At 39.8% G+C, this 116,490-nt stretch overlaps 9 protein-coding genes and 1 long non-coding RNA gene across 34 annotated transcripts in view; 6 read left to right on the top strand and 4 right to left on the bottom strand.

Moving 5' to 3' along the window:
• The window catches only part of LOC111243695 (uncharacterized), a 21,305-nt gene extending 3,066 nt beyond the window's left edge, over positions 1-18,239 (top strand). Inside the window, exons 4-10 of the mRNA XM_022789640.2 lie at positions 8,116-8,275; positions 9,898-10,031; positions 13,806-13,949; positions 14,610-14,840; positions 15,305-15,558; positions 16,026-16,225; positions 16,669-18,239. Of these exons, the coding sequence (XP_022645375.1) occupies positions 8,116-8,275; positions 9,898-10,031; positions 13,806-13,949; positions 14,610-14,840; positions 15,305-15,558; positions 16,026-16,225; positions 16,669-16,875 (1,330 nt within the window). The 3' untranslated portion in view covers positions 16,876-18,239. The remainder of the gene's footprint in view (positions 1-8,115; positions 8,276-9,897; positions 10,032-13,805; positions 13,950-14,609; positions 14,841-15,304; positions 15,559-16,025; positions 16,226-16,668) is intronic.
• Positions 18,240-27,267: 9,028 nt separating this feature from the next.
• Positions 27,268-37,762, bottom strand: LOC111244536 (glycogen [starch] synthase, muscle-like). 2 transcript variants are annotated; one of them, XM_022791759.2, is made up of 9 exons: positions 34,832-37,762; positions 34,269-34,376; positions 33,743-33,877; positions 32,610-32,825; positions 31,974-32,056; positions 30,429-30,553; positions 29,344-29,524; positions 28,560-28,779; positions 27,268-28,161 (listed from the first exon to the last, which is right to left on the bottom strand). In XM_022791759.2, the coding sequence occupies exons 1-9, from the start codon at positions 35,704-35,706 to the stop codon at positions 27,984-27,986; spliced, it is 2,121 nt and encodes a 706-aa protein (XP_022647494.1). In that variant the 5' UTR covers positions 35,707-37,762; the 3' UTR covers positions 27,268-27,983. The 2 variants fall into 2 exon arrangements, with proteins under 2 accessions (XP_022647494.1, XP_022647496.1); XM_022791761.2 differs by lacking the exon at positions 34,269-34,376 and having other exon boundaries at positions 34,832-37,758.
• Positions 37,763-40,844: 3,082 nt separating this feature from the next.
• LOC111244446 (uncharacterized) lies at positions 40,845-61,051 on the bottom strand. Of its 16 annotated transcripts, none has more exons than XR_015322465.1 (7): positions 59,914-60,121; positions 48,634-48,711; positions 47,541-47,629; positions 46,846-47,180; positions 46,262-46,421; positions 42,762-44,371; positions 40,845-42,581 (listed from the first exon to the last, which is right to left on the bottom strand). XR_015322465.1 is itself a non-coding variant. In XM_086981901.1 (6 exons), the coding sequence occupies exons 2-6, from the start codon at positions 48,635-48,637 to the stop codon at positions 43,853-43,855; spliced, it is 1,107 nt and encodes a 368-aa protein (XP_086838027.1). In that variant the 5' UTR covers positions 48,638-48,711; positions 60,162-61,051; the 3' UTR covers positions 40,845-43,852. The 16 variants fall into 16 exon arrangements, 14 of the variants coding, with proteins under 14 accessions (XP_086838027.1, XP_086838023.1, XP_086838028.1 ...); XR_015322466.1 differs by having other exon boundaries at positions 40,845-41,876; XM_086981901.1 differs by lacking the exon at positions 59,914-60,121 and adding an exon at positions 60,162-61,051 and having other exon boundaries at positions 40,845-44,371.
• Positions 52,058-58,893, top strand: LOC147757808 (uncharacterized). The gene is made up of 3 exons (XR_015322467.1): positions 52,058-52,665; positions 54,267-54,363; positions 58,757-58,893. It is a non-coding gene; the product is annotated as an uncharacterized LOC147757808 (long non-coding RNA).
• A 1,668-nt stretch (positions 61,052-62,719) lies between the features above and the next one.
• On the top strand, positions 62,720-64,696 carry Ufm1 (Ubiquitin-fold modifier 1). The gene is made up of 2 exons (XM_022790063.2): positions 62,720-63,030; positions 64,474-64,696. Exons 1-2 carry the CDS (start codon positions 62,908-62,910, stop codon positions 64,621-64,623), a joined length of 273 nt encoding a protein of 90 aa, XP_022645798.1. The 5' UTR covers positions 62,720-62,907; the 3' UTR covers positions 64,624-64,696.
• A 440-nt stretch (positions 64,697-65,136) lies between these two features.
• pea (ATP-dependent RNA helicase pea) lies at positions 65,137-75,281 on the bottom strand. The gene is made up of 17 exons (XM_022790058.2): positions 74,785-75,281; positions 73,894-74,044; positions 73,495-73,652; positions 72,807-73,329; positions 71,786-72,006; positions 71,230-71,515; positions 70,878-71,001; positions 70,415-70,594; positions 69,992-70,089; positions 69,345-69,579; positions 68,970-69,109; positions 68,434-68,607; positions 67,597-68,123; positions 67,100-67,372; positions 66,522-66,705; positions 66,171-66,269; positions 65,137-65,895 (listed from the first exon to the last, which is right to left on the bottom strand). The coding sequence occupies exons 1-17, from the start codon at positions 74,913-74,915 to the stop codon at positions 65,722-65,724; spliced, it is 3,678 nt and encodes a 1,225-aa protein (XP_022645793.1). The 5' UTR covers positions 74,916-75,281; the 3' UTR covers positions 65,137-65,721.
• Positions 75,282-75,402: 121 nt separating this feature from the next.
• LOC111243852 (uncharacterized) lies at positions 75,403-78,898 on the top strand. 3 transcript variants are annotated; one of them, XM_086981910.1, is made up of 3 exons: positions 75,403-75,775; positions 75,989-76,128; positions 76,461-78,898. In XM_086981910.1, exons 1-3 carry the CDS (start codon positions 75,580-75,582, stop codon positions 77,238-77,240), a joined length of 1,116 nt encoding a protein of 371 aa, XP_086838036.1. In that variant the 5' UTR covers positions 75,403-75,579; the 3' UTR covers positions 77,241-78,898. The 3 variants fall into 3 exon arrangements, with proteins under 3 accessions (XP_086838036.1, XP_022645796.1, XP_022645797.1); XM_022790061.2 differs by having other exon boundaries at positions 75,405-75,739; XM_022790062.2 differs by having other exon boundaries at positions 75,408-75,703.
• Rpn7 (regulatory particle non-ATPase 7) lies at positions 78,716-82,721 on the bottom strand. Its single transcript, XM_022790060.2, has 6 exons — positions 82,305-82,721; positions 81,343-81,540; positions 80,825-81,024; positions 80,224-80,506; positions 79,791-79,959; positions 78,716-79,272 (listed from the first exon to the last, which is right to left on the bottom strand). Exons 1-6 carry the CDS (start codon positions 82,444-82,446, stop codon positions 79,098-79,100), a joined length of 1,167 nt encoding a protein of 388 aa, XP_022645795.1. The 5' UTR covers positions 82,447-82,721; the 3' UTR covers positions 78,716-79,097.
• Positions 82,722-82,862: 141 nt separating this feature from the next.
• Positions 82,863-91,874, top strand: Ada2a (Transcriptional adapter 2A). 3 transcript variants are annotated; one of them, XR_002671361.2, is made up of 3 exons: positions 82,863-83,099; positions 90,239-90,520; positions 91,269-91,874. XR_002671361.2 is itself a non-coding variant. In XM_022793910.2 (3 exons), exon 3 carries the CDS (start codon positions 85,550-85,552, stop codon positions 86,984-86,986), a length of 1,437 nt encoding a protein of 478 aa, XP_022649645.1. In that variant the 5' UTR covers positions 82,902-83,099; positions 83,941-84,229; positions 85,545-85,549; the 3' UTR covers positions 86,987-87,663. The 3 variants fall into 3 exon arrangements, 2 of the variants coding, with proteins under 2 accessions (XP_022649645.1, XP_022649646.1); XM_022793910.2 differs by lacking the exons at positions 90,239-90,520; positions 91,269-91,874 and adding exons at positions 83,941-84,229; positions 85,545-87,663 and having other exon boundaries at positions 82,902-83,099; XM_022793911.2 differs by lacking the exons at positions 90,239-90,520; positions 91,269-91,874 and adding an exon at positions 85,545-87,663 and having other exon boundaries at positions 82,902-83,099.
• A 1,588-nt stretch (positions 91,875-93,462) lies between these two features.
• LOC111244750 (uncharacterized) lies at positions 93,463-110,402 on the top strand. Of its 5 annotated transcripts, XR_002671051.2 has the most exons (6): positions 93,463-93,880; positions 94,491-94,699; positions 96,284-100,723; positions 101,071-101,504; positions 101,912-101,957; positions 102,960-103,235. XR_002671051.2 is itself a non-coding variant. In XM_086979709.1 (5 exons), exons 1-2 carry the CDS (start codon positions 93,492-93,494, stop codon positions 94,545-94,547), a joined length of 264 nt encoding a protein of 87 aa, XP_086835835.1. In that variant the 5' UTR covers positions 93,473-93,491; the 3' UTR covers positions 94,548-94,699; positions 96,284-101,504; positions 101,912-101,957; positions 102,960-103,235. The 5 variants fall into 5 exon arrangements, 4 of the variants coding, with proteins under 4 accessions (XP_086835835.1, XP_086835834.1, XP_086835833.1 ...); XM_086979709.1 differs by having other exon boundaries at positions 93,473-93,698; positions 96,284-101,504; XM_086979708.1 differs by having other exon boundaries at positions 93,480-93,880; positions 96,284-101,504; positions 102,963-103,235.
• Positions 110,403-116,490: the final 6,088 nt, after the last annotated feature.

Raw genomic sequence — 116,490 nt, 5'->3', positions numbered from 1 at the left:
AAGCAATTTTCAAACTGGTAAGTCTATCTTGACTTACACGAACTGCCTCTGTATTCACACAAGGGTGTTTCCTCTAGTAACCGATGAACACGTATAGTCAACGTATCCCGTCCATGATACCAATTGCCTGTTGTCATACTGCTAACAGATTAAAACAGAAGGCGAATTTCATCTTAGCTGGGGTGTTCCCCAACCGTTCTGCTGTCTTGCTTCCATTATTACTCAATAGTCACTGAACAGAAGCGCTAGTAACGTGATAAATTGATGGACCCTATGCCTGTGTCGCTTTTGCACTATACGTGTCACCAACACCAACTGGCCGTTCGCCGAAATCATGAATTCATCAACTTTGTCATGAGATCTTCATCGTGTCTGGCTAGACCCGTCTGACTCCAGTCAAAAACGATCATGTACTTTCTTAATATCAATCGTGAACCGTCCTGTACTGGCAGGTCAGCGTTAATCCGGGCCGGCTTTCGGCCCTAACTAGTTACTGCAGGATGCGCAACAAGGGAAGGACGCGCGAACGACCCTGTCGAATGTCGCCAATCTGATTTCATTGCCGCCATATCGCTTCCGTACACGTCAGCTGCAGAGTTGGCTTCCTTGAAGTTCTGCCATGGTTGCTGTTCATGCCAATGAAGTTAGCAAGCCCCTGGTGTCGTGTAGTTGTCGTGTTTTCCAGCTATGTCCGCACTTTGGCAATCGTATGGTTGCTAGCTGACGACGCTAAACGTACGCTACCGCGAATTCTGTCGGGACAATAGTCGATGTCAACGAGCTGAGAAGATGTACACTTTAGAAAGTTTGTAAATTTGCCTGTTGTATGGATTGACTTCCAGCACATATCTATCTCAGCTTCTCCAGATCGGACACTCTTCCTTTTTAAGATATTATTGGGTTATCCGTCACGAACAAGCATATTCATTTCGGGCGGACGTTTCCCTTATATCTCAGTCGTACCTCATTCCACCGCAGCCAGCGGACATGAGACGCACCACTGCGGTGCTCCACAGCGTTTTTTTTCAAAAAGAGATCTCGACAAATGTTCCATATATGGAACACCGTGCGAGAAAATTACTTTTTTCTAAAGACCATATGGTGTATTTTATGGCTAGGTGTTGCTTTGAACTCTGCGACTTGCCCTAGCACTGACCATCCGCTACCCGTCAAGGGATTAGCGTATTGCAAAAATATTCAAAATTCTGGACAATTCACTTGCTTTGCCAAAATAATAAGGACAGTGCTAGGCTGAGATGCTGTTAATTGGACTGCAGTTATTTCGTCAAGGTTCTTTGAACGGCATTGATCCGGCCACCCAACGGCCGGCCAATGGCAAACGTCTCGAACACATATAAATTGTATAAATAGCGAACGTCTACTCGGACTACGCGTTGTATCGGTTATCGATTACCTGACCCTACTATGAAACTATAATGGAATTTTTACTATCAATTGGTATTTGTGTTTAGCAGTTTTACCCATTATTATTAGATCTCTATTGACAGTGGTGCTTTGACACTGGTAAAAGCACTAATGCTGTTTTTTGATTTAGCCAGTGAATGCGTCATATTTCCCAGTAACGAGAAGTTTCTGTTTCTCTGATCATTTTCTACTGGCTACCAATGTTGTTCCGTAATCACCTATCTTGCAAGATTATTGATAATCTTTTGCCGACCATATACACGCGACGTAAGCCGCTAGTATGAGAAGCTATCGTCGATCGACCAACAAACGTTTATGTGAAAACCATCTGAAAACCGCCACTGCCATTCGCCGGCACAGTCATGATATATTTACAACGTTAGTGTCTCTTCCTTTATGGTAAGTAGCTGGGGCCGTTCCAGCGGACCAATCCAGGCTCCCTGTTTGAGGCAAAACGTGTTTTTGGCTACGAGTCATCTGTCGTGGTCATCACCAGAGAAGTTTCGTTTGAAAAAAGGATGGTGGAACGGTGCTGGCTTTTCTTTCCGTTAGATACCCTTGGTTTGTTAGCGCTTCGGTGGGCGTTCAGCACGCCGTTTTCGCTATAGATATATCTACGTGCGTAATTTCTGAAACCGGAAGTACCGGTGGCGCGCCACGTGTGCAACTACGACGCTGCTGATGACTTTGAAGATCACAGCCTGTGCTCGGTGAAAACGAAAATAGAAGACGCGATTACCAAATTGCTGGGGCATACACATGGATAATTTTCACATGAGCACGTCCCGGGATCTCAGTACCAGATACCGACTCCATCCTCAGCATCCTAATGGGCTATACAAAAGTAGGTGACGGGACGCTGCTGTATTAACTGGTTTAAGTTAAGAATGGCCGCCATTACTTTCCAATAGCAAAGTCTGCATCTGAACCAACTGCCCACTTCCATGGGATAATATAGTAATGTTTACTACAGATAATAGCGAACGACTCTCAGTTCTGCCGTCGACGGGAAAATCAAAAGTCTGTCTGGCTGTTGTGAGCAGACAGCCGGCGCAAGACAGGCAATGAAAAAATAGTGGGCGGCCAAAAAAAAAAGACGAAGCAATCGAGCAGACAATTTCTTCAAGTTCCTTTGAAGTCGGAAACTTGAACTGGTTTTCCCCTCCGTTTTACGTATTAACAGCGACAATATGTTAAATATGTAGTGGTAGATGGCACTTCCAACGAAACCGAATGCGAATTGAGGTATTTATGGCGCAAACGAAAAAGCGTAGACAAGATTTAGGATAGCTGGAGAACGAAGGAGATTCTAACGATATTCTTAACGAAGATAAACAAAGCAATGAAAAAACATCCGGATACAAAAATAAATGATGATAATGATAGCTACCCATGGTTGTCTTATATGGTCCAGATGAGCGATTGACAGCTATATAAAGGGGTTCGCCGCGAAGAAACATTTTGCGCCAAATTGGGATCGTCGTTCGTTAGCCTGCAGAAGACGTGTTTGTATGTGTGTTATGAAGATTATTTGTTTCTCTCTAAGCGGCTTTGGGCAGTAGCTGCGTTCATGGTTCACGGATTCCTCAGCCAGAGCATTACCTTTTAACCGTCGAGGAAAAAATTGAATTTTTAAGAAGTTTTGTTACCACTTTTGTCAGCGAATCTCTCAGCTGCCGACGAATGCAGAGCTTTCACTTGTTTGAAAGCTCGAACTACAGTGAAGCGCAGCTACTACGCCATTGAACATGGCTGGGTTTGACTACATGATTCATCGTCGAAAGGAAAAACGACGGGGACTGCCCTACGGTATGTAAATTTCGTAATACGGGGCGTGAACTAACAATAGCAAACTTTCCTCAGTTTTTAAAACCTTTGGGATGGCTAGAGTTTTTTTTATGACCATCTAACTTCCTTGCAGACAGTGTCCAATAGCTTTGTTCCAAAAGAACGATCGGACAATATCGATATGTAACAATGCGGCTTTCCTAGCTCCCTTTTCTACCTCATGAAGCACATAGGCGCATTGTGCAAAATATTGAAAGTAAACGTGAAAGTTCGGCAACAAACAAAAAAAATGTTTCCTGAAAAAAATTCTAAGTTCTCAAATGTATATCGAGAGCCAACCGCGTGTTCCGACCACAAAGGCTGACTAGACAAAACCAATGAACACGTAACGTTGCCGAGTAGTTAAGGATAAACGTGGATGTGGCATGATATTATGACAGAATAAACGAATCAGCAACATTTACAGTATTATCAAGTTGAACCTTTGGATTGCTTTTACAGACAAACCGAGCGTCCAGATAATGTTTAGTTCTTAAGGAAGGGATGCAGAAGCCTGTTGGACTACATTGAAGTTTCACTCTTACTGTGTTCGCTCTAGCCGCTGATGTTGGCTAATAAAGTTCATTATGATCTAATTAGTATGGAAAAGTCAGGGCGTGCATTTCACAGACAAACAGGTATATGTGTACAATATATGTGGCAAAGGGTCGTCTCAGGAGTGTCCGATTCGATCATGGATGCTCCAAGGCATTGCTTGACCATAACGCATACGGATGTCATACAGTTGTCACAGTAGCTTTTTGGGTTGATATCAATATATTTTTTTTTATAAATGCGAGAGATACAGAATAGGGATTATCAGCGGCTCCTAGACCAGATATGTCAGACATTCGTTAGAGTTATCCATAGTTATGGCATTTTTAACCTACACAGGTTTCAAATTTGACTACGGTATTGTAAAGCAAGACAATCCAGACCTTCCTGCCACATGAAAAATTAATAGATCCCTGGACATGGAAGTTGAGAAGAAACCCGGACTGATAATTGACGTAGTTTGTAAATATTCATTAACAGCGATCCGGGTTGACGCGGGTAAAACAACTAATTAAGAAAATGACCATTCTATAGATGTGGATGCGCTTGTAAAAGGCCGCTGCATGACATTTTCTTTGAGGGAACTTCTCTAACGGACTGCTATAATTACTAGCATAACTGTGTTATAATATCGTCATCGATTCAATGCATCTGTCTGAGGCAATGTTCATACGCCTCTAGAAAAAAATACGTCCCTTTTGCAAATAGAAAAACAAGTGACAGATCACAAACAAATTATATTTCGTTATTTCAACTGTTTCGGCAGCTTACGTTCCCTGGGCGTTTTGACAAAGCCCATTAACGGTGGCGTTGAGCATCCGGTGGATGTTCTCCCGCGACAAAGTCGATCTGAGATCGGGACTCAGACTGCTTTTTGATGCCATATCGATGTGATCTGTAGCCTGTCAAACATCAACGACGAAATATTAAAACACAAAAAAACATCTTACACAAAATGTAATCGTACCAATCGTGTAATATATGTTATGGTCATGCCCTATCTCGCACGATGCCGCCGATAATTAAACTTCATAAAACTAAATATTAAGAATCAATTTGATCCACGTTATCATCTCGATGGCAGCACGTATTCAATTAAGTTTAGTAAGTTAAATTGGCAGACTGTCCTTAAGTGCATATACTAACATTGTTCGGTGTAGACGTAACAGTAGACCAAGTTGAAACTAGAACGTATTTTTGCAGTAAACGCCTACGTAATAATAACGTGCGCAGGCTGTTCACGTATTATCCCGAGCCTGATCATTAATACGAGATCTACCATAGCTATCTGCGTTAATTACAAGCTTCATTTAAGCGTCTGTATTGGCACCGATTTGTGATAGCTCACTTCGTGATTGTTGATGTGAACCGTTGACGACGAATTAAACGCGTTCGGAAGCGACCTCTTGAAGCGATATCCCGGACCTGTAGCCGAACTGCTGCGTATCACAGGCATGAGCCCTAAAACAGTTGCGTGACCTCCGAAGCGTGCAACTTTCGGGAGATTGTTCTGCTGCTTCAGGAACGGCAAAGACCGGGACAGAAATTCGAGGGTTTTGTTTTTGATCAGCTCACTGAAAGGCATGTAAAAATACTTTTTTGTTTAGTTAGTTGTTAAGTTTTGTTTAGTTACAAAACTGTGACCGATCTATCAGATAGTGTTTGCTTTGTACAGAACGTTGTCGATTAGTCCTATCAGTGGTTAGTAGGATCAGTGTGGAAGAATTTGCCAGGGGAATTATTCCAGCTTTTGATAGTAGACAACAAAACGCTTTCTTCTTGAATGTCTTCATTTGTAATTCGTTCAATCGTATCGATAACGTCCGAATGTCTAGGACGTGATAATAATTTCTGCTAATTGTGTATTCTAATCAGACTATACTTTTAGAAACGTTTCGCACTGTATAGGATTTAAAAAACGCATACTGGGCCGAACGTAAGCTCCATGGGAACATTGTGATGCATAGTTGTTGATTGGAGTTCGTCACCCTTTTCGACGCAGGCGATGCCCAACATATTTCGAGGGTAACGATCGTCTACTCGATCTTCTTTTCAGCTATCACAGCCAGATGATCATGGTAGCGGAGCAGAATTTTATCTTTACGGAGTACAATTTCGATCCGGCACCGTTTGCTAAAAGAAACGCTGTTTTTTTTTTATGGTAAGTCTAGACTCGAATGATTCAACAGTTAAAGTCTAAAAGACGAAGGAAACTGCATTGCGGTTGAGTGCACGTTTGGAGTGCATTGCGTCCTTAATAAAGGGCTACGGAAAAGATGCGTTTAGACTCGACGATCTCGGTTTGTTTCGTTTTTCTAATTCACTCGTAACATACTGTCGATGCCAGCTGCGCTACGTAGAATCACACGAACGACTTCAAGATTTGCCCTTGACGGTAAGCACCCTCTTTGAACGGACGGCGCAAAAAACCTCAATTCTAGCAGAGGTTTTTCGAAATTAAGCAGCATTGTACACCGTGTGTCGAAACTAAGGGTAACTGTCAACCTGAGACGGAACAGCTCGAGGAGCTCGTAGAAGAAGGTTAAACCTGACTCCTTTCTACGAGCTGCTCTTTACTCGGAAATACTGATATATAGTATACCGCTACACGACTATGTTAAAGTGACCTACTTGGCAAGATTCTACATTGGGTCGTCTGCTGTCGAATCAACTACTCCAATAAGTGCTCGGAAAATCCTGCCCTATATTAGAGAACGCGCTCGCTGGGGCGTTTAGCCGTCCAACAGGTGTTTGAAGGTCAGCCTGTTTGACACTTTGCCACATGTGGGTAACTGCCGTCATACAGGGTAAAACGAACCTATTCTCCCATTGGCTTCCAGATTATGCGGTTACTGCTTCAAATGTAGACGTTTTTTTTTCACAACTATAAATTGAGTATTTAATTGTATGCTTGAGTTTTCTCTATTGTAAACCTGGCTTTTCTTTATCCTGCATAAAATGCCGGAACAATTGCCAATATATAGGCTATGAAAAATTATGTGGGCTATATGTTAGTCGATTTTGTGTCTCCTCGCAACCGCACTCGTGAATATCTATTATGGGTTGGAAAACTTATAGTTTATCTATAGTAAAAACATAATTTGACAGGGTCAAGGATTTGTTATCTCTGCTTCTTTACTAGATATGGAAATGATTAGATCCACGGTCCAGATTTAATTTTTAGCTACCATGTACCCCTGGGTTGGTTTCAAAATCTAATAATAGGAAATTTTCATTAAATATATGTTCCTCGACGTATGTTCTATAGCAGCTATTTTTGAACATAAATCTATTTCAGGCTTCATTATCTCGGAGCATCTGTCGACACGTGTATAATGTTTGTGAATTGTAAACATAAACATCAATCAATCACCATGTTCCATTTCTGCTCTATAGACAGCTCTGGTGTTTTTCGCAGCTACCAGCCTCGAAGATCTATCTTCGTCTTTTCTTTTCATTATTAAACTGCAAAATGAGAAGGAGAACATGTCGAAGATGCCTGATTGAACTTACGTATATAATTGTCTAAAATGCAGATAGAGAAACGTCACTAACGCCCCCTCTCGCAAATTTTTAGCTAGGTAAGCTCATTTAGCTCGTTAACAATTAGTCCAGCTCATGCTCTACTCCATATTTAATTGTCATTTGACGTTTGAATACTTGATTGAGCGTCCAAAGTTAACTGTGATTCGTCTGCGTCAGTGAGATTTGCGTTGATCTAATGGAAGACAACTGTAAATATGCACGTCAGCGCAAGCACAGAGTCCGTAGTCCTGCGGATACCTTCTGTTAGGGACCCTTCATAATACCTGTTCAAGGATTTTAACAGGAGGTGCTTAGCGTGGGCAAACTTCGACACGACCCAGCTAAACAGATTTTGTGTGTCCTCGTGAGATGGCGTATCGGTAAGGCGTTTGCCTGTTAAACATAGAAACAGGTAAGGTTGTCTTGGTTCGAGACAGGCACGGGGCCCGTTCCGCGCTACTGAAAGAGGCCTTTGGCAGTGAGAAGCGGCAACACAGAAAAAACTCACTTGTGGGATCGGACCTACAATTCGAAACATGTAGTTAGGTAGATTTCGTCTAGATATTGCATCGCTGAAGAGAAGAGCTCAGACATAACCTAATGCTCTTTAGTTCTTTAATATGATATGGGCAAAATCTAATTTAGTTTTAATCCTCAACAAATGGCGAGCGTTTCACTCAATTTGGACACTTACAGGGCATTCTGGTGTTCAACACGTTGGAGCCTGGCTACAACACTTCTGCCACAGGCAACCCAATGCTTTTCATCAAAATGACAGATCTGATTCATCTCTAGTAACTCGCAAACGTTCGTTCTTTCATTTTGCAGCCTGTGTTCCGTGATGAGTCAACTACAGCGACAGCGATCTGGGTCTTCCGCGGCGATGCTGAACGCCCTGTCGGGCTTGCTTAATCTTGCGGCAACGCCACAAATCTCCAATAAGGTTATTGTAGCAGCTTGCTCTGCGGCGACAGCTGTCTTAAGGGATACTTTTTTCTAGTGTAGTTGGCGATCGGATTTTTTTAAGAAGGTTGTCTTTTTCGAAAAAGGGCAAAATGATACAAAATGAAAATGAACGACAATTCGTGGAGCCCGCTGCTCGGCCGTAAGCTGATAACTTTGGTGTGGCAGAATTGTACTTGACTTGCGTGATACCCGATGTTACCCGAATAAAACTGGAAAACACCCTAACGGGATACATACATTTTTTGAATAACGTAAAACGAATTTCACGAAGCTAATATTAACAATGATGTTTGTTAGATGACGCTATATGTTGATTTTATATTTATATCTATATACAGACCATATCAGTGAGAACCTTTTAGTGAAACTCAGGAACTTAGCACACCATAAAGGGATTCAGAAACTGAGTTATTATTATTAAGAAACCTGTCGTCTATCAACCTGCGAAGCATTCGAAGGTTCGAGGATAAAAGTAACCGGATGGTTGCTTTTATCATCGAAGATCCGCGCGTATCAACTTCGTTGTTTATTTAAAAGACAATACCTACACCGAACATATACACTGGATGCAAAGTCACACAATCCTGATACCCGCTGCAAATTCAACCTAAAGTAAGCTTAAACTTTTTTCGTCCTAAGACAAGTTATCCTATCGCATGAGCTCCTCCTCTCTATGAATAATTTTCTATTCATACTTCGTATCAGTAAGGTCACTAGGTTACGGGATCCTATTAAGTAGTTTAATCGGACTGCTTCACTACCTTGCTCCTTTTTTTCAGTTAGCAGAACTCAGATATACCCCTTTAGCAATCTAGACATCTTCTAATCTTGTAACGGAGGTCAGATTGTCACACGGTAATTATTCCATGCTCCATTGCTATAACAAAACTCTAACTACTTGTGCCGTCGTTCTCTCCCTCTATCTTAAACTCAAGTTTCAAGTGAAGTTGAGGGCGGTTAGGATAGGAAAACTCGGCATTCACTTCAAACTTAACTTACATTCCTGGTATTTCACCTCGCTAAAACCTATTGTACGATCTACTTCGTCTATGCAGTAATGGGATAAAAACGTACTTCCCAGGGAGAGTTTTAAATGGTTTTTCAGTGAACTTCTGTAAATGTTTATTATACCTTCATTCAGTGCATAATGCGCTTTTGATTAATAAACCCGAGTCAATATATTACACGTAAAATTCATGAAGATGTAAATTCAGGCTACAATAAATAAGTGCAGGGCTTTCAGGAGCAGAATCAGTATTCCTATAATAAGTAAATTATTACTTAGTATTCCAATAGCAAGTAAATTTAATCAATATTTTTTATATATATATATATATATTAGCAATTTTTTTAGATAAAAAATCTAAAAGCCCTGTTGATATTTTTATCATCAAATCAATCGAAAAATATCAAATCGTCATAAAATGTTTTTGTTTAGCATTTAATAACGACATTATTAATGTTAATAATAAAGCTTTGCCAAATGTCTAATGGAGCTATTGAGTCTAACACAGTGACCCATATTCTGTAAAGCTTAATGTTCCTTTATATTCTTGTGGGTCTCTCTCTGTGTGTTGTGTATTCCACGCCCCCGCCCAGCAGGTACAAAATCCGGAACCATCAAGCGGCAGTCCATCGACAACTACCAACCTTCTAAATGTACTAAGTTATGCGGGCGACATTTTGAACGCAGTCAACCATGATTCAACAACGGCCGCGCCTGTCGTCACAAGGTGCGTGTTTGCCACTGCTCTCCTGCTTCCTATTTACCCATTAATCAGATCTGTCATGCCGATTGTCCGCGGTCTTTCTACATAACACTTTCCCATTCCAGATACACAGAGCGGAACAACGTATACTGCATTCCTACATATATATATATATGCATTCAATTGATTGGACATAGGTTATCGGATAAAATGGGTCGTGACAGAGTACTGTTGTAAAATTTTAAAATACAAGCGTTCTGTCAAAGAAAACGCTAACAGACCAATCTGGTTTATCATGAAACGGAATAGGAAGAAGGACAAACACCCAAGAGCAAACTGATCTATTCAAAACGATAGGTAATTGTATAAGGCCTATTCCGTCTTCGCGGTTCGAAACTACAATCAAAAATTAAGCATGTCTCTCTGAACAAAACAACTAGTTTTCCTGAGCACAACAATTACTATGTCACTAAAAAAAAAGATCATCTTTATACGAAGCAACGACCAAACCAACTTAGACATGTAAGTTCTTTAGGAAAAGCCACTATTACTCTGCCCTAATCTCTATTTGTGCATGCTTCATAGTTATGCGTAATTATTATCACGTAAGGCCAGGTCTCAGTTTAAGACCGCATCAGTTACGTTGCTAAACGTGTGTTTTAAAATGTTTCTAGCAGGTAATATCGTCTGCGGAAATAAAAACTGCTAGACTCAACACGGGTGTTGTAATAATAATAAACGAGGGTGTTACCGTCCAGTTCAGTATTTCAGTATTCAGAACCCCGGGAGGGGCTATATGGCGGGGATAAAAGGCTGACAAAAGGAGCTGTTTTCATGTTTCTCCCGTTGACTCTATCTTTTGGGGAGAACGCCACGCTAACTGATTCACAATTTAAAATTCAAGTGCGAATATTACGACTGTCCTTAGTCTGACGACTTTTCAGGAAGATATGTGTATTTTGCAACTTATTACTAAGCTATGTTTCCTATTATGGCCGTGTCTAATTGTAGATCATAGACGATGTGCTAGGCCCTACAAGGAATATCGTAATTAATTCAACTGTTACATTCGGCCTTTAACAGTAACTACGCCTTACGCTTTCTTTCACGTCTCCCTTTGCCTACAGTGACAGCAGCCTGAAAGGGCATTCGTTAGCGCTTTTGCTCTGCCTTGTATTGTGATGAGAACAATGATGAAATTATAAATGGAAATTTGCGCTCTTTTAATGAAAAACGAAAACATTCGAATCATTCGTTAATGCAGGAGGTCTTATATGTTCGTTCGATTCTGTGACGATTGTACAGGGTAACCAAATTGTTTGCGGAACCACAGCCGCGCTGCTTCGGCCTATTTCAGTCCTTTTCCTGAGGTTGTATAGGACGGCGCAGCAGGCATCTTACATGCAGACGATCGATACATTCAAGTGCATTTCTTTTATTCTCTGTACGTGTAGATATGTTTGTGGTTTCATATCCTCCTGCTAAGCGCTATTATCCATAAATAATGTTACGGCATGGTATTTATATGGGAAACGAATGGATTCTTAGACCGTTCTTTCTCTTCTCCCTAAATATGTCGACGCGTGCCACCGCGTCTGATACCCTCAGCTACGCCAAAGTTTTCGCTCAGCCAGGCGTCTATAGTGTTACTTTCCAGCACCGCATGCTTTGTCATTATGGTTTTGTAGTAAGAAAGTGTTTACCTACTAAGGTTAAGAATAATTAGAACTGAAAGGCGAGGGTCTAGGTTTGAGGCTCACAGGGTTTATTTAGTGCCTGAAAGAGGCCAGCTGCCTGAATCAATAATACTTAAGTAATATCCGACGGAGAACCATTTCAATACAATGTGCTCTATTGTCTTCGGCTATATTCCGTGCATAACGCAGCATACTTGTGTGCCTGTTTCTAAATGTGGACGAGATTTTTGTGAGGTATCCGCGCACGTACCATTGCTACAGTTGAGCTTACTCTGCTATTGCAGTGCACGTAAGCCTTGCGCGCTGTCGTCATCGTGCTATTGGCCTGTCTTGCTAGGCGTGTTTTATCCATCATCTTATTTTAATGGTAGCGTTTTGTCTTTTTGTATAGCCGCCGTCCAATAAACATGAAGAACTTTGGACCTGGCTTCCGGTCCCCGGTAGCAGAACCCGTGTTCATTTACATATTTTTCTGTAGGCTCTGTGATTTTCTAGTTTTTTTTTGCGCCACTTCGACTTGCTGCCAGCGATTTCTACCGGCGTCAATGTGGTCCTGGGCCGTCCTTCTTGTCACATCATATTTGTCTTGCCAAGAAATCCAATTATAACTTCTGTACATGTTAAGAAGGACGCACCTAACGGACGCTTTCGTGCTTTACTGCCATTCATTTTGATCGGTACCTTGAGTTGACGTTTAAAGCGTTTCAAAATTGGTAGTGGAACATCTCTAAGTATAATTTTAAACGTCTTCTTAATAGGGATAAAAATCTTAGTATATTTGGTGTCTATGGACAATCTTGTATCCTGGCCCAGCACTAACTGTAGGCTTACCTAAAGATGCTATTTTATCGCTTTTACACGTTTTATGTGCATCATTTACCGAATAGACCGTTACAATGAAAGTTAGAATTAAAAGCGATAGGGAGCGAGTTGACATTACGGCACTGAACTTTGTTATCCTTTTGCCTGATCACGCTTTATACGTAATAACCCAAGCCTGGGCTGTCAGATGACAGCGGGCTTTTGTGCCAGATAGTGCTCACATACTCAGCCAGTTAGACAGTCCTGCACTAACTAGTCTTAAACACACAAAGGCTATTTGATAAAGTAACGGTAGACGATACCGCCATCTTCTTTGGATAGTCTAAATAAGCGAGTTTTTCTTAGAAGCCTCTGATCCTTGGTGGATTGAAGCTGCTTGTGAATTCTGAAGATTATTTAAGATTCTTGGTTTACGAATACACCCTTCTGAAAAAAGCTTGGTTATATAGTGTATTCTTCATTGGACACGACGTTCAGAACGCGGAAGTTAGCTAGAAATTCTCGCGAGACCGCAAGAAAATCCGCGATTGTTCCTGCAATTGATCTTTGCATCGGCGGCGAGCATTTTTTGTATCGGTGGAAAATCGTAGACAGTTCATTGCCATGCTTTGAAGGGACTTTAGGTCCAATAGCGACTCCTAGCTTCGTTGTTTCTAAAAAGCTTTTACCTCACTGCGATGATATACATTTCGTGCGTGCACCGTTCGTGAATAATTTCGATCTAGAAGCCGTAGATTAAACTGTTGAAGTGCTCACCGAGAAACTAGATTTGTCAGAAAATCCTTTTTGCGCTTTTTCAGTCAGCTGTGGAGTCCATTCGGTAGTTATCCAGTCGTGTTCTTTGTCGTCAGAAGTACATATATCTATTGCTGTTGCCCTTCGTGCTATTGGTAACGCGGGAAACACTCAATTTTGGCCAATGAAGCAGGTTAAAGGACTCAAGAAAGTTCATCATTTTGCCTGTGAAGAGTACATCCGATGCAAAGATAATGAATGGCAGCTGACTTTCGCTCATATTGTAAAAAAGGACACCCAATATCGACCATGTTGGTTTCGTCATTTTGTTATAGAAAGAAGAAAATTTCTTCCATATGAACGCATCCCGACTAGATAACGAACGTAGCGCAAAAGTTAGTCCTGATATATATATATATATATATATAACTCGTACCATGTAAACCTAATGACGATAATAGTAGTAGTAATCTAGCAAACACGTGCATTCTCTGCAATGATGAAACTTATCTTGACTCGGGCTATTCGTGTGTGTAACTGATAGGTCTCCGTTGAGCCAAGTGCTCTCAGCGCTCACAGGTGCGAGCGGAGCGAGCTCGGCAAACCCCTCACCAATTGTTCAGGTCCTCGATTTCATGACATCCGAATCTTCACCAGTAAAACTTCTTGCCAATATGTATACCAACAGGTAGGCAATCTCAATCCGGCTAACACTTGTTTAAGTAGACGGCTACTTACAACAACTATAGATCTCTATCTAATAATCATCCGATACGAAACACGTAGTAGTTTAAGCAAGTCCCTAACACTCTACCAAAGAGGTGATTCTGAGAATTCCTTCACACAATAAACACAGCCGAATGTGTCGCGTAAAAATAAAATATCTTTAAAAAAAGGAACACAAAAAAGCACTTGTAAGTTACACAAGGAAATACTTGAAAAATATTTTTTTAAGTGATTGCTAAAAATGATAAAACAAAACGTTTTTGTTTTTAAGAGCAACATTGCCTTATTCCATAGACATGAACACAGATTAATTCCAAGAACTTCCCAGATAGATTAAGTAGTTTTTAGATGCTCATATTTTTAAAGATAAGCGAGCAGTAGAAAAGGTACGATTAACAATCTGCGCTTCGTGTAACGCCATAGAGCCTCCGCTGTAGCCTGGATGGCTAAAGTTTAGGTTGAAAGACGCAGTGTCGGTGGTCACGGTTCGAAACCCAACATCAACACGTAACACACAACATGTATGGTTAAGTAAATTATGTGTGCTTAGATAGAGAATAACGCTTCTATTCCAAATCGATATTTTTCTGTGATTTCAATTCGATTTACCCGCAATTAACAGTAACCGCTATAAAAAGCAATCCGATGAGTCTATTGAGAAGGTGTACGTTAAGGGTGACAAGCCTGAGCAGGCTTCTCGTAGCGGAAGTTCTCTGCCACCGACGCCCTGTCCGTCGATGGAGGAATACGTTACCCCAGTATACGCCCGAAACTATCAGGGCGTATGGAAATACGTGGTCCAAATTCCGCAAGAAGGATACCTAACACAAACTATCCAGCAAACAACCTGCATGTGAGTGATGGAAATGTTCAGTGTCTTTTAAGTAAAAAATGTTTTTGAATAAACTAAAAAAGTCTATGTTAATTTTAATTTTTGAAACAAGGCAAATGATTTATCCGTCATTTGAAATAATTGATAGCTAGTGCTCGGTATGTAGCTGATAGTTCTATTTTAATGGGGAAGCAATTTATTGTACAGCTAGAATAAAAAAACGTATTGAAAAGAAAAAATATAGCATGCGTTTTAGTTACATCTACACGTTACTTTTGACTGTTTCAATAACCATTATAACTATATAAAGTAACAACTGTACGCTATATTTTTACTGCGTAAACTCTTTCATTATATATTTTATTGAATGGCCTTGGTAAAATTATAACGCGTACCTTGCCCACCCACCTGCTGTCAGTAAAACCGCTTGAAATGTGAACTAACATCAGTGATTTAAGCGAATCTATCTGCGATTTACTATGCAGGTCCCAGACATGTGATTTTGTTGAGAACGGCTTATGTCATGAAAGCCCACGTTGGGTTTCACTTCTCGTAGCTGAAATTTTCTACCCTGACGCTGTAGTACCGCCTGCGCCCTCCGGCGGTGGACAGGGCCTTCCACCTTACAGCAGTCTGAAAACTGGGCCTCCTAGGCCACCACCTCACCTGCCCCCTCACCATCCTTCATTCGCACAATCGTTCAATCAACTTTCACGAGTTCCTACACTATTTGAGAAATGTGAGCATGAAAAACTTCCGTAATACCCAATAATATTATCGTAGTATTCAGGTATGATGCATAATTTCTCTGAGGGTGTTGGATCAGAAATTACCGCTTAGAGAGTGCTCCATTGATTAGTCATAATTTACCATAAGTGCCACGACCTATCATAATTCCATTTTCCCCCAATTCTTTGAGCGCATTTTGAATGTTATTCAACATTTTTAATGTAACCTTTCGCGTATGAATCTTACGCGCTAACCCCTAGCTAGGCCGGACTATTCAACCCGCCGTGTCCTGAAATTATCCACCACGAGTACTTGAGGCGGTTAGGCGTTTCGGAATCCTTTATATGTCCTGTTCTATACTGGACTCTCCTGGTTTTTAACAAAGCCAAGCCGGTCGTTTATGTCCTACAGATGAACCAACATAAATAGAATAATCAAAGCGACAACTTCATAATAAAGCTATTATATTGTCCACAGCCATTCCAGGCCCGCAACCAGCGCCTAGCAGATTATACCCTGTGTACCAGAAGCCGGTATCAGCTGCCGATTGGTTTCAAAGGCCACCGCCTGTTGAGGACTTTCATAACTTCCAGCAGTATCTACAAAGGAGAGTAACCCACAGCCACGGTTTCCGCCTCCGAAAAAGCAAGCGCGACGTACATGACGCCGATGATGAGGTATGTTAACTCGCCGTGGCTACATGCGTTGTAGCTTAGATTCAAATTTGGACGTAAATACACTTCGTTTTCGCTGGGAGCCAGCCGTCTGGAGCAATGTTTAACGGCTTAAGAACACGAAAAATCTTTTGGGCATACTCGTTAACGGGGAACAAGTAACTGTCAGCGTAGCTAATTGTCATACAAGTGCGGGTTTAGTATATTCAGGAAACGTTAGGGCGTATGCTTACGGACCGGTGCATACAATTGGATCACATCATAGAGCGTTTCCTCTTTGCGCGCGAACGTTACGGATAGTGATTGCAAAAATGTTACGCAGCGTCTTGCCTTCGTAACAAAGTATTCGTTATATGTCTATTTCACCTTGAAACCTCAGTTTTTTTTCTTAGGTCACGCTGCGTACTTAGGTGAGCACTAAGCGCTGTGTTTACTTTGTATTTTAGGAATCTGTTCAAAGGAAGAGTTTTTCTCAGCCGCCCACGCCTAAATCGAAACTGTCGAAGAAGGCCTTAAAATGTGACGGATACGATAATGTCGGTTGCTTTATAGTGAGAATGTATTATGACTGGTTTCTTGTTAACGGATCCTGTAAGTGCTGGAAGCCCAACGGGAAAACACAGGTTAAACATCTATTTGGAGGCAAAAGATGAGCCAACGGTCAACGCCTACGAACTTCACGATAAACCCCACGCTGTTCGGTCTATTTCATTTAAATTCGCAGCCTGAAGACAGAGCTTATGATATGAACGACACTTTTCAAAGATTCGTGGGCCGCATGGAAAAATGCATGCACCGATGTCTATGAACAAATAATTGCCGTATCGTGGCCGTTTTCCTGCCAGGACATACGGATACGAAGGAAACGCCAACGTCAACATCGGCGCATAGCATTGAATGCGTCGGTCACCATAATTGACTTCTCGTCGATTTTATAATTGCTCTCAATCAGCGAAAATATAGACGAACCTGACTGGCTTGAACGATAGCACAGCGGATCGTCGGCATAACCACGAAATCCTTATATCCGCGGCATGTTGATAACGTGTCTATAAGAAATTTCAGTACAACTTAGTGCTTAGCTAATAAGTTCATTCCAGCAATTCCATACTTACTTAGTAAGCGCAGTATTTAATCGATAAATGCGTTAAATCGTAGTAGACTGTTCCTCCTCGTTAAGCCACCCTTCCGAACAAATATTAGAACCGGGAGATAGAATTTCGAACACAATATCATAATGTTAGATAGGTGAATCAATCATTTCTATACGTAATACTGCTGGACCGGTTGCGCCAGCGGTCGCAGGACTGATCGAAGATTGAAGTCGAACTTGAGTTCAACGTGATACTAACGGTGGAATTGTATCTAACGCATTGTTGTAATTTCTATTATATCGCAAACGTTATGTCACGAATATTTTGTAACGGCGAAAGTAATTTCATAATTATTTGTACAAACATATGCGTGAACGCGCCAAACATGACTGTGAGACGATAGCGATAATTCTATATTTTGTAGACACCATTATAATTTGACTCTAGGCCAAGAGGCCGTTTGTACATAGATCATTCAGACGAGATAGATTACAGTGGACTAGCTAGGTATCTACGTATAACTGCTGCTATTCGTTTCAACTTACGCGATATGGAACCTCAAAGAATACTAACGTGCTTTCGAAATGAATAACCTCTGAAAGGTAGGCATAACTTCCCAGCAGTTTCTCAACCTCATGGAACTCGAATTGAAGTAAAAATAGTAGCTCGCAAGTTAACATACACATAACGTCGAAGGATCAATTTAGCCCGCTTTATATACCCATTTTTTGAAGCAGTTACCGTGCAGTGTTTTTATGAGGAGTTTTTTTTATTTAAAAAAAAAAAAAAAAGTAATTTATTTCATCTAATAGATAGAACACCCATTATGATATGAAATGTTGACAGTTCAGAAAGCGAGTGGTTTTTGTATGAGTGTTATCTGACATAAAGTAATAAGAGCGATGTTATTGATTTGATGTCTATGAATATTTGTTTTTACTCTTTTGTCTTTCATTTTTACTATTATGAAACACCGCTGCGCTGAAACCCACAGTACAAATGAATTCAGACAACTAAGTTTTCCTTTCAACTCAAGCTTTCTTGTTATTATATGTATTATTAGACACGTTAAGGTCAAAGGGAAATACCAAAAAATGTAGTTTTTTTTTTTTATCCACTCAGTTTTAAGCTATTTCACTTCAAGCGAGTGGTAATAACTTCTCCAAATTTTTTTAATTTTTGGCCGTTGTAGAAGCTGATCAATCAGAATGACACCCCTCGAACCAAGTAAAGCGTCACGAGGAGTAGTTTCAGCGTTTCGGTGGCACTTTAAACACATTGAGTATTAAGGCGTTCGAAGGGTTTTAGCTGGGAGCCTGCCGATGAAAAAGTTGTCCGTAAGACTAACGCTAGTGACTTGAGGAATAGGGCAAATAAAAGATAGTAAATGATATAATACGCTGAGCGGCACCTTTGTACCTATCTGATAATTAATACCAACAAATTAGCTTTTTCAAGCTAATAAATATTTACTGGAAAATGTTGAACGGCAGTAGTGCGCGTTAAGGCTAAAAACATTTAGTCCGATAAATGGGCCTAGCCCCTGGTACTAAGTGTTCCGCCTTCAGAGTTAGAGCACAGGTAAGGTAACCACTGCTCTAATTCAAGAGGCTTGTTCAGGAGTGGTAAGTTGTTATGAGCTCGATATTTGTTTTGTTCTACTGTAGAACTTAAATTGAGCAAGTTGTCTAATTCTGACTCCTGAATTTGCAACAGGAACAGGGCAGTCCTTTTTTCAATAATAGCCCATATTTCAGTGCTCGCCATATATAATATGACACTCCTCATAACCTTGCTTCGTCAATCGTCCTACATTTTGTCTCTGTGCGACACCTAATATAAAAACGTGTTTATAATGGGTTACTCAATCCATCGCAGCCCTCTGCTTTTACCAAAGTAGACTTACATATAGTTTTTGTAGAGGGAAACTATTTAAGTTCTTAGGCTAATACTAAGTGCCGCAAACTTTCTGATGCTGCGCAGGTGCCATCGACTACTACCTGGCAAGTAGTAGTCAATTTACATAGGATTTCAATATACAAGATAATACAAATACCTTCATTTTTTCATTCACACAGCTTGTGTAGTTCCTGCATGCCTTCTGCGGACCCTGAACTAACGATTTTTGGAAGTAAATCAAACCCGTAAATTCCGGGTTAGGAGGTTAAGGTACATGGATGATTGTGTTAATTTAGTATCGTATCGTAAGCCGATTCTTAATAAAGAATGCATAGATAAACTGAACGCTTGGTCTTGCTTCTTTTTGTAAGGACACTAAAGTTACGTCAAGTTCCGTCGGTACAATTTATGCGGTACGACTTTGTCGTTTTCGGGCCACCAATAACTGATTCTGATTCTGAGCTGCCCAGTCACTTTCAGTCCTGTTGAAGAAGTTACTTGTTCGTCCTGTGCTGTATTCTTTGTGCACGCAATACGAATCACTCTCCAGCAATTAAAAATATTCCATAAACGCGTAGAGAAGCCAGCTAGTATGAAGTTTCTCATCACAGAAAGAAAAGTCGTGAAGCCGGTTCGCGACAGACGCTATTGCTTACAGGATTTCGCAATAGCCATAACCCGGATTGATATATTCAGCATAAATTGGCAGCGAAAACGACATTAGTATAGCAGACCCAGCAGGTCTTGAGTGACGAAGCAACGACAGCAGGCGTCACTGCTTGATGAATATTCGAGCTATGCTAACAGATCACGGAACGTAGAGAGTATTTAGTGGTAAAAATAATCCTAATATAATAATTAATAATACTATTATAATAAATGTCAAGAAAAAATAATTCAAATAAAAAATTATAGGTACAGGTGAAGTAATAATAATTTCAATATGAACAAAAAAGATTTTTAAACTTTAAAACATGTAAACCTACATTCATGGGTGGGTTTTTGGCGACGACTTACGGTCCAACTACGAGTTTTCGACGACTCAAACACAATGACAGTTCCCTACAAAGAAGTGAGAAGGAAGCTTGAATCATCATGAACAAGGGCTCGCGGCATTCAACAATAGGACGAGGTGCCCTTCTTTTAGGAAACAGCAAATCTGTTTGTCGAGATCATCTTTACCTTCACTGTATTGAGTCAACTCGAAGTACGGAGAACAACATGATAGGACATAATGTAAGCATACGTCAAGGAGGATAATAATCGTAAGTAATAATGGCTAAGTAAAATAATGCACGGATTCTAGCAATTACATTGTTATGTCAGCTCATTTTACATCGTAAGTTTACAATGATAACAGATGATCATGACACACAAATTGAATCTGTAAACAAATGCCGGTCCGATCGAAATCTCTCGGTTTGTCTGCTATATTCCGCTTGCCTGCGGCATCGACAACTTCAACTGCAGTTTAAAGTATACATTGTAAAATAGACGCTGCAAGAACCAGTACTTAGCTAAAAATAAGCTAGGTTCATCAGAAAAATCAAGCCGCCGTTAACAAAGAACTCGGTCCGGTTTGTAGCTACTGAATCGGGATGGTCTGTGCTATAGATCTGTTAACATCGAGCGAAGTACTTACGCTTGTCGGAGTGAAGTACAACTGGAATTAACATCGTCCGGTTGAATCGCTCTCAAGGCCGCCATTAAGGTACGTTCGATCTATAGCAAACCTCTTCACTGAAATACTGCCCCAGACCTACGTGAGGGTCGCGACGGTTCTGGACCAAAAGAACTAGAAATCAGAATAGAGCTGTTCTTGGAAGAGGCGGCTGGCGAAAAGGAACTAAAAAAAACTTAAGATTAGAATGCGGGTGAGAAGCTGACTATTGCTTGCACCGAAAAGAAACTACATGTGAACTATGAGGGCATCATGAAGATGGTGCTTCTTGGTTAGAGAATCTTCATTGAGGATGGATTAGTCCCGTTAGGTATCAGGCGCAGCTTGCGAAACGATTTTTTTTGCACTTAAAATGCTACTCGTGCCGAAACTGACGTAGACAACTAGATAGGTCTGTGTGAAAGTACATAGCTATCGTATCGAATCAGTCAAAGCCGTATTGCCTGTTAACTCTGGCGAAGATCTATATTTCTTTAGGAACGAGTTTTGCCATCAGTTCGATCTCAGGAAGCAATTCCAAAGATTCTAGCCATCGTAACTATGCAGCACGAGTACGTACGGCAGAATTATACAACGGATGAGTCCGTATAGACTACGCTGCCCAATCATCATTGTGACGTGTTCGAATCAAGTTACTTCTTTATAGAACCGTCTTGCCGTTTGTCCACAAAGCAGAACATCTTGCTGATACATTGCAGGATGTGATAGCGGCCATTATGTGCCATGATAGCTGACTAAATACTTCATAGTTGCTTGTGGATGAAGACTGCGGACAATTTCGAAGTATTCTTCGACCTCCTGCCATAGCTAACCTAATAAGTGATCCCCGCGGAATTTCATAGACGTGGTGCCTTACTTTGCATGTAAGTAAAGAACGTTGTTATTTTTAGCAAAAACAATATTTAATTCTTGAGTAGTTTCCGAGATAAAAGCACCGGTGATTGGTTTTACAAGTGGTAATAAAAACTGGTATTTGTTGGCCACAGGAAGAGACTTTCGAAACATTTTTGTGCTCCATTGAAAAAAAGAATTAGTCTAATGATTATGTGTCCCCATGATAATGCTATGGTTTATTTAGTAAAGAGGTCTGGATTCAAGATCTGGGTTGAAGTACGTTTCCTTTGCGATGGGTGGTTTCAGCCATTTTGAAGCTACGCGACATCATAAGTGGCTACATATAATTGAGATATATATGTATTCGGATGACTGTCCTTCAAGAAATAGCCTGGACGTCGCCAGCTACTTCAGACTGTGACGTCTGACGCCATTGTCAGAAAAACTGTTCATATTTAGATGTGTGAAGGTGCCCAAGCTGTACCCTACGATTGACCGTCAGCGTTGAGCGTTTTCAGCTGATAGGTGTGGTGAAACGATCCTTAATAGGATTTAGCTGGTGCATTTAAAATGTAGCATTTCTTACCTAGTCAATAGAAAACTCCCACACATAACACCGGTGCTAGCCTTTTCCTAATTTTTTTAAATTTTTATAACCCTAAATTTATTACTAGAACGATTCAAACTGCCAAAGAAAAGGAATGTCTTCTGCAAAGAAACCTTAATAATATGACCTAAGTCTCAATGTCGTAGAACGGATACATCAATCTATATAGTATAGGACAGCAACTATATAGTGCGATTCAGGGCACCACTGCTTACGTAGGACGGCAACGTGCTAAACACAGTTTTCATCTTTGGTAGGCTGCACTGGCGATAATTGACGGCTCGAAATAGCCTGGAACGGCCGTACATGAATTTTTTAGAAGTATGGATACAGGCATAGGATATATAAATTATCGGACGAAACATAACATAAGCGTATCACATTTGGCTCACGCCAAACTGTCTGGGGGGCGCTTATTGCATTATAGTTATCAACCGGCATTGCCTCAATGGCTACATACGGAACAATAGCGGGGCACGCGAAACTGACCGTTCATTGGAGGAACGCTTAATAGTCCTCGTTGCGCCAAGCCAATTGGACAAAAACGTTGATACGTTTACTCTCGGTAAACATTAGATCCTTGATTCCGGAGTACATTGATGGTCGACTTGACACTTCCTAGGGGCTGTACTGACCACCTGGTATGATCTACACAGTAATACACAACGCGGTTCCAAGAGAGCATGGATCTATGGACTGTGTCGGCAATAAATAAACATAGTAATAACATTTACGCCGTATAAGGGTCGATATGTACATATACATGAAATGGCGCCTTATATATACACGAAACGATTATGTTTCATTCGACGCACTCGAGTAGAGAACTATGTGTACAATGAATAGTGCCTCAAAAAAGATTCGTCTGAGCTCTTGAACATTTAGCCAACGACAGGCCTAAAGCTGAAAAGGGCCATTTCAATAATAGCCCTTTTCAGCTTCCTGACAACTTCCACTCGCCGGCTATGCATGGTTCATAAATAGATGCACTGAAGTGAAATTCATATATGAACCTCGAAGCGCACATGACGACTTCACGGTCTTTCTTCAACAGCAGAAATACTTCATCAATACGGTTTATTTCGAACATTTAGCCGTTGTCGACCTTGTTTATTGATGCTGATCAAGCCGCTTCAAAGTTTCGATATGCTAGGGCTTTTAACAACCATGATCCTCGCTGTCGCAGTAGTCACCAGCTCAAGCTCGGCAAGAACGACCGGATTTGTCATGTAGTATCAGACAGTAACTGGCGTATTCACTCCAAACGCTGTCGAAATTTTCTACTTGGACAGACCCTTATCGACTCCTGCTACTCGGTATACTCGCTCCATTGCTTCCTGTACGTTACTATCGCCACATTGGAAAGGGCGTTGCTACATGAGGGTACAGATGCAAAAGCGGAGCTCAAAAAATTCATATCCATTATGTCAATTTGAAACCTATTTTTCAACTTTTGTTTTTTTGTGAAGTGCGTAAATGGTCAGCTGTGCTTGTTATTGCTTCAGTCGTGATCGCCTTAGGGAAACCCTATCATGTACACTTTAATGTAGTTCTAGAACGTATAGTTCTTGCCTGTATGTAGGCTTGTGCGCGTTATGAAGTTACATGCAAAACGGAGGACTTCAATGTATACAGCCAGTTAAACAGATGAAGTAGATAGGTTAACGACTATAACGGTTCGGCATATTGGACTTCGTTTCGGATAAATAGATGCTTAATTGATTCGATTAATTTGCCTATTGCTACACCTTTGCTTCTAAGTTTTACGAATGTAGGACACATTACCTTTGCTACGTGTCGCTCTAAATAATAAAACTTCCTTTCTGTCCTCCAGTTCAAACTGACCTGTTCCTATTAACCATTTTATTTATTTGAAATTGCAAAAATGCCTTAGACAGTTGACCTGTCTCAACGAACAAAATAAAAATTACCCTATTTTCGTTTTGCAGAAACGATAAAGCCTTTTTAAGGAAAATAGCATCTTTAGGCTTCCTTTACTTGTGGTCGTTCAATTTTCAAGGAAGAAAAACATCAAAACTCAGCTTTAGTAAATATGCAATTGGCAAATCAATGGATATTAGTGGCAAGGGACGAGTGGAAGCTGAGCCGCGCCCCGGCACAGGTCATAAAGTGGACCTATGGCTTTCGGTGTGGGAAGCAGTTTTCCCAAGCAAGACTCTTTGAATTTCGTGCAAAGTCTCTTCAATGCCAACAAAATTTCTCTTTGTGGTCACAATTTGTTGTTTGTTTCCCTACAACCTCGTGGCATGCAGCTGTTGAAATCTTCACTGTGTAAATGTGTCATCTATTACGGGCCTTCATAAACAATCGGATGTAATAAATTCTCCTGCTTTGGTAACCCGGTTTCTATACTTTCAATGTTTTACGCAATCTGAAAATAGAACCCTTATTTCTCAGCAACAGGTTACGAACCCTACTTTGCACTGATGTTCGACTTTGGCATGTAAAGAGACATGGTGGCATCATTTCATACAGGTCAAGTAAGGACGAAGTTCAATTGAGTTTTAGTTTGGACGCCGCGGTAACAACGAGTGCCAACAACTCGTGCGTAATAACTTGCCGACAAAATCAGAGATCTTATACTTCATTACCGATACCGTCCTGCCCTCTCAGCCTAGTCAGTTAAAAGAATATCTGTGGACCTTTCAAACTATTAGGGAAAAGGTCAATGATATTGAACGCCGACCTTGTTATATCTCTCACTTTGACAAAGACTACTTGAAAACACTATTGATTAAACCGCCTAATATCTATTTATTTTTTTTCTATTCGATCAAATCTTAGCTACTGGCACAGCTTAACCCATAGATTTATGCATTTTTTAGTTAGAAATCGCACGGTCTAGGCCACCGCAACGACGCGGCTAATATATAGGTAATATTAACGATCAAGTGACCCAGAATTCCATATTAAAACGTCACGTCTGCTAAATACGTGCTTCGATGACCACCCGTAAGAGGTTCCCCTTGACATCCCCCGGATTCGTTCACATATAATGTGGTAATTAGCTAAGACTGAGCATTCTGTTTCAAAGGGAGACCAAATATCATTTCCTTTCATATCATTTGAAGTCCATCTCACCAAAACGCTAGACGTCAATGTCGTCTTTGCACTATTTCCGGGGACAGGATGTACGGACTTTGTTGTTTGTGTGAAACCACTGATGGAAAAGGAAACTCTAATTTTAAGATACGCGATGACCATTTCAGGACATTTGACGGAAGACTGACAATCGTCCACATTGTGTCAAACATCAAATGCTACATTTACATAAACCGCGTAGACTCCTAAATAGATGAATTAATTCTACATGCATTATGTTATAAACTTGCTTGTTATAAACATTATGTTATAAAATTTTGCAATGACTAGCCTATTAATAAGATATCGGGTCTTTGGTCAAAAAAGAAGATCCGGTCTTTTTGTACAAATACAAAAAAATAATTATTTTAAGCGCCAGTGTTTGTAAACACACAATAAGAACATTTATATAATGTCTTGGTCGCTGCCTCGATAAAAACTAACAGGAACTAAATATAGTCCTAAAGAGAGAGACCTTGTCTGATTTGCCACCTATAATTTACCGATACTTTTATACGGTGGAAAATTTCATTGGATTGGCACGGGAGAGATGTAGCGACAATAAAACCACTGTATAGGCTGCTACTGGTGCTTCTAGTGCATGAGTTTAGTAACTACTTGAAATGCCCAAGTATTCTTGCCGTAGTTAAAGCATAGATCTTGGCTTAAGGAAGCTAACAGTAACTGCATGTTCGACGTAAAAGTCCTATCTGTGGAAATGTAGTTTCGTAACACAGCCAGCTTGTAGATTTCAATATCGCTTTCAAAGCTGACCTACCTGATAAAGCTACTAGAGAGAAGACTGAACTAAATGTTACAAATTGCTTCGTTTTACAAGATGAAGATGTGGAAGATCCTTAATTTAATCAAACATAGCATTATTAATAGGTCCCCAGCATTTGCTCATAGAGAGTTCAGGGGGGGGGGGGGAGAGGAATAGCACACAGTAGGTGACTTCATTATAGCTAGACAATATTTAGAATGCAGATTCCACCCAATAAGGAAAAATCTGTTATTGTATAATCTAAGGCTGTGAATAACTGTGTATATTGCAGGCTTGGTTGTTTATACTGCTTATGTACAACACCTGAAATTTCATCTCCTCAGTATGCTACGCTATGGTAAGAATCTAGATGTGCGGGTTAATTTTATTATTCGTTTTTTTTTATAAACATCTTTTTGCATACTTTTTATAAAACTGTAAAAAAGACATTGTTAGAATGGGTTTAAATGCTATTATTATAAGTATTTTCTCAGTATTCTCAATGTTTATCAATACTCTGTCTATCAATACAATGTTAGGTAGACTTGATGCTGGAGATTTTTCTAGCTGCTTGTCGATGATAAGATGAAATGCTCTAATGAGATCGTAAGGCTAACCTGATAAATTACCCGTGTGTACGCATATATAAGACCGCTGTATATGGAGATGTCAGTTGGTCACTCGGTCGTTTTACGCCTCTGCAGAGCAGTCAACATTGGGATAAATGCGTGGTGGGGAAAATGCCATTGCCAAAGGGCTGGCTAAACCCTCATTTTAAAATGAAGATTTAACCAACCCCAAAGCTAGCAGCCCCTTTCAGCTTGGAACACCTTCGGGGCGTGTTTTCAAAACGACGGTGCCAAAGCCCTGGGGCTGCTGTACACAGCCGACATCTTATTTTTACTTAATGGCTTAACAGTCATTCTTCTGGATCGGTTCTGCTAAAATTTGGGTTACTTGTACGCAGCTTCATTGCATGGAACGTACACAAACAATATCTCGTACCCGGGCGTTCCATACAAATATACCTACTAGTTTTGCAGGTAAGGTAAAGATGAGCCATACTAACGATACAGTAAGTTGTCCACATGTTTTATTATCACTATTAAGATTGACTTAAATTAACAGAACGTACATGTAATAAATACAATTAACAGAAATAGAATTGTATTTAATTCTTGGCCAGATGTGGTCAAGTCATCGTTTATATGAGGGCTTACACCTAAACATTTTCTTTCCATAGTGCCTTGACATAATCTCGAAAAGAAGTATTGCGATTTGAATTTAGAGTCATGTTGTTTCTTAAACGAGTCATGTTCAAGAGACGACTATACTGCATCTATCGATTCGGCTGTGCTTTTCGAGCCGAAAGACAGAGTAAAAATACTGTTAAAAACCTACGCTCTATATGAGCTGAATAACTTTACTATGTAAAACGTGTTCAATTGCTGAATTCGAATAATAGTCGAACCAATTTGAACTAGATTGGTTTTTGGGGTCAGTGTAAATGGTGTTTTACCTCCCGAGCGACTACTTCAAATCCTCAACACCTCACCAATCTCTTCACCTTTAACAACTGCCTGTAGCGTTAGGAGTTTTCAGACTTTGGTTTTGTTAATCTTCTATATTCACTAGACCGGCTCATTAGTTCAACTTCATCAAGTCATCAGAGCGTCGCGAGATTTCGCCAGCATTCGCAATGTTCTCTAAAGTTACAGGGACTGTTTAGCCGAAGTTCGTACTTCCTTTTTGCGATCGAACGCCACCAGTCATTCGCTTGTTTATTTGCCATTGAAGAGGCTGTCCTCATCATCACTAGTGTGAGGACTGCCTAGTCGAGAGTGAGCGGGCGATGGTGGCTCCGAAAAAGGGCGTGGATAACGAATTTGCAGTCGCTGTAGCTCGGCGATTGCTTGAAGTTCGGGGTGGACCTTTAGAAGTGCTTCGCGTCTGGCAAACCTGTTAAACAGAGAGTAAATTATTTCTAAACCGGGAGGATTTGAATTAGTTTAGTTGTCTAGCTGGCCAAGGCATCGCTCCAAAGAACCAGTTAGAAACCAGACCCGTTATCGTACAGCGTCGCTTGCTGGTCGACGTGATTGATGGTTACAACTTCCATCATGAAAAACGTTTTACCAATAGACTCTGTGTATGTGTGTGTGTGTTCAATAATAGACCTATCTAATAATATAGATAATTCAATAATAGAAGACATGCAATTTCGACAATTTTACGAATAACCCGTTTATACTCCAATTGTACAGTCACTTGAGAGTGCTGCATAATAATAAATCGACTGGACGACATTATCTTTACCTTAACAAACGGATAATATCAGCTCGAAGCAAGACACTCACGAATAATACTGTGCCAGGTTCTTCCAATCAAGTAACTCTGACAGGCGTTCAGTACGGTTCCTTTGGATGATCCTCTGGCGTCTGGTCAGATTGCAGAAGTCCAAAAGGAACTGCGCAAGTTGCTCGACGCTTTCGTCAACGCCTTTAAATTTACGCTCAACAATATAAATCCCATACGACATGGGATCATCGACATGTTCGTTGATGAAACACCCAAAACCTGCGGGAAAAAGGCAGATACGGTACGCATTACGTTGGCACTGTGCACGCAATCCAGGTGCCACGGAACGATCGAACTACTAACAAGTGAAGGTCGTGAAGGTCGTAGAAATCAGAAACGATGGCTCAAATACTATGAGAATTAGGAAATGAAAGGCTTCTTCTTTGTAATTTTCCGCCGAATTCTTAACAAAGTATCTATTTCCCGAAAGAAAATCTCATAGGATAATAGCAGAAGTAACCACTAAACTAACGTAACTATCAAGTAATTATTAACCACTCAAAGCAGTAAGGCGTAACCACGACGTATTATAGATCGACACACACATGCCGTACGTGCACGCGCCCAGGCGAACTCGAACCAACGACGACCCATGCTTAGCATCCAGATATCGTTTCTTGAAGATCCGGAAAAAGCACGAGTAGAATAAAAAACAAAAAATATGTGCAATAATAAAATTTAATAGCGCTATAAAAACAAAACCTAGTGGGTATGCGCTGATGGTCTAATAACCCAGACCCATTTAGACATCCGAATTACCTGCGAGGCACGCAGAATTCTCACCTGACAAGTTTGTGGTCACCGATGGAATTCCCATCAGGGTGCATTCGGCAGGTGTGTAACCCCAAGGTTCGTAATACGACGGAAACACGCCCAGGTGGCACCCACGGACGAACTCCTCATAATCCATGGGTAGCAGGGGTGATGTCAAGGAGAGGAATTCCGGATGGAATATCACTTTTACCTGAAATCGAAACGTCGTACATGACCATTATGATCAGTTTAGTATACGCTAGTGACAATACAACGAAGAAATCGGTAGTACCGAACAGAAAACGATTGTTTTCTGTTCATTTGCGATAAATGAATAAAATTAATTTGTTTATCAATAGGCTAGCTAACAAATATTCCGACAAGCGTTCATGCCAATCGGAACAGTAGTACCTAGATAAACGTATCGAGCTTTACATTCAGTACGACGATTAGGATCGCTTCAAACGTTTCTACCTAACCATTGCAGGGAAATCATTGTCGGTCAAAGCACATATACGACGCCTTGCACTCGGAAGAGCTTACATTAACCGGCATTGACTGAGAAGCTAACTAATAATGCGTATTTGAAAAGAATCTGGCCCAACAAGATATTATTGTTATTATATTATATTAAAGATAATAATGTTGATAAATTTGTCAACAGCTTCGTTATTCGAAAACATTGGATAACGTACACAAGCGCATACAGGAGCGTCGTTTTACGTGCAGTTTTTATGACTCACATTAGTGCATAGAACAAATAGTTAACGCTTCCATGATCGCATTGAGGCTGATATGTAAAAGATTGAAAGATGAAGACACAACATAGTTCTGTTCTTGATCTACCCCTTATGGTTTTGTTTTGATCCCTCGCAGCTTCCAAGTGGGTTTGCGACCAAGTCCCTTCGCCGACCACTTTAGAAATCACGAGGTCAATTCGCGGAGGTTCGAAGCAACATTAACCCTAAAAGATGTCTATCTTCGACACTATTGTCACACACGTTATAAGTCTTCACCGTGGAGACATCTTCTGTGTCAAACTAAAAACTGAAGAAGAGCACCGGACAACCTTCAATATGTCACTTTTCTGCCCGTTGGATGAAATGAAGCCTAACCTTATCATGTCGATTGTTAAACAGTTGGCAACGTCGAAACGAAGACAGTACAGGGTCCATGCCATCATCGATCATATTATGGGTACAGATTGGGGGAAGTGACGATTTTTGAGTTGAGTAGATTCCTGTAACAGGAGAAAAACGATAGTGATCACTTCAATTAGACGCTCTAATCTATCTGCTTATTATGGTGCTGTATTATATATATATATATATGTAGGTAAATTGTGGCGCAGACTTCATTAGTACTAATTCTATATGTAACAAACTGCTCGCCGAAATTGATCGATCGATGGAAAAAGGTTGTCTCAACCACTAGGTTTCAGCTCCCTATTATTAATTTCAGTCAGAATCTACGTCAGCCTAGCGCACATTGACGATTGTGTAAAAAAATATTATCGATTGTTGATTTATTCCAAAATAAACCTGTTGCTAATCATCTAACGATCCCTTTTATTCGGTGAGCGTTGCGCGATTGTTTCGCATACAAGTTACATCCGCATAAAGATGGAGTTGAGTGCGTGGCCAGTCTTATTGTCGTAAGCCCAGCTAGCTAGCTAGCTAGCTAGCTGGCCAGCCAGCCAGCCAGCCAGCCAGCTGAGAACTGGTCTAGTGATGAAAAAAAGCCCCTCATACTATAATCTACGATCGGTCAAACAGCTGATATCTGTTAGGCGCCAACAGGGAGCATGGATATTTTCGAAACCTACTCAGGTCCCCAGCCTCTTGTTTTGTTCAGTTGTTCCCATCTATTCCCTTGTCATATTTCAATTGGTGTTCGAAAGGCGCTTCCAAGATTGCAATAGATAGCAGTCCTAACTTTAAGATGGCAGCTCTCAACTCGATTTAGAGTGCTTCCGGGCACAATATCCCGTAAAGTGTGGAAGCGGTCGTCAGCTGTTATTTTCATTAAATACGTGGGCGTATCTGCGATGTAAAGTATTTCACGTCTATAATGCGAAGTCGTTTATTACTGTAACCCTTTTGGAAACATTTAAAATTCAATTATCGTGACTACATACACCGTGTGAACGAAAAAACAATATCCAAAGGCTATATCGATACATATAAGGTGCTTGAGTTAACATTAAGCCGACGTAAGAAGCTTGTTACATCGCTTAGCGAAAGCACAAGCTATCGCGATGGTAATTTACGAAAGGGTCCAAATGTCTTTCGTAACCTAGTTGGCTTTCATTGCACTATAGGACCCAACACGTGGTCTTTCCTCGCTGGCTGTAGGCAGACTGAGGGGAAAAGGTTAGGCAAGGAGAACTAAGGAATAGACAAACCGAGCAGGCTATAACAGTACTGCTCGCTTTACACTGACACAACCGAAGCATCCAAACGCTGAAAGTAGATTACTTTCTTCCTATAGGACAATAGTCCAATGCAGAACGATCCTCCAACTAGGACCTTGTAGCAAAAGCTTCTAACGAAATTTCAAAAAAAAATTGAGCATTGTACAAACCGGACTTCACACAAACAAAAAGATTCCCTATATCGTTGAGTAACAGATCTAAGCATGCATCTAATTATGAATCTTACCCCGTTTAAGCATCACTAGATCCTGTGGGGTAAACAGTTCCTTAGTGTCAGGAATACGGCCGCTTAATGCTGTCTCGTATAATCTGAAGGCGCAATACATAGACAAGCGAGTTAGTCCTGTTACCATATTTATGTTGGCCATGACCAGAAGCTCTTTTTTAGCCATGAAAATCATTTTCTTCTGCAGCTATAGCTCTTGCATTCGAAGGACAACAATAACAGTTTGAAGGCGTCGATAGAATTGTCCGTTTCAAAGGTTTTGTTTTTAACAATGAAATAACTTGCAAACAATCGTATCTACCAAGACGCATGGCTAATGACTAAAAATGGCAACGGAATTCGATTAGGTAGTTGGCTTTGTAAATTTTCACAATCAGTCTAACTACTATAGTTAAAAGTCACAGGAGAAAACAACAAAAAAGCCTCATGGGGCAAAGGGCTATATTTTTGTGAGTTATTCGAAGATCTAATCGATGAAGATTCGAGCTTGTACGGGTGACAATAGAAAAGTCTTCCAATTCTCATTGGGACCCAGCAGAACAGCACCTACAATAACAGCAGTACTCATACCTAAGGTTTTCCATAAGGTTGTAGCAATTAAAAGAAGCTTCTGAAAAATTGAAAAACTTCACTGACCGATCTCCTATTCGCCGCTGTATTTGATCGCAGGTCTCCTTCAGCTGTTTAGCAACGGCTTGTCCCCTGAGCGATTCTACGTTAAAGTTGTGAGTTTTTGCCGGGAAGATAAAAAACACCACAACCGTGTGTTCACAGTTCGTAGCTTTCATTCGATGATTTAGCCGGGCCAACGATTCAATAAACAAATCCGCCCCTTTATTGCTGAACTCATACCTTTACGATATTTTTCCGATAGTGTCACGTCATGAAAGAACCACATGAGATTAGTGAAAAATAATTTTCTATTGTTATTTTTTTTTCTTCGACACTCTGAATCACAGTGTCGTCATCGTCGTCCGCACTTCATGCGTATCAGAATAACAGTGCGTAAGTAGTTCGGTCACTGAATTCGGGAGGCACTGTCAGTAAACAACGCCTAGCGATATGGTGCACAGGTAAAATAAAATTAATTTGTTATTAACTCAATGCAATTTAGCAATATAGATTGCTAGATTTTGTTATTTCAGCTGTAGGAGAGCCTAGTTGTTTGCTGGTAAACTGTCTCTTATCTATTTCGTATCTATCTCGTCGCAGTCATTTATTTTAATTCGATCCATGCCCTTACGACTCACGTGAAAACAGTCGAGTGTATTGAGCGCCATCACTTACGTAAGCAACGACAAGGTAGAGTGTCTCGAGTAGAGACTGTGGAGTATTCAATTTAATGCCACTAGATAGGTCACGGTCACAGCTACGACCATGTATCACCTAGAGAACTATGGGCCAACTCGTTTGTATAACGTGGCGAAAGGTTTCGTTTAAACAGCGGGCTATGTCGTACAATGCCGTTTCTACAGGGGGGCTCGTGGCACGGGCAACGATCTGTAAGGTTCACTTACGAATTGGTCTAGATGTGTCTCAGTGCAGCTCGTGCAACACGCATTCTACCTAGCTGCATAACACTTTCTCTTAAGGGTTTCATTGTGAAGAAACAAGCCGTCTGCTCGTTGCGTGAGGCTCAACTGAAGACTCATTCCAAAGCTTGTTAATTCCATTTGGGCGATGTTCGCGACATCATCTAAAACAAGTTACCCATAGGAATATAGTAGTGACTTTACTAGCGTACTACTTTTGTCAACATAACAGCTTACCTGCCAGCAATGAAGAAGTACAGCGTTTTATCGAGATCAAAATCATAATGTCCGTGAAAATGGCCTCGCACAAAGTTGTGTATCTTTTCTTTTGCCATGGCGTGTTTGTTCTGGAAATCGTGATGCGCCTCGTATCTGTAAGAGAATATGCACTCTGTTGTAGGTATTTATAAAAACAGAATTATCATTTCAGCGACAAACATCAAGAAGGATTTCTTCCCATTCCTTCACCTTTACGAACGAACAATAAGGATTCGTAGAATATCATAAAATATTCGCTAGCGTTGGTATATTTAAGCCCTAATATAGTTAACGCTATTGCTGGCCATAAATCTGTTCAGAACAGTGACCTTATGGAAGCTAAAGCATTTGCGTCTCCTGTATGCATGACAGCGCGTATCGTGGAACCTGGGCACAGAGACACTGACTCTAAAATCCTTATAACTAAATAACTGTGAAACAGATTCGCGTCTGCTATAATCGAGAATTACTATATCTATTAACCTGATTTATAAACTATTCTGACCTGAGCCGTAAGTAGCCTAGATTGCAAGGTTGACTAGAGTAGCCCGATGATTTCTTTAGCGTCGCTTGGTCAACATCTAGCCACATAAGCCGCTTTTTAACCCCCCACCTTGAAAGATCGCCGGAGATATCTTCAGTCAATTATTTTATTGATAAATATGATCGCTGTGGTCGACAGCAGTCGTTCATTATCAACGAGATTTGGCTTCTGCCGTCATTTTACCTCGTAAATCAATAACGTAGCGTTTCCTATAGCATTATTGCCTAGCGCCTAGATTAAGCGTCAACAACGACAACAAGTCAAACAACAACAAGACTCACGGAAATGACTTTCGCAGCATTTCGGTACGAGAATTATTATAGAATAGCATTTTGGGCATTATTACTTGTTTGGTCGTGATTCTCCGTTTGTTTAGATAGATTGTGTGGAAGTGGACACGGAGAAAGATAAGAAATCAAAACAAAATCTGGCAAAATAACCACTTTGCCAATTTGAGGCAGCGATAGAATTATAATGATTCTGTCCTTACGCCTTATTTTCTGGTTGACCCTCGGGTTACTCACCTTTTTACGTTGAGCCCATTCGGCGTAATTACTTCGGCCTTTCGACGTAACAGGAACTGCGCCTCAAGGGCGGTGATTTCGGAAACAGTCGTGAAGATGTGCGCGGTATGGGTGGCGGCTCGTTCTATGCAATAACGGTGGTAAATACCACGATCGCCTGCTTCACGGTCCAAATCAAAATCGGCGAGGTGATTATAAAAGTCCACATTACCGGCGCATAGATAACGGCCCAATAGTGTGGCGTGCGTCGTGAACACGGTGGCGACATCGAGGTGCTTTATGCGACACTGCTGAAGGCCAATTCCGGTCATCCACTCGTGGAAATGTGCTGTGATGTAAGGGGTACCTTCGGAACGAGCTGCGTTCACGAACTCCTCGAGGAACCATGCCGTAAGGTAGCCAAACAAAACAGCATCGTTTGATTCGATATCTTCATAAGGTATTCCGATGCCAGACTTCTCGTACACGTCTTGTCGCCAGGCAGTAAGACGATCAGAGACTGATCCAACGTCAACAAGTAAAATCTGGGGATAACCGTCTATGAGCCACCGGCCATACACAAAATTGACTTTTTGGTCGTGGAACGATGTCAGTGCCCTTTCAAACAACTTTGGTGGTTCTGTAATTTCGACCTCCGTCTTAACGGCGTTCTGCTTCAGTGGACCGATAAGGCAGTATTGGTCGCCCAACTCCATGGTCGATGCTTCGGCTTTTGTCTTAATTACGGTGTAGATTCCACCCACTTTGTTGGCCGCTTCCCAAGATACCTCAAAAACCCAAGCATTTTGCCGTGCAGCCTCAGCACCCCGGTCATAGTAAGGCGGCATTTGATTGACCCCACCTTCGGCGTACAAACGCTTGGAAACACGGGACATGGTTCCTATTCCAAACCGGAGCTTGTGAGGAATATTATTAACTTCACGTTTCAAGTACGTGCGCGGTAATTTAGACAGGTTCGACAAAATACGTAGACTGTCCACTCCGAAGACACGCAAACACTCCTCTTTAGTGGTACTTCATACACGCTTTGAATATGACAACTATATACACGTCCCAGTTACGAACTGGCGCTTATTGAAGGAGTACCGTAATTTAGTGTTGGCTCGGACACTGACTAGAAAAGCAATGAATGCGCCAGAACCGATTGCTCTGAAAACGTGATTCCTAGAGCGCAAGATGCCACCTCAGTATGTCGCGACTTGTCTGTACTTCTTGCTTTGCGCCACCGGAAGTTTGCCCACGTACAGCCACAGGGAAGGCAGGGTGAAATTAATGCCGGCGGAGATTACATTGGCAGAGTCACACCAAGACAGCTAACGATGAGAAAATCACGAGTGAAAAAAAACGATGGGTGAGGGTCATACAAGCCGTGAGGGGGCCTCGAGAGATGATGCCGCAACCGGCGTCACTGCTACTGATACCACTAGGGCATGGCTCAACGAGATCGCCACTTTCATTTATTCACAGCACGACCGCCAGAAAACAACACTGTTTGCTGCTATTGAGGCTACGACAGCGACACTGCCTTATTACCAGTTAGTCAAGCAGCTCCACAATGTCGACCCTTCTCTCCACCAGAAACGCGATGTTCCCGTACGATGTCGTTCCCGGACAGCCCCTGGCGTGGCCAAATAACAGGATTCGATTCGACACCGGCGGAATCAATGACAGTCACCAGCAGTCGCCTATAGCCACGCAACAGTAACAGCCATACAAGGAACGCGGACAGCGACGCTGGTAGACCGTTGCCGGAGTTGTAGGCCGAGAAAAGTGAAGACGAAAACGAGAGCTTTGCAAAGCGGCAAACAATTGCTCGGTCCAGCAAGCTCGCCTGAAAGAGTGAGAACTGCTAAGAAACGCCAGGTATCACACAACCAAGACGCCATGTGCGCGATGTGGTGACACGGTTCTATCTTTTGCTTTGTTTTCTATGTTCCGTCCGACCCCCCTCGACGAACTCGTAGCGACTAAGCATGCGCCGACGGCGCTCGCACCTGCGAACAACAACATAGCACATGCGACTACCTCCTCGGAGAGCGGGTCGTAAGTAATGTTGAAAGAACCATTTGCGTTCAAGGTAGTACGATACCGACGGTCAACAGCGCTGCGACAGGTGAACGTGTTTCTAGAGGTCAAAAAAAAACGTGTTCTTTGTGCCACGATTGATTTTTCAAGTTCATCTTGATGACGTCTACGAATAGTATTAGAAAAGCGGCTGGCCCCAGGGAATACTCGGTGCAATATCCAAGGTCATTCGTTGTTGGATAAGTATATCGGAGGGCCGAAAAAAAGACGAACCCTCGTTTAACCTCACGTCCTATCCTATCCCTATACGGTTTGAAAATATGAGTAAGTCACCTTGTTTCAAACAGTCACTTACATAGGGCATACGTAACAAAAGGTATCTGATTTTTGCCTCGCATCCGACATACGGCCTTTGCCCGTTTGCAAATCCGCATTCATTATACATACTGCTATTTCAAGAGGAAACATTCTAGAAAACAATCGTCGGTCTGTGCTACGATAAGAAGACGAACTCTGAACGACTGGCTAAATTTGTTTCTATTTCAAGAACTGCTCCAGCAAAGCGTATTTACATGCTACTGATAGTGGAATATGAAAATAAATCAAGTTTTTTGTGGGGTACACATCGACTTGAATAGGTGCCAGCTGCAACCGATACTCACGTGGCTCCGTTTGGAAACTCAAAACATTAACTGATATCGGACGCCTTCGCGTAGTCAGATAGTAGAGACAACCACAAAAGACTCGGGTAGACCTAACGGTGAACATAAAAATTGTATTTTTTTTTTTTCCGTAAATGTTAAATACTGAACTGTTGTCAACATTCAAGGGATCAACCACTGCCAGTTTTTCATAAGACATTTGCCATCTGCCGAATAAATTAATATCTCACAGATTTTATAATGCTGAATTGTCCGCTAGTCTTTTTTTTGTTAAAATTGTTGCGGCTATTTTGGAAAAACGATGTATTATGTTATGTTGTCTACAACCCCCTAAGACCAGTAAGTTCTATTGCAAGTTTTATTCAAGAATTGATATTTCCAAATTTCCAAATTTATAAGCACAGTAGTTTCCTCAGTCCTCTCCGGTAGGGATATGTTATACATCGCTGTGCTTGTAATGAGATAATAGGAAAAATTTAGGACGGAGTTGCTACTCGGAAACTAATGTTCCCGAAAAGGGTTGAACTGAATTTAGTTTGGTCGAAAGAGTGCCTTCGACAGGGCCTCTGGCGGATAGGCCGGTAAGTCGCATATTGAAGTGATTACTTAACTAACCGGGGGCTTCAGGTTAGATCAAAAAGGGGCTTCAAAAGATGAGAATATTGCAAGGTTGTCAACAGCCGAGTGTTTAACTGTGAAGGGTGAAGCTCTGACGTACACTGAGGACAGGAGGCACACACGTCTTGATAGAGCGAGATTTTTATATAAAAAAGACATGTAATAAAGGACGAGCATTTCTTTTATTAACAGGACCGAAGACTTTTTTTTGTTCCAACCCCACGATGCTATCGTCTAGTCTATTTCTCAGTGAATATATATATGCTTCTTGCTAGACCCTGTATACTAGCTATCAAATCCACGACTTTATTTATCGACGCCATGTTTGTATTCTGTCGTCAAAGGAGCTCTTTCCTACGTAGGAGCCTTATTTCGAAATCCGAAAAAGAATATTGTCGGAAGTGTACAGGTAAATACCTGCAAAAGTCCCGATAGCGATGTTCGTTAAATACTGATATTATGTAGTTGTCTTCCTTACTTTACTGTGGAAAGAGATCAGGTGCTCGAGCTTTGTACCAAAAACAAACCTAACTATGTAATAGTGTCCTGAGTTCAGACCAGACAATACGATGCTCTACAATAGTCACTGCAAGAACTGCTCACGTTAACATGGGAAGTGAAAAGGTGCACCTATAAGCATGGTCACCTCCGAACATACATATAATTATGTTCTCATATCATAAACAATTTCAACTCTGATGTATATGCGGCATTTGTGTAAATATAGGCGCTTCTTAATTTAGGTAATACGGTCGTTTCACCTATAGAATATATATGGTCCTAGCCTATAAGTGTATTCGACTTAATGAGCATGTTTCCATGCTCATTAAGTCGAACTACTGCATCATTATAAAAGTGTGCATTGCAAAGGCGACATTATAGCGAAACAATCTGTAACTTATAGTGGAAGACCAATTTTAGAAAGGACACGTCTTGTCTGAACTAATTCTTCTGAAATAATAATACTATTAATAAGAACATTACTTTATATGTTTTTATTAATAGTATTAGTAATAGACACTTAATATACTCGAGTTATTATATGTTATCACAATGAGCTAATTTAATGTAAGAAAATAGTTTTCTTCCTGCTTTGTTACTTACTGGCCATGCCATTACCATTCTAAGTCCGACTATCAATAGGAGGTCAAACGATGCTCTAAGATCTTAACAAATTCACTGATGAAATAAAAACACGTGATGTTTTTTTTTAAATAAGTTACATAGTTTAATGAGTAGAACATTATAGTAATACTCTACACGATTAAACACTTTTCCTTTTCATCCTGTTAATGTCTTTGCCGTTCTTTCGTTTCTCATTTTATCTTGAATGTCCTTTCTTGGCGGTGGCATGCCTCTTTCCTTTTCTTTTTTTGTTTCCCTTAGCTTTGACCACTTCAATTTGAAGTGACTAACGGCGAGTTTCGTATAATTTTTCTTTTCGATATAATTTTTCCTTCCTCGGTCAACATAATAACAATTAATAGTACATCAATCCCATTACGGCAAGCAACTCTCGACATCTGTTGACAACATCCTGCTTGACTTTCGATACAATCAAAGGAGTGTTTTCCTGCGCCTGCAGATTGAATAAACCCAATGGCAGCATATTTCCACTGGTCCAACTTTATTCTACTATAATAATTAGACCTTCTTTCTTAACATATGCTTTAGCATTTTACATCTACCAGAGAGTTCAGGTTTTATGATGAGCAGTACCAAGTTTTTCTAAAACTATTTCACCCCTCAAACGTAATGCTGAATGACACTCGGATAGTCGTTCCCGGGTATTCTGGTATTCATCCGTTTAAATCACACTGTTACGTCAGTGGTACAATTTCCCATTCAGTATTTCACTACGTCTGCTTGCTTACTGGTCCTACGATTAAAACCCACATCATACGAAGTGTGCCCATTATAAAGGAGCTTCTTTATGACTTTGCCCAGTATTGTAATTCAGCAGGTAACTACACACCTACAAACATCACACATAAACACGCACACGAAGCCATTCACGCAGTCACCAAGCTGAAAATACCATCAGCATATATATATATGTGTGTGTGTGTGTGTGTGTGTATGTAGGAGCTGTTTGCAATAATTCAGTCTTTGCATGTTCTTATTTTACTAGAGACACCTAAACGGCTTGTAGAGCGTTGTCATAGACGATAGTAGAAATATTCGATTAGGAGGGGTATCAATGTGTACAAAGTTTGTAACAAAAATAATCATGCCTCAAAACCCAATCCTCAATCCAAACGATCGACTAAAGTAAAAGCAGGTCATAGTAACATATCTCACGTTACGTACAGATCAAAACTTCAATAATAGTCCTATTACAAACCTGTCTTGAAATCTGTGATTATTATCGTAAACCTATTCTCACAATGTTGACTCTATATTACCTGCGGAGTTAATGCACCTCAGAACTTTGGCACGGACTTGACCTAATAACTAATTATAATTATCGTAATTTTCTCTCAGTTTATACGATTTTGTAGGGCAAGTTTGTCTCGACTTCGCTCAACATGTGCGGATCCTGAAATTTTCACACTCGGCGTACTACACCCGCAGTTAGTACGTGTAGTAAACGTTAGTTCCGTGACACCGCTGACAATTCAACTTTACGAAAACACAAATTTTGCATTCGATGTATGCCTGGCCGTACATTAGAGTGTTAGACCTAACATGCAAAGAAAGACAAGCCATTCAGTCTCATACAGATCAAAACTATATTAGATAAACACTCAGTCAATCGTATGCCCGTAGAAAATAATTTGTTCACAAAGCGGCCTATCGGTAAGAACAAAACGCGTGTCCTAATTCCAGTTATGGTTCCTTGGTATTGTTCTCCCTTATTCAATGTTATTCTGTCGACGCTTCTGTGTTTTTGCCATACAACACAGGGTGTTCTGACACATTTGACACTGGGATGATACCATGGTTACATATCGTGTAATCACATAATAACTCGAGATTTATGTTTTCATATGTTATTACCTAAATACGTTTGTCGACCAATAGTGTTGTACCCCTAGGATATAATCGATATATTGAGATTCAGCGGAAATCCTCGTACGTAATTATGGTTCGGCGCCGCGAGCCACGTAATATGTTGTCAATAGAGAAAGAGAGTGATTTGGAATTACTAAAACTGCGGAAAACTAATATAGGTATCAATAACCTGCAAATCGTTGCTGGTCTCAACATCGTATTGCTCGTTTTTTGCCGAAGACCAAGCAAAGCGATCATTATATGCCTTCTTTGATTCACAATAGTTGGAAGTTGACATACACACTTGAACGTTCCCCGAGAAGCGTACCTCGAAATATTCAACGAACAAAAAGTGGGTATAGATCTAACACAAGGGTAACAATGAAAGAATCATGCAATTATATGTACCATATATGTACCAATGTTTGCCAATATTAAACCCTGCCGTCATTGTATCGTTTACTCGTTTTTAAAAAATTGTACAACGTTGAATTGTTGGCCGATCGCCATTCGGTGGTCCTTATCGCCGCCAGTGTTCATTGAATTTACTCACGACGCTCCGGCTTTCGCTTAAGCTTCCTGCGATATAGCATTACCCAAAATCCTGCTCATCAATGGTTTTGCGCAGTGTAGAGTTTGGATTTTTTTTTCTTAATCAAGAATTGCCGTAGACGCCAATCAGCTGCGCTAAACGTGTGAGTGTTCCGCGTATCTGTTTTATCGTTCCGATCACTGTTTAGTCACACCTGTCAATGGGTCGCAGGAAAGAGATGTCACCCACCATTGAACACTACTGGACATCATAACTTCACCTGAACAACTATGCCAGCACGAATGTACCATTTGCTGTATCTTCAATGACCTCACCATTCTACCCTCTCTCCACCACTGCCCATGTCGATATGGCTTTCGCTGTTTTCAGATAAATAACAGAATTCTCTCTCCGTTTAGATGTATATACATATAGTGACGGAGACGTCAATTTTTAGAACACGATCCTCAGTGTCCGCCCTCACCGTTATCTTACACTAGTTGTAATGAAATGTTTGCTACTAGTACTATTAGTTCATTTCTAAGCAAGAGATCCATGCTCCCTGGCAGTGCATGATACTTTCTACGAACCCTTCCTCCCCCCTACGACACTGATGTTACTTCATTTTGCACGAAACCGTTATCAACGCCTAACCCCTATCAGATTCCACAGCTTGATCCCCCTCCAACGGCACCTTTCCGTTGTTCTGTTTATTGAACGCACCTGACTACATTATGACGTGTAGTATCACTTACTTCTGCATTTCTTCTCACTATTAAACGTTGGCCAGAGACAATTAAAACAATTACGTTTACATATCATAATAATCATAAACAACTGCAATACAATGTCTAATATAATGATATTGTAGTAACCATTTGCTGATCACTGTAGGCAGATAGACTGCACAGTCTTTTTACTGAAAGAGAGAGAGAGAGAGAGAGAGAGAGAGAATGACGTTTCGATGATAACTGATGTTTAATTAGAGTAATAATGATTATAATAAGAAGCACCTCACACACACACACACACACACACACACACACACGCATACACGCACACACACGCGCGCTATATTTAAAAATGAGTCTATTCACACCGGTTGTGTCGTATGTGCCGTCAGCGGGTCCTCAAGCAGCGACTTTCCAAATTTTTCTTTCCAGCGTAGGCTTGGCTGTCTAAGCGTACGCTAATATATTTGAAAGAAAGCTTGTGCAGCATACGATTCAAATAATTTCGCGCGTGATGCCTCTCGTCGATAATGATTTTATATAGCCAGTCTTCGTTGTTTCTGCTGTTAACGATGCTCGAAGTCAGACTTGCTCGACCAGTTCACTGCCACTTATCTTTTAGGCTGTCTACCAGCTCTGCTTCTTGCCACCCTTCTTTCTTTCGTGAAAATTTAAGTTAACTGCATTATATTACTTCTAAATACTACATATATTAATCACAAACAAAGGATATCAAGTGCGAAACGTGCAGATAAACACAACATCCACCACAGACGCATTTCAAGATTCTGCTAATCAATGATAATAAATAAATCAAGTGGTGATATATATATATATAAGGTTACAGTTTTCCAGCCATCGGATCCAGCTCGGACATTAAAGTGCAACAACAGCAAATGAAATGAAGAATAGGACATTGATTGAATAAAGCATCGACAACACTGGGGGTTCTTGCGGACATAGATACACAAGCAACAATATTTAACAACGGTCTCCGTAAATATTAGCATTACAATCATATAGAATATATGTATTCTATTCAATAGCAGCATGTTTAGTTAGTATATTGTTCCACTCTTCTGTTTTTTGCAAACACTCGTCACGAACGACTGTCTGGCAAAGTCCCGTCTTCGCCAGAAGCTCGTGTTATCAGGAGAAATTTCCATGCGACTTCCAGTTGCCCTGGGCGAAATGTGTAGCTTGGAAATTACTTAAGCGTTAATCAATTCCACCCTGTAGACGGGAAAGAATTGTCCATCTTGCCGAAAAAGCACCTGTGCTAAACACATCTGAGCCGTTAGGTAATAATATCAGATGCGTTTACGTGAGCGATTTGTTCAGAGAGTTGGCTATTTAAAGCTGTTATCTTGCTACGTAATTTTCGTATGTGTATTAATCAAATTCGTTTCGGTAGCTTCAACTAGATTAATAATTAGTATCTTTCTAAGTTCTGCCTGGACTAGTTCGCGGTCAGCTGCAAGCTGCTTATACGGCTTGAAACTGATTCAACAATGGTGTCCACCCGCGTCATCTGCCGAGTCATCGATGCTGAGCTGTTCAACGAGTAGTCGTTTAATTCGTAGGCCGATTCATCCACAATACTCGTAAGCGGGCAGAATGCAATATTATCGAGACTTTTTGAACGGACGAGTGGGGCACCAATCCCAGCAAGACTGCCATTTCCACCTCTAATATCAAGCAGTAAAGGATTGCTTTTTACGGGTGACGGCGGATTCGATTTGTTCTGTGGTCCCGCAATGGGAAGCCGTAACGTCGGTAGCTGTAGACCCGTTAAGTGCGACGATGTTGGTGAATGATGCTGATCACTGCTATTAAGCCCGACTGTTGGATGTAAATGATGAATAGGGCCTTGATTATGCGGGTGAAAACTGTACTCGGAATGGTTATCTGCGGCGGGCGAAACCGGAAGTAGCGCGTAAGGCCGAGGCTGTACGTAGCCTGCTCCACGATCGTAGGGCTTCAGGATCGCCGAGAATCAAACAGACAGAAGATTACGAAGTATTGTTAGGGTCCTAGGAAAATATGATAATGGCAGTACGGGAGATATGCTATGGCGAATTTATAAAATTAATTATATTAAGAGATAAAAAACCTTACTGATTGTATTCCTAAGTATGCTCACGTCTGAATGCATTGTATAGGCCCTAAAACTGATTCGATTGTAAACCATGGCGGGAATTGTACATTGAATAAATCAAGATCAATTCATATATACCTAGGACTTTATGATGGCGCATATATGTTAGTTCGTTTCTCTTAATAATAGAAAAAGCGGCTCTTTTCTAGAAAAAAAACAGTAACTCTCGTCATGGCAAAAAAAACATTAAGTCGTTTTTCAGAGATTGAACGAAGATCAACCATTATTTAATGTGTCCACACGCGATTAACCCCCCTTAAGATTTTTTTTTTTGTTGTTGTTGTTATTCAAAATCAGCGTTTTTGTTATTTTCAGTTGTCGGTCGACTTAAGAAATTAAAAAATCAGAAGGCAAAGCGGAAGATCCACGATAAAGTTTGAATCTCGAAAAGTCGAAAGTTTTGTCAAAACGGTTGAAAATACCATTTTTGATACACCTGGATTTTTCCTATGAACACTATCCACGATATAATTTACCAGTCAAGCGCTAATCGGCGCTTTTTTCACATTTTTTGAACTAATCAACCGTTCTGAGCTCTTGCACTTTTAGCACTTCTAGCATACTATAGATCCGGAAATTAGGGACGGTGTAATTGTTTGTATGCAGCGTATTTAAGCAATACGCAGTTTCTAGACGACTGGAATATTTGCCAGTCAAATTTCGTCTGCTAACGGCGCATAGTTTAAAACTTACTCAGTTTCAAAGTTTGCCGGATCCGTTTGCAGTGGGCCAGTATTAAAAAGCTATTGCAGATTAAAAAACGAACAGTTTGAAAATTACTAGTGAGCCTTATATAGATTTTGGATTGAGGCTGTAATGACATTTCTATTGAATAACCATTACCGTCAGAAATGACAACTCCTAGCACGTGCAAGACATCTTATCTACTTCTTCTATCTATAGCCGAGAAGCGCCGTGGGATTCTTAGCGGTATGCAGACTTACGTAATATTAGTATAATAATGGTAATGCTATCAAATGCATGCCATAAGCTATATGCAGTAAATTTTAAATCTGGCACTCAACCTAAAGAAAACAACCAGATCAATACGGTCTTGAACTTGGGATTTTATCAATAATGCTGATAAGGTTTTCTGCTAAATCACGCCATATATCTTTGATATGTTCGTATTCCAAGAACCTTGCTGAAGCCAAACTAAGATCATTTTCTTCAAAGTGACTACAACTTTTGCTTTGCTAATGCTGGCCACTGTACTTGTGACATCCTAAATATTAGATACAGAGGTATGTTCCTTAGGTGAAATCGGCACAACACTTGGACTGCGCATGCGCATGTTAATGCGACTTTTCAAAATACGTAAAACCGTACACTCTCTGTTTACATTTATTTACGAAACTGCATTCTTCACAGCGTCCATGTTCTCGGAAAAATAATGAAAAAACATTGCATAAGACATTTATAACACAATAAATTATTGTAACATCGTTATTGTTTATATTAATCTAAGTTTACACCCATTTTACATAGCTACCAAATCTACATTCTACTTAGATGTTTTGGAATTTCTCCCATAAATTTCTTCGCTAAGCCAAGTAAGTAAACAAGGAAAAGTAATTAAAATTTGCTAGATCCGCAACTAAACGAACTTTCAACGGCAATTGTTCCGTTGTGATTGAATTTGATTAGCTTTGCTTAATTTGTTCGCAACGGTTAAATAAAAAAAGCTATGTTTTTAATCGCGCAACTTACCATGAACAGGTGCCTTGCTCGGGAAACGGATGCCGACCGATGTGTTCTCTGAGGAAAATATTTCACGTCCTTTCGAGCTAAACTTATGAGTGGCACCGTCCTTTCTGTGTCCCACCCTTTGTATGAAGATGGTGGGACACCCAACGAGATCGATGTCAGCCTGTAACCCCGTTTAGAACCGTTACATGCATGGCTAGATGATACAAAGCATTTAGAACAGATGTGAATTATAGAATAATTCACGCCCATACTAAAGAGCGCCATCGATGAATCTTTTTCAGTTTCCGTGTACATATGAGGGAAAGAAACGTAACACATCACGAAGGATATAGATTCTTGACGTGTTTTGAATCGTTGAACTAGAAGTAAACGGGTTTCTGGACTATCACGCATTGTTCTTGTTTGAAAGATCTAAAAATGGTTTTAAATTTGGTATCCGACTCTACTCGTTAAGTTAGTGTTTAGCTAAGCCTTTAGATAGTAAAAGACATTCTACCTTAAAACAACGATTAACTTACACCGAACCTAAGTCCTCTCACATATTTTAAATTTTTGTAGCATTTCACGCGGATACCTTTACTAACCTGTGCTGTTGTTGCTGGCCCGAGTGTTGCTCTTGAGGTAAATGTCCCTGCCCTTTCAGCAATCTCCGTTTCTCGTCACGAATTAACCTGCGTAGCATCCTTCCCTGACCCAATTGTCCCCAGCTGGCGTTGTCTTGCTGGACGTTATGCGAATGTATAAGAGACGAGTTGAAGTGAAGATGGTGTACGCTGTCTTTGTTGTTTTCACGGACGCTTAATGCCTCTTGCAGGTACTCTCGACGGGCGTCCGTGACGGTGGCAAGCATACCCAGTTCGGCCAGGGCCGCGTCGAGTTGTCCGGAACCCCGGCAGCCTCCACGTCGCACGGCGAAACCCTCCATGCACCAATAAAATGTTTTCGCTTAACTAGCACATATGCGACAACCAAATCGTTTTTGGGCCGAACGTAACTAAGGCCCAAACAAAGCTCCCAACAGCGATGCTCTGGTCACCTGTTAATTCCTAGGTTATTCATTCACAACTTCTCAATTACAATTTTTCAAGCTGTAACATGTAGATATATCAACGTCATTGCCATTTCCGAACACGGTAAGGCCAGCTGAAAACAATGACGATGGCACAGAATAAAAGATTTAATTGATAACAGCTAACCTATCCTCTATGGTATCCTACAATTTGATACGAATTCAGCAATATGTTAGTTGATGTTGCAGGTACAATAGGAAGCTCGATACCCTAGTTGAGTGACGCAAAAATAGACGGTAATCGATGACAAATTTAAATAAGCTTTTTTTTTTGCTTCTTAGTGTTTGCTCCCTCGCCGCTGACGCAGACATATGTAATCATCGGCAAAGAAACAGAGAACAAAAAAGATGCAAAGACAAAACGTTACTTCAATATGTTTGCACTATAATATTCAAGATACGACAAATTTATAAGGTCACACGAATAGATATTGACTTCGAAATAAAGCAGTTGATATCAGCAGCATCTACTTTCCTCACTGGATTAGCTTATGGAGTTTAACGTTAATCTAGAGCATCGCTAGGGCCAGCAAGTTATTCAGAACAAACAAAAAAGTACTATGACAAAAAAAGGTCAATTTTTGCATAAGCGGCAAGACCTTTTCTCTTCCAAGAACAGACAGAGATTACTATATTGCCAAAAAAATTAACTTGATCGAGTCAACTTTCGATCAAATTCGAGCTTGCATTGGACCACGCGGGTTTCATTAACGGAATCCAGACGCCTTCCACTTCGTTATTTTTTACCTCACATAATATTTTGTACGTTCCTTGGGAAACAGTGAAAACGGTGTCTTCGTCAACACAAATAGCCATATACGAAATGCGTTCTTCTATAACATTTTTCACATTATCATTCATAGCTGTATGCTTTTTAAAATCGAGAAACCGAGTTGATAATGCTTCGTGAAAGACGGATTAAGCCGCCTCCATCAGGTACAATTATCACTACGTAATGAGAGGTCAGATGGGGATGTCGGTCGGAGGTGAAGACAATGGTCTTCATTTCAATGATACACATGAACTCTATGGCATACGTTTGTTTGGCCTCAATGACCAATCATCTTCAACTAGATTCACGCTAATTAGGGACTAACATCGTGTAATTATCTCAGAAATTAATCGTAATTAACTCAGAAATCAGCACATAAATATAAAAATTAAACGGATTTAATCCCAGCTGGAAGAACTCGAGGATTAAAGCTCCACCTAGTCTTAGGAACCTGACTTAAGATACCACCACCAACTGCCTGATATATATGTAAATATGGATATTAATGCTGCATTAATATAGGGCACTTACACATTAACTGGTTTTGCGTCCAGAAAATTCGAGTCCAGTTAAGCCGCACAAATTTTGCAGAAGCCGACGCACAATCAACTAAAAAATCATCAACAAAGAACCCCACTGTCACACAGAGTCGCATGAGCAAGCCCATCTTCTATGAATGTCAATAATCTGTTTCACAATGAGGAACAATTCTGTGAAAACAGGCCCCACAAACGCAATGATGTAGATGTTTTCGTCTTCCACAGATTGTTCATACCCGTGCATACACAACATACAGACCTAGTATACAAACCTATATATAGTGGATCTATGCATTACTGTACAAAGGCGATGGCTGTAAACTAACCCACCATCGCCACGTGCATATTTAAGGATGCCGTATCAGGACATCGTTTACGGGCTACGTAATGTGTACTTATTCCATCTATAAATCGACTTAACAGCTGTTTGCCGATTCATCCTACTGATAGCAATAATGTTTTAGGTAACGGTACTGAACACCTTTAGTATAACGAAGGCCTTGCTTTGACAACCCACTCAGAAGCGTTGGCAACCAACGCTCCAACGAAATCGCTACAGACAGGTCTGCGCATGTCGACATATCGAATATTTCAGCCATTGTCAGTTTTTGGCTTTCCCAGGACCTATACTCCAGTACATATACATGGGCTCCTTACGGCTGGATACGCCGCCCAAGATGTCTGGCAGATTCTATTGTTAAAACCACTTCTAGCATTACGTCTAAGTTCGGAGAGCTTAATCGAAACGCTGTACCCCGGGGACTCTGTTTGCAATAGACTTTGTTGGACTGCATAACTCATACGGTGAATTAATACCATTTAGGCATACGTAAGAGGCACGGAATAAAAATAATCGATAGTAGTAATAACAATAATAATGATAACGTAAATGAAAACAGTGCGCTTTTCGATTGGAGAATTCTATGGAATGGCAAACTGTTTTTGCCATAATTCATTGAAACAGTGTATGACCATCGTCTATGACAATGCTACACGTCGTAAATTAGCTGCAGTCGACCTTTAGGCCAGTTCCACATTTGCTTTCAGCTTCTAGACAGCTGGTCAAGGAATACGTGTACTCTATACGTAAAGGGTTCGGTTAAGGAGCTCTCCAGAGAACATGATACACTTTCTTGACAAGAATCCCTTTTACCGCTCCCTTCTTGCAGCACTTAATCAGGTTCCTCAAATATTCTTTGAGCTATTGCCACCAAGCTCACTGGCAAATGCTCTACTTTAAGTTACGGTAGACCGAAATTATTTATCAACAAATTGGTAATGACAGCGGTAGCAACCATGTTGGCTATGCTGACCCAATTCAGGATGAAGTATACATACTTCATCCTGTATTCATCATTTCCGCCAACTGTATTATTACTATTTCCCATGTTACACGAAAACTATTGATTAATCCATGAGCGGCAAAATGGCTTCGAGCGATGCAGAATGCATTATGTGATCATACCTTAGTTACGGGGTTGCACGAAACGTGTACTGAAGTGATATACATATCAAAAGGACACTCAGAGAAGGACGATATCTGCTAGCTTCTAGAGAGCCCTACAGTCGTACAGCGAACGAGGTCAAGTTCTAATACTTGACATTCGATAGACGGTCCGAAATCGTAGTTTCTTCACTCCGTAATGAGCTATTGTGTCGGCCTCTACGATTGCTCCTCGCCGTTATTTCGTCATTTGACGACCTACCTGCACGACTTTATAGCGCCCACTTGAGAAACTTATTTACGCAAGACGTACTGTTATAGCTAGTTCTAAGGTTTTTTGACGGGCCGAACTACACGTAACGTCTATTTTTACAAGGTGCATTTCCCTCAACTACGGAAAAAGAGTACATCAATGTTTGTTTTTTGCAAGCTCCATTTTATAAAAGGAGAAAGTGATTGTACTGGAACGATTGCTCGGCTTAGACCTGTTTTTCAAAGTCCGCACCGTGAGCTAGGGAAAAAAGGAACTTAGGTGACTTTATCTCATCGGCTGCCAACATGTAACGTTGTCGAGGCCTTATCAAGTGTCCTAAATTAATACGGAATCCGGTGGTTAAGAAGAGAAACTAAAACGCCTAAAATTAACTCTCGAGCAGTGCGTAAATAGGTCGCCTGTTGGAACGGATTTTTCTGCTAAACATGCCACCGGTAGGACCGCACCCCATAGTAGTACTGTTAATGAATTCAACTACTTGCGCACCAAAGGAGCTCGGGGATTAAGCTTGTAAGCCCAACTCGCCGACGCAACGCTACAGGACAAACAAGCCTCCAATTTCACGTGCTCGCCTGAACTATTTCAGGCACAGAACAAGATCAGCTCATCGCAGCTTGTTCGAACTACAACTACTCTAGAGACAAATCCCAGCACGACTTGTACCTTTCCCATAAAGCATTTTCGCAAGCCACTGTACTTTTGCGACGCAGCTTATTATCGAGACAGGTTGACCACTCATATGTGCGTTGAAGGGTTAGTCAGTCTAAAGAAACCTGAAGTCTAAGGACAAAGTTATGTACCATTAAACAATATGTCGAATACAGCAGAAACATACTGGCGCAAACAATATTGCGCATAAACATATAGGGTATGCTTCACTATTACCTAGTCAGCGATGTTGCTCTTAATGATCGGTTAGCGTCGGGTTCACTGGTTACGTTTCGTGAAGATTTTAAACGATCCTAACCAATACGAACTTATTGACGTTATAAAGAACTTCAGATACATGGGTTTCCACAGAACGTATTAGCATTTCACTAAGTCCGCTCATGAAGATTGGTTGAAGAAAACAAAATTCAGAAATAAAAATCTGCAAACGAAGATATGCCAGCAGCTCAGATTCAACAAGCTAAGCTGATCTGTTCTATAGACAAACTGGTAAAATGAATGTGTTCAAGACCTTTTCCTAATGAGAAGATAGGTGATAGAATCCGTTAGCAAACAGGACATTTTCTTTGACAACGCCATAGGGAACCGAAATATTTCTCGGAATTATAGAAAGAACTATCACTAGTAATTGTGATTTATTGTCTATATGAAATTGCGTGAACATTTCCAGCATTGTGCCTCTTGGATGGGAATAAACAAATGAGCGGGCTTTCAGTTCCACACAGCGTCCACCCGTAACAAAGCAATTTTAAATAATTTATTATCTAACCTGATGCTGTTCAGTGAGTCATTTTTTTTTTATTACCATCTAGGGGAGTATTTACCATGCTTCTGCATACTGATAACTTGCTATCAGCACTCCGCACATTAGAATTTTGTCTAAACAATGGTGACGAGATAACGTCGTTCTCTATGGTAGTGGTTACGTTATACAGTATTTGAAATGCATTATGCGTTCGATATCGACGTCGTCTGCGCTAAATCCTGAACTAAACAGAATACCGAACGAATTTTGCTCGAACGAATTATTTATAACCACAAGGACCATTAGTTGGCGTTTCGCTGATCAGATCAATGATAAAATAAGTACGCTTAGGGACATTTTGACATGTCAATAAGTTAAAGTAGAACGGTATTACCGCGTGTCTGTCACACTTAAAAATCCCTATAGGCACAAACCGATGCATGTGACCGGTGCATTTGGAAATGTAGCCTTATTGAAATGTGTAAACCTATTGCTTTGAATAGAAAGCAGGATGGAAGTTAAGGTTCGATGATAGGCAACCCATTTTTGCAGATACCAATATTTAAGAAACAATACAGACTACCCAAAGTCACGTAGAGAGCACTTTGAAGAGCTGCAAGGCCATGCCATTGACAGTGTTACATAATACGTAGCGGCAAAATCGACAACAAACTCAGGAGAACGGTGGAATATTACCTGGCATGAGTGACACGAGCTACCCATGTTCCGCAATACATGTAGTCTAGAATTTATTCCCATTAGATTCCAGGTTGGTTTTTGCAGCACATTCGAGTATAAAGTGCTTTTAATGAAATGGACGGGCGATGTCGACACGCTAATAGAGACCATTTTATTTTTCCGAGTCGATGTGCCTGATCATCTAAAAAGTCAGGTTCGTAATAATTATTGTAAAGGTTAGTTAGAAATAAAAAGGTAGGCAGACGTAGGACTTCCTGCACCAGAAAGTCTAGGTAGTTTTTGTCCATTCTTTGTATGTATCTTCTAAATTTTTTTCCAAGTCTCTGACGATCCGGTAGCATGTTTTGGAAGAGTGATAATATGCGCTGCATGTAAAGTTCATTAAGGAAATAGCAGTCGTAAAAAAGATTCGGTGTATTTATTAAAAAGGACGTACCGGAAAGGACGCAAACCAGTTTTATAACCTGATTTTGCAGTAGAACCTGCCAGGCTTAGACGAGCTAATCCAGCCTAACAATAGAATTCAGATACACTAGAAATTCTAACGCAAAAAAGCTAGTCAACTCCATAATATAATTTAGTACATTTTAGTACACTCTTTTGAGTGTACTTCAGCCAGAGTTCATAAATCGATGCTCGATATAAATGTTATTCTTATTTTATACCTACTGTGTACAACTGCAGGCCGAGTTTTCCCGTAGTAGATGAGCAGCTAGCCCTCCCCCCGTCCTGAATACAAGTATCGTCATCTATTTCAGCAAATTGGGCACAGAAAAAGGTCATTAGATGACCTTTTTAAAAGTTACCAAAACTCTTCTCAATAAGCTACAGGAAGTTGATTTCCTACAACTATTTGTTCTTTTTCAGAGTAAACTGGCATTCAACAAACAATCCTTTTAAGACAAAAATCTGTGGTTACTTTAGTGTAGTATCTCATACTGTCTGTGAGCGAAGATGCAGCTTCATTTAGGCAGATCAAACTAACGCCTGCCAACTCATGTGTCGCTGCCATTACATTGACTACATCGAAATGCACATAACAGTTTTACGCCCCGCTCTACCGCCGTAATTGAGCATAGCTTCGCATGGTTGGCCCCTACTAGAGCAAAACAATGTTCGGCCTTCAGCACAGACCATCATGTATTCCTAGATACCACTATGCCATCACGAGAACGAAACATCGGCGTACATAGCGGCGATCCTACGAGCGACTGATTTCGAATGGCTCAAGTATTGGACGTAGAGCAGAACAAGTTAACTACGATTACCTACGCTATGAGTGCAAGCATAGAGCCAAATTATAGATTACAAGGCAGTACTAAGCAAGAAAACATAAGCTGATTGCCCATGATTCACTATCGATATATTACGTATCATTGAAAGGTATCGTCTATCGTTGTAAGGAAGCATAGTTCAACACAAATAGCAAATTCTCGAGGCGAACCCGGTAAAGTTCGTTGGTGTTCTGGAAAAGATTAAGTCGGTTAACTAGCCATATTATGCGCGCAAATAGATAAACATCTCATATCCCAGGCAACAAAGTCGAGCCGAAACAAAGCCAAATAAAACAAAACTAGTTCTAAAGTAATGCCTTCGTGTCAGCAAGGATATGAAAACTCCCACCAGCGCTACCTGTATATACTTATTTTGTTTCTAGGATAGTAATCCTTCTGTAAGTATGCTTTTCACCCTTCGCTAGTGTAGTTAATTTCTATTTCTAATATTATAGTATACCATGGAGTCTCCAGGCAAGCTTTTGCAACCGGTTACCTGACACGATGGTTCATCTTTCAGTACTGTTTTAGCTAACGCCACCGCCCGCCCCTTCTGCCACCTCCAGGCCGTCCCCATCGTATTCCCGCTTTGGACAGCTTCAACGTAAATACTACATGTAAGTAGCGAAGACAAAAAATGGCTGAAGAGTATCCACAGGAAGACAAACAGGTAGTATTTAGCCTTCACAAAACACCCACGCGACATACGCGAAGGCTCGGTACAGCGTGGCACGTCTGTTTATCGGACGTACATAGGCACACGCATAGGCATTAGGGCGCCTGACCGTAGGCTGATCGCAGAAAGTTGCGGAGTCGTATTCGTCGCTACGCAACCTTGTCATATCGTATGCTTTTTATTGTAGCTGACGAGGTGTATCAGACAATACTTGTTCAGTTAGACGATACTCGGAATTACAATCTTCTGGCACCTACATTTTTAGACATATGTACAAGTTGGAGCTAGGTAGTCTGTTGTATATAATATATAACGACCTAAACTGCCAAGAAACTTACCCTACTACCAATATACATTGGGTAATCGATGTAATGGTCATAGTGAGCCTAGAGCGGACTGATGATAACTGTCACTGCAGATTCTACTTTATCGAACATTATCGAAAATGATAATTTCGGTAACATATGGAGGATTCTAGGTTGAACACTTTTGCACTTATCGATCGCTGCTGCTGGTGTCCCCTTGGGTGTCTCGATACACTCTGCTTCGCTATACTGTTTATTTAAGGACAATTATTGCGAATATGGGCAAATACATATATGATAGCTGGGATTTGATTTGACACCGTCTACGACGGCAGGCCTGTTAAACAGTTAGGGGCTTAAAGTCTCTCGGCCCGTGCTGAGTCCCATGAGGAATCCGTAAACGCATGAATATTTTTCAACGTTCGTTAACGTTCACCGAACGCGTCCGAATAAGTATTCACCCAAGTCCCGAAGCCGCCGTCGGACTGCACGTTACGGCAGCCTTTCAGAGTCCTACATAGACTATGCATGAAGCTACTCGAACAATATACCCGTATTCCTAACGCTTATACTATCGATGACGCAGAAGAACAGCAGGGCAAATTCTGCGTATCTATTGCAACCAATAAAACACGACTGTGCTCGTTATGCCTTACTTACATTGTCGCTATTGTCACATACTGGCGCAAGCCTGCCTGGCCCAATATATGTTCTATTATATCAATAAAATCTGTAACTCGAATTTGTTAATTAATCATAAAAGACACGATACAGCAACTGAACGAGGTAAAAACGGTCGTGTAGACAAGTTTGCCGTTTCCCATCAACAAAAATGTTCAATCAAAAAACGTTAATGCCTCGCGTCCATTTATTAAACACTCAATAGTCGGGAACAGTATCGTAATATTTCCTAACAGTATTTGACTGACATCATAATCCCAGTTTTATTAGGTTCGATATCTTCGCAGATCTGGTCGCGCAGGATCAATGTGAGGAGCTTTAGTTTCCGTTAGAAAGCAGAAGCTTAGCTTTATCTAACCAGTTGATTTCTTCGAAACGAGGCCATTGTCCACTTCGCTAATGATTGATCGCTAATTGTATAAGAAATCAACTAGTCCCAAGTCGCTGTTTGACTTGCCTCGGACGACCTTGCACTCAGCCTTGTATAGCCATGCTAGGCCGCGTTGAGACCGATAATGAAACAAGACATATCTGCCTGTTGTCAAGGGGTAGCCCGTAGCACACTCTACAAGAGATCCAGCGAGAAACGCAAGAAAAGGGCTTGCAGCAGTGAAAATGTCATAAGTCAGTTGGGAATCGGCACAATGAAAGCGTGACAGAATGCAACGGTTTCGTTTATGTGTGCCACTATAATAATAATTATTTGTTGAGAGTATCCCACAGCGTCAAAGAAACATTACGGAGCAAGTGGATACACCCTGCCGTTGTAGGCGAAACGACATAGGTGGATTGAGTTTTGTGACAGACCCGAACATAGACTTCAAATAGTCCTCGATCAGAGTTCCGGCGCTGCAGCAGCTGTTGCAAAATCGACCAGTACGTTCGTAGTATTGCCCCCTATTTACATCAGTCGCAAAACGACGATGGCTGTCGGAATTCGATATTTCTTTTTGTCATAGGGCGAAACAAGATTGAATAAGTTGCATTGCAGCCAATTGCACTATAAGCTGCTCGTTGGTGCTGTGTTACTGCCTTTTCCCCTTTTGTCTCAATTGTACCTGTTATGCCGAGGTCGTTTACGATTCGTTAAATTTAATAACTCAGTGATGTCTTACCAAAACGTCATGGTATTCGTAGCACCTGTGTTAGAATATTTTACCGCAATTTTTTTTCTTGTTGTTTTGGTTTTACCTGTTATCATATAAGTAGATAGACTGCAATTTCACAAAAAGCGTCGCCTAACAGGAAACACATACAGGGATGTGACGACAATTATGTAGCACACGGTAAGGTCTAAAAGACCGTTACGCCGCTGCAAAAGCCCAGATCGCCAAAATTAGCCACGTAGACATAGCCAGATAGCCTGGGATGACGCCAAATTTATTTCTGGAAGTGGCTCCGCTACTAACTTTCTAGTCTTGAATGCTCGGGATGGAACAATAGGCCTTGGCTTACACGGCCCGCGCATAAATATGTGACAGTTTGATGCTGCCAATAGACGCGGTTACAAACAAGACCGATACCGCCGCTATTTTAGTACTAACGTTTTGGTGTCAACGCAAAAAACTTGAAATGCCTGTTTTGCATAAGACAGGACACATGATGATAGCAACTATAATAACGAGTAGATATATATATTTATTTATATTTGTTGTTACGCGCATTGTACAAACTACACAAACAATATAGAAAAAAAAATGCATTCATAATCATAGAAGTATTATTAAATCAAAGTAGTCATGGTTATATATCTCCCGAAAATATGCCATACACCAAGGGATAATAATAATAATAAAATTCATATTACTATTTTATTGCATTAGGCTGCTTTGACGTGGAAAGCGAAAACGTTGCCGCTTAAAGGCGTTTTCCTCGTTATACGTGCATACAACTCTAGGTCTGCCATAGCAAAAAAATAAATCGTTTCTAAATAATGAAAACCGCCACCAGTCGATCAGTCGACATTTTGTTTATGTTGATGTAATTGTTTATTCTAGTGATAAATTCAAGTGTGATTTTTTTCACGGAAGGGTGCGTATATTTAGAGGCAGAGGACCAAGACAAGTAATGTTCCGGAACACAAACAAGGCAAGTATTGGTAGAGCCCTGCACAGAACGACGAGATTACTGCACCCAGTATTACCCTTACTGCTAACTGAAAGCGGCAGTAGCAGTAGCAGATTACCGATGTTCATATAAACGAGCCATGTCTCTTGATTCACACGATAGAGTACGCGAGTAATATGTGAACAAAGCTGTAAAGATTGCTTTAAGAGGGCGTAAGGACGGCTCTCATTTCACGTCTTCTAGTGCACCTTGAACGTCCACTACTCTCGGATTTGATCGGACGATAGCATGTGTCAGATCATATTCACCTGGTTCTTATAACGGGTAACTTTTTCACCAGAATTATAGTTCCTAAGCCACTAAATGGAATAGAGGATAAATACTGGCACTCAGAACCTCTTAGTTTTTTCTACAATTCGTTAGATGGCTTACTCTTATAAATGGACTAGACAACTAGACAAACCCGAAGGAATGTTCAACGTTGTCCCGAACAATGGTTCCGCGTTGAGACAAGGCATATTTCTGTCCCCTCATGAAATGTAAACACGCAGTATACGAAAGAGGCAAGTCTTGAACAACGACCGCGATTACTGCCACGGGAGATTTTTAGTAGATGGTCGGTCCGGAAATAAATAACTATTGTCTAATAAGCAAACAATTGCGTTAAACAAGAAAAACCAAAACTTACCCGAAAATTCTCAGGACACATCCTTCTTTATAGTAAAATCATATACGGCGCTACTGTAGATTTTATATCCTGTTCCACCAAAGGCAGCAGAGTGACTTTTGCACTGTTAATAATCCTTACCTTTTCGTACTACGTTTAAATCCGCTGTTTCAGATGAAATTAATAGAAATCACGCATTTCGCTTTAGAGCAAAGGTGACGCACTACTAAATCGAGTAGACGTTCCACTGTGTTTATAATTTTGTGTTGCAAAACAGCTGTACGAACTTGACAGACGACAATAATGTATTGTACACAAATACAGCGAAATGGAAAGCAAATGACATTATTATTGGCCCAAATTCTACTCATGCTAGAATTATGGAAGGATCTGCTTTCTATCAGTAGAACAAATGCTAAAGGAAGACGGTTATAGAGGAATGTCTCCGGATGGACGGCCCATAAAATGTCAATCCCCAATCGTTCCTTTACTGATAAAACGTTGGTCATTTTATAGCTGGTCGCTGAAAACGATAGAAATGAGCATCGGTCAGACGCCAAACAAGTGACCCACCCAGCGTTTTTTTTTTTGTTTAATGAATGACTAACTAATAGGTGTATAGTGCAGCCCACTGAGCCAGCATCAGTCGTATCATTTCAATGGATTATACATTCAACCCCTGCTGCCCAGAAAACAAACCGGTTTATAACTTCAACTAGTGAAACATTTGGCTGGACACTCAGACGGCTAATAAAATGATTGTTTATAATGTTTCTTTAGTGCAACCTTTTCGAATTAATTTTTTAACTATATATTGTGTGAGATTTTTTATTTTGTACTCATCCATATAGTCGGCTATTAGTGAGCCGCTTGAGAGCAATACGAATCGATCGTTTGATAAATACACCTACCGGAAAACTGCTGCTTTGTTACTGTCCAAAATTTTCGACACCGTTGAATATAGTTGCTTCTCCAACGCCTACTTCAGTTACACTTGAATCTACCATTCTGTCATGCAGATTGCGATCGAGTTGAAAATAAGGTCTTCGCTTCAAACATTACCTTAATGTGAATTTCTTGAAGAATTATCTTGAATGAAACACCTGGGGTTACCAAAAATGCGTTACCACTCTCATGTAGACTTCTTCCGGCACGTTACCGAGGCCAGAAGCTACATGGCAACCTTACGCTTGGTTTTGAAGTAGCATTAAAATCAATTTCAAATTACGATTCAATGATAAAAGGCCCAGGGTTCTGAGTTCTGCAATATTAGGCATATACCTTATTGGTGGTAATACGAGGCCTGTACAAAGTATCCATCCATAATCTCCACAAAAAACCCGGCGAAAGCCAGCGATTTGGAAGGGCTCAGTAATGGTTTCAAGAGGGGACTTTTAGGTATCGTTCACACCATAATACTAGCTCTCTTTAACCTTCAGTTTCTTAATCATCGAACGAAGCTACAAATATGTTATGTGCCTGATCCACTCAACGGCAAATGGTACCTTGATAGTCAACCAGGTCTAGACTCAGGACGTTCGGAAATAGTTTCTTGCCCAGCTGTCTGTGTGGTTAATTACATAATGCTTCTGTATATGAACTCTATGAACAGAACGCATCAAGTATGTTCTTTAGCTCGTAGTAGTGTTGGAAGCTACATATGGAGAACGTTCTAACGTTCCATAGCTGCTATAGGCTATTGTTGACTTTCATTAAAAACAGAAATAGGCAAATCGAGTAAACTACTTTGTTGCTGATATTTTTTAGTTACCTGCGTAGAAGCCACAGCGATGCAATCGAACTTTTCTGTCACGCAGTGCTCCCATGCAACGCACGCACGGAAGTACACAAACAACATCACTAGTGTGAGCTTTTAGAAACACGACCATTGGGTAGTACGAACAATTTTTGACAATCACTATTATCAATATTCATGTAAGTACTACTTACCGAGTACTACTATCACTATAATTCATACCGTAACAAACAAGAAAACGAAACGAGATTTCCTCCACTCACCGGAATAACAGTTTATCGTAGACAGAATACGATCCACTTCTCACTCAAATTTGATTACTGATCCAGAATTCGCGAACAGTCGTAGACATTAGCAAGGGATGATACCGACGCAAAATCCCCACCATTCCTATTTCTGGTGCTGCTGCACTAGACACAGACAGCTCCTATCTGCTTCTAATACCACCATCGGCCTGATCAGAAGTCGTCATCCAACCTGAAACGCCACGGTTTCTCGGGCACGATAACCACTCCCAATCCAGCTCTAACTGACTATAACTGATATCACCGTCAGCACAATTATGTCGCGTGCTGCCTCATCTCAGTTTGCTGTGGCACTCCAGTAGGAGTTTTGTTGTGCTGCCTTTCTGAGATCTCGTGCTGATAATGCCGACGACAGTTTCTACCGAAGGCTTCTTATTTTTGACCTCAGACAAACTATGGTAATGGCAATTGTGGCGACTAGCTCGGGCTAGGACGTTCTATTGCACGACTAGGAATCGTCATATTTCGTCCCATTCAGGGATAGGCACGCACCGTGACCGCGACAGACTTCTATCTAGATATATTTGTTCTGTTCTAAATGAAAGGACACTACCACACCACGCACTAGTCCGCTACTAACTCAGATTGCAAACACTCCATACGAATTATAATGGCCTACCTAACCCAGTCCCCAGTGCCGACTAATAGTATTGGCTCTACCGTTCTCGAGGTAGACACCACACCTCTCGTGTGCTTCAACTCAGACTTCTTTATCGCTGGCGCTCCGGCAGCGGCACCAGTGGTTCCAGTGAGACTAACAGCTGCGTACGAGCCATACATCAGTAGCAACGACGGCAGCCACGACGAGTCGGACTGCTTCTATTTCTATGAGCGCTGCTTGCTTCATAGTTGACGATTCTCCCGCGGTGCTGTGTTGTGGCGCTGTTGTCGGCTTTCTATTTTTCATAGTATTTTGCCTGTGGGCCGTGCTAACTGGTTCGTCGATGATGCAGGTTGAAAGACGGCCCGTGGTGGGGTTATATTGTAGTTCTAGAATAGTGCGTGAGGAGAAAAGCGCGCAGCTTCTGGTGATATCTGTCCCATATAGTCTTGTGGATGAAACCGCTGGGGGACTCCTGGGTGGATTCTGTAGATCGTCTTCTGCCCATTGGTCAATTATCGACATGATACTGAGAAATATCCAGAAAAGCTCTGCGAACAACGCAAGGAAAAGAAAGAGTATCTAAGATGGACAAACATAAAAATAAAGGGTATTATTGAATGGCTTTCTGTGACTTGAGTTACAGAAACGCAATAGATTCTGTCTAAGCGAGTAGGTGTAAAGTTAAGAACAGAACTAGGATATCAGAATTACAATCAAAGTTGGAGGCGATTGAGCTCGGTTGGCAGACTAGAAAATGTGAGTTGGCGCCAGCGAAATTAGTCTACTGCTAAGTCGCTTTAGTTTCGAAACTGCTTGAAAATAGGCTAAATTTGTTAGCAGCTTTACAATGCTAGGTGTGCATTAATTTAAATGTGTCGTTTATGGGTTTGGAGCCAAATAAACGTTTCGGTTTTTGCGTCTGGAACTGACGCGGTATTTTATCCTAAGACTCTCTTGCAGTACGTAATCTTTACTCTAATAGATTTAGCATTTATGTAGCCCATTTCTCAACGCTGCACTACATTGCATCTTTGTTACTTAAGTTAAACTAAATTACCTGATTCAACGGTTGCAATCGTAATATGTTTTTACAGAGAAATGAAAATGTTTATTCTATTAGAAGGCCTACGTAAAATGCTATAGCTTGTTTATAAAATACGCACTTTAGATTACGTCATGCGCTTATCTGAAGACTTCCGCATTTTGTTCAAAAATATGGTGTTTTCCATTGAGTAAAAAATGCGCGGAAACGTTTCCAACCGAATAGTACCATTCTCTTTCGAATATACATTAGATTAAATACGGTATGATATTAAGTAGTCTGAAGCAAATAGGGCACGTAGGGTGGACTAAGTTCATAACCGGAAGTCGATATACTTTGTTTCGTGCTACTGGAAGAGGCTTCCGAAGCAATGTTAGACTAATATAATACCGCAATTCATTAAAGTATGTTAATGCGTACACAGCAAATGTCATTTTAGCACCTCGGATATAGTTAGGCGTCTGTGTTGCGCGTGATCCGTATCAACAGAGCGACAAAGTCAGCGTATTGACATAAAACCGATTCCACTGAACCAAACGTGACTCGACAACAGCTAATTAGTGAGCATGTTGTTTAATGAAGCACGACATCACCAGCAAGCATGAAATATTTCGGTATGCAGTGATACTTATTTTAGGTGCTCAGACCTTCAGTCGGGACCCTTCATTAAGCTAAAAATTGAACCTAAAACTATTGTATTTGGTAAAAATAACCAAACAGTAATTAGCTACGTCAAGTAGAATAAGCACATTTCCTTAAGATCATTCCGATCAAAAACTGGTCCACAGCCCCAGACCGCCTTTATGCCCCTTACCCGCCGTTAACTGTATCATTTTTCCATCATCTGCTATCCACCTGGGTTTTAACGTCTGTCTGGGTTTCTCTGTCGGAGTGGCCACAAGTGCTGGCACACCATACGATCACACTGTTGCTATTGGCTACTCGGCGCTGAATACTTAAGCGACCATCTGTTCTATATCGAGTTCTCGAATTCGCTTGGCCTATCAGTCGTAGCAATATCCACAGAGCGAGAAGAGTCTCGTCCAAGGGCCAATAAAATGTCTAAGGTTTCATTTAAAATTACGCTCACATCGGATCCAAAACTACCGTTTAAAGTGCTTAGTGTCCCGACACAGACGCCGTTTACAGCAGTGTTGAAGTTCGCAGCGGAAGAATTCAAAGTAAAGTATAGGCCTATTGCATGAGAAGCAGAGAAGGCCACTCGCTATAAATCATATCGCATAATACCCAATATCAGTCGATACTAACGGATATGCATGTAACGATAGTGAAATTTTGCATGTACATAGGTGTGCAACAGAAGTGACGTCTAGAAAGGACTTTTAAGCTGTTTTGGTTTACATGTCGACAGATGTCCGTGGGAAACAGACCATACTGAAATTTGCCAAATTACATTTAATTCGATAGTATTTAGTCAGGCTAGAGTGGAGAGATGTCTTTCAATCGTTCGACAACCCCGAGAGGAATCTGTAAACGAAATTATCATTTCTATAATATAGTATGTTTCTGATAACTTCTGTGACATATTTGTAGATGGTGTGTAACTTCCGCTAAAATTAATGTAATTAACAAAAGTAACAAATTCATTAGTAATACAACCTAGTCCAGAATCTTAGGTCTATTCAATAATCAATATAGTCAACACCTTAGCCAATACTATCGATCGATTGTTAGACGATTGAAAATTACATTTTTTGTTAAATTGCATTCAGATGTCTAACCCTGCTATGAATTAAGGTATATTCGAACAATTTTAGGAACTGCAATTACTAGTCGTATATGTTATAACATTACTATAATGTGCTTACAGAATTCTTTCTGGATAGGCCTACAGAAAAAAAAATTATACAGTAACAGAAATCCAAGGATATTCTAAAAAAAAAAAAAAAAAATCGTATATAGTAAATTGAAATTATATCATAAACTTTTCTGACATGATTGTAAGGCTGCTCAAATCTTTTGTACTTATGTTCAACGTCGATTTATGTCGATCAATTAGGTATTGATACAACCTAATTAATATTAATCTCTCTGCGTCTCTCTCATTTATTGCTATTTCATAATTAAGACGTTTGTTTGAATGTTACTAATGGCTCTCAATTTTCCTTATTTTTTTGAAATGACGGTACGTTGATAATTGCTTGTTGCGTTATATAGAGCATGTGTTATCCCACCAATTTGAATTCGCATTTGTACGGATATTCGCATATGTAAACAATAGAAACAAACAAAGACACAAAGGCAAATAACCTTTTTACAACAAACCAGAAACGGGATCGAACAGTACTCAAACAATGACATCGTGAGTCGAAACGCATTCGAGCTATTGACGGCGTGCGTCAAGCACCGATTAAAATGTCAATCTTCATTTTTACCCTACGTCATCTCAAATTGAAACGTACCTTACTGAAACTAAAATTCTCCCAATTCGTTTCTCATTAGAGCGTCAATCTAATGAATGTTACAAATTTAATGTCCGCTGCTATTATCTTAGCGAAGTATTGCTTCATACGACTGGCCCTCATCAGGACACGAAGTGAGAATCAGTCAGTAAGTTTATATATACTCAATCAATTTTACTTTAATCCGTTTCCCTTTTTCAGGTTCCTCCTGCAACATCAGCGATTATCACCGATGACGGTATAGGCATCAACCCCGCGAACACTGCCGGGGACGTATTTCTCAAACACGGCTCAGAGCTTCGGCTTATCCCCAGAGACCGAGTGGGCTCGCGGAGATTGCAATTTATTTGAAGAATATAAATTTCAATTGAAAAAAATTATTTTCTTGGTGCTTAAAATAAACGTTTAGAAGATGTTGTTTTTATATGCTCTTTATTTGTTAGTTCAGTGCTTAAAATGACTCGTTCATTTGAGTTGAAGGAGAAAGACCGAGGAGATTTGATGTCGTCAAGTAGTTAGCTGTTGGGCCGGTTGTAAATGTACATATATGGCAGAAACGCAATTTAAGATAAGGGTTAGATAGTGGAATGGTGATTTGAAATGGTTTTGATATTTAGAAATTATTGTGTGCAATAATGATAAAAATAAGAAAATAATTCTTGCGTGTAACCAACTCGTTTTGATAATGCTATGTTTTTTTCCATGCCTCCTCAAAGGTCTCTTCCCCATCGAATCACTCAAACCGCCTGCCCAGCGAATACCTATAGAGGAACATATTTAGATACTAATCAATCTTCAAATTTAAAAATCTGTACCCGAAATGTCTTAAAATTCAACAAATATTTAACAATGAAGACTCCACAATTTGGCCATGATCTTTTAATTATAATTTCACTTCTATATTTACACGTCACATACAAGGTCGACACTCAATTGGTAGAGCGCGGCACGAATGACTGCACCTTTATCTACTTCCATCTGCCTGAGTCGAGGCAATAAATATTCTCTAAACAGTTAAGTTATCCTTACGCAAAAAAACTAGAAATTAACTTTATTCAGTCGTTTATTTACAGGCTCAGCGATCACCTAACCAAAGAGGGTCACAATGATCTATCACAACAATTCGATTATAGGTCACCTCCATCAATTCTTACTTAATTTAGCTTATGTGGCAAGTAGTATTGTTATCGAAAAAACCGTTTACATGCATTTACGATATGCATCTTCAAAGGAACCTTCATCATTTACATTAAAATAAACTCGACATCACAATGAAAAATGCTAGGATGTATACAAACAAGTATAGTGCACTGGATCGAACTGCTCTGTGGTGTAATCGACAATCTTGTATGCCTATAATCTTACCCACAAATACACATCTCTTTACTCTTATTTTTGTGTATTCACGCGTGTGATTGATTCCTAAGCGAACCACTGGCGACCAAGAGATTAGTTGCGCCTCCTGCGAGTTCGCGAGATCCTCCAAGCGTTTGGCTCTTCGTATTTGTTATAAAGCGGCTCGAGGCGGAGGTTCTTTTTGTGTTTCGACAGCTTTGTTGGGTCGGCAAACCGGAAGAAGGAGCTAGCAAACTCGACGAGCCATTTCGGATCAATAGTTGTTACCTGCAGAAGTTGACAAGAATGTCGTAGAATTTGATGAATACCTGTGTGGCTTGGGCGTGCATATGTTCACTCCAATGTGTATATGTGAGAAGTAAATAATTATATTAATAAAGCAGAAGCAGATTAGAACAAAATTGGGTACGCCCGAACAACGTTCCGGCGTTCACCGCTTGCGTGGAGGCTGTCTAAAGGTTCAGAAAGATCTGTTGTTAATTCGTACACAACGTGGTATTAAAAAAAGAGGTAAAACTAATATACTTCAAACCTGAACCTACCTCCCGCATGTACTCCTTGGCAGTGAGGACCACTTCATGATACACAACCCACTCGGGCTGTCGGTTGAACAAAGCGCTGCTTGGATGTATGTACACGACCTGAACGAGCAACATAATGAGAGCCCTTAATAATTGTTTACCAAATGAACGCTCGTTAAACTTTTCGTACTAACAAGAAACCGTTATCCGTAAAAGAAATCGATTCTGTTAATTCTTATTAGTTCGTTAATTATGTTTTTATATCTTATGACCTGGTTTCGAATTCGTTGCTTTAAATCTACTTCAGTAGTGCGTTTTCTACTTCCAGTCAACCCTTAGTGCACATAGTTAGTAAACAACACATCTACCAACCTGTCCGTCAACGAGCGTTCTGTATCCTTCCTGCGGATCTTTTTTGGCAGCGTTTCGGAAAAAGCCTGAACAAATAGCCCTCTGTACTCGAGCAATATTTTTGTCACAGGAAACAACATCTAACTTATGTCGATCCATGATACCCAACAGCTGTTTACGGACGTCCTGGGCTCGTTTAAGGGTTCTAGTGTCGGAAAAACAGGTAAATGAAAAAATCACTAAAATCTTTGCACAGAACAGTGTGAGCTTGGAGATGTTTTCTTGCACTAAATAAAGTACAGTTAAATACAATTATTTACTTTATTAACAACTTACAAGTATAAAACTACATCAATTTGCATGTGGAGCAGAGACTCTCTGGTTTTAAGTTCTACTCCATCCCGCGGGCATCTACAGTAATAAGAATTTGATGATTCGGACAAGAATACAGGAATAACTTACTGCTTTCGGTTCGTTCTTAGAAGAAAAAAACGGAAAATAAAATATACTGTCTCAAAATAGCTGCATCGATTAGTCGATAACATATAAGTGGAAAGCTATCTAGTTTAACCAGTACTTGGCGACGTGAGGGACCGTACCTCATCTGTACAAAGTTATCATAGCACCAGGCCGAGCTGAACTTCGAATTCTTCCATGAGTTGTACACTGCTAGCAGTGTGAGGTGATCACCTTCGGCCTGATTGAATTTGGCTTTCTTCTGGTCAGCCATATTTTGCTTGTCTTTTGGTCGGTAGAATACGTTTTGCACGGACAGCATTGAGACAATGGTCAGAATCTCGTCTGAACATGCCAAATGTACTGACATAATCAAAAGTTTACCCAGCTGCGGGCTCAGAGGGAACTCAGCCATTCTAGAATGGTAGAAGCATAAAAACAATAAGAACATATTGCCTATTAGACTCGATTAGTGTTTCAATAAAATAATTATAATAATACTTTTTAAAACCCAAATTTTACATACTGAATTAAAGTCAGACTTTATTTTCTGTACGCATTTATATATAATGAGCGAGGTTTTACCTATAATATAGCATGCAATTGAACGAAAAAGCACATAGCATAGCGTTTCATTTACCTTCGTCCAAGTCTCGTGAGCAAGCCTTCATCGTCTAAGGCTCCAAGCGAGTGAAGTTGTTCAAGCGCCATAATCAACGCCTCAGGTGGCGGGGCATCCATAAAGTCAAACGACAGGAGATCGTTGATGCCCATTGCCTTTAGTTGCAACACCGTAATGGCCAAATCCATTCGCTGAATTTCAGGTACTGGAGTGGTTAGCATTTCGTCCCGATAGGCGCGCTCCGTATAGAGTCGATAGCATTTGCCTGGTCCCGTGCGGCCTGCGCGGCCTGCCCGCTGTTTTGCTTGAGCTTGAGATATGGGCGTCACGACAAGCGAGTCCATACCAGTCTTCGGATTATAAACGTTCTGTTTAACAAAACCGGGGTCCACCACATAATAGATACCATCGATGGTTAGCGATGTCTCAGCAATATTTGTGGCGATAATGACTTTACGCGAGCCAGCAGGGGCAGGCTCGAAAATTCGAGTCTGCATTTCAGATGGCAGCGCCGAGTACACGGGCAGGATGATGAGTTCGGGGACCTGAGGGTTTATAGAAAAGAATCTAAGAAATGTTCTATAATAGGTACATTGAAAGTAGTGAAGGACAATGCCGTTCTTTATGTTAAAAGTGATGAGATAAGATATGAGTTTTGAACCTGCGTAGGCATACGAAATATCGGATGCTTGTTATGTCATCAAATTTGTTGTTATGTCGTCAACTTGTAGCCAGCTTGTTTGAATTATACCAGTTTTTATTTTTCACTTGCTAGCTAAATTGTATATATAAGAATGCTTGGTTATGAACCAACAAGGTTGTAGCAAGATTTTCTTTACTGAAGAATTAAGAAACCTGAGGTCCAAGGGCCTTCATACGCTCATAAAGAATTTCGCAGGCTGTATCGATTTCTTCTTGACCAGTCAGGAATACAAGGATATCTCCGGGAGGTTCTGTCAGATGAATCTGCATCACTGTAATTAACGATGCATCCAGATAATCTGTTTCTGGCTCCTTTGTATACAACACCTATATATACTCAAAGACAGCAAACATATTAAAACAGCGAAAACTTTTAGCACTTTCTATATAAATTCGAACATATTGTATTTACATGAAAAAATCATTGTAATATGAACTAATGGATGCAAATTGCTCGTCCGCATGCTATGAAGAGAAATTAATACCAAACAGTGTTGTAGATTACCTACTCTATGATACGATTTAATTCCTGCATATACTATACGAAAGGTGTAAATAAATAAAGAAATATATTAATAATATTTCCGCTACCAAAATATTCTTTTTTATGCGAAGTGCCTACTGTATCGGTATTTATCATTTCGTCCAATTCATCCTTTTTTGCTTTCGTTCGAGCTGTCATGAATTACCTCGACAGGGAAGGTCCGTCCGGGGATGGTGAAAATAGGCGCCTCAAAGAAATACGACGAAAATTTCACAGCGTCTAGAGTGGCCGACGTGACAATCAGCTTCAGCTCAGGGCGTCTCTGTATCGCTCCTTTGAGTAAACCTATATAGAGAGTTAAGGATTGCTTACACAAGCTAATATTTCATCGTATATAGACTGCTTCTCCAATAGAGTTACGGATTTGCCTTACGTATTACAACTATATAAGAGAGTTTCGATATAGAAAAGAAACATCACATTTATAGCCTATTCTACTAATCGCTACAAAGAGCAAACAAAGTAAAAAATACCTCCGTGTGTCAGAAGAGGATTATCCAGAACTACTTAGCCAACTCACCAAACAGCACGTCCGTATGAATAGTCCGTTCATGAGCTTCGTCAAGCATAAGCAACGAATATTGGCTTAGATCGTTGTCGATGAGGCATTCACGCAATAACATACCATCTGTCATGTACTTCACTAAGGTTTCCGGTGAGGTACAGTCCTCAAAGCGGATCGTATAACCCACCTCTTGTCCGAGGCGGCAACCGAACTCTTCTGATACACGTTTTGCTACTGACATGGCAGCCACCTATTTGCAATATGAACAACGATGACAGGTAATTAATCCACATACGTTCAATATATGCGTGTGTAACATACGTGTACATAAAATTCTAAAATTTTCATTTGCAATTGTGCATTTGGTTTATTTACGAACTATTCGGTAAGGGTGTCAAAATGAATTTCCAATCACACCTTTTTCAGACGTAAAGAAGGATTCAATGCATGTTTTTATCTTTTGACCGTTTAAGTGATGACGTCGAAGCAAAAGGACCCATTTTCGCGCCTATTGTTGTGACTACCCATTAAAAAACTGCAGTTTTTTTCGCCAAGAGTTTTTAAAAAACTATTGTACTAGAACAAACATTTTAAGGATGAACAGCCACAATAAGATAGCAGCCAGTATAAAATCCAGCTCAACTAGTATTGGGTATACTCACTCGACGTGGTTGGGTGCATCCAATTTTCCCGCGAGCAGTAAATCCCGCTTCGGCTAAATATTGCGTAATTTGGGTCGTCTTTCCCGAACCGGTTTCACCTGACACATAGACATGCAGTAAGTTGAATCGTTAACCAATTCCTAGACATCTAATACACAGGTACGCTTGTTGAAAGACGTGTGATGAGAAATACATCAACATATCGCCATTAAGACATCCCTCAGTCACTTCTAATAGACATGAATATACCTGGTAGGACAATTCGCAGCTCCTACTACCATAACATTTTACAAGGTTTTATGCTAAATATCCATGTTTTAGGCTCACTATTTTTTACTGTTGGGCATAACTTGAACCTTGCTAGCTCTCTGACAAGATTCATCGATTTTCCCACCAAAGCGTACATATGTTTAGTTCACATACCAATAACAATAAGTATTTGGTTATCGGAGACGGCCTTAATGAGTTCATCCTTGAGTTTGTAGATTGGCAGTGACTGACGCTGTTCCAAAATACTCATGTTTGTTCGCTTTCCGAATGTGGCTTTACCTCCAGCAGTAACAGCTTTCTTCCATTCGGGAAGGTCCTGCGAACCGGCCGGGGCTGTCAAGGACAACATGATGTAAAAGAGAGATTTAAAAGCATCGTAATTACGATCACGTTACACGAGACACCTAATCAGCCTTTAGGATGAACTACACTTTAGGATTCGAATTCAACCATGAGTATGTTCAAGTAGCTTCGTATGTGACTGACCCGAAATTTGGCCACTTGAGTATTAATTAAGTAAAAACTAAATAGATGTCATCGACTTTAATTAATTCTAGAAAAACTACCATAAATCGCATGGTCGCTTTTGAAAATCTCAAGCCTGCCAATAATTTACCTGCTCTAGCAGCACTTGGAAGTGTTCTTTGACCACCCTCAATCTCAGGCATTGGGTCTATCCATTGTCGCTTAACGTTTTCAGGCGCAGCTTCCATTTCAGCTTCGCGGGCCTGTTGCTTTAGCTGGAGAATGCACAAGAGAAAAAGGCCGTCAACGAGATCTATGGAGTAGCAGTCATTCAATAATTTAATATACTCCTACAAAAAATAACCTAGTTGTTATTTATGTTTTCATTCCATTGACTACTTAATTGATGACTTCACAGTGGAAATTGGAGAAGAAAATATGAGTACCAATGTGAGTACAGGTTGCGCTTTGTTTTCTTGTTTTAGTATAATGTTAGTACTTACCTCACGACGTTCTTTAGCCAAAGCCGTTTGCATCATGGCAGCTTGCGCCAGCGATCCATCGGGATTTTTCACAATGCGTACAGGATCGAGATCATGGAGCGATTGCCTCCCGTGTCCCGCCAAAAAAGCTGGCTCTTCTTCGACCAATTCGATCTCAATGTCCTCCCCATCGGAATCATCTTTCGGTAGCAAGCCCGTTACCTCATCGAAATCAGGTAATTGAGATTTATCGATGCAGTTTGCCGCTAGCATCTGTTGCAACTCCCAGCGTTCGGGCGATGAAATTCTACAGGGTATTAAATAACGTACCACAAGAGTTCGGTCATCGCTGCTCTCTTCAGAGACGTTTATGAATACGTTAAAACAAACCGGTTGAAAAATGTCTTAAACTTTGACTAATTAAAGGTATATAGCAACGACATTCACACCAATAGTTAACAAGTTGTATATCTACACCACGTTAGATTTATCCACCACATTGTACTGTTCAAATGTTACTTCGTCAACTGTCTACAATGAAGTCATTTTCAGCGTTGTTGAAATGAGTTCAACTAACTTGTTGAACTTCCGCTTGTTGTCGACATCCTGATCGACGTCCTCCAGACGTCCGAAGCCTTCGAAGCCCCGGCTACTTGGACCAGGACAGCTGCTGTCTGCATCCGCAGTATCCTCCACAACCCTAATTACCCGGTCGTCTACGGGGTTTAGATCTTCTCCGGTTGCTTGATCAACGTCTTTCATTGATAGCGCCGTTTTACTACCGGTCACTGACAGAACCTAAAATCGCACAAAGTAAAACCAGAATAGCAAGACAATTAGGCTGACTAAGTTGTTTGTGAAAGAAACTGCTCTATTCCAAAAGTTGCAAACAAGCCTTTTGCTTCACCAGGCAGAGTTAACTGCCACTCGCCAAGAGCAATATTAAAATAGACATTTGAACAAATAGGAACTAGTAGCTATATTTAATCGATTTTGCATTTGGTAGCATCTAATTTCTAATATCGACCTCGAAAGATTGTGACCAGGTAACCCACGGAAAATAGCTGCGTAAATTAAGCTTGCCTGCATTAGATGAAGTAATCATCTTATGATTGTGATATATCAGCTGCCGTATTTCGGCATTAAATGTTACGAAGCACACGATGATCTTACTGGAACATTCAATACCGTATTTGAAACGCTTTCTAACAGATAGCTGTAACCCATTTTGTAAAGCGGAATGGTTTAGTTTGGCAAGAAAAGCCCGTTTAAGGGTTGTACAGCTTTATCATTTTTTAATCATTATTTTTCAACTTCTCGTTCTATACAACAAGGTTCTATACAAATGAACCTTAAGTAATATGCAACTACGGTGCCTAAGAGCGATCTTCCTTCAAATTTTAGATACAATCTCTTTGAGAAGAAACTTCTATAAGCCCGTTTAATTTATTGATACAAAATGTACTAGATCAATCCTTACGGCAAGAAGAACTATATGTAGCCATAACAATAATTAAGATAAAAAACAAAGAAAATCATTATAGCATCTAGACGATATCAATACATTAGGAATATTTCGTAACGTTGATGTCTCGCACCTTAACTTTTACAGGCTGGCCTCGCTGTACGACTTCAGTAACCTCAGTAACTCGACCCTCCTTTCGGAGCTGCGAAATATGCACCAATCCTTCACACTTGCCCCGAACTCCATCTAGCGATACGAAACAGCCAAATTTCATTATAGACGCTACTTTTCCATTGTATATTTTATTTGGTACTGGTTTTTCATCCAACATAGGTCGCCTGTTTGGGGGTCCACTTCCTGATGGACGTTCCCTAGAATGCGACGATTCCCGTTTGTTCTCTCGAGATCGTCGACGTTCCCTAGACCGCTTTATTCGACGGTCTCTAGATCGCTCCCGAGAGCGTCCTCTCGAACGCCCCTTATCCCGAGAGCGGCTGCGATGCCGACGTATCTCTCGGGATGAATCATCTCTGGATCGCTTTTCATCGTGCTTCCGGTCAGACGATCGAGATCTGCCTCGTTTACGATCACGGGATTCATTCCGTGACCGAGATCGCTTTTTGCGCCCTTCCGACGGCCGAGATTTAGAACGGAACCTATAGTAAGAAGAAAACAGAATTAGTATTTTCAATTAGAGAAATTGACAAAAGTATTAATATTGATAATATTATGTTCAATAGGAATAACGTACATGCTTTATATGAGTATATTTTTTACAATATAAAACTGTGCTTACAAACGCTATTAGCTTGCATACGTACCCTTTCTGCTCGATTTTAATTTCTTCTGACGGCGCCAAGGCCTCGAGTTCGGCTAGGGCGTCTTGAGCGATTTTTAAATCGTTTGAATCGTTTTCCTCGAATGTTCGAGATCTAATATTATTTGGAATCGACAATCCTGGATATTTCTTGCGCTTGTCCTGCGAACGGCGTTTGCAATAGAAGAATAGGTTAGCCAGATCCAAATCAGCGTTTTTCAATTTATGCTGTGTATGTCTTAGAGCTTTCCGCTGTACACACACACGCTGAGCACAGGTAAGATGCCATGCTAGTGATTTTAGTATGCCAACCTTCTCGATCTATAGGAGAATTCGGACCTGAACAGTCCTTGTATTTTGTAACGCGCAAACACTCTAATGGTCTATTAGTCAGCATATATACCTCATCATCAAATACAGTTGCTACAGCTTCGAAGCCATCGTTTTTTGACGCTTCCTTCATTCGAGTAATTATACGATGAAGATTCTGTGTAAATGACTCGGGAAAATCGCCACCACCATTTTCACAGAGGACTCTACGGAAGTCCTTGTACCTGCGGTTCATAACATAATAGGAATCGAATTAAGGAGTTAAGGTGTGAAACATGTTATTGAATAGTCAAAATAGCATATATGTCAAGGAGAACCATTAGCTAAGTAACGTAAATGAGAAACGAAGTACTACATCGTGGGGGACAGAGAAAAGATTCGTGAACAGAATGAGCATCGATCCGCCCAATTTTACTGCGAGTTCATTAGCAAAAAACGTTGACGCTGCTGATGACTATTTATTTGGCACCCCACTCCAAAATGCCTATATTAATTAATTGCGCTGGAAAAAAGATTGCTATTTTTGGCCGCTATTTGTAATACAAACAGTTCACAACGTTAACCACCCACATACCGATCGACGAAAAGAGTATATTTGACTATAGTTTAAAGCTATGATTTCACGACTGAGGAACTTTCCACTCCGATTGAGGGTATTTCTCTTTTATTCATCCTAGTAATTGAGGCGACAAAACTGGAAAGTAGTTTAATTAAGATGTTTTGATATTTGGCAAATCCTAAGAGAACCGCTTGTCTCCTGTTGCATCATGCGATGGCGTAACATATACTGAGTATAATCCAAAGTCAATTTAGCATGAACTTTTGTTTCACTACAACCTACGACATTATAGTATAAGGCACGAACAAATAGCGCTCTTTGGCGCATAGACCAACACAGCTGGATCAACAACAATTTGCGAAATCGCCGAAGGATAAATAATTAGTTCAACTTTCATAGACTTACCCTTCGTGTTTTTCTGCCAAGTGAATGATGAACTCTGCCAGATCTTTATCGGCTAACCCCAGATGATTGTCTAATTCCGTGCAAATTTTTGACACGAGGGAAAGATGCTCGAGCTTTCTAAGTTCTTCCATTCTTTTAAACACGCTACAGTAACTGTCACCCTATGAACTGATATATAAAAATATATACAGTATAAGAAAATTATTTCATAATGGGAAACATTTTTTATGTGGTTGCCGCTTGTCTTCACTGTTCACAAAATGCGCACACTTAAATTACGCCTACACCATCCAGACTAGCCTGACTGTTTTTTCATCCTTTTTGTGACCCTACAGTCAACCCAGAATTTAGTCCACTAAATAAATTAGCTTATTGTCTATCGATGTCCAAGCACAGCGGTCCTTTAATTGTCGTTGTGAAATGAAACCCCGATAGTGAACAAGTTCGAATGTATATCTAACAAATTGGTAGAATTTGTAGCAATAGCGACTCATCGAAGTTGGTGTGTTTGTAAATCCAAACACGAAACCACTTGAGCCTGTAATTGTTGTTGGGCCTGTGTATGTTTGGAAAACTGCTGCGGTAAAGGCGCCAAAATTTGAATCCCTTAAGAATATTCGACAGCTGTACTAAAAATTAGACATTTCAAAATAGTGAAAAAGCGTCCCCCACGGTTTCTACCACTGACTTCCTTAAAATGTTTAGTATGACTGGGGCCTGTAGGTGCTCGAGGGTTGTGACTGCGTTGGAAGAGCCTGATTTTGACAACTGCCGACAGCAATACTAATTTGAACAATGTGGAAAGTGACTCAATTCCCACTTTCGTCTGAATATGGCTATATCAAAACTGATCAGGTGTTTCTTGGTTGGAAACAGATTCTTGCATACTGCAATGGCTCACTGAAAGACCTCGTGTCAGGTGCGACAAGCTGTTGCCAAAGAAGTTTCACATCAAGTGCGCGTTCGAGTTGTACCCTGAGCTTTTACACTGGCATGCTTTTCATTGTGGTCTTCTCTTCTTAAAAAAGAACATAAATCTGGCTTGTGCAATAGGACGCCTCTTTTATTTAAAATAGAGAAAGGGCACACCAAGTACATTGTCCTAAGAGAGTTTAACTCCGGAGTACTTCTTACATCAGTTCTTTCAGAAATTCCTTGTGGCCCGTACGTTGTTGATTATTTCTCATGTTATGTTTGTTTCCAGGCATCGAAATATTCAAGGGATCGCTTGATGACTGCAGTTTGTCGAGGGATTACTGTGCTTTCGTGGAGCTTGCACGATGTCGAATAATTGGGTTATATGACAAATCCGTTGTTGATGTCCCCATTAGTAACGTCCAACAGGTGAATTTAATATACATTAATATAAACTAGAAATATATATATATATAATAAGACATAACAATATGTTATGTCTTTTCAATTCCATAGAATCTCTGTCGTACTATGTTCACCTGCATCGATCACCCATTTGGATTGATGCGAAAAATAATCTGCTGTACCCATATTTTGTTTTCTATTTAACATACAGTTTTTACAGCAAAATCCTTGCTCTTTGAAGTCATTGTCTGGAAATTCTTCATACTCTGCTTACCAGTCTTAATGTCTTTCTACACCCTGGCAGGTCCTTCTTATTTATATCTTATGTGCTTGTTCGATTTATGAGAACCCTTTAGGTTTCGATGTTGGAACGCGATCGTGTCGCTCTGCGAACTCAGACTGATGTCGCAATCTACGATCTAAAGGCCAAGTCTATGATTAAGTCGTGGCCTTTACGTTGTTCCCAAATTTCAGCTGGATTCGACCACCTGCTAGCACTAACCAGCGACGGAGCTGTATACTGCTGGGGAGATGGTTTTCGAGGTCAACAGGGATCGGGTGAATTGGTCTCATCGGAAGACCTTGTTCCTGTAGAGGCGCTTGAGGAGGTGAACATTGTCGAAGTTGCTGCTGGGGGTTGGCATTGTTCCGCCCTTTCACAGCGCGGTTTTATGTACCAGTGGGGATGGAATCAGCATAACCAGATAGACGGGCCTTTAGAAAAAGACCACCGTTTAATACGAAGCGGCGGAAAGCAAACTGTCATTGCGTCTCCTACGCTCCAGAACACAGGTGATCAGCGAGTCATCGCTGTGGCATGCGGAAGTCGGCATTCAGTAGCACTGGATAAATGCGGACGCATTCTAACCTGGGGGTGGAACGAGTATGGCCAATGTGACTTAAACAACCTTCCGTTACAAAAAGCATCCACAGAAAAAAATATTTCAACAGACAATGACAAGACGTCTAGCTTCAGCGATGACGGGACAAATGTTGGTGTCTGCGGAGATCAAAGTCGTATGGAAAGGCGACGTGAAACTAAGTTTGTATGCAACAATGATACAGAAAGGAACGAAAATGTTCGCAAAGCCAAGCGCATCCGGGCCGCATTCTGGACAACGGCCGTTCAGTACTAAGAATTGCAATAAAACTAGTAATGGAGGATATAGCATATTGAGTGCAATAATTTGGGTGCAGATATGCATCGTAATAATGAACATATTCGTTGAAACTTCTGTAAACGTAAGACTCAGTACTTAACCTTTTTCTTAACCTAACCAGATTCCGATATTCGCATAACCTGTGAGGCATGACATGTTAATAATTGTAAATAACGTTTTTGTTTCACGATACGATTAGGGGACAATTATTTAAAATGAATGAAGACGATTGTTCATTGATGATTACTCAGGATCTTTAGCAGCTGTGAACTATTGTCTGCGGCATCTAATTGTTGCTATATCAATTTTTCCATAGAAAGTTGAAGATAAAATAAAAACATTCAATTTCACAGTTACTTTTTTCATACGAAAAAGGTGCAATGCCTTTAGGCGTCCTCCAAATAGAAAATCTGGAAAAGTTTTATTTTCTATTTGGAGTTTTGATTACAAGCGCTCTCCGCTTTGTAAAGCTTAGACTATTGGTCTGCCTTACTACCCACTAAGCCTCGTAAACTAAATAGGCTTTTTGTACAAGGTTAGCGAAAAATTATGTGCCTATGATTATACAAACTTCACACTTTATCACCAAGTCTTGGTATATATTTAATATTATTTCAAACAACATGGTATCTAAACTATTTGAAGGCTTCTTTATATTACTGGAGGAGCGCATTGTATTCTTACAGTTGACTCTCACGTGTGAATTTTTAAATAAACGCGTGGTTTTTATTATTCTGAAGATCCAAGTTACTGATCTTAAAACTTCACTATTACGACCAGGTATTACATAGTGTGCTATAAAAGCTAGCATCCTTGTTAATAAATGCGGACCTTATCTATCATACTTACTACGGAAACATTAAACATTGCTTATAATAAGAACTTTCATGGCCATGTTTAGAAAGCGAAAGCTGATGCCACGCATTAGCCTAAATTTTATGTTGAAGAAGTACTTTTGCAAACGAATTTGGCCACGTTTTTTTTTTTCTTTTGAGATACCATAAATTTATTCAGCAGGACCAATTTAGATTATAGAGTCAGGCGCAACAAATTGTCCGGAAGTGAGCTCCTCAATAGAATACTTTAGTAAAATCATTTTAAAATTCATTTAAGAGGCACCACTTGTGTTAAACCAGCATTGTAGCGATGCTGCCTTTGCGTCAAAGGATCTGTAATTAACTTTTTAGAAAACGAGACAAACAGTGAGGTAAGACCCGTGACATACGATATTACAATAACTAAGAATATTAGCTACTTCGTAGTACAGAGTGTAAAATATTGTAATAATATCTTTAAGTATGTCAAAAACCAATTTTTAACTTGTTTAACTTTACCAAGATATGCTAACGTTTAATCAGTGCCGCACATTTTATGCCTATAACATTTTACATAAATTCTTATCAATGCGAGGGGAATTATGCATAATGGCATTGTTAAGGAATCAATCCGGATCAAAAATATTAAAAGACACAGTTTATTTCAGCAACCCGGCGTGATTATAGAGTCTTTATACTTTACCGTGTAGGCAACTTTTGACATTTTCCAAGTCAATTCACCGACGCTTTTAACTTCTAAGTCACATACTTGACAAAAACTTTCGCCGTCGATTCTTTTATTTTTGGATGCCCGAATTACATATCCGACTTTCGTGCGCGCTACAGCGCACGCTTCCGTATACGCGCTTCTCTAAAGAAGGATCGAACTTAGGCCATCAGGGCACATCTTTTCGTGCACAAAAAACACGGGATTCTTTATCGTTCATTTTTACTTGGCAGACTTATAGTTCACGACGTCGGATCGTATCTCATCTATGAGGATGACGTAATAAACCACTTAGATATTGATCACCCGTGATAGCTTCTGTATTCTGTTGAGTAAAACGTCGCCGTGCTTAATGGTCGCCTGATACTGGTAATTCTTGCTATCAGGTCGATTGGTCTCGACGATACCGTTAACTTTGTCTATTTTACAATGGAGACGGCCTGCGGCAATAAATCGAGCCAACTCTCTGAAACATCAAAAAAGGAATAGAGAAACAATTAGAATCAAAGCGGATGCGATGAAAAAAATTTGTGACTCCAAATAATCAATAATATTTAAGCACTTTCAAAGATTAAGATTTTAAAGATTTTTTTTTGCTCTCAAGACTCTTGGAAAAAAAGCCCCGAAAGTGCACACTGAGATTCGTGGACTCGTTTTTGGCTGACTACAGTCCATTATGGATCGACCCATTTGCGACGTAAAGACGTCAAAATACAAAAGGTTAAAAACCAAGTAAAATCGTAGAGGGGAAAGAACGGCAGACTACGAGTGGTAACTAGAACGAAAAAGGCCATATTTTTATATCCGTATGTAATAAACAATCTTCCTAACAACTGATCACAATACAACACGTACACGTAATGACAAACATTATTACTGTCCTCTAGAAACTTTTCATCGAATAATCATTCTATTTGGTTATCTACCTTTTGGGTTAAAGGCAAAACGTAAGTAATATGCACTGCTCTCCCTACAGATACTTACTGATCAACAAAATTCACAGATACACCGAACGCTTGTGCCATGTATTGTAATGTCAAGGATCGATAGCTTTCAAGCAGTTGGGTATATGCAAGGATGCGCATTTCACGTGCGTAGAATCTGTAGTGAGCACTTAGAACGCGGTCACGTTTCATCATTCCTTCAACCATCGCTATACACAGAGATTAATCAAGATCAGGAAAATCAGAGTAAATTACTTTGGCGTATGCGACTTTGTTGTACTATAAACACACAGAAAAATTGATGAAATGCCTCTATCTTAGTGACTTTTCACTACTCTAATAATTAAATTCGGTTATCGATAGCTCTATATAGTATATCTATGTTGTATTACCAGCACGAATACAGGTAGGACCCCCTTTTTTTTTATTTCTGGTTGTAATTACAGCAGCAGCGGTGTATTAGAAACATTTACCAAGTCTACGGAAGAAGGTTGCATATTGACATTGATACAGCGAGAAGAGATACTCTTTGATGTCAGGCAGCCCATGTAAAACTTCCAGAATTTCTGACCCTCGAATGACTTTTTCCCGAAGCTGAGTCCGACCGAGTGCTAGTATCGTTGAAAGTACTGTGTACGTGACGAACTGCTTGTAATCCATGAGTTCGTAGCAGGTGAACGTCGACACGGTGTCTAAGAAAAGGCTAGCCGCTGTCTTGAAATCCCGGATCGCTAACGAGTAGAATGCCTGGTACACCTGTAAATATGGATCACAATTAATATGGCTAAAACTCGATCCAATTCTTGATTGCCATCAACAAAACGAAAACCACATTTAGGCCTATTTTATATCATTCCAAGGTGAAAGTAATGGGGCAGTGTTGATGTAGTAGAATAAATTTTCTGCTCATTAGTATTTGGAGGATTATCAATTTTCGACACCGGCAATTCGTTTTGCATTCTACTGTATATGATTATGTGTATTTGAACAGAAAAAAACGCCCAAAAAAATCAGTATTGGAGTCGAACGAAGTCGAACAAAGTCAATGTGATCACGCAGACAAATTTTGCTTACTTTGAGTCTGTTTCGGCGATCCCAGTCGCCACCTTCCTCGATGAGGGCTTTGGCCTTGTCAATATTCCGTGTAACAAGATCGTGGTCCAAATAGAAAAGGCCAACACGGATCTGGTGGAATAGGAGGTCCAATTTATGACCAACGGAGACAGATTTCTCGAAGGTTTTGCGGAATTGTGTTAGCGTTGCCTCCTTGTCACCTGCCAACACGTGCGAAAGGATAATATCGAGAACGTCGAGTTCGACAATATTGAAAGAAATAAAGACACACTAAGTCACAAACAAATTGAATAAACGCTCGAGCTGAAAATTATAACAAAAAAGCTATAGTGATTTAAGAGCACTACCTAGTAAGAATTAGACGAAGAATTGTTCCAGCCTCGCTGTTTAAGCATAGAAAGAGAAATAATATACCAAAATATTTAGCCCTTTTAATAGGTCAACGCTAAACTTGGAATTCACCAATAATTATTATATATGTAAATCGAACGAATATTAATAAACAAGGAGGTATTTACCAATTCGTGAAAGGTATTCAGCCTTTCGCAGATTTGCCTCACGGACTTCCATTTCACCAAGGTTCTTCTCCGCATCAGCTATGGCTCCGTCCAGTTTTTCCAATTGGGCCTTGTTAGCCTGCTTTAATTTATCCATCAGCTTGTTTTCTACAGGCCAGCCTAGGTCGCGGCAACACTGCTCGTAGAACGGCGCCATGTCTAATATAATGAGAGGTAAACAAACAATATATACAAGTATTGTTGTAGTATTAATCATTATAAATGTTTTAAAAAGAACATTTCTGTTAAACGTAAACACTAAATATTAGAGGAGCGTAAATGACTGATAGTTCGTAAACGACTAAAAATACTTTTACTTAAAACACGAAAAGGCCCAGTTATGAAAAAATTAAATTGTTCCTTTGTCTTGTTTACGATCATAATCTGTTATATTGCCGTAGCTTTTTCTCGTTTGAATATATGCACATATCTATTTCGATGTTAACTTTTTTTTATTGACATTTACACTTCCTGTCGAAAGGCAATGCAAGATATCCACGTTCGGTAACCAAATTGTATCTTTGAATAACTAAAACAACATTAACACGGCATACCTAATTAATTTTCCAAAATTTTTAATCACTGTGCTCGCCATCGAAACTTTTGGAGCAGTACAATTAAATTTGAAACGAGAAATACAACATTCTTATACAAGCTTACGGTTGACAGCTACTTTATGTATCCACTAGCACTAGTTTCGATCGAGAAAAAAAAACTAAAACCAGCCTGAATAAACCACTATATGCAAAACAATTCACTCACAATGAAATCAGGAAGAGCTTATCAATAAGTTCAGTCAGACGTGTTATGTTACTCAGATCATTATTTTTATTGTGTCTGCCATTATTATTTCATATGAAGTCCAAGCACTGACGGCGTAATACGAAATAACCATGGTGGGAAAAGTTTTGGGTAAGTCTTACCGTCTTTGTTGATGGCGTCGAGTAGATCCTGTTTGAGTTTCTGATTCGCCGGTTCGTGATATTGCAGACTGTATTTCCATTGTGCTAAGTCCAAGTTAGGGTTCTTTTCTAACGACTCATCTTGAAGATTCTCAGCCGGCATCGTAGCTTCTCTCTTGAGATGCTCGTACGAGAGCGGTCAGCCAACTGAAGTAAATCGTCTTTGATCCGTAGTAGCAGATCGTTAAATCGCACAGAATAACACTCGCACCTGTACACGCCGAACACACGACTTTGTCCGCTAATCAAGCCACTCGCATAAGATCCCCAGTCGCTTTTTAAGCCAGCCGGTTGTATTGTATATGGGGATTCGACGGGTATTTTACACTATCATATCGACAATTCATCGATTGGTTGATAGTCGACGTGAGTTGCTAGATCGGACCAAAACAATGCTGCAGACGAGTGCGCAAAACTTGGCATATGCACACGTCGTCTGCATTCGTTAACAGAAATCTTTTCTGCTAGAAAAAATAAATGCTGTCTGCACTCTTTTAAAGAAAACTAGGATCACAGGTCACAGTGGAGCGCCAAGCCGGCTTGTGCTATTAGTATCAACACGTTCGGTGGTGCCGCGCAGTTTCAGTAATTAGAGTAATAACAAAACTTGAAGAGGGACGACAAACGGGCGAAGTATGCACTGAAAAAAGTTGTCGTTTCGTCAAGCGCTTCGTCACTGTGAAAGACAGAATAAAGTAATAATTTTCGTAGGAAGAAATCGTCAAACAGGCGGAAGAAGTCAGCAAGCAATTCTAGGTAAGTTAAACAAATTCTATTTGGTTCTGTGTTCGGCTGCAACGACTAAAGTGAGCTTTTTACTAACGAATACAGGCAAACGGTGTGGCAAATGGAATCAGGGTGTCTTTACACGCTGATTTGTGTGTCGCAATTCATCGACTTGTTGATTGTGTTCGGATATCTTAAAGTTAAGAAAGGGTTATAATCACATGTGTTTAGCTTAATGTATATAGGTTTCGCATGAAGTCTCCAGTTTAGTATTTGTTATGCACATAAATGCTAGTTGCATGATTATCTGTGAAATTAGCTACACCGCTCTTGTGGTATTGGAAAATCGAATGAATATGACTCAAACGAACATATTTGATTGGCAAGAAAGTACTTGTTTTTTCAAAAAAAAAAAAAGGGAAAATATTTTTTACGCACGCGTAGACGGTTAGGAGGCTGTTTCCAGTTCCGTTTCAAAGGTTTCGCCTGCTATGCTGGACTCCAGGCAAATGTAAAATCCCCCCTAACGGATGGTTTAATCCATTCATGATGCTAACCATCATGGCTAAAGCTATGGTCTAGTAAAGAAATCGTTGTGTAACCTTACATGGAGCGATTGACCAGAAACTTCTGCCGCGCAGGTTTTGGACACTGTTTACCCCGCTTCCTATCCTTAACCTTCATAATTCTTATCATGCGCTCAAGAAGAAACCTTGAACTTGAGTTTTTTTTCGTTCACTGGTATCCTTCTGACCCTCTGTTTGTTTTTGGCTGAACTCGCTACCTTGGCAGTCTAGTGTTTTCTGCGACGAAACCATGAAGACGAAGAAGCTTTATATTCAACATTGCACTTTCTATTATTTACACGCAGGAAAAAGTACCGTGGAGACAATAAGACTTAATCGTGAAATAGAAAGGGAGGATGCCGTATTGCAACCAATTTGTCAAAACTGATTTCTACTCTTCAGAGCCGGAGATTTCGATTCAAGCGATAAGGCACACTCGGGGCGAGCACTGAAAGCGATCGATATCTAATAGCAGCGTTTACGCAATGCGACTTCAGAATAGTCAGCTAAAGAATTTTCTGTGAAGTTGGGGGTTAGCCCAAGCACTGTTTCAGATCGTCAGCATGCATTAAAGATTGGCTCCAAGAACAAAGGGTGGGTTTCCACAGGAACCCAATAGAGATACATTTAACAATCCACTTATAGCATCTTTACATATACTTCCTCATGCATGCACATATCGTTGTTTGCTTCCTAGAAACCAGCAGCATTATCATAAGTATATGGAAAATTGGATAGTTCTTTTATGTTATTAATCTAATATTATAACAATCTACAGCTGACAATATGTTAAGGAAGGCTATTTTTGTTGAGGAAGAATATTTTTATTCCCCAAAGTGAAGCTCTAGAACAATGGGCTTTATCAGCTAATCCAACGTCGATGAAAATCTTTTAGGTGCGTGTTGATTTGCCGGTTTATTTTAAATATCATTATTTACTTAAATATACAGACTTCGGTGACTTCAGAGTATCAGTTGTATGAAACACTTGCGCTTACCAAAGAAGTGGTGTTTTCATTTAGTGAAACTTAGGTAGTCAGCAACATCACTGAAGTGCGATCTCTCTTAGCGTTGCTATTTAAATCAGGCGTTATACACATGTAATGAATGCAATATACGTACATGTTCAGGGTGTTTCTTTATGTGTTTTTTAATTATCTTGCCTGCTTTTCTACGCCACATTTTTCTATTTGTTTTTTCTGTCTTCTCTCCTGTTTCTGCACAAGCCTTAATAATGACCGATAACTCTAACAAGCAACTCTACAGTGTCAACTTTATAAAATATAGAATCAAAATAGATTATCCACTATTGTAATGATGTCAACTTTTTTTTTTGAATTGATATTATAATCATGGTTATTCCGCCATTTTCCATCAAATAGGCTAGCTACATTCAAGATTTGATACTATAAAGCGACAATTTCGAGTAACTGCACGGCTTAAATATTTAATTAAGTTTCCTCCATAATTTTTTTGCCAGTAGTCAGACGCTTCATATTCATTGGTTAACAGTACAACGTCACATAATATCGTATTGTATATCTAAATGATAAGTACACTCAGTATGCTTTCTAGAAATATTTGAACGTCGTTTCCCCAGATAGACATTCTCCAAAGCGTGTTTGATAGGTTAATGTAAATTTAGTCAACAGTGATGATGCAGAATATGCCTAGACTTGAAATATTCAAGCATATGTATATATTATTACTGACCTAAATAATCAAACGTGTCCTCTCTCTGAGGCACTTTACTCAGAAACGCTTTCCGAATGCTTAGTGGTTTATGCCTGACAGACTCATTTTTACTGGCACCTACCCCGTTTAACGTTAGCCGCTAACGTGCCACAATCCTGCACTCTTGTATCGTTCCACCTGATGCTGTCCTGGTCCTGCTTGCATCCCTCTCGCAGAATAAATGGCATCGTCTACAGCGGCATTGGTGGTTGCCTCAACTGACGAGGAGCCCGCGGCTCCCTGTGGAAGCTGTGGGGTGCGGCTTGGACTTCTCACCCCACGTCTCGCTTGTCGGGCTGACTCATGTCGGGGCGTAGTTATCTGTATTCAGTGCTTCGCCCGTGGCAGCGAATTCGGCCAACATCGAAATTACCACCCATACGCCGTTTTTGACGCCCAGTTACCACTGCTGAGCTGGGACTGGAGCGGTGCCGACGAGGTTCGCTTGCTGGAGGCGATCGAAACTTGCGGCCTGGGCAATTGGTCAGACGTGGCGAAGATTGTCGGTGGTGGTAAAACCGCAAAAGACTGTCGGGCTCACTACGCAAGGTACTACATATATGGAAATTATCTAACTGCTACAATCGCATGCAACTTGAAGACGAATCGAGTCTTTAAATTAGACGAGATTAATACAGGAGAGAATGTTGCTGACAGCTACTTAGGTACATCAAGTGTGACCTATACGAGTACAATTGGCAGAGCACCCCGACCAGAACTCGGCAGCGTTGGACAGTCAGAAGATTTCGCTGGCTATTTTCCGGCTCGCGGTGACTTCTTCGACGAAATTGATCCACAAGCGGAAGCGTTGTTGGCGTCTGTATCATTCAGGGCCGATGACAGTAAGGGTGAGGGGTTGGACGATATCGATCACGAAGCTCAGATGGCGCTGGTTGAAGGGTACCGGCGCCGAATCATTGCAAGAGAGCGTGTTAAGGATGTTGTCGCTCAGCATGGCCTCTTAAGCAGAGCCCAAAACACTGAATGGGAGTCAAGGTATTTTAGAGATCTTGGTGAGATCACGGTTCGTTCACTGCTCCCCATGGTAAATATTCTATCGCCTGATGACATGCTCGCATTTTTTGAATCACTAGCTCTGGCCGAACAGCTGAAGCGACGTGTCTGTAGGCTTCACGATGCCCGTTCAAATGGCCTCAAGACCCAGCGTGAAATCACCCAATTTGAGCGATTGAATCAGTTACGTCAACGCAGCTATACGAAGCCTTCGCAATGCAAAGAAGTCCTACGTAGCAGCAAGGACGCAAACAGCCTGCGGAGACTTTTACTACGGCGGCAGCGTGATACCGCTGTTGAGGCCAGTGCCAGCATGATTGGTATGGGGAAAACTAATCGGCGCCCCAAGAAGCCACCTCCCAGTCCTCTAACGATTGAACATCTGCAAGGATTCTTCAAGCTGAGTCAGGCTGAAAGGGAATTTTGCTCGAATTCAAGGCTGTTTCCATCGACTTATCTCGGGCTCAAATCTCAGTTGGTTTCTGAATGCCAGCGAAACGATGGGCTGCGTTTGTCTCGAGCTCGAACTTTGTGCAACATCGACGTGAATAAAACGAAAAGATTATATCATTTCCTGCTTTCCCAAGAACTTATACACGAATAGGATATTAATGCCTTTGCTAATAGTACTTGTTGTCATGTAACAAACAAGAATGCCAATGTCAATTTGTTTTGCTATATGTCTTACATATGTATATATATATATATATATATATATATTACTGTATAAATAAACATTGGTATTGCAAATTATATTGGAGGGCGGCATTTATGTGAAGGAGCCAAATATTTGTCAGCATGTCCGGTATTAAACGTAAGGTTTGTGTCCTGTGAAATCTTCAAGTGTGGAAAAAGACCAAATCTATGTCGGCAGTTTTGATGCCATACGGATCAGCTGAAAAGGTCAGCTTGTCGCACTGCACCTAAGTAGCAAAGCTAGGGTAGGAAATAGAATACGAGTTTATATAGCAAAACGGAAAGTTGGTTAAATGTAAAGAAAATATGGTACAAACAAGAACTATTCGATGCCCGACATTTCTATACGCGCCTTGGGGGCTAAATGGAACGTGGAGATAATTGTCATTGGCTGGATTGTTGGCAAAGACTTTAAATACCAGCTTCACACCATTATGACAGTTTTTTAACAGCTCAGGGGCTATCGATACATGTAAATAGTATGTAAGCACATAAGATTACACGCTCGCAGAACTTTTCACTTTTCTTTCAGTGTAGAGATTAATAAGAAGAAGTTTAATAAAATGGTCATTATTTATTAACAAACAGGAATGTGTTTTAAATTTTTATTGAGGTTTTGACACAACTATTTTACATTCAGCTCATTAAAGGCATTCATAAAAGTATACGGTAGATATTTACTTTTATGAATAAGTAGGCCGAATATGTCATTTCGGGTTAGAGTACATCGTTACTGCTTTACAAGAGAGGTTTGTTAGGCATCTACTAAGCAGACCTTAAACGACCTATTAAGGATCCATTATGACATTCCTCTACTTTGTATCTAAAATTTTGTAAAATCTATGTGGTACAACTGAGAACGAATTGCTTGCTTTTTCGTACGAATTCAACTCCGTTTAATTATTTGGAAAGCAATTTTAAAAAAGATAATATCGTTTTCAATAAATGATGTTTGAGGCGTTTATTTATTAAACATATATATGTAGAAGTGTTATAAAAAATCCATGAAATAGCCCGAGTAATTGCTAGCATTTCCGTTTCACAGTTGTTATTATCTAATTTAAAAATACCCATATTTTTATAGCTACAAGATATAGGAAATTAACCGTCACATATTCTGCACTCAAGTTTTACTATTGGGAAAGAAATACCTCATACTCGAAGAACTGTGCATGTTTGATATTTTCGGTTCCTGATATTTTGGGATAGGTAGAAGCATTCATGAAATTCTGTACTCGTTTAATACGACATCAAAGCGCATGAATGTATGCCGATTAGTCATACAGATGTTGGGTCGACAGATTATGTGTCTTTATAAAAAATAGTCTACATCTTTGCATATAAGAGCCCGTACCTCAATGTAGAACTCAGTGCCTAGTATCTAAATTGGTGTTCTGCTTTTTGCAATCGATCTTTAGTGCCTTAAATCAGTGTCGGTTTTCGAGATGGTTGCCGGCCCATTCCGGCAGCACGAAATAGACCTTGCCGCTAAGTGCCTCTAAGTTCAATATGCAAAGACATTATCACTGCCTTCTCACTGAGAGATAAAGGTTTTAATAAAGCTTACAAGAATGGTGCTCCTAGCAATATTGCACATAGAGTAATTTAAATATTATAGATGAGCAATCTTTGTTATTGTTTGTATAGTTTGATATATACCCTTCCAATTATCTCTCCTTTTACATTGTACTTAAATGTTGGTTATCAGCTACTTAGTACCTATAGTGTGTTGCTGTTATTTTTGAGAATTTCTCCTAATAGCTGAAAGCCTTAGCGAGTACATCTTGTCCGCATTTAAATTCAGTTTTCTTATATATTGTCTTATATATGCGCACTTTTGTGATTCGTTTCTTTAGCATGGGTCGTCCTCGAAAAAAGGAGCCGAAAGGTGGTGGGGAAAAGCCATTAGTTGAAGCTAATACCCGCCAATTGAAAGCCAACGCGGCTAACATTAGAAAGCGAACTGGTCGTTCCAGAGCAGCGGCGTCAGCCGCCGCTGCCTCAGAACTTTCCAACCATTCAGAAGAGATTAAAACTGAGCCGAAGTTTAGTGCCGCCGCGTCTCATGGAGGTGTCCGCGTCATTATTGAACACTGGTGCGTTGCATACATTTGTTTTGTTACTCACTATTTTCCGTGTTTCAATTTTCTGCACCTAGTTACACATATAGTTTTTGTTGACGGTGAGATTGGATCTACTAACCCTTGACCTTTCAACCGGAGATTTAGCTATTTAAACTATAAGAAGAGAACTCTGTACTATTGACACCGTTAGCACACAATGATACTGGACTGCTCAGCAGGAAATTGTAAGCTTTATCCATTGCTTCGCCTCTCTAATTTTTCCCGCGCTGATGACCGACTGCTATACGCGATCGGACAGTTTTTTTTTTTCTGCAGCGCTAGGCCGTTACTATCGAAATGGTGAAGAAGAAATGACATTTTTTTGCCGATGCCAAAGAGAGAGAGAAGTAAGCCAAGCCAGTAAATTGACTCCGCAGACCTCTTCAAACCTGAAAAGTTAAATGAATTCCGTTTTCTAAGAAGAAGATACCATAAGCATAACAAGTCACTTCCCAGTTGTGTTCTTGGCTATAGAGTCATCATTGTATACACCACACCTAGCCAGATTTTGACTTCTTACTGCCAACGGTATGCAACACTCAACCGTCAGCAAACAAAGAACAAGTAAAGCAAGGAAGAAAACACCGTTAGTTTTTGAATAACTCAATATATTGTATTTGAAGCGCGAACGATTCAACAGAGCTGCATGAGACTATATGAGTTACTGGCGTAATTAAAGAAGGTATTATCTAGAGTGTTTTGCCACAAGGCATGAAGTCTAATAATGCCGCCCAAACAAAAGCTTTTATATGTGAATGTAGCTGCGGGAAAGATCTAATCAGATGGCCTTAAACATTCTCCTTCAGTTAACATATCCCTACCTGCTAATCATGGCCGCAGACTTTAACATTTCATTGATTAGTTTCAAAATGTCATTTATCGATATGTTATTTTCGAATTGTACGATGCATCATTTTGTTTCGTTTAGGATTTGTACAAATCGGTATCGGTTGTGATGCATCAATGTTATCGAGCATCCTTTAATATGTTTCTTTATATTACTAGCCATTTCTTTTTTTTCTTGGCTTCTATTCTAGTCGTTCCTGACAGGTCTACAGGCGCCACGCCATGGCGCTCAAGGAAGCCTTGATTGCGGCGTTTCCCAACGAGTTATCGGAAGAGAGCTTTACGATCAACGCTGAGAAGCCACGCACGAAAAGTTTCGAGTTTACTCTTGTTTGTGCTGACGGATCTGAAGAGGTTGTGTGGAGTGGCCTTAAACTTGGTCCGCCCCGATCTTTGAAGTTCCCGAGCAAGGAACAGATTGTGGAGATATTCACAAATAAGATTGGAAAGTAGGCTGGATATTTAGCTGATTGGTATGTTTTAGGGCTCTGTGAATGGATTTCCATTAGCAAGCATCAACTCTTCTTAATCCTTTTCATTTGTAATTTTCTTTTTTAGCTAGAAATACTGCGTGTGATATGGCTTCACTTGATTTACTGATATTTTAGTTAGGCTAACTAATACTAGCGCATTACGTGGAAACAGATTCGTCTTAGCCATTAGTGCCCTTGGACAAAGTGGTAGGCAGAATATTTTCCAGCCGGGCATAGAAATAGGACCGTGCAGGCTTCGTCACGTTTAAAAAATTTGAAGCATTTTTATGCAAAAATAACGTGTCTCATAAGCGTTCACGGTTATATTATTCATTATAAATAGTATTATTCAACTCACATGACTAATTCCTGCTCGTATAAACATGGCGGTATTGCATAGCGCAAGCTGACCTCAGTTTATATAAAGTACAGCGTCCTTATGAAATATCTCATTCAACAGCACGAGATCTCTTCCCGCTTTGGTCGTAATTTGATTTCTAGAATAATTCAACTTAACTAAAATACATAAACACACAATAGCGTATATTTTTATTCCATTTGGTATTCTTTAGATTGGATATTGACACGTAAATATGTCGAAAAGAGAAACAAGAGGTAATGTTTCGTAATGCATTTACGGGCTCAAAAATATTTTTTTTACTATAGTATCAAGTGACCACATATAACACCTTTAAAATGTAATGATGGTCGTGGTCCTCTTATTTAATTATTAATATTAATTATATAGGTGTCATCGTGCTGCGAGCGAGTTCCCTTTGGAGTAGGCATGAAGGACGTTGGCCGTACGATTTTCAGTGAAGGAAAATCTCTCAGCGAACCGATCAGAAGGAACTTTTTCCAAAAGTCGAAGCGGTTTATGACGAGACTGAGGTAAACCTGTCATAAAGGGCCTCAGTCTTTGATGACCCCCCGCAACGATCAGCGGACTTAGATTCCGTCAAAAACCTTGCCACCCTTCATGTTAGCTAGCACCCTAAAAACAAAAATTTACTGATAAGATACACACTACATTCTTTTCTTAACCACTATATATCACATTCACCATGCAGCTTTACGAAAAGATGACAGCTATTCACTGAGCTTTGATTATAAGCCATCACACAAACGACGTATCAACCCTGCCCCTAAGATAAAGCAATGTCGGCCTAAATAGAATCACCTAGATATACCAGCGATCGAGTATCGAATCATAGCTACTAATGAACGATCCCCCTACTAGATTATTCGCCTATGTTATTTCGTTTTAACGTTTTGTAAAACAATTTGAAAAATATGCATAATAAATGAAAGCTTTTGTTTCTTTGCGCGACACGTCCAGTGTTTAGTAATCGGATTAGTTGTCTTTATTGACGAATGATTGAAGGCTCTAGAAAAATTTCAGGGACACTGATTGATAAATGATAAGCGAAAATAACGTCACTTGACATAGGGAAATAATAAAAATAACATATGAACGCGTGCTATACTAGTGGTTGTACGGACCTAACGAACTACCTTCAATCGATTGTAGTGAGTTTTGACGATAATACTTAGAAAAGAGTATTAGTTTGTAGTAGAAACAATAGCAATATTTAATATTTTTTCCATTTCCTAGAAAATATAGTAACCAGTCCCAGACGACGCTTAGATCTAAGCGCACCAGAAGTTCTATCTATACAAGCACTATTCTCTAGTTTGGCCTCTGACAGGACTTTTCTACCAACGCAGTCCGGCTATTCCAGATGATACCGAGATGTGTATAATTAGTGTCAATGCGGCTGTTGGTGTATTTCGTGACGTGATCAAGGCCCTCGACTATCCTGATCATGCGTGTATTGTCTAGCGCTTGTTCGCCCTTAGATCTTTTGCCGGTAGTTGTTCCTAGTTTTCGAGTAATTTACCCGCTAAACTTATCGGAGTCAACATTTCGGGAGTTATATTTGTCCTTGGGCAACCTTTGAAAAGCGTCAGGCAGCTTCAATCCTAGATCCTGCTTCATATTTTTTAATAATCTCTTTTTCGTAACGAACCCCTGCATCTCTAACGGAATCTTTCACTAATGACACCGTAATATTAAACACTGTTACCAATAATTTAGCCCTGACATAGTGTCATTTCTCCACTATACTCAATGTCTACAGCTCCTTCCAATATTTCCAAAGGCGTAACAGTTTTGCTTAAGCAATTAAGTTCCTCGCAATCCTTACTCAGTCAGTTTAATCTGGCGATACCGGTTCCCTAATTAGTCTCGTCTAACACTGCAGTTTCTCTTGACAGTCCTATATTATTCACTGTCTTACTAAATAGCTCCATTTTATTTATCCCACTCTCCCCCTCCCCCCACAGACTTTTTCGGCCAAAATACCAATGTTGAAGACTAAAATGACCAACTTACGATAATTTGTGATTTTTCCTCCAATTTTCTTAAAAGAAAAAACTCATTACTATACCATATATATATGTAATCAACTATCTCCTTGACGTGTACTCGTGCCATTGGTTACCCTCACTTATAATATACTTATATAGGAACCTACAGTAAGTAACGTCCCCTTTTCCTACTTTCCAGCTAATTAGTAATGCTATTGTTATGATTTCCATTAATTTAATAATTATGTTTCTCAATCAAAAGCCACTAAATATTAGACATTTTAGACCGGGAGCTTCGCGTATTTTACCTACTCACGTCATTAATAAAGGAAGGTCTAAAGTCTATCGAATCCGTCTTTGATGCTGAAACGATAGCTCGTCCTGAGTAGCGTGCAAACACATGGCAATAACAGTGAAGACAGGAGTTTCGTCTTTGGAAGATATATTTTTTAATATTATACTTTTTAAAATGAATAAAGTCTTATCATAATTTTCCGTTGTTACCCAAAGCCCACACTACCCAGAGCATTCAGATTCAAACTTGTTTTTAATGGCGGCGCGCTGTTTCACAAATGCGTTCATTCAATACCAGTTTCTCCAGATGAAAACTCCTTTTGAAAGTGATGTAAACAACCTTACAACCATGGCGAAAAAAAATACTCCATCACCGGAGCATGAGCGAAGATTAGCTATTCTTCAGTGTCTCCATGCTGGACGAACTCCGGCTGCAATTATAAACTTTCTTGGTTACCCGCAATCGACGGTATATCGCATCGCATCGAAGTATTGGGCTGCAAAAGATGAAAAAGTAGGTATGAGCACAGCACAGAGGAAAGCCCACGACAGACAAAAAACAGCCAGGACTCCAGAGTTAATCGATGCGGTTCAAAAATGCATTTCTAATGATCGGTCTATTTCGATCAGGGCGTTAGCGAAAAAATTTGAAGTAAGTGGGCGTACCATGGCACGGATTGTTCACGAAGACCTCAGGTAAAAGACAGCAGTTCTGTGGCAAATCATACATAAATGCGTTCGCGGACTCTCTCAGTTGGTTATTGCACTGAAGCGAATCGTGAGAAGAAAACTAATGAAATAAGCGATCGTTTATTAACTAAAACGAAGGTTTTTTAATTTTATAAATTTTTGATCAAATGATGTTTTAGCTAGGATGTTTGCTTGAGGCCGCTGAAACTATTAATATCAATAGCATAATATAATTACTATTTAGTGTTTATGTGAGCATTATATTTCTGAAGTGCCCTTTAAAATTAGAAGTTTTATTTTTGTTTTTATCATACATACTTTTGCTCCACAGGAGGAATTTGCTAGTCGTCTGGCGAATTAATATTACGTTGTAATACCTTCTCTGCTTTTTGTTCGAATTTAAAGTACAACAACGAATGTATCAACGATTTTTAAATACTTTGTCGACTTATTTCCTGTACCGCGCTGCCCCAACTGGATTAATTCGGTTACCTAGAGAGCTTATTTTTTTCGAAAGAACTATGGGTAGTTGTGAGCAGAGTTCGCCTCTACTTACATTTAATTTTCTAACGAGTTTTCCTAAATGCGCGCGTTTTTCTCGTTTGCTTCTTTTCAGGGAGCAAAGTATTCAAGCGAAGGCGTCTGGAACCACCAAGAAAGTGCCATTAGTTGAAGCCAAGGGTGGCCACCTTGAGACCAGAGTGGCTAAAACTAAGAGTGAAAAAGGCCGTGATAACACAGCGGATTGAAACGCTGTTTTAAAAGTTCGTTGTAAAACCGCAGGGTTGGTCGAGGAAGATTTGACTTCATCCTCTATGGCATATGGTGCGTTTCATCTAGCATACAGAAATTAGATTGAAATGAAAATTCCTATGCTGTGAAAATGTTCCCTTACTTCTAATATACCGTTCGAAAGCGCTCCTCTTATTTTAACAGCGTATTGTGACGGACGTTGTGAGAACGAACTCGAATGAACTCTTCAAAAATGGATGTCTAAGGTACAAAAAACTGTATCGTTGACATTTCCTGCACTATGTATTTCGTCGAGGCCAAAACAATGGTAACGATAAAATGAACTGTAGTCACACGACTGTCATTAAACGCCTGAAGTCCCATAGGTCGGCACGAAAACTTGGAGATTGAGTACCTCACGAACCCAACAGGGCTCAAAGCGATTTTTCGTTCCGCATAGAGCATCGCGCTAGCGATATAACCGTCTTTTGCACAGAATTGTCACCGGCAGTTAGAAGTGGACATTAACCTGTGATACCGGGAAATAACGTTCTGGAAAAGAAAGCCCAGAGTCCAATCAAATTTTTATCAAAAAAAAAAACTTAACGCTTTACATTTGATACGCTTTACATTTGATACGACCTGCAAGGTTCGGATTTACTAAAAATTGTTCTCTACGAACCAAACAGTTGATCTGCGTTTATTGGGCCCAGCTACATCGGGTGAACCAGGCCATTTGGAAGACAAAACCCGACAAATACGGTTAGATTGTTTTACTTCATTAGAATGAGTGGTCACACACGGTAAACATTGTCAAAGTTACCCTGTAGTTCCAATGGAAGGTGTTGTTGAACCCTCAATATTTTCCGAATTTAGCGCCGACATTTGCTTTTAACAAGGGCAATCACCTTTGTAGACCTTCAAATACAAGGTAAACTCTCTAAACACTTCCCTTAAAATGAACAAAAAAAAACACTCAAAAATTTACCTTCTTTTTGCGAATATTCTGCAATCTTTTTAAGGATCATCAGCTACCACGGTTTTTTGACTCTTCTAATTAGTCATAATCTTTTTGTGGCCAGAATAATTCGGTTTGTAGCTTCACGAGAATGAACAAATAGTTCCTACAATCTTTAATGTACAGATGAAGAGCACATTCTGATGGCGTTTCTAGCATTTTCAGCGCACATAAGTTTAAGGTTGTGAGAGCCTTGCTACCAGTTATGTTGAAAGACATAGTTCCCGGAATAATTCAGTGGCAACACGTTTGGCTATTAGCGGACAGGAAATGGAAATGGTCTAAATACTCTGATCCTCCATTAAAGATCTTTAAAGCAGTTGGAAAAGCCAATAACGTAATAATTCGTTCTTTCTCTCGGTCGCTCTTAATTGACTGTATTTAACTCTATGATACTCGGGGGTTTGTATAGATAGAGAAATGTATTGTGCAGCGCAAATAAACTTCAGACCTATAAAACATAGTTTAGTGGAATATATTGTTCAGAGCCACAGAACAGTATCCGCTTAATAACCTTATCTAATTAATGTCAGGTTTTCACATACAACACTTTTCAAATATAATAGTGGATATGGCCATTGCATTTCATCAATTATGTAGGTGTCGATTTGGACTAGGCACAAAGATGTTAACTTCATTGTCTCCTCCAATCATTTCAGAGCATCATGACTTCTCAGCGAACAAGTCAGACGAAGCTGTTTTCCAAAGGACCAGACGACAGGATTAAGGCAAATCTCTTTGGTTTGATAATTGTTTTAAACGACAATTTAGATTGAGTTCCAAACCACACAGCTTCCCGAGGCCATTGACTTGTCAAAGGCAATCAGTAACTTAGAGCGTACAAACCGAACATTAACTTTGTGATTCTTATCGACGATGTATCATATCTACTGCGCAGTCTCACATCTCGTGACAGCTGCGTATCGACTTCATCATTGGAACCCTGTATCACAGATAGCATTCGTTGTTCACGGTCTTTCTGAGGGTATAGTATTTGTTCTATATTTGTAGATGTATGAGTAGTTGAGAAAAAAGTTATTCTATGTGTATCGTACCAATTTTATTTATTAATAAGCGATCTCGCGGGTTGTGCAAATGATAACGACATCTGCAATACGATGTGTACCGTTGTATTTTGTAACGAAATGTAACAAAGATGTATATTGAGTGAACTTAACTTCTTTTCTTAAATACCACTGTAAGTTAGTTCATCATTTCATCACGAACGCATTAAACCTGAATAGCCATAGAAATAGGATAGTTGGGATTCTCAGAGACACATTGATTGAATAAGAAATTTTCACAAATAACGTGGAACCAGAAGTTCTTTTCTTGTCGGGCGATCTAGGATGTACACCTTATCGGTAATTCTATGGATCTAGCAGAATGTAATTAGGACAAGTTTCTATAATAATACTTACACATAATCTTTAATGAATACCCTTTGAATTTTTATAATATGGCATAAGAGACTGAACCCCAAATTATAACTCTTTAGGTATACTGATAATAAAATTAAGCGATCATAGAGCCAAACGTTTTAGTGAGGGTTTTTAGGTAAACAGTTATAATGGTGTTTTCCAAGTGTGTTTGCTACCGAAATGACTCACAGCGTTTGACGAAGCTCAACGCATGTGTAGGTGTAGTATGATAATTCTGCTAGAAGAAAAAAGCTAAACATCATCGTCAATAAATGACCGTCTGACGGTCCATTTTCCCGTGATGCTACCCTAATAGATCGAAACGGAATGGTTCATTTTTAGTCCAAAATGCCATGCTCTTGCCGTACCCACACATCTCTATTTAGATTTAGATTTATTCTCTATTCAGCTGTCTGACGGAACGCCTAACGGCAGAATCGGACGTAAAACTCAAACCATTTATGCTTCGTTTATTTATGTATATATATATATATATATATAAATACCGTAACGCCGTTAAATAAAAGCGCAAAATGGATGCACCGAAGGGAACCGTCTTTGCGTGCCATCCGCCGAAGTTGCTTGCGGTTGCCTCTGAAGGTAAGGAAGTTTTCTGTTAGCGAATCAGAATTCGCGCTTCCATACAAAACACTCCTCGTAAAAACTCGCTCGACCTGAGAGATCGGCATTTCATAGACCTACTAAGCAGAGGCAGCGTCACAAAACCGTTGGCGGCAGACGCTAGTAATGTTTCGCAAGCGAATTTTAAATAGTCGTGTTCGGGTCTTAACGCCCGACGGAGCTAATCTCCTGGCAGTGACCAGAATTGTTAAAAAAAGTCTGTTTCATAGTAGATTTTTTGGTAGCTCGTTTCACGTTTAACAAAAAAGCAATAGCAATGGCCATGTCAAAAAACTCGACTACAGTCATTTTTATGGATTTTTTTGAAACAATATTCGGACTTATATAGGGTCCACGAGTAGCACACAAAAGTTAATGTTGGGTCCATAACTTTGCACGGGCAAGTTTATCAAAGAGAAAATAAATCGGCCGTTAGAAAACTGCTACAACCATTTGTCTCACAAATGTTTCACTTCAAAGACCAAGCGTTACAGCCGTTCCCTCGAACATAACTAATAGAAGCATATCAAACCCAAATCAAAGACAAACGTTTCCCGTGGCTTTACACAATTTATTTAATGCCGACTATTTATTTTACTATTGTTATTCCGATTAGCTGATATTTTACAGTCTTCCCAAGAACCACTAACCGCTACTGTTTTTTAATCTTAGATTAGTCGTATTCTTCTTGTAGCCAGGTTTGCTGGACAAGAAAAATAGGGCACTTTCAGAGACCTTCAACGTCCGTATAGTGGGTCCATCCCTGAGAACTTGTGGACATCGGGGCAGGACAATGCAGGTTTTATCACCGATTATTTTTTAAGGTAAATTCCCCGCGACGGTGCAGTAATAATGTGTTGTTCTATTAATTGGACGGACACAGAAGCTATTAAATCTTGAATTTGGTATTAATTAATGCTTGAAAAAGATGTCCCTTTGCTACAATCATTAATGTTAAGCTCCATAATCACGCAACAAACACGTAAAACATCGTCGTTTTTGGAATTGAATAGATGAAACTGCTAAGTAAAAGATCCTCTAAAAACGTACCAAGACAACGCTCTTCAAGGACTTATTCGTTGTGGTACTAAATACCACATAATGCTATGATTTTATTAATATTCTACTTTCCTTTCATTAGAGCAATAGGGGGCGATAAAATACTGTGACATTAGCGTTTTATTATTGGTTTATTAGGTGCCGACGTGTGCCTGCAGAATGAATATCACTTGTTCTAGAGTTTTACCATGCTCTCAGAGTACATCTACAGACACTCGTTAACTCAAAATGCTCAAAATGGAACTTCTCTAGGAGCAGGTTTTTATGAAATTAGGTCCTCATAGCCCCTCGCCACGATCATCTAGTATGCCTACTAGATGCCCAAATTCGTCAAGCTTTCGCGTCCGTCAATCTTCTAGCAACTAGCACTCCTTAATAATGTAGAACATAAATACTATTCGTGTTGACTAGTGAAATAACCGCCACGCAGAGTGTCTTGTTGGGCGATACGTTGGAGTGGCAGAGACCTATACGTAAGGTTGAAATCCTTATTTTCCACACCTTTTTTTGCATTTGTACAAATGTAAACATTATTTGTATAAATAATTTATTGTTATGCTTTAGAAAGGTATTTTCATATGTACCAATAATAACTTATCGAACGATACTTAAAGCGATTCCTTTTGGGGGTCAATTGATTGTAGCGGCATCTGCAATACGATGCATGCCAGAGTGTCTTGTGACAAAATCTAAATAAATAAATCAATGCCATTATTTTGAAATATCATCAAGTAGTTACTATAGCCAGGTAATAATTTCTATTGCATAAACGAAGTTGGATCATCGGATTTTGTGTCTTTCCGAACGCGCCTCTGAAAGATTACGACAATAACAGAATTTTCTGTATTTAGTTGTATAGATTGATGCTAGATATGTCACAGATAGGGAAACAACGAAATATAAGGAGCTACCTTACTGGAAAACAACTGAAAAATTTAAAAAAAAAAGAACAAGTGTAAGCCATGTTAATCAATCTACTAATTCAACAAAGCGTTTGTATGATATTGTTTACAACTAATTTCTAGGACCATTAAGAAATTTGTAACTTTTTTTTGCAGTGCGCTCTAAAAGATTAACAAGTCAATCTAGCATGATGACGACGATGCTTAGATAAGCTCGAATTAGGGCCGAGTAGGATTCTGAAGTAAAACGGTTTTATTGAAGTTCCTTAACTTTGCTTACGAGCGAAGGAACCGTTAGAGCCAAAAGCGACTCCACACAGTTTTAAGCGCAGTATTACTATGCATACAAGAAGTCAGAGAAAACGTTACCTTTACTAAATAGGCAATAATCTGGGGCCGTTCTCCCGTAATGCCCATTTATCACACTCTTCACTTCAGCAACTTCGACGGGCCATTAAATTCAACAATGAAACGAGAAAATAAGTGGTTTGTTTAATTCAAGTCCAATATGACGTATTATTGATCACGCCCACGAAGTTGTATGCATAGACTTCGTAATGCCGTCGCATAATGGTACAAAAAGATGCCTCAGAGACAATAATTGTTACACGCTGCTTATTTAGACTGCCTTTAATCTATGCCTCGGTTGCTGAGCTTCCTGTTGGGTGCCATGTCTCTTTTGATACGTCGAGCGAAGGCCCGCACGGCTTAAAGCCCTAGTACTTAAATATTTTCTAGAAAAGGACCGTTCTGGAAAGTGGCTGTTAAAAACAGCTGTAGGGTTTTTAACAACTGTGTTTCACATTTTCGCACTCGACGTTTTTATTGAGCTAATCTCCTAGCGCAAACAAAGTGTATCGTGACTCTCATATTATATATATAATATGACAAAAACGGCGTGCTGTTCTAATAACTGTAGACCAGAATCTACAACGTTTGATAGGAAAGCGGCATATCGCAAACGCATGGAGATAATTGGTGGATCGATGGTTTTAACAATTTGCCTAAGAAGAAGATTATATAAGGCCGTATTGCAATATGGTCGGATGTTTTTCGAGGTTACGAGCCAATAATAAAGTCATATAGAATGGGGGAGGTTAGTGCCTAGATTTTTCTTATCTATTTCTTAGCCGTTTTACGTAATCAACTAAGCCTATTTTAATAGTTTTAAGACTCACTGAGAGTGTTCTTCCTGGTGCTTCATAAACGTTTTTGACAAATTTTGGCGGGCAGCTTGATATATTTGGGACGCGTACATCTTTGATCATAGGTATTAGAAAAAAAAAGACCGGCTTATTATGAGGGTAGGAGCTTCGTCTTTCGAAGGTGAGCAAATATTAGGTATTGTTCAATATCCTCACATTAGACTAACTCTCACTGCGAGCATTAACTTTCCTTTCTACACTGTATGGAGTTTTTAAATTTGTTATTTTTTTCAAACAGTTGCGCGCTTTTATTAATGCGCTCATTCGAAGCCCAGACTACTAGATGAAAACTCGTTCCGAAAATCATGTAAACAAGCCAACAGTCATGGCGAAAAAAAGTACTTCATCACCGGAATATGAGCGAAGATTAGCCATTGTCCAATGTCTTCACGCCGGGCGAACTCCGGCTGCAATCATTGATTTTTTCGGTTACCCGAGATCGACAGTGTACAATATAGCATTTAAGTACTGGGCTGCAAAAGATGAAAAGGAATGTATGAGCATAGCAAAGCGGAAGATTCACGACCGACAAAAAACAGCGCGGACTCCAAAGTTAATCGACGCCGTAGAAAAATATATTTTGGATGGTCCTTCCGTTTCACGGAGAACTTTAGCAAGAAAAGTTCGTGTGGATAAAGCTACCATCGCACGAATCATAAATGAAGATCTCAGGTAAAAGGTTTTTACGATTGAAGGTAGGCAATAGACGGCTGGTTGTCAGTAACAAATAGGTATTTGTTTTTGTTTATATATTTAGTCCGAATAGGAGCCGTTTACAGGGAATTAATTGAACTAATTATTGGTTAATAGTATAATTATGGTAACTATTAATATTATCGATAGCATGGTATAGATGTAAACATTTACATATATATCATAGCTCCAAGGTACTTTGTGGAATGAACGTAAGGTGTCCACTAAAAAGGGCTGTTAAATACATTAGACATACATATTTACTACTACACCAAGATATGTTCAAGTTTTACTAAGCTAGCTTTATACTGGAAACCAATTGCTTCCCAGTAGTTTTATAGTGATTTAAATTAAATACACACCCTTCTCTCGTTTATTGTTTCCAGGCAGCGGAGTACCCAAACGAGGAAACTTGAAGTCGCATCATTTAAGGTAGTAATCAGTAAAAATCATCACGTGAAAGCAGAAGCAAATAAGACTAAAAAGCAAAATGACTGCGATAAAACAACAGATTAAGCGCTATCTTAAGGTTGGCAATATCTCAGTAAAATCATTTGGTCGCAATATTTACGTCTCATAGTGCGTATAAGTTAGTCTTTAGCGTGGAGAGAGAGAGAGAGAGAGAGACGAGTTATTATGGAGTTATTTAAGAATATGTTTACGGAAAACGTATATAAATATATTACTAAGTAAAGACACATGTAAGGAGAGAGTTATATATTTTATGTCGACAGAAAATATTTTTTTTCTGTACGTAAAGGAGATTTGAAACCTATTTTTACATATTTTAGAATAACTTTATAAGGGTAAGCTGTAAAGTGGTAATTCAGGTACTATCAAAAAGCTTTCTGTGGGTACCACATGCCTTGTAAATAGCGAATTGTTATTTTCTTTAAATTTAATTGAAAACTATATATCAAATATTTTTTTTATGCGTTCAAGATTAAGCTTTTTTTATGGTATACGTTGTTTTACATGCTTTACTGCCGATGCAAAGGATTTGTTTTTATCCAAGTTTCACCTCCTAAACTTTATTTCGAGCCTTCCGCCCGGTACTACCGTTAGGCATTATTTTGCTCAGCATCGTAACAGCCACTAGCTGCTATTACCGTGTAAAACTCTTGATTAGTGATAATCTTCTTGCAGCTAGAATAATGGAATGTTTGTAGCTCTACGAAAACGGCGAATTTTAAGAACTGTTAGAAGAAAGCCTAGCTCTGATAATATGTTTTTTACAGACCTAGAATTAAGGCCGTACAGACCTTATGTACAGACTAAGACAGTTTTCTTGTAAGTGCATTCGGAGAAATCGTTGTATAACAGTGTGATGTCGTAATTGATTTTTGACTTTTTTTAAACGCACTTCTTGTTGAGATACGAGGTCCTCTTATACAATACTGTGGTTTTTGCTTTCTCTTGCATATATTCATTTAGAAGATTTTGCCGTGTAACCAAAAGGCAGATGATTTTCATCAGGGGAAGATATGAAGGACGTCGATCTCACCAAGCACTGAGCGCATTTCATTGAATGGCCATTTATCAAACATATTAAACAAAGCGTTTTTCAAAAGCAAAAACAGAGTAAATAAATTTGTATAAATGTAAACATTATTTGATATTTTAGCAATATGTTTCTTGACCGATGAGTAATGTCTTGTAACTTAATGTAAAATAGTTGTATAATAAATGAAAATCGCCATTGCTTTTCAACTTTACTCCATAATTATTGCAGTTAGTTAGTTCTTATTTTAACACAGCCGTTTTTGTTTGCGTGATAAGCGCGATTTTGTTTGAATTACAATGAAGGTACTGAGTGGCAAATTTGGTATTATCTCGCACAATATGGTACTGAGTTTTGCTAGTATTGTCGTTTGAAAGTTCTTGCCGACTTCTCTTTTTCGTTGGGCCTACTTACCTGGATGCGGCCGGACTATAGCCAATAATTTTAGCCCTAACAGAAGAATACGAAGGTGAAACAATCTTACTAATAGACGACAAACTGGGACCTTTTCTGCGTGATCTCATTTAGCGGATTTCCTATTTCAACAAACTTGGCATGTCTCTCATACTCGAAACAAGTTCTCGGGTTCGTTCCATGGCAACGTATGCGCCGCTACCCGCATACTTCGTGCTGATAGATGTTGTCATTCCGCCAAATTATGGCTCAAAGAGGTGCCTTGAAGAAAGGCACCTTTATATGTCACTTGTCAATACAGTTCTCTGCTAAATCAACCTGCTGGCACTTGTGATTCTATAACGATTCAGAATTTAATAGCCGCAGGTTATATACTACAACTCATGACCCAGTTGGAAAGCCGTAGATCATTTAGGTTAGCTATGTCCCAGAGTTAATCAAATCAGCAATAAAATCATCTTTGAATTGGGCTTAAACAATGCCGTTTATCACTTGATTTTGGAAGCTATTTGAGCACAGTTCACGTCCTTATACGCAGTGTTAAGTCAGATATAATGTCATTCCGGTGAGCTTTTTTGGAGTTTGGATGAATTTTCCTATCAGCGTCCTTTTAAATTGCAACCAATTACCTACTCAGTTACTTGAGTGTTAAGTTCAAATGCAGTACTCGTACGACAATACTATAGGGTGCATACTCCACATAATGGAAGCCCAAGACTTAAGGTTACTTTTTGCCTCCTATAGAATAGGTCAAGCGCATGTTCAACCTAGACGGGGTGACCTGCTTATGGAGAAAACTTTTTGCCGAACAAAAAAGCTATCGCCAAACGTCACAGTTCCACCACGCAAGAACTAAAAATGTTGAGGCCTTCACGTATTAGAACATCCATAGAAAGCGCTTAGTTCACTCTTTATAATGCTCACGACTGAAGTCGCTACTTTCACAGTTTCGAGGTTTCCTTGCTAAATTTCTCTCAGCTTTACTACACAGTCTCACTCTTCGGATGCTAAAGTATGCATTATAGCAAATAATTGATAATTGCAGTTATGCCTGATACAATCATCCAATTCTGGAGACTGGTCAACATGTTTTTGAAAGTAAAACTAGATGTTCATTAACTCAAGGATCAAGCAAGTCATTCAATCAGGGCATTTAAATATGCCCACGTGTTGTGCTGCGGATAGTATATGGGTTTCTCGGCGAAGTATATTCGCCCGAAAGGCATAATGCCTTGTCCATGGAAGCCCATCGTGTGGGACGCTATCGAATGTGTCACTCTATTCAGTAACTCTGAATGCCGGCGGTTAGAAAAGTAAGAGCTGTTGCAGGTTCAGCGCAATAACGCAAAGGATGAAAATATCAAGCGAACTGGAGAAGAGATTTTTAGCTCAATCGATAGCTATCGGAACGCTGAAGCTTTTTTATGCTCAAGCTATTCGTAATTTTATAATGCATAACACGTCAAGTTTACACATATTGATATGTAATGGCGGAAGGCAGACGTCGCTACTGAAGTTCCGTCAACGACACGTAAATACTACATAGTTTGTGGTATGGCCTAAGTAAAATAAATGATAATCATTTTAAACTTCTAGCAAATAACCTTAAATCGCTATCCGCGTTACTCCAAAACCCGTAATATAGTTTTTAAGCACTATGTATTTCCCACGCGAATCTCGTTCGCCTACACCGTGATAGTAATCATGGGAAGTTTTCCAATGCAGGTCGTCTCCCTACGACGTACCGTCGCAAAGTTGTTATCAGAAGTAGGCTATGTAGTTAAGAGACATTTTGGCGTAAAATCTATTCCTCTGAGCAATGCCTTCATCTGACAGCCGTGCATTCTAAGAGATACTGTTTCACATAGAACGTATCGATACAGAACAACATAGAGTAGGAAGTTCAATTCCGAATAATGATCAAAGAGGTAATTGCTATTGAATATTTCCGCGCTGAATGGACTCTGATCAAAACCACAGCGAAACTTGCAAGGACGTTCAACAGACGAAGGGATCACGGTAGCAAAAGTACCATACAAACCTCGAGACTTATCGAAGGGATTCAGAGGTATATTATGGACAATACTTTGATTTCGATAAACTCGTCAGTAGCTATGTTAGACGTGGTTTAAGTTATCGTGCCAGTAATCGTTCACGTCAAGTACGCCATTTAAATCAGGAGTGCTGAAACCAGCCCGAGAACCGGAGTCAGCTTGTGATAACCAGTAACAGATCTGAGGCCAAATATGTGTACATAAATATATGCGTTTACTGGGGTGTCTCAACAGATCTGATCTATAATAGAAGTGCGTATAATGTAAATGTGACTTGCGAAATAGCCGTTATTTAGTTGCAGTCACTAATTTGCTTTTTTGCTTAGGCCTTGATCTGTAGTTACAGCGTTGTCTTTTGTTTTGGATCGATTTAAAAAAGACATAAAATAGTTATATATATATATATATATAGCACATAAACGCTGAGATGTCTTTTAGAACTCCTCCGTGTTTTTCTTATATATTCACCGCAACTGAGCTAATTCGTCACATAAGAGTTCGCTGTGCCTCGGTTACCAATTTTAAGTTTAGTACCAACAATCTGTTTTGAATGTTCACTTTAGTCGAATTACTCGTCACAACGTACTTTCTTAATTCAGTCAGATTATTTAGTAGATCATTTAACTTTCATAAAATAGTACCTACCTAGTATTTACGTTTTTTAGTAATAATTGTTATTACCGAAGTACTGTCGTTTGAAGTAAAGACCCTCCACCTATTCGGAAGATTCCGGATGATTTGCTATGTTTGGCCCAGTTTCACCGCGTTCAGTCTTAGAAATAAGTTCCAAAAGATCAACGATTTGATTTACTCGTGTAACTATCAATTTCTGGTTTAGTTTCGTTAACTTTTATCGCCCATAAGTTTTCTTTCCAAATAATTGATGTGACTAAGTTAAACCTCAAACGTTCGATGGGGGCTTGTCCCCGCGTAGTTGGAACTACACCACACCAAACTCGCTTGGCCGCATCTACTCCCTGAAAAGGAACCAAAAGGCCAAGTTTACTCTATGCGAAGCTTATGTGCAATTTAATATTACTCTTGCACTTATAACAAACGTTTTTTGTCTTTCATGACGTTTAAACATGTATCTCAATTACGCTGCGCTGCTCTATAGCGAAATTCCTATAGCAACTATAGCGAATTCCGCAATGATGCCACTTACTTTGAACAATTCAAGTCCTTGTAATTTTCAAGTTTTAAAAATTAAGTTTCCTCAAGTTTTTTATCGGGCCGAGGCCGACCACCAGAGAAATTACAATCGTTTACGAGATATATATATATATATATATATATATATATATATATATATATATATATATGCGTGGTTCGTCGTAGGGTGGTCGAGATGAATTGGACAGATTACGGCGAACGGTTTATTTAAGCCGCTGCACGCTGACCCGTTCTTTTTGGTACAAAAGAAGACCAGTGCTCTCCGGCATAAAGCCACAAACTCATCACAACGGGGGCAGAAACCACGTGTTCGGAATGCGGACGGAGATTAACGATTGTCCAATGTCTCCACACAACGACCCCCTTCAACCATCCCCCCCCCACTCATCATAAACATAAACTTTTTTGGCTTCTCGAAATGAACAGCTTATCGCATTGCGATTAAACACGCCCCAGCTGAAAGAACACGATCAGATTCCTACGTATCAGAGCGGGAAAGACACAACGGATAAATCGAAAATGCATTTCTGACGATCCAGGCGTTTCGAAGAGGGACTTGGCGTTTGAACTTAACGAAATTGTGGATACGGTAGGTTGAATTGTTTATGCCGACCTCAGGTACAAATCTTACAGTATTAAAGTACGGCAAAAGTTATGAAGCTAATCATATGTGTATGCAATGGGTAATTATAAATCGTTGTTTACTAATAGACACAAAGTAGATGTTTTATTTGATTTTTTCTAGATTGTTATTCAACCTCGACCTTAGCGCCAGCCTTACACTTGGGTCTACTAAAGTAATTAGGCTTATCAATAGCATAATGTAGCGATGAAATGCTTCAAAAGGATTGTTTTTTTAGAATTGTTTAGTTATGCGTATGCGCCGCTGTGTAAGGCAGGTACCTTCACATCCGTCTTGCTAATTATGTAACTTAATTCATTCGACAGATGTTCGATGATCTCGACTCTGCGTTTGGAGGACTGCGAATCGAAACAACATCCACAAGAAATAAACAAACTGAATGCCATGACGATTTTTTAAACGTATTCTTTTCCTTGATCACTTCACCGTTTTTCTACTCCTTATATAGTATCGGCAACCACTGTTTCTTGCCACCGAGAATCCGCTATAATTTCATTGTGTGGGGTTTGGTTTAGAATTGGGGCTTGGTTAAAAAGTACATTTCCTACAGCTATTAATATCGTGTAATATACCCGAGTATATCGAGTAATAACCCGGGCTGCCCGGGATATTCATGTTGTGCACGTTGTGAATTCCATGCCCGAAAGAAGCACTCACCGATGATTTGCGAAATTTCAAAATGGATTTTTCAAAGTTAAGAATACAATCCGTTCGGGCCGACCATGCGGGATTGAGGCCAACTTGACGAGAACTTCGAAGCAAACAAATGGTCTCCAATCAACTCGCAAACTTGCCAAAAAGCTGAACCATTGGCAGGCATCTTGACTTAATAGGACTACATGTAGAAAAGTAATGTGATAGCATTGAAGGATTTTTACTCTGAAGTTGTCATATGTACAGCTACTGATGTTGGTCGCACGATGAAAAATCCTAAGGAGTACCAAAGTTGGGGTTAGCAAACAGTAGCTGGCTGTGATTTAACCCATTCTAAACCTATGGTGAAACTTATTTTGAATCTCAATAACAATGTGCTATGACTATAAGCGGATGGGCACAAGTATAAACATTCCTAACAACTGAGCGCTTCATGAACCGAGTGATTAGTACAAATGAAAGCCCAAATTGTCGTTACTTCACCTTCACAAGGATGACGAAAGTCAATATAAACCAAGGAAGGGAATGAGTTGCTATAGTAAAGCTACATAGACCCATTTGTTAAGTCCATTCTTCATCCTAAAACCTCACGGCCCGTGTTCGTTGGTGCCAGAAAAACGAAAGGTGCTGAGAAACACGTAAAAAAACATGATTGTCAGCAAAAACCTACATATAGCCCATTTTCATCAAATAAACAAAGTTATCCGACATAAAAAAAAACGAGAGACGAGGCAGACTCACCCTTCTCGATGATAGCACTTATAGCACGATAGCGCAACTTTGTAACGGATTGAACACGAAGGCCCTTCTGCATCCACGATGTTATTTTTACCTTGTACTACCACTTTTACAACTACTAAAAAATAAAATTCTCCACAGCAGTACCCGTATACACGTGAGTTTGAAGTCAACCTGTGCGTCGTGATAGGCGAGAAAAGCTCATTTCCACTTAATGGTAATAAACACTTTTAAATGCACAAGTTTTCCCTATCGATTTCTGCAGGAACGGGAGCATTGAAAGCGTAAAGAAGGTATTTAGAGGGCATTTTGGGCCCTAAAAGAGCTTCATTAGTTGAAGCCAAAGGTCGCCAATTTAAAGCCGGCGCAACTTACACTACGAGGCGAAAAGGCCGTGATAAAGCAATGATTTCAAATGCTGATTCAGAACTTCACGGCAGTTCAGTGGAACATGTTAAGCCGAATACAAATTTGGTTTTTAATTTATTCATAAATACGTATATGTACTACAATTAGCATTTACTGAGGTTCCATGGTGTCGTTTTGGTCAATGTGATGTCTTCAAGTATTGCTTAGTTTTTCTGCTAATGCTAAATTTCTAATTCTTCTAATTAAATTTTCCAATTTAAGGTTTCTTAAAAGGAAACCTCTACCTATCGGGCTCCGTTATATTGCATCGATGTGTAATTATTGCTTTTTCTCATTTGAAATCGTTGTGGACGGGCCTACAGGCGGTACCCGCTGGCGGTAAAAGGAACTTTAACGGAGACATTTCCTGTCGGAAAACATGTTGTAAAACTACGCTTTTTAAGTTTAGTTTTATTCTTGTTGACACGGAGCCAAGAATTTCATGTGTAATAACCTAAAACTGGATTGCCCATTTTTCTGAAACTCCCATGTAAGAAAAGACTGTAAAGCTCTTTACACCGGAAAGCAAAAGACAAGTCCTTGCTTCATTAGACAGGTACGTTTCTTGGAAATTTTTAGGTGCATTTCTGTTTATGAGTAGGAAATTTGTTCAACATTGCCTCATTCTATCACAGTCTTACCAATACCTTTTAGCTAGAATGGACAAAAAAGAAACGATCCCGTACCGCTCTTTTCAAAAAGAGTAGGGCCTTTTAGGCCCAAGTAGAGCCCGGTTAATGAAAGATCCTTTATTAAGCATATACTTCATTAAAAACCAATCAGTTTTCGGCGACTTGAGCTCTATCGTGGTATCACCCGTGATACATGTGAATGTGGCTAAAGCCATTAATTTCTGAGATAGATATTTTTAGCACTGCAGGCATTGTTACATAGAACCTCTGAAAGACTAGAGAAGCGGCAAACGTTGAAAAGCTTTTTCCAACGGAGAATTTTTGTGAATACGTGTTGTTGACAATCCAGGTGTCTTAATGTACGTTTTAGGTAAGTTCAATGTAACTGACTCAAATTGTTCGTGAAGATCTCCACTAGAAGCTTTATACTATCAAATTTACGCTCTAAAATCGATAATCTATAGGGTGGGCTAAAAAAAAAAAAAGGTTTCGAGTGGAGAGAGACGCAACGCGATAAGAGAAGGCTTATTTTCTCCAAGTTTCCGTGAGTCTGTTTTCTTTAATACCAATAGATTTCTTTTTTGACTATATGCCTACCTTTACCAAACCCTGTATGTATGCCTTATTTTACAATAAACATATTACAAATGGAACGGTTAATGACCTTTATTATTAAATAGTAGAAATGATACAGTTTTCTTTGGATATTTAAACTCTGTTTCATTTCGCACCAACAGAGCTATTAGATACTTGCATATGTGTGCTATTTAAAGTATTATTTTAAAATGAATTGTAATACCCGCTATACAAAGAAGGTTTATTTCGTGCCTCCTATGTCATTTCTATGTAATGTAAGGATCCGTCAACTTCTCTTATTTGTGGTTTTACTAAGCACCATTAATCTTCTTCTGTTAGTCTATTTTTATGTGTCATACAAAAGCATTCTCGCACGTTCATGACCCTGTTGCCATTCCACTGTACAATGAAGTAATGTCGCGAGTTTTGCATTGAGATAGATGTTCTTGAATTTCGACATTTACTCTACTTTGAATTTTGTCGAGATTAAAAAGCTGCCGAAATAGCTCGGAATATTTGTGCCAGGTATGGTGTCAACTCCATGCCCAAAAGGACGCTCAAAATAGGCTCAAAACTAGCAACTACTATTGGAAAATACATCTTGTGTCAGCCGAACATCTGAGGTCGACACTAACGACCTAAAAGCAACTTAGAACAAATACGGCTTCAAATCAACTTGCAAATTGAAGAAGTTGAACTGCAGTCGTTTGACTATCGGCAAACATCTTTATTCGAGGAATTAGATATAAAAAGGTAGTACGATAGCATCGAATGATTTTCTCTAGAGCTATCTGAAGCTGTCCTTTGTATATACTGTCCTGGAGATGTAATTTAATAAGCACCAAAGTTGAGGCTGAACGGTAGTCTATTGAGCCTTGTCGACTTTAAACTTAGAGCAAAATATGTGTTACATGCATATAACAATATGTCGGCACCATAAACAAAGAGGAATTGACATTTACTAGAAAACGGAAAGCTGAATAACTGACGAGCACAAAGTAAAAATATCAGTTGCCCTTACCTCTTAACATCTTGCCCGGCATCGAGAGATACGCGCTCACAAGCACTGAATCCTATGCAAAAATGACCAGACATATTACCTGTACGTCAATATGAAGCAAAAAATGAAATGTATGAGTAATTTCTGGCAGCTTAGAGTCAATCCAAATCTCCATTCGAAAAAAGCGGGGTTGCACTTAATAAGACTAGCAGGATCTTTGCATCGATAAAAACATAAACGACCAACAAAATGACTTCCTAACATAAAGCAGAGATAGACATAACAAAATTTCACGACAACACATGGCAGGGATCACTCGAGCAGCCCTGAAGGTCTAGGGCAGGAAATTCTTTTTTACCAGTGGCAAATCAAAGGCGTAACGACACGTGCGACCAAATAAATGTAAGGTCAGAAGTAAAACCCAGCGGTCAATGCTTAATATTTTAATGACAAGGCAATTCGTTACCTAGCCAAATTGAAAAAAATATTTTCTTCTAAAATTTACATGAAAGGTTACGTTTTTTGCTTAGTGAAAATTCGCCGCGTATTTACCGATCAATTTGATATCCTATCGTATTATTGCACCACATGAATGAAAACAATTATTGAATAACCGCTTGTTTTTTTTACCGTCTAACAAAAGTTCGTTAGAGATTACAGGGATTATTTGCGGGCACAAACAAGTCATGCACGTTTGTATAGACGAAAACTAACCGTCCCATGCGCCTTGCCTACTTTTAAGACTATTTTTTTAGACTAGGGTAATAATGACACAATTTGTCCAGTAGACACACATTGCTTTGATATTAATTTTTGCGAAACAGGGATAGAAGCTTGTCAATAGAGTGCAATTCCATTTTATTTTATTATTAATGTCTCACGAGTACGCGCGCCTCTTCTTCTTATACGTGTTTCCAGAATGGAGAGTATTGAAAAGAAAGGGTCTGAAGGTGCTTGAAATGAGCTACTAGTTGAAGCCGATATTCGCTAACTGACGCCCAGTGGGGCAAATATAGAGGGGCGAAAGAGCGTCGTTTCAACTATTGTTTTATTATCATTGAAACTAGGCGGAGGTTTAGTCGAGTCTGTTGAGGAAGACTCGATCGCCTCACTCAACATCCCCTAGTACATCCAATTTGATGTACATATATTGTCACAGCTTATAATAACCAGCCGCTAGTTTGGACGCACTTGGGGGTGGGAAAATCGTAGCTGCTAGCAAATATTGTCATTTCCCGACCAACAGCTAACCCTATGTGAACAACCGAGCCACGATACCTGACGACCGATTAGTTGTACTAGGCCGAACTAGGCCATGAACGCGGACACTTCCGGTCAGGAAACGACAACCGTCAGTGCCTGTAGCGGTATCAAGGTAATCGACGTGGACACCGACGCCAAAGCAAAGGATGAAAGGGGGAATCGCACATAAACTAGTTGTGTCGATGAAGGAAACCTTGACCGATGAGGGCCGGATACGCACTGTACGAAATTGCGAAATCGGAGGCATAAAAACTCGAGGAGAAAAAAAATGGCGCTGACGATGTTTAGAAACACGAGGGCGCCAGGATTATTGGAGAACTGTGGCGACCGCGCGCAGCTGTCTGAAAAATGGCTGGCCTGGTGGCGTTGTGGCATGCATGCGATACAATTGGCACATGGAACTGCGCAGGGCGCCGCCCCACGAGAAGCACACGGACGTAACATTTCTGGTCCCGATGGACGAGTGTTACAGCGAAAAATGTAAACAACGAAGAGCTGCTAATCCGGACGCAGCTAAAGCATAAAAATTTCAGGACTTAAGTACCGGCCGTAAAGCTCAATAGGTTTACTTTTAGATTGTTGAAGTTGTAGTTGGTAACCGTTATATTATCTGTCTTTGACCAACGGCCTTCTTTAGCCTTAGTTTTTCAGCCAGTCCACTCCTATAAACTAGTTCTCATTAGTGTGCCACACCAAATATCGGCTGATAATCTTATTGTACGTGTAATTATTATTTGTTTTTTCCTTACTTGAAAATAGATTTCAGTCATTTCCAGGGGGAGCAACAGGTCCCACGCGACAGCGCTCTTTCATAAAGGCGTTTCCCTGCATTAAAGTCGTCGTAGGGGAACTTGGCGCTTAACCATGAAATTTCACGCACTCAAGTTTATTCTTGTTCGGATTACCTGAATCAAAAGGCTTTTCCAATAACTAAAGGATTATAGTAGTATACGCCTGGTCACCTATCAATTCTTAAATGGATTTTCTTTGCATACCTCTTCTATAGCAAAACGTTTAATTATAGTAGTATAGTTTCGTTTCAAAGTTAGGAATTTTTCGTATCGTTTATTCTTCCAACAACGGGCATCCATTGGATAGTTTCGGAACTAACCAAGATCTCGATTGTCCACGACATATAATGTTCATTCTGCCGTCTTATAAGGGGCAAAGTCATTACCACGTATTGAGTTCCACCACTCATAGACTATTGTATAAGCAATGCATTACATCTTCGAAGCGTTAATGATCAGATGCACCTTGTATTTTAGTTATGGCTGTCGGCTGGTACTAACAACCGATTTTCCATCGATGTTACCATTGATTTGTTATCATTTTGTGAACGTTGCTAGCATGAACATTTGACTAATTCTTATAAGGGTGGTAGGTTTGCGAACGATATTTGGACCTCGCAGTGGTACTACCATTGCAGCATTTTTTTGTTCTAAAGTTTCTAAAGTTGGGAGTACTTAGCTTTCCGATTAGCTGGCTTCATCAGTTGTCCGGAGGGTACGACTATGAAAAATTTATATGCCAAACTAGAAATCTCCCGGTCAAAGTGACCGAATTCAAAGAAAAATAAGCGCACTAACGCAGAACGGAACACAATACAACGCTGTATATGGCGTTGTCTTCTGGTCAAAAAGATCAGAAAATAAGGTAGATGTACCGACATCTTATCTATTCTACAAGGTCAATCAACAATTACGAGCGAATCATTTTATATCACTTAAACCATTTCCTCGTAATTCCTACAGATTTATTTTACCTAAAAATCAGACTACAAAGGCTTCACGTCGCGCTCTTTAAGAAGAGCATAGCGCAAAATGCTCCGACTAATGCTGCTTTAATGAAATACTCTTTATTAGGTATGTAGTTTATAAAAGATCGGTCAGCTTTTGCTGACCGTGATGCTGATGATATCCGTGATGCTTAAACGTAGCAAACGTTTTTAATTGTCGAGGCAAATATGTTTTGCCTTTATGTCGGATTTTTTGCAGAAGTACAGAGGTGACAACATCTAAAGGGTTTCTCCGACAGAAAAGTTGCTTCGTGATTAATTAATTCAACTGAAATCTGTTTCCCTCTCGCTTACGTCAAAAGTGATAGGAAAAGAAACACATTTTCTGTCTGCTTACTTAGTTACCCATTCGTCCGTTATAAAATAATGGCGATGTAACTAAATGACACATTCGAAATACATTACAGATATAAACAATCTACAAAATCGTCTCGAAAAATACAGGCTTCAAACTGAAACGAAACTGTCTCAAACTGACATAAGCGAAAAGATATTTCTTTCTTCAAATGTAAAATTTCTATAAATAAAAAAAAAATGGAGTCAGTCTGATCATAACCGGTTAATGCTTAAATATCGATGCGACAGTTAATCAACGTAATTAACTTAATACTACTAAAAAAGTTCTTACAATTTTAACTACTTTTGGAGTGAGGGCTTCGCTTGATTAAAAAAAAAAAAAAAAAAGCTTCGTTCTTAAAATGAGTTGGAAAAGATTTTTGGGGTGTCCGCACATTTTTCAAATGTGGATTCTATTATTTTCAACATTATTTCATGCGACCGAATTTTTATTAGCCTATAGAGTCGTCTGTGCGATAAATAGGATTGCAAAATTTGGTCCGGGAAGTCGATTATGATCGATATTTCATCGGAAGGTATATAACTAGAGAAACTAAATCTTGTCTCTCATCTATTTTTCAATTTTTAAAAATAAAAGCTGAGTTATTCAATATTTTAGAGCACACTACAGTGAACTTTATCTACCCTAGATTTAACTAACTAACTAACTAACTAGATTTAACAAAAACATCGTTTTTGATCTAATCGAACTTCGTTTCTATTTATTTATCTTAAGGACGCAGTTACTACATCGCTGGGATAGCGATACAGTTTCGAATCCCTTTAGGTTTTCCCTCAAGTAAAACTCACTTTACAGTTTACCTTATTCGTTTCTCGATCTGAACATATTAGATTTTTTTCATACACTCCCAAGGCAGTAGCTTAAATAGGCTCGACAGCGATTGTTCGCAGCCACTTGTCTAAACACTACCCTATTTTGAACTCTAATAGAAAATAATTTTCTTTGCAAAATGGTTTGCAAGACTTGTATCTACTTCAATAACCCAGATGAAATCAAAAGAAAGGGAAACATTATTAATATACTTTCAGAATTCAGCTTCGTGCTGCTGTTTAGGCAAACAATTATATGTTTTTTCTAGGCGCAGCCAAATTTTCCTGGGAGAATAATCAACCCCCCGCTAGCGGAAAGTTTACTTTCTGTGCCTAAATGACCAAAAAAATTACACTTTCATACTTCTGTTTAGAGTCGATAACTAGCTGTACGACAAAAAAAAAACTCGAAAATTTATTTTACACATTAAAGTGTATAGAGGGATTTGCAGTATATATGGAGACTAAACAAAAATAGTCCATATACATGGTAGACAGCTGAGGTGTTACCAAAAGTAACGCGAAAAGGCTCTGTCTACTGAATTGTCCTCATTATTTTCGTCTGTCTACTTGCTTCAAATATTATCAACATATAACAGTCTAACGAAATCGACTGATTCTTTATTTCACAGTAGACAGCACGTCTTAAAGTCATCAATTGATCAATTAGCTGCACCTGTAAATTCCCTTGTTATAATAACCGAATTATACTTTTACTTATTTTCTTAATTATTTCACATATTTCTTTCATACATGTTTGCCTATTTTATTTTTATCACCTTCCTCTTATTTAAGTTTCTAGGAACCTACCTTCGCTCAATGCGCAATACATTTTCAGCGAACTTTCAGCCACATGGTAGTAGCTTCTATTAATTTTGAAAATTTAGTTTCGCCGAGTTTTTAATTATCACTTTTTTCTCATCGCGCTTATTAATTATATATAT

The sequence above is a fragment of the Varroa destructor genome, unplaced genomic scaffold, assembly GCF_002443255.2.
Source record: "Varroa destructor unplaced genomic scaffold, Vdes_3.0 BEIS01000002.1, whole genome shotgun sequence".
Taxonomy (NCBI): Eukaryota; Metazoa; Arthropoda; class Arachnida; order Mesostigmata; family Varroidae; genus Varroa; species Varroa destructor.
The sequence above is the reverse complement of the archived record's forward strand: the minus strand, read 5'-3'. Positions and strand labels throughout refer to the sequence as shown.

Bases quoted from the DNA above. Each gene is read 5' to 3' on its own strand.
- LOC111244536 (XM_022791759.2), bottom strand. From the start codon at position 35,706: ATGTCCCGTGTTTCCAAGCGTTTGTACGCCGAAGGTGGGGTCAATCAA. The intron at 33,878-34,268 runs GTCAGAATAGTT...ATTCTCTTACAG, and splicing joins CTAGGCTACTTACGGCTCAG to ATACGAGGCGCATCACGATT. The intron at 32,826-33,742 runs GTAAGCTGTTAT...AATATCGTAAAG, and splicing joins TACTTCTTCATTGCTGGCAG to GTATGAGTTCAGCAATAAAG.
- LOC111244446 (XM_086981897.1), bottom strand. From the start codon at position 60,031: ATGGTCGTGTTTCTAAAAGCTCACACTAGTGATGTTGTTTGTGTACTT. The intron at 47,630-48,633 runs GTAAGTGCCCTA...TGTCTGCGTCAG, and splicing joins GACGCAAAACCAGTTAATGT to CGGCGAGGGAGCAAACACTA. The intron at 46,422-46,845 runs GTTAGTAAAGGT...ACGGGGTTACAG, and splicing joins GGCCAGCAACAACAGCACAG to GCTGACATCGATCTCGTTGG.
- Ufm1 (XM_022790063.2), top strand. From the start codon at position 62,908: ATGTCTAAGGTTTCATTTAAAATTACGCTCACATCGGATCCAAAACTA. The intron at 63,031-64,473 runs GTAAAGTATAGG...TCCCTTTTTCAG, and splicing joins TCGCAGCGGAAGAATTCAAA to GTTCCTCCTGCAACATCAGC.
- pea (XM_022790058.2), bottom strand. From the start codon at position 74,915: ATGGAAGAACTTAGAAAGCTCGAGCATCTTTCCCTCGTGTCAAAAATT. The intron at 70,595-70,877 runs GTAAATTATTGG...TGTCCTTGACAG, and splicing joins TCCAAGTGCTGCTAGAGCAG to CCCCGGCCGGTTCGCAGGAC. The intron at 65,896-66,170 runs GTAGGTTCAGGT...CAACTTCTGCAG, and splicing joins CCAAGGAGTACATGCGGGAG to GTAACAACTATTGATCCGAA.
- LOC111243852 (XM_086981910.1), top strand. From the start codon at position 75,580: ATGTGGAAAGTGACTCAATTCCCACTTTCGTCTGAATATGGCTATATC. The intron at 75,776-75,988 runs GCATGCTTTTCA...GTTTGTTTCCAG, and splicing joins TACCCTGAGCTTTTACACTG to GCATCGAAATATTCAAGGGA. The intron at 76,129-76,460 runs GTGAATTTAATA...AGAACCCTTTAG, and splicing joins CCATTAGTAACGTCCAACAG to GTTTCGATGTTGGAACGCGA.
- Rpn7 (XM_022790060.2), bottom strand. From the start codon at position 82,446: ATGCCGGCTGAGAATCTTCAAGATGAGTCGTTAGAAAAGAACCCTAAC. The intron at 81,541-82,304 runs GTAAGACTTACC...TCATTATATTAG, and splicing joins CGACGCCATCAACAAAGACG to ACATGGCGCCGTTCTACGAG. The intron at 79,273-79,790 runs GTAAGTATCTGT...TTGATGTTTCAG, and splicing joins TCTGTGAATTTTGTTGATCA to AGAGTTGGCTCGATTTATTG.
- Ada2a (XM_022793911.2), top strand. From the start codon at position 85,550: ATGGCATCGTCTACAGCGGCATTGGTGGTTGCCTCAACTGACGAGGAG.
- LOC111244750 (XM_086979706.1), top strand. From the start codon at position 101,116: ATGAAAACTCGTTCCGAAAATCATGTAAACAAGCCAACAGTCATGGCG. The intron at 101,505-101,911 runs GTAAAAGGTTTT...TATTGTTTCCAG, and splicing joins ATCATAAATGAAGATCTCAG to GCAGCGGAGTACCCAAACGA. The intron at 101,958-107,615 runs GTAGTAATCAGT...TTCATTCGACAG, and splicing joins TTGAAGTCGCATCATTTAAG to ATGTTCGATGATCTCGACTC.